Source organism: Thamnophis elegans, chromosome Z (assembly GCF_009769535.1).
Source record: "Thamnophis elegans isolate rThaEle1 chromosome Z, rThaEle1.pri, whole genome shotgun sequence".
NCBI classification, from domain to species: Eukaryota; Metazoa; Chordata; class Lepidosauria; order Squamata; family Colubridae; genus Thamnophis; species Thamnophis elegans.
In genome coordinates, this window is record NC_045558.1 from 123,750,239 (window position 1) to 123,894,417 (window position 144,179).

At 42.2% G+C, this 144,179-nt stretch overlaps 4 protein-coding genes across 5 annotated transcripts; all 4 read right to left on the reverse strand.

The window, feature by feature from the left end:
- Window positions 1-12,553: 12,553 nt before the first annotated feature.
- FUS (FUS RNA binding protein) lies at window positions 12,554-24,085 on the reverse strand. Its single transcript, XM_032235150.1, has 15 exons — window positions 24,000-24,085; window positions 21,036-21,060; window positions 20,157-20,311; window positions 19,375-19,516; window positions 19,017-19,213; window positions 18,625-18,835; window positions 16,994-17,031; window positions 15,550-15,582; window positions 15,018-15,127; window positions 14,339-14,468; window positions 14,075-14,185; window positions 13,617-13,767; window positions 13,425-13,513; window positions 13,063-13,207; window positions 12,554-12,845 (listed from the first exon to the last, which is right to left on the reverse strand). Exons 1-15 carry the CDS (start codon window positions 24,010-24,012, stop codon window positions 12,806-12,808), a joined length of 1,590 nt encoding a protein of 529 aa, XP_032091041.1. The 5' UTR covers window positions 24,013-24,085; the 3' UTR covers window positions 12,554-12,805.
- A 12,453-nt stretch (window positions 24,086-36,538) lies between these two features.
- Window positions 36,539-52,317, reverse strand: LOC116523075 (sulfotransferase 1C2-like). Its single transcript, XM_032238252.1, has 8 exons — window positions 52,188-52,317; window positions 46,139-46,304; window positions 44,806-44,931; window positions 44,521-44,618; window positions 42,909-43,035; window positions 40,732-40,826; window positions 38,708-38,888; window positions 36,539-36,918 (listed from the first exon to the last, which is right to left on the reverse strand). Exons 2-8 carry the CDS (start codon window positions 46,293-46,295, stop codon window positions 36,806-36,808), a joined length of 897 nt encoding a protein of 298 aa, XP_032094143.1. The 5' UTR covers window positions 46,296-46,304; window positions 52,188-52,317; the 3' UTR covers window positions 36,539-36,805.
- Window positions 52,318-59,283: 6,966 nt separating this feature from the next.
- Window positions 59,284-103,586, reverse strand: BCKDK (branched chain keto acid dehydrogenase kinase). 2 transcript variants are annotated; one of them, XM_032236674.1, is made up of 13 exons: window positions 103,444-103,586; window positions 95,719-95,801; window positions 92,230-92,446; window positions 88,544-88,612; window positions 83,864-83,974; window positions 80,126-80,173; window positions 78,911-79,030; window positions 77,451-77,549; window positions 70,302-70,375; window positions 67,079-67,207; window positions 64,032-64,121; window positions 62,074-62,235; window positions 59,284-60,397 (listed from the first exon to the last, which is right to left on the reverse strand). In XM_032236674.1, exons 3-13 carry the CDS (start codon window positions 92,437-92,439, stop codon window positions 60,253-60,255), a joined length of 1,257 nt encoding a protein of 418 aa, XP_032092565.1. In that variant the 5' UTR covers window positions 92,440-92,446; window positions 95,719-95,801; window positions 103,444-103,586; the 3' UTR covers window positions 59,284-60,252. The 2 variants fall into 2 exon arrangements, with proteins under 2 accessions (XP_032092565.1, XP_032092566.1); XM_032236675.1 differs by lacking the exon at window positions 103,444-103,586 and adding an exon at window positions 103,354-103,374.
- Window positions 103,587-106,687: 3,101 nt separating this feature from the next.
- Window positions 106,688-115,127, reverse strand: VKORC1 (vitamin K epoxide reductase complex subunit 1). Its single transcript, XM_032237067.1, has 3 exons — window positions 114,914-115,127; window positions 109,428-109,537; window positions 106,688-107,438 (listed from the first exon to the last, which is right to left on the reverse strand). Exons 1-3 carry the CDS (start codon window positions 115,081-115,083, stop codon window positions 107,212-107,214), a joined length of 507 nt encoding a protein of 168 aa, XP_032092958.1. The 5' UTR covers window positions 115,084-115,127; the 3' UTR covers window positions 106,688-107,211.
- Window positions 115,128-144,179: the final 29,052 nt, after the last annotated feature.

Below are 144,179 nucleotides of genomic sequence, written 5' to 3' on the forward strand. Positions count from 1 at the left end.
TTGAGTTTTCCAGACCGGGATTATTGGAAAGAGGCGTGTCAAGGGACTGAGGACCACCCTGCTGGCTGCCCTTTGGGTCTTCTCTAAGGTTTGTGGAAATAGTAATAGTTGGTCAAAAAGCAATCAGGTTCTAAAACTGTGTTTTCAATCTTGGCCATTTAAGATAGGTGCACTTCAACTCCCAGAATTCCCTGATGGCTGGGGAATTCTGGGAGTTGAAGTCCACCCATCTTAAAGTGGCCAAGATTGAGAAGCACAATTTTAGAAGGTTACACTAGTAAAGAAACTTAACACTTTCAAGGAGGGCGAGCTTTCAGATATGGAATCTCTGATATTTCATCATTCAGATGCAAAGGCAAGAAACTGGGCCAGCCTTAGAGTCATGCTCTGTATAAGGATGTTGCTTATACTTTCTTATCGGCTTAAGCAATAAAGATAATAGAGCCATATGTCAGCTAAATAGCAAACATATTCAAACTGTTGAATAAGAAAAATAATTTCTGATAATGGTAAATATCCACTTTAAAAGGAAATGGCTTCAAACAGCCTTTGTTTGATGTGAATTCCATTCTTGCCTGAAATTTATAGAAGATTTTTATTGATTTAATTTGAAGGGCACCAAAGTAAAAGTTTTTAAGTTAAGTCCTAATTGTATTTTCCTTAATCGATTTGTCACAAGGAATTAAGTGAACAGATGTATTTGTTGTCCCCTAATTTTCTTTGCCATGGCAGGCTTGTGAGAAAAGTAACCAGTGGGTGGGTGGGTGGGTGGGTGGATGGATGGATGGATGGATGGATGGATGGATGGATGGATGGATGGATAGATAGATAGACAGACAGACAGACAGACAGACAGACAGACAGACAGACAATCCTTTTTATCACTTAGGCTGCCACACTTCTCATCTTACATTATCTTCCCATATTGGACTCCTTACAGAATAACAGAATGAGAGATTTGGAAGGGATCTTGGAGGTCTTCTAGTCCAACCCTTTTCTCAGGTGACTAGGCTGCGACTATAGCTCCCAAAACCACTTGCTTCAACCTTGCTGTTTTGTGTTCATAAGTTATTAACACATCTGGAATGTGCCAACCTAAGAGTTTGGAAGTTAATGTAAAATAGATTGGTTTATAATGTCCACCTTAGTGCCTTCTCAATAGGTTTTAGATGACAGTCAACAGGTAAGGTCTTCGGTGATACAATAAAGTTAAAGTTGATGCAGATTTTAAGAATCATTATATTAGTGCCATTTTGAGAATATGGAGAATATGAGAATATCTTAGCATAGGAAGCATTTTACAGGAAAGAAACAATAGGTAAAGAAAAATTAGTAATATATCAAGAGTTGCTAGAACAACATAGAGAATATAAAGTGAAATCAAGAGAAAACTGGCTGCAGATGCCTAACTAAGAGAAAGATTTAGGGTAGATAACAAGACATTTGGAATTGAGCAGCAGGAGACAGAATTTTTACTCAATTTAATTGAATTTAACTATGTGCATGATGAACATATAATTGGTATAATGATTAATTTTTGTAGAAATTTGAAATAGAAAAAAAGCGAATGATTATATGATAAAATGGGCCCCAACATACTGATGGAACTGTGGGAAAATATGTAGCTAAAAGGATTAAAACGTAGATTATAATTTAAAAGAGAATATTTATAAAATGTTGGTGTGTGACTCTGGAAAAATTGTCTAGAATGTATGAAAATTCTTTGCATTTCTTTTAAAAATGTGGACTACATAATCATGTCTAAAGGATTTGAAAAGACGCCAAAATTGCAAGATTCAGATAAATATAATGATAGAATTTTTTTTAAAAGATCAGCATTCAACTGAAACCAGAATTTTTCTTATTGGGATTAATGGATACTCAATTAGAAAAGACCTATGGAAGATTATTTTGATAAATAATTACTGCTGCAAATTTATTGTATGAGCAAAAATGGAAATACTCTGAAATACTCTGTACAATGGTTGATGAAGATGATAGAACTAGCAAATTACCTGTTGGATTAGAGAATGAACAACAACTAAGTTTTTTAATGGCTGGAAACCCTTTATGGACTTTTTGCTGGGAAAAAAGAAAGAGAAATTAACTTGTGATTTATGGCTTTTAAAATTAGAAAGGGGATTTTATGGAAAGAAGGAAGTGATAATGTAATCTGAGAAAGGTAGCAACGTAAAAACTTTATAACTACTATCAAGAAGATTGGAAGTATCTTTTTTATAATCTTTCTTTTCCTTTTGTTTCTTTTTCTTTGTTATGATTTATTCTTTACTAACTATTTTCTCTCATGGTTTTTACTTTGTTGAAAATTCCTTTAATTAAAAATTATGGATAACAGTTCCCAAACAGATTGGAGACAATGGGAATTGTAATCCGCTGACAAAAAGCCATATCGGATTACAGACTGTCGGGTTTCCTACCTTAATCCTCAAAATTGCATTATGATAATCAGTATTAATTTAATTGACACAATAGTACTCTGAGATCAATTTTAGACCCAGGCTTACAAATGGAAACTGAAGCAAAAATATACTAAAGTTCCGTATCTCCAATCAAGAATGGAGCTGAATTCAAAATGCTTGGGCTCTATTTTCAACTTGTTGCATCAGCCTGATTATCAGAAGGTATTTTTGATATGATGTTCTTTTAAAGAGCAGAAAAACTCTGTAAACTATAAACATTGATCCCCCTGGATGGTAAGTGCATATCATGTTTGACAAGAGAGATGATATTTTGGGAGGGAGAGCTACCACATACGGTTTTATTTTGTGTTCCTTTTATTAAATTACATGTAATCCTTCACTTATAACCACAACTGAGCCCAAAGTTTCTGTTTCTAAACTAAGTGACTTTTGCCCCACTTTACAACTTTCTTGCCACAGTTGTTAAATAAATCACTGTGATTGTTGTTAATAAGACGGTTACTAAATGAATCTGGCTTCTCCATTGACTTTGCTTATCAGGAGGTCGCAAAAGGTGATTGAACATTGCAACTGTCATAAATACATGCCAGTTGCCAAGCATCTGAATTTTGACCATTTGACCGTGGGGATCAGGGGTGTGTTGCTGCCAGTTTTACTACCGGTTCGCAACCCCTGTGCACACCAGACATGCGCTGCGTGCACCAGACATGTACTGCGCACCTGTGCGCTGTTCAATGTAAATTGATCTTTGCGCATGCGCGGAACAATTTACAGTGATCTGCACACATGCAGTCACTAAAAACCAAAATGGCAGCAGCCCAGCAGCGTCAAGGGAACCAGTTCAGGGGCGTGGCAGGCCTGGGTCGCTGCCGGTTCTGCGTCCCAGGCCTGAATTCCACTACCGGTTCGGCCAAACCAGGCCAAACTGGGAGCAACCCACCTCTGGTGGGGATGCTGCAACACTAGGATGTGTGAACACAGTTATAAGTCACTTTTTTTCGGTGCCTTCAAACATGCTAAGCCCTAAATGGTGCTTTACAAATCATCACAGTGCTGGCTTCACCCAATTGCCAACTCGGTCAATTGTGTGCGGATTTTGCATGATAGATGAACTCAAATCTGTGAAGCCTTACTGGTTTTAATGGTCTTTGCTTCCCCAATTACAACTCTTAAGATTTTGTTATTACAACATCCATGTGTTTTAAGGCCTGCATCACATCCATGTAAATAAGATGAACATTGAGAATTAATTATGCCATCTAAAGGAATTATTACCTTTGGCATCTAAATAAATGACTAAGAGTCATGATGGTTTATACAACTGCCACCAAAGAATATCAACCATTGAATTCCAGTCCTTTAAAAACAAGAGATAGGGACACGATTGTCCTTAGGTAGGGATCTCCAAGCTTGGTAACTTTACGATTTGTGGACTTCAATTCCCAGAATTCCTCAGCGGCCATGGCTAAGGAATTCTGGGAGTTGAAGTCCACAAGTCATAAAGTTGTCAAGGTTGGAGACTCTTCTGTCCTTATGAATCTTTTATTTTGGTTTCAAAGAGCTCCTGGTTGTCCACTGTGGGAACAAATTAGGAGAAACTGGAAGAAGGTAGAAACTAGAAGAGGTCAACTTGGGGTGTGGTCCAACAGGGCAATTCTTATCTTGAATATTTATGGCCTACCAATGACTCCTGTTCTGATGCAGAAAAATGTTCGCAAATCTGATTTATAAAAACCTAAGAGTCCGCAATATAAATGTTGACCAAGTGGGAAGTTCCCGAGCAGGAAGTGAAAACCCGGCTGAAAGAAATATTCTATATAAACTCTAGAGAACAAATAGTGTGTTTGGATAGGAGAGGAAAACACAAAAGCGGTGTTTGCACAAAATTACTAAGTGCAGGTTGCTTTAACCTTAGTTGGTGATTTAGGCAATTTGATGGGCGAATCCACCCTTTGTGGTTAGTTTATGCATCTGTTTTTTCATTCCAACCCCCAAAATGGAGAAAACTGAATGAACCATAATAAATTTACTCTTGGGACAGGATTAGGCAATTATGGCGCTTTTACAACTTGTAGGCTTCAACTCCCAACGTGGCTGGCTCAGGAATTCTGGTAGTTGAAGTCCAGAAATTGTAAAGGGCCATAGTTACTCACCCCTCCCTTGGGAGAATCCTGCATTTTGTAATTTACAGCACAAAAATAAGGAAGGAAACATAATTGTTGGATTCAGGGATAAGACTGGGATGGTTAGCAGTGGTGGGTTCCGGATCCCATTCCAACCGGTACGGTTGGAACGGGCCCGGTGGTGTCCACGCGCATGTGTCTTAGCGCCTCCGTTAGCCTCCACAACGCTCCAGCTGCTCAGCGGAGTGTCACGCAAGCACTGTATGTGCCATGCGCATGCGCGGAAGCACCAAAGACTTAAAAGACAGTAAGGAGCTTGGGTGGGTGGGAGGGTGGGCTCCGGGCAGGCTTCGGTATTCTCATACCGGGGCATACCATCTGCAACCCACCACTGATGGTTAGGTACTTGGGTGGGGAATCAAGAATCTAAAGAAGGAATGGGTGCCAAAGATAAAATCTTTGAGAAGAGAAATGGAAGGTGCAACAAGCTTTGGTAAATGGAAACGCCAGATTAGTGGAATCCATATTCAATATGTAGTTGAAAGAGAACAATGCTTTCATTGATGATGGCAATTGAACCATGAGGCAAACAAGAAGGAAGATTGAGACACAGACAGAATTAAAGGAAGTAGATATTTTTGGACTTCAGATCCCATTTCCCTTACTTTAACCCACTCTTCTCTTCTGTATCTTGGCCCACAGAGCTGCTGGTGTCACCTGTTCCAATCGCAGAGAGGCTGTTTCAATCCTTGAACATTCCAGGAGTTCCCAACTTTTGTGTTGCCGGTCAGATGATACTCACGAAGGAGTGACTCAAAGTCTGTCAGGAAGCAAGCGGAAAATTAAAGTTTTCCTGCCCCGTGACATGTGAGTGAGGTTGGTTGGCGGCCACAGCAGGTAAGCCTCAGGGGACAAGAAGCATTCCTGGCTACTAACATTCCCAGGAAAGCTTGCCAGCACATCTGGATGAGGCTGTAGCCTCCAGAAAGTGTCTGCTATGTTTTTCTAGATGGGTTCCAAGGAGATTTCAGTTTAAGAGCTGGGTAATGTGGGTGGCTCAGGTGTTGCCTTGTGGAGAAAGTCCATAATCAGTTCAGAACGCAGGTCTTGGACAATTCACTATGGGTCTAAACTTGCATAGAAGGTTGTTATGATGAGCATGTCCATCGTGGTGAGTTCCCTCCTCTGTTTCTGATGCCATTTCTCAACATCTACTATCCTATTATCAGCTACTACCTACTATCAATAGAATACCTTGCCTTCAGAAGTTATGGGTGATCCATCACTGGAGATTTTAAAGAAGAGATTGGACAGCCATTTGTCTGAAATGGTGTAGGGGGGTTTCCTGCTTGAGCCTAAGGTTGCACTGGAAGACCTCCAAGGTCTCTTCCAACTCTTTATCCTGTTATTTGGAGGATACCTTACTCCTTGAGGGGACGTGGTAGCTTAGTGGCTAAGACTCTGAGCATGTTGATCAGAATGGTCGGCAGTTCAGCGGTTCGAATCCTTAGCACCACGTAACGGAATGAGCTCCCGTTCAAAAGCAGGTAAAAATGCAAGTAGAAAAATAGGGACCACCTTTGGTGGGAAGGTAACAGCATTCTGTGCTCCTTCAGCATTTAGTCATACCGGCCACATGACCATGGAGACGTCTTCGGACAGTGCTGGCTCTTCGGCTTTGAAACATAGCACTGCCTCCTAGAGTCAGGAATGATTAACATATATGTGTGAGGGGAACTTTTACCTTTACCTTTTCTTTACTCCTTGAACATCCATTGCTCTGAAGGGGAAAAAATAAGAGGGCTTGCCCAAAATTATTTTAAAATCCATTTTGCGTATATGGATGGAGTGTGTTGGTTCTGTCTTTTGGAATAACAGAGATTCATCGTGTTTTCTGACTATTCTAACCTGCAACAGCGAGAGTTTGGTTCCCTGCTTCATTATGAAAAGGTGACCTTTGACTGCCCACCTGCTGCACCAAATCATTTTCATAGGATTTGGGGGGAAACAAAAGTAGGCAGGGGAAATTATTTGTAGATCAGTTCAAACTTTTGCTAAGAAGAGAGAAATAGAAATATAATAAAATTGGGGAAATGTAGATAAATGTTTTCTCAACTTTTTCCCCCTCTGGCTCCTTTCCAATAGACTATATCACTAAATATCGACATGAGTCTATAGGTAGTGCAGTTTTGGTGTCAATGAGACTGCATTTGCAATATAATACACTTTGCTCTTATGTTATCACCACCACCCCTTAGATGTTTCTGACCTGAAGCCTCCAGAAGATCATACAGTTCCTGGTTGAGAACCACTAAATTAGTTGACATCTTATTAGACGCAAAGATTTATCCTTTAAAATGTAGATATTGGAGGTCGCTTATTTCTGGATAGACAAACACCTTACAGCTTAAGAGTCATTCCACATTATAGTAGATTTCCCATGTTTTGCTGGAGGCATTTAAGCAGAGGCCAGAAACCTGTCTGCGATCAGTTAAGCTATATTAAATCATGGCTTGTTGGATTATTTACAATTGGATAAGCCCACATATTACATTAAGCTACAAACTGCAGTTTAGAGACCACAACATCTGAGCTCACAACTCACAGCAAACTAAAACCAGCCAGCCAATCCCTTCCTAGTTTTTGCATTAACCCAACATATAATTTTCTGGCACTTTTCAATTTATTTTTGGAGGTCATTGAGGCCACACAAGAAAAGGGTATTTTTTTGTGGTTACCAGCGGGATCTAGGACAGCTTGTCAAGGCCCACTCTCTTCGGGGCAACACTCCTCAATTCAATGTTGTATTAATCATGTCATTCAATTGTCCCAAAGGTGTTTTTTCAAGAGACAACTGGACTTTCTTGGATGAGAAGCAAAACGTCTTCAAAGAAAAACCAGAAAGTCCAGTTGCCTCTTGGGGGAAAAAAAAACAACACCTTTGGGACAATCATGATCTGGATGACTGAGAATCTTCATAGACATTTCATTCAATTACTTTTATTATTGGTGTCCACGCTTTCATCAAAATTATTGTAACTGTTGTATTTCTGAATTGACTTTATTTTATTATTGGCCACCATTCCGTTGAAATTAATTTTTGTATTTGTTGTTTAATTGTCCTGCAATGAGTTATCCCATGGCAAGTCAGCTACAATGAGTTGGCTGTGGCAAGTTTTCCCATTCCGTAAAGAGAATCTGGATTATGCACAAGAGCACAGCACTTTTTTGTGAAGCCCCTGCAGCCTCCTAAAATCACAAGTAGTTCTTGCACAATTTTTAGAGGCTCCAGAGGCCACACAAGAATGTAGCGTGCTTTCTCTCTTTTGAGTTTAATGGAAAAATAATTGGGGGGGGGGAGCGGGAATTGAAACTTTGATGTTATATATGTCGACAGCAGCAAAATTACTTTATGCACAAAAATGGAAGGAAGGACACTTCAATTTCCACAATGGGGGAATGGCTCCAAAAGTTGATGGGAGTTAGCAGAAATGGCTAAATTGACTGATTTGATAAAAGAAAAATATGTAAGTACTGTTGTTTCTACTCGGAAACCCTGGACTTTGTGCTTGAGGTGGAAAAAATAAAAAAAAATAAGAAATTTTGATTTTGTGTTTTACCAATTAGATAGATTTGTTGATATAGAAATGGCTAGTGTATGCTACTATGTAAAAGTAAAAAGTTGAGGTTTGATGCAATGGTGAGTTTCAATTTATTTTACTACCGGTTCCCTAGTGCTCCGGACAGGTGGGTGGAGCCTCCCACCACCACCACCACTACCAATTCGCCCGATCTGGGGCAAACTGGCAGAAACCCATCTCTGGTTTGATGTTACGATCTTATTTTACTGCACCGAAGAGAGTCAGAAGTTAATGCCTTTTCTTTCTTTTCCCCTTTTCTGCACTCTTCCCTTCCCCTTTCCCTCCCCTATTTTTCCTACTATTTGTTATTTTATATTATAAACAAATAATAATAATAAAGAATGTAGCATGCTTTCTCGTGACCTCTTGAAGCCACACATGAGGGCCCTCTCCTCTCAAATGGTTTCTGATTCCTCCAAAAAGCACAGGAGAATGGGATGGGTTTCCCTAACTCTTTTTAGAGGCTGCAAAACCAAGCTGGAGCATTCTTTGAGGTTTCCAGGCCTCCTTTAACCCAGAGCTGGCTCAGATAGACATTTTTGTCTAAGTGACAAAGACAAATATTTTTTTAAATTACAATTATGTAAGCACTGCCTAAATTTTCTCAGCTGGCTGACATTTCAGGCTTGTGTATCTGGGAAGAAAAGGCCATAAACTTCTATTGCCAAGATAACTTATCTTCTTAGCTGGACAATATGACTTGATTGAACCATAGGACAAATTGAAGCTTCAAAGAATCTTTTGTTTTAAATGAACAAGTGTGGATGAATTTATCTCCTGCTTCTTGGGGACTCTTAGTATTATATTTGCTGACTGTTTCTCCTTTCAACTTCTTGACATAAAGGAGCCACTGCCTTACAACCTTTTGTATATTATATGCAAAGGGCAACTGGCCAATCCAGTTTTCTCATGCAAAGAAACTTTTGACTTGAGATCAATGGATTTATCTCAGGTCTTGATCTTGACCAAGAATAGCATTTCCCCCCACCAAGAGGGGGTGATCACCAAAAACTGGTTTTACAAGACAAGAAGCAGATTGGAGCTTTATGTCCAAGGAATATCGCTTTGAGGGGGAAATAATCTGGGGTTTTACAGGTAATTACTACAGCTGGTAGTTTCTCTTGGCCTCAAGGGTCTTGAAAGATCAAGCAGAAAATAGAAAAGAATGGAATTTGTATTTCGGTGGCTTGCCAAAAAAAAGGGAATTTGCAGAGTTGATGTGTATCAATTAAGGAATTCAATTTTAATGTATGTGCATGGTTTCGTCCCCTACCCAATTTTTATTTCCCCACCCACCCAATTCTTTGGCTGTCTTGTAATCAGTCTGTCAGCCTTTTCCAAGCAGTATAATTTTCCAAGGTAGGTTAAGGCTGAAAGATCCAACTTGGCTCTCCCAAGATTAATTCTTAATATTCAGAAAACCTCCTTATAAAAGATGGATAAATCAAAATTTGAGATCTGGGTTATTATACTGATAGCCTGGATTTACTTCAAATTGCTCAGGACAAATGTCATTTTTCTCTACAGCAAGGAGTGTTTGAAGCAGAGATTCAAACTTTGAATTGAAGCAGGACTACTCCAAACTAGTTTAATGTGATGGTGCTGAAGAATTTAAATCTGGATTACTGGGTTTAATTGTTCTTCTGCTGTCAACACTTCTGCTTGTCACTGCCCTTTCATCTTCCACCTCATCCTCGTGTAACCGAAAGGAGCACCTGCTTTGCCACGATCCCCCTTACTCAGCTGTTAGTCACAAAGGGAATTGATGGAATGCACAGGGTTAATATGGTGACATCCTCTGTGTTGTTACATAATCCTAACTTGTCTTGAGTTCCCCGACAGCCGGAAATCCACCATTACTGAACATTGTGGCCTCTAGTAATTGAATAATTGACAATTATATGGTATCTTATTAAGCCTGAAGGACGGAAACCAGTACTTACAAAAGGATCTGTTCTCAACATTGAAATGCAGTTATCTCCTGGGTGAGATCAGGCTGACATGTGTGTCCCTGTGTGTTCATGTTTTGCCTCAGACAAAAGTTCTGTGCCATCTACATACCAAACTTTATGTCATTTTTTTGTTTCTCCTATTCCATTTGTATGGCAGTTTGATCTCCTACTCTTGAGCTATATTCCATATCAAATTTATTCAGTAAGGGGTGAGAGAGATGTGGATAATTTGTAAATGAGCTGCAGCTAAAGCCCTTAGTACAGTGGTTCTCAACCTTCCTAATGCCACGACCCTTTAATACAGTTCACGTTGTGGTGATCCCCAACCATAAAATTTCCATTGCTATGCAACACCGGGAGCCACAAAACCTGGGTGGGTGTGGCCAATTCAACATCACTCCCAGTCACATGACATCCCCCCCAAAACATGCCTAAGGTTTCATGGCTCTGTGTTTTCTGTGGGAATAGGGTCTCTCTCTCTCTCCCCCATTTCTTTTTTTCTCTGCTTTCCCAGAATTCTGTGCTGCTGCGCGGTCTCTTCCCCCCCCCCCATCTCCATTCTGGCTCTTACTTTCCCCCCACCCACCACACGCATACACCCTTCTCCTTCCACCGAGTGGGACACTCCTAGCAACCTGTGAAAAGATCTTTCAACCCCCAAAGGGGTCACGACCCACAGGTTGAGAACTGCTGCCTTAGTACCTTACATTAAAATATACCTGAAAGGGCTTCACTAAGTTTATCTGATACATGACCAAATACTTGGAATCAAGGGTGTTTTAGGTTGACTTTTTCTGATATTCTTTTCTAAATATGAGAAATGGAACACTGGTCTTGATCAATAAAGTTGGCTCCTGATCTTGTACAAGAATGATTTTAAAAGGATTGTTTTAAATATCGGGTTGATCAGCAGATGCAAGACTCAAAAGGATTACTGAAGAGAACCAGAATCTGAATGAAACCTAATTCTCAGATGATGACAAGCAACTATTCTCTCAAGCCACCGTCTGCATACCAAATAGTGCATAGCTCATTATTAATCATATTCAGGTTTGTAAAATGCCCAATCACATCTAGACATGGGCAGCATACAAATTTAATAAGTGGATGGATGGAGGTAATGAAAAACACAAGGGCAAGAATGGTCATTCTAAGGTCTAGAATGTTCAATTGCAACACCTATAATTATAACAGCAACTTAACCCATAATCTTTCTTCAGTAAGAACAGTTTGGACCATGGGCACCACTGATTTATGCTATACTGTAATTCTGCTGAGGTTAATATCCCAGCCATTTTGACCTTTGCTGAGAATTCTGGGAATTGAAATTGATTCATCTGGATGTTGGGAGTGCAGATGTCCAGCCTGAGCCTGAGGGAGGGATCAAAGGTGTCATCAATCTTGAGTCCTTTCACAATCACAAGAGATCTAAAGTCCAGTCCACCTTGAATTCTTCTATTCTTAACTCCCACCAATTGCCATTGATCCATAGTTCAGATTCTTGTAAAGAGCTTAAATTTACAATCAATCTTTATTCCCATCTGAACTACATGAATCTCCTGATTTCTCTGGTACTTGACAGGGAAACCATGTATAATGCTTTTTATCCTGTTTTCTCACTGATAACTTGTCAAAAGAGGAAAATCTGGATTTTTCCCCCTCTTCCTTTTTAGAATCGGCAATCTTTTGCTTCCAGACTGTAAAATGCATCCATCCTTCTGTAGGTGTTTACCTCACTTCTTAGCAACATCCATTTTACACAATCAGCGTAAAAATGTGAGATTATTTGTACATCCACATTTCCACCTGTCTGTATTTGCATAGAAAGTGTCTGCACTTTACAATCTCAATATCTGCACTTCAACATGTAAAAGGCCAGCTTTTGCATTCAATGAAGGCAGACCTCTTTTAGCAAGTTCATAGTTCCAAGGTGATGAAAAAGTTAACTTTGTAGCTAATCCTCACACTTACATCTTTTGCAGGTCTGCAAAGCAAAGAACAACTGAAGTTAACATCATAAGCAACTGCAATTTCGCTTAGTGACTGCTTTACTTAATGGCCAAGCTGATTGTCCCAATTATGGCTGCTAAACAAGGGCTATTTGTACTTCACAGGAATTTCAATGATGCAGCTAGAACACCAACATCAGACTTTTTAAAAAAGACTCTGTTCCTTGTATTCTTACGTATCGGATTTTGAAAACAAATGAGCCTCACTAATAACCGCCCACATTTCTACAATGGTTTTTACTCAGAACATTTTTACAGGAAAAATGTATTCTGAAATTAACAAAATTAGGCCTGGGAGTCTCTTAGCTCATATCTGAATGACAAATTGAATTTAAAACAATCTCATTGGCGTAGTATTTCCTGTATGACATAAAACCAATACACTTATTTTGAGAATTGACTGAAAACATCTTTATTATTCAGCTCTATGTCCGTCCCCACCTTGCAGTTACAAGCACACAACTAAAATATATTTTTGTAATCTGGGATTACTCCAGGGACAGTCAACAAAAAAATAAGAATAGGCATACAAAGTCTGTACACAACTCAACATGGGGTACACAATTTGCAATGAAATTAGACATCATACAAAATAAAAAAGTGTTTATAAATTCACATAGTCTGGGATCTTGTACTGACTCAATAAGGTCTCTCACGGCGGTCTTGTCTATGATCCCCCCTGCAGAGTGAGAAGAAAAAAATTAAATTTAAAATTACAGATTGTGACTACTAGCTATAGTTAGCTGTACTCCAGAGATAGGCTATTATGGGTGAAACTGAGAGGAATTTAGGAGTGAAAAGCATGATACAGGTCCTAATAGCTTTTGGGAAACTTTATTCAGATGCAGAAATATGGCATATCATCTACCCATCCCACTGCTAGAAATAAATTTTACCTGGAGTCCATTTTTCCTGGTCCAAAATTGCCTCTGTCTCCACCTCTTCCACCACGGAATCCACCTCGGTCTCCCCCTCGACCTCCACGGAAACCACCTCTGTCAAAGCCTCCCCGTCCCCGTCGTTCTTCACCAAATCCGCCTCCTAGGAAAACAAAATAGATTACTCATCTCAAAGCAGAACTATAGTTTTCTCTTCTTTCATTCAGATGTTTGCATGAAAAGGCAAGCTACATGTTTCACAAAATGATCTCGGCAAAACATTTGTGTTCTTCTCCCATCCAAAGCACACAGTAAATCTCACTCCTATAAATGATTATTCTCCTGTGCTAAGAATTGCAGATGAACCATCTAATACTCACCCATATGTGGTCCCCCAGACCCATCTGGTTTGGGTGCTTTGCACTGATTGCATTCATTGCGCCATGAAAAATTCATGTTCTCGCATGTCCTACAACAGACACCATGGGAAGAAAGCAAGCCATTATAGATCAAATAAATTCATTCTAACTACCATCTTCCCTGCCACACAAATTGCTATAGATTTTACTTACGGATTAGGACACTTCCAGTCTCCAGCACGCTGCTGGCCGCCTCCGCCACTAGGAAAACCACCACGGTTGCCTCCACTGGAACCACTGTTGCTGCTACCGCCGCCGCCGCCACCACCACCACCACCACCAAATCCACCACGGCCCATTGGTCCTGAAGAAAATTCAATGTGGCAACTAAGAATGCTTTCTTGCCAGTATTTACAATCTCATCCACTATAATAGCTGTTTCTCAAATCTCAGCAATTTTACACATCTTGAAATTGTTGAGGTCAAGAAATACTGCGTAAGATATTTCCATCCATTTTATCTCCATATTCTATAACAGAACATGGTCTTTCTTTCACCTTCACTGCTTTGCCATAAGACCAGTTCTTGCTCTTCTCCTAAGATAACATGACAGGAAGATGGATAAACAGATGCTCCATTACTTTCCAATTCCAAAGATAACTCTTACTCACCTCCTCTACCACCACGGCCTCTTCCACCACGGCCATTGCCCCCTCCTCGGTTGAAATCTGCTCTTCGGGTGGCAAATGAAACTTTAATTGGATTGCCAGAGAACTCTTTCCCTATAGAATTGTGGGGAAACACTTCTTCCATTACTGTATTCATCCCTAATTTTTATTTCACTTAAATTCCAATGACAAAGAGACAATCCCTATGCTATCACTTTAAACACAAATTCCCAGCAATAAAAATGCTGTTCCAAATCAGTGACCTACCATCAAACCAGTCAATGGCAGCTTTTGCAGATGGGGGATCATCAAAAGAAACTGTGGCTTCTCCTTTCAGTTTTCCTGTCTCACGGTCTGTGTACAGGTTAATCATAGGCTGCCCAGTTTTCTTATTCATCTAAAGAAGACACACGAGAGGACATTCTGATCAAATAAAAGTTTTCATGTTATTGTAGCTGCTCATACAACTATTTAGTGATTATATTTGTTTGCTGTTCACTTCTGGAGATTGCCTCCCATCTCAAATGTTTGATTCTGGGCAGCTTATATTAAAATAATAAAAACATAAAACATATAACTGCTGACACTGTATTAACAGCAGCAATCAATTGAACAAATAAGCAAGCAAAGCAAGCAAGCAAACAGGAGGGCTCCCATCATTCATTCATTGGGGTCCCAGGCTTGATCAGAGAACCAAATTTTTAGGGTCTTTTTTATCTTTATGTAATTTTTATCTCTGAAATATAAAAATGTTAACTAGCCTTTAGGTGAAAAATAATTACAAACAAAACCATCTGAAATCCCGAGTCTACTATTTTCTTGCTTCAATTTAAAAATTCAAGGAATTTTTGTCTTTATATGTGATTCACAAACTAGGTGATGATCCTCTGGATTCCCACTAGTGTATTGCTAAATGGATTTACAATAGTGCCAAGAATTTGTTTACCTTGATTAGACCAATCTGCTTAAAGTATTCTGAAACCGACTCAATGGTTACATTTTCACCAAGTCCTTGGACAAAGATGGTGTTATTGTCAGAATTATCCTGCTCACTAGCTGCAAGAGAAGAGTTAAGACTTTTAAACAAAATGCATTCTAAACAACACTTTAGTATTGAACCATTCTGGGCTGTACAAATTTTCAACTCTCTATTCCATTTTATCAAAGTGAACAGACATTTTCTTTGGTTAAATTTTCAATCCTGCATTATGATGTTTAAGTTCATTTCTCCTACAATTCAGTTTGTTTTTAACATAACTGAAATCAGTTTAATAGTAGTTTTGTGTTCATGAGAATCCCAAGAGAGGTCAAAAGGCGGATTTGAACATGCCCATCAAAGTCTCAAGTTATTCTTGAGCATTGATTGCCTCACTGGTTTTCAGGAATACGGTCCTTAAGACAGAACCCTTGTGATAAGTGCAAAGCTTTATTTTAATTATTAAGTGGAATGAGTATCAAACCGTCAAACAACCACTTACCAGAATCATGACGTGAGCCTTGGTCCCGTGGTCCTTTTGTCACATGAAAACAAGGAAGGAAAGGTTCCGTTAGACAGAGTGGGGCCCCCTTTTTTCACATCACCAACACGATCACATTAGAAACAGGCCAGTGTTGAACATATGCAGCCTCATGATTAGAATGCAAGAAAACATACCCGCCCAGTGAGAAGTACTTCATGTTTTAATGATGAGCTTATTACATAACCAGTTTAAACATTCTTTCCGCCAGGTCATATTGAACCTTAATTTTTGCAGCTTTGGAGGGAGGAGCATAGCCTCCAGATACACACTCAAAACAGCATGGGACAACCACCCAGAGGAATCTATTTTTCCACTTTCATAGCATACGTTAGTTACTGCTACCCAGAGTTTTGTATTGACCCTTGATCACATTTTTAAAAAAATCTCCAGCACATGAGGCCTGAGGCAGAATTCTGCAACTTATTCCATTTTTGTTTTCTTGAACACAAGAGCTATGTGTTAAGTAGACACCACCTTACACCACAGAACACATTTTGAGTAAGTCCTTTTACAAGATTAGATCTTTAGTTTTGAGAAACCATCAGGTTCTTTATTTGCATCAACCGTTCTAGTAACACATACAGAGATTTCTTTTAAAAAACATTGACACCTTTCAACACATCCAATCTTAAATTACTTTTGAAAGCGTATGCCCAACACTGGTCTCAAATGCATTAACAATCCTAGGTAGACCATTTAAAAAATTTTGTGCCAAGCCTTTTTCAGCAAACCCTATGGGAACGTTCCTTAAAACCAATTAGTTTAAGTTTGGTACATTCACGGTTTTTAAAAAAAGACCACCTTTTATGAAACTTAATATTAAAACCAAACTTTCTTTAAAATAAAAGCCCATGAAAACATTTGTCAAAGAGCTCTTAAGAGTTTCATACAGACAAAATTATACATTCCAGTTTCAAGGGAATGGCCCCTTGCATTTCTTTCCTGTACCAGTAGTTTTTTAAACCAGGTAACATAAACCTTCATTTTACCGTGTTTCTTCAGGACTGCATGCACTTCCATTAATACTTTTTAAGCCAACATTTGCATGTGTGTTTCTAACAAGGGACAACACACAAGCCCAACATTTATGAAGTGAATTTTCCACGTGTTCTCCCACAAAACACAAGTCTAGGTTTCATTTCCCCCCCAGTCTTGTTGCATAACATACAACCAAAATTGGCCCGAAGAACTTGGCCGTGTAGAAAACCCAGAACGTGGAAATCAGCACCACAGATACAACCAACCATTTTGGCATATGTGCCATAAACAGGGAGTGCTCCCATAGGTTTTTATCTGATAAACGGTGGCTTTTCATTTCTTTGGCATACAAACAGTGTCTCCGAAAAATAATATAATAGAAATACACTTTTGTGGTTCAAGTTTTTGAACTCTTTGGACTTACCACCAAATTTATTGAAGCCACCACCTCGCTCACCACCGCTGAGGAGATAAGTTAGAAGATAATGATGCTTTTTCCATGGCTAAAAAGGTTTGTTGCTAGAAACTACACCATATCCATTAAGATGCTGGCCAACACTTATGTTTGATTCTTGCTGAAGATCTAAAGACAACCTCTCCACCTTTTTCTTGCCCTCATTTTTTTAAATAAACATGATACCCTTTGAGAAGGTTTGCAATTGCTAATGTTTAGTCAATCTTGCTTCCGATCTTGAACCGTTACATGTGGCGTCCTGATGCAGCTTTTGGGACAAAGTTGTTTTCCTTGTAGGTGTTCTATTCTTGGCATGGACTGGTGAACCAAGCTTGTTTTTAAAATATTGCATACCGTGCACACTGTATTTCTAGGTCACTTTTCTCAAATTATTGTTTTTGCAAAGCTTTTGTTGCATACAATCCTACATGCAGATATCTGCTTTGAAAGCATGTATAAAAACCCATTCTCTCATCAGAATACTCATATTAAATCACTCAGCTCTAAAAACTGCATTATCTGCCTGCCATTAAAGATCTCTCTCCCTTCCTCAGATCCTTAACTAAATGTGGAAGGTGGAGATTTGATTAAAGTTCATTGACTTTCACACCTGTGGCACACAAAATGCAGAATTTGTTAACAGAACAGGTATTGTTAACAGAGCAACAACTTTTCATAAGCAAACAACCCTTCAACTACCCATATCTATACTCACCTCTCTCCTATCTTGTTCTCCCCAAATCAGAAACCCACATGGTCAATGTTGCTTAGCAATCATTGTTTTTCAAATACCAACTTTAGTCACCCCTCAGTAAAAAAAAAAAAAGGAGGCAGTACAAGTACCAAAGAACAGTTTGAGGATCCTACATGGTCGCTCGTAAACCACAAGTACAAGAAATGAGTAAACATGAACACATCCATTTAAACCCAATTTGATAGCCATTACATGGCTAAACCATAGCATTAACCCCAAGGAAAAGCTGGCTTACAATTTGCCCAGAAGCATGTTGCTGAAATAATCATAGAAGCCTCAAAGTTGCTATCAGCATATAAACCATGCCCTTCATTAGGTTTACACTGGGGTGGAATTGAAGGATAATCCTATTATCAATCTCCTTTCGGCAAAAATTGTAGTAGTACGGTACTTGGTAGTATGAGAATTCTCTATGTACTTGTACACGACTCTAACATGGGTCACAGAGAAGTATAATTCACCTTCGAGGAACAGTATTGATACTCATATCAAGTGCACCTTTGAGGTTGTCAACAAATCCAAGTAGGATTACAAGATGAAAATGCCGTATTTCACCCCATGCACCAACTTGTTACTGCAATGACTGATTTGTCAGAAAGTAATTTTAACTCCTTCACATGCAGGTAACAGAATACCTTTTGACAGCCATTAAGAATTCATCCCACACCAAAAAACAAAAAGCACACCAATTGTGTACAAGGTAGTTTTCCCAGCCTTATTCACCAAAACTTCAGTTTTTTTAAAATTTTGTACCCTCCCAGAAACAATTAGCTTTTTTCAAGTACTAAGATTTTTTTTTAAAAAAAAACCCACTCCCTCTACCACAACAACCTATTAAGACACCTACCCCATGCCACCTCCACGGCCACCTCTGTTGCCACCTCTACCACCACTCCGATCAAAGCCACCTCTACCATATCCGCCTCCTCCTCCTCCTCCGCTGCCTCTGCCACGGTTGCGATCCTGTTGACCCCCGTATCCACCTTGATCCTGGCTGCCATAGCCTCCTCCACTACCACCTCCACTCATGGAGGATTGATCCTGGCCATAGCCACCAGCTAGAGGAAAAAGGTGAAAAAATAAATCTTAAAACATGACCCTTGACTTCTGACAATAAGAAAACATGAGTAGGAGGGGTAAAACTCTTGCAGCATTCCACCAGAATCAGACATTGTATTCTGTAGACTTCCCCTTTGCCAAAATTTAAACTAAGATGAGCTAAAAAGAACATCTACTCACAACTGCCACCACCTCCTCCTCCTCCACTGCTGCTGCTGCCGCTGCCATATTGACTCTGCTGGCCATAGCTCTGAGGTGGATTGTAGGACGGTTGCTGCCCATAGGAGCTTTGCTGCTGGCTGGCATAGCTTGACTGCTGGCCATAACCCCCACTTTGGGGTTGCCCATAACTGGAAGTTTGGGAATTGGTGCCGTAACTGCAGATTTCACAAAAGAACAAGCGTAAATAATACTACTCTAGCCTCTTGCAAAGTATATCCATTAAACTGGCTTTATCCTATTAGGATTCTCCAGGTTCCCCTCCCACAACTCAGGAGTGGGGGAGGAGAATCAGGACCCCCCCCCCCCCCGCATTTACCTTCCAGTGCTGGAGCTGGTTGGCTGCTGAGAATAGCTGGGATAAGAGGACTGTTGTCCATAGGATGACTGTGAAGTCTGACCAGTGCCATATGCTGTGGATGAGCCATAAGCTTGTGGTGTGGACTGAGTGCCATATCCAGCTGTTATGTTTTTAAAAGAGGGGGAGGAGGGTTAGCAATAAATCAGCATCAAATGTGGTGTCATATAAATACCTACAGGATTTCCCACCATTACTTATAGCTTTGAATTAAATAAAAGAGTTTACTTTTGGTTCAGAATGTATGTTTGGAATATGCAGGAGCATGTAATCCAACACCTGCCTACAATCATTAAAAATATATTTGTTGCCAAGATCGCATAGCTGCATCATCATCTCAGCAAGAGTTATATCATCCTGCAAAATGACAGTTGATTTAGTAACTCAAAAGGGTGCTGCATTTGCTTCTGAAGTATTCCACACTGATGTTTTAATGAACAGATACAATTGCCAAGTTAGGAAGTACAAAAGGTCTCGCAACCTTACAGAGAGTTGTTTTCCTAATCTCAAATCAAGTTCTGTAATTTTAGTTAATAAGCAAAGAAATTCCATTAGTTATTACCAAACTATCATGGGATGGGATGCAACAACATCATTTTTATATCTTTGCCTCTATAAACCAAGCCTGTATGTTGGTGTGTCACAGAACTGGCAAGCCAGAATCACTCATCTCCCCCAGGTCAGCTGATCTCTCATGGTTTCCTATGTAGTTATGAAGTTCAAAACAAGATTAGTGTACTCACAGCCCTGTGTCTGGCCATAAGATGAGCCATAACTACTTTGACTATATCCAGAAGTATCTGCTGATTGCCCGTAGCCACCATAACTCTGCTGTCCATAAGGCTGGCTAGTTTGTTGAGAATAACCTTGTGTGGGTGGAGTTGGGTAGGCCCCATAACTAATGGAAAAGAAGAGATAAAAATCATTCAAGGAACTTATATCCACAATGTACTTTCAGATTTTTTCTTTTTTACTGTATGTCTAGTGTGCTACATTTAAATTACAGAAGTTGCAAGTGTTATTTTCAAGATGGCTGATAACCTCACAAATGCGGGAACTGTGCTATGTAATTCTAAAACTTACTGGAAATACTCAGAAATAAGCAATATATTCAACCTACTTTGAAAACAGCTTAAATATATTCTTTATGGTTGGACAATTTAATGACTTTCCAACAGCCCTTGAAAATTTGAGCATTAAGTGGTCACCCTGTTGTCAAATTGCATTGGAAAATTTAATGAATATCTAAAATAAATGAATTTTAAGAAATATTCCCTAAGGATAAATAAGATGTTTTTATGTGGATACACACTATTTTAATGCATTTGATATACACTGAATTTATTGCAGTTGATAGTTAAGATTGTTAATTTAAACAACTTTCTGTATTTAACCCCCTAGGGCAACCAATCTAGACATACTATTTGTAAGGAATTATGGTTATTAGTACGTTTAAATGAAAATCAAGGCATAAGATTTCTGAAATTAGTACAACATCTTAATCTTTCTTATAGAAAAAAAACCTATTGCCTATTGAAAGCATGATATCAAAATATCTGAGAGATGGCCAGTACAATAAACATGTTACTCATGCACAGAAAATTAATCCCAATGTCATTTACCTCTGTGTTGTTGATTGGCTATAATCTGCAAAAGAATTGGGGGAAAATTAAAACAGATCCACTGAACAAATTTTGAGAACCTAACACAGTGAAAGGCAATCCTTAATTTGTATGACTACAGCTCCCAGCATCCCCAAGAATCAGGGCCAACAGATACCCAGTTTTATTGCAATTTCTGAGATGCCCCAAGTTGTATAGTATCACCCATAAGTCTGTAACTGAAAATGTTTTGCACAGCCATGGCTGCCACTCAGAATGGATGTATTAGCCCAAGAGCTGTATTCCAGTGTTGGTACACAGTATTGCATAAAAATGTGTAAAAAATATCTCTATGCCACCCTGGCATGAGATCTGAAGAATGTGAGAATTATGTTGTTACACTTCAAATAGTATCCCTTATGCACAACACAAATGTGAAAAAGCAGAGCCCACCCTATAACGTTATATTTAATTTTATTATAGCTGTGTTACCTGGAATTTCTGATTTCATTAGTTTTTTAATGGTGATATTAGCATTTAATCATGGCATCCATGCATTCTTTTGAAGTTCCAGAAACCATGTTTTTTTTTAACCAAACCAATATTTTCAATGTGATTTTTTTTTTAGCAACTAATTGGTAGAGCGTATTCTGGAAGTCCTCGGATACATTTGCAAGTATTAAAAAACATACAAACTTGACTCAGGAAAAGAAATGATGTAACCCACAAATTTGCCGCTAGTGAAATGTTACCTAAAACCAGCGCTTTCTACTATTTCTCATGTCTAATTAATGTTTTCTATTGTTTGATTTATTGCTTTCTAATGCATCAGATATACTGAATGCATTATTTCGGTAACCTATAAAAAACTTGACACCCCCCCTTTAATAAATACCTTTTGCTTTGACTGAAGTATCCATGACTTGTGCTGTGTATATTGTGAAAAAGCCAACTTTGCTAAGTAAAGTGTCTCTTCCCAAATTCAGTGTTCATATGTTTTTTATATTTACACCAGTTGGATGCTTGAGTTTTAGGCAAGCAGCTGGGGATGCTTCTAGTGTGTTTAATCACATTTATAGAACTCTTTTTATGGCAAAGTTCAAGCATCCTTTCATTCCAGAAGGAAAGGGATTGGGAATTAAGGCATTTGAGGGAACAAACTGTTACCTAGAATGTTTGACTTATTAAACCTTTAAAAAGGTAATATTAGCATTTTAACAATTTCAATCTAGCCCTCTTCTTGTAACTTTTAAGAAAGCATGTTTTTCTCTTCCTAGCCAAGCCACTTATTTTAGTATTCTAAGAACTTACTTTTTTAGTACATAAAATGTATTCTGGAAATCCTTGAATATACAGTACTTAAGTGTTGAGAGAAATACCAACTTGACTGGAACAGGGAATCAACATTTTCTATTATTCAAATTTCACATATAATGAATGTCTTTATTGTTTGATCACTTATTTACTGGTGTATCACATGTACTGAATGTATGCAACATTTGTTTCTGTAACCTATAAAAATGCCTGATCCTCCTTAATACAAGTAGTCCTAGACTTACAACAGTTCATTTAATGACCAAAGTTACAATAGCACTGAAAAAATTGAGTTGTGAACATTGCACCATCCCTATGGTCAAATGATCAAAATCCAGTCAGTGCTTGGTAATTATCTATGACCGTTGCAGAGGAAAGTCGTAAAGTGAGGCAAATCCACTTCACCAGTGTTTCTCTTAGTGATAAATTTTGGGCTCAATTGTGATCGTTACTAGTTTATTACTGTAAATGCTTCTTTTTCTTTTTTCTTTGCCTGAATTACTTGCACTCCAGGGGTTTTGGATTTTCGGGGAGGTGAACCATCTTTGCAAGATGTCCTTTGCAACTATATGTTTTCTCTTCCATATTCCGTGACTATGGGCTTCTTCAGCTCTAGCCTGGGACAGCAGACAATTGTGAAACCCTCCAATTCTCCTCGTCCAAAGACCCATTTCTTTTTAACAAAATCATCCAACAGCCCGTAATGACGGCATTTTTTTTGCAAATAATAAAAATGGCGAGGGGGGAAAAAAGGCTGCGCAGTGAAAATGAGTGACAGCTTAACAGGGACGAGGAATAATTCACCTACCCATGGAGCGGAAAAGCTATTAAAGGCTCAGTTACGAGCTTAAATAGGTTTGACAGAAAGAGAGTATGTGGTATTAGGACCGAAGTCCAGCAACTCCTTTTACGGCCCACTAGCGAAGACCCGAGGGTGGGGGGGGAGATGAGCGCGCGCTCCGTCAGCGACTAAGCAGCCGTTGAGCGCGCGTGGGCGAGCAGCCATTCTAAACGAAGGCGCGCAACCGCAGAGGAAAATAACCCGGATGTTGCACTGCGACAAAGAGCGGATGCTACACGCAGGCGCGGCCGGCTAGACGGGGTAGCGCGTGCGTACTCGTCAGAAAGCGCTCCTCCCCATTTTCCTCAGCGGCTCCGTCTCGCGCATGCGTGCTTGTCCCTGTCCCCTCAAGAGTTCCTCGGAAACCCCGTTTCTCTCCCCCCCCCCTTACCGGGTCTCACGCTTTCCTAAAATGGCCGCAGCGAATGGCGCAGTTGAGACCGATGGGGCGATGCGCAAACCTTTACACGGAGATGGGAGAGCATCCGTTCGTTCAACCTCCCTTCCGCATCCTTTTCTCTTGTCCCTTCAACCGCCCTCAGAGCATGAGAGGGCGAAGCGTCCTCTCTTACTCCGGGTTCTGGTCGACTCACGTCCGCCTTCCTCCTTCTCCCTCAATGGATTTCCCCCCCCCGGGAATCCAATTTGCCCCCAATCCCCATCGCACGTTCTTTGTGACACGAGGACTAGCGACTTGATCCTGCTGAAATCGAACTTTAAAACCCCTGCGCCCCTTTTGCAGCGGTTTATGGATGGCCTGACGTCCCTTTCGCGATCTCTCGGGAAAACCGACCCTTGTCTCCCCGGCGACACCCCTGCCCTTCTCTCACCGTTGGACGCCATAGCTGAAGCTTCTCGTCAAACTCCCTCGTGTCGCCTTCGCCGCCTTGTCCTGGCCGCTCCCTTCGCGGCAAATATACCTGCCCCTCCCCTTTCCTTTGGACTACACCATCTCAGACAGCAGGGGTGGCCGGGAGATTCATTTGAATGAGGCCGATTGCTTTTCGCTCTAAAACAAAACAAAACGAAGATTATCTTGTTCGCCGATGAGTGTGCAAGCCTCCATCTGAAATTTCTTTGTTTTGAAATAACAATTTTCCGCCGCACTCCGCGTGGATTTAAAAAGCCAGCTGCTTTTCTTCCCCCTCTCAATTGAAATGGTGTCGGTCCAACCTGCTGGATGGGATGAGATCACGGAGGCAGCCTGGGCGCAACCAAAGGAGAAAGCAGGGGGGGGGAGGGAAGAGAATTGAGAAATCAGGAAAGGCAGCTCTCCCTTTGGGCCTCGGTTCGGGCCCGGGGGTGGCGTCTTTTGCAAAAAAATCCTGGATGAAATATCAGAGGAATCTGGAGTCATTTTAAAACGGGTTTAGTAGATTGGAGACACACTTGAAATCTGGTTCTGAGCTGTTCTGGGAAGCCAAGCATCGGTCGCTTCCAGGAGGACAGATGAACCGATGAAAGGCATTTCAGACCAGGGGTGAAATTCAGCAGGTTCTGAACAGTTCTGGAGAACCGGCAAATACCACCTCTGGCTGGCTCTAGAGTGGGAAGGGAATGGAGATTTTGCAGTATCCTTTCCCCAGGAGTGGGCAGGGAATGGAGAACCGGTAGTAAAAAAAAATTGAATTTCACCACTGTTTCAGACCCATAGTTTTTGGGGTGGAGGGAGAAAGCAGATCTGGCTGGGCGGCCCAATCCTTTTTCGCCTCCTGCCTCGTGGAGTTTTGCATGCTGCTCTTCTGAAAAAGGCACCAAAACTGTAGCCAGCGCTGGCTGAAAAATATCTCGCAGCTCAACCACCGATCTTGCAAAACCTACTCTGGGGAAACCTGGATGCACAATTTCAGGTTTCTCAATTGGGCTCCTGGCTCTTGAAAGTAGCTTATTGACCCAGAAAGCTATAAAACCGGTTGAGGTCAGCTTGTCTCTTGTATAAACGTGTGCATAATGTTGGCTCAGCGTTGGAGGTTTGCAAGTGCTTGGAGTAAGTTAAAGGCAAAGGTTCCCCTCGCACATATGTGCTAGTCGTTCCTGACTTTAGGCGGTGGTGCTCATCTCCCTTTCAAAGCCGAAGAGCCAGAGCTGTCCGAAGATGTATTGGTGGTCATGTGGCCAGTATGACTAAACGCCAAAGACCCACAGAACGCTGTTACCTTTCCACCAAAGGTGGTTCCTTTGTTTTTTTACTTGCATTTTTTACGTGCTTCCGATCTGCTAGGTTGGCAGAAGCTGGGACAAGTAATGGGCGCTCACTCCGTTATGCAGAGTTGATTTGAACTGCCGACGTTTCTAATGGACAAACTCAGTGTCTTAGTCACTGAGCCCTAGTGCTTGGAATAGGCAGGGCCATTTGGTGATGGCCCCCGGTTGGGCAGCTCCCCAAGGCTGATGAGATTAGGCTGTGTTTCCAATGTGTAATAAATGCTATTTTGCACTATTCCGCTTGTCATCCTTACTCTCCTGGCACTATAATCTTCAGAGTTGATTTCATTTCATTGATGACATGGGATCTAAGCAGCATTTGATGAACGGTTGCAGGAACTGGGTATGGCTAGTCTAGAGAAAAGAGGGACCAGCGTGACATGACAGCAGTGTTCCAATAGTTGAGGGACTGCCACAAAGAAGAGGGGATCAACTTATTTTCCAAAGCACCAGAGGACAGGACAAGAAACAATGGATAGAGACTAATCAGGGACAGAAGCAACCTGGAATTAAGGAGAAACTTCCTAACAGAACAATTAACCATTGCAACAGTTTGTCTTCAGAAGTTGTGGGTGTATCACCACTGGAAGAGACTGGACCGCCATTTGTCTGAAATGGTATAGAGCAGGGAGGCTAATCTTAATGTTGTCGTGCGTGACACTCCCCACATGCACTGCCCTCCTGTGCATATGATGCCCCTGCACTCCCCCGTGCATGCACTTGCGACACCCCCACCCCCATGTTTTGCGCCTAGCAGTCCTCCCTGCAGCCTTCTGGGAGCAAAATGAGCCACAGGGGAGTCCACACTTGCCCTGCCCTGTCCTCCATCACTGCATGCACTCATGACCCCCTGCATGCACCCACCTCTCCCGTGTGCACCCCACCCTCCTACGCAGAGACCTGAAAATCGGCTGGTGGGAGGCGCACACATCAAGATGGGACTGAACTGGGGCAATGGCTGGCGTGCCCACAAAGAGAGCTCTGTGTTCCACCTGTGGCATGTGTGCCATAGGTTTGCCATCACGGGTATAGGATTTCCTGTTTGAGCAGGTGGCTGGACTAGAAGACCTTCCAGGTCCCTTCCAGCTCAATTCTGATTCAATTTTTTTTTGTTAGATCCCACATTTGAACCCGTGAACAGAAATGTGTGTACTTGCACAAGTGTTAGCACTGCTGTAAAATAAGCTAATAGAAAGCTGCCCTTCTTATTTGATGGATTTCGCATCCGTATCCTGCCTTTTGTTCAAATACTCCCATTGACTGGCAGCTTTCACGACATCACTAAAGCATGCTAACCTGGGCGTTTGATGAAAAAGGGAGGAATGCAGTGAAGAAATGCCGCTAAAGAAACTTTTTCATCTTTTGGGCAGCTAGTCTGGCTGGATACCTTGAAGAATTGATTAATCCTAAAGAAAACCTGCCTGTTTTCATTGCATGAATGTTAGTGTGTATAATAATCCAGTCTAGTGTATTGCAATTAACCTTGAGCAGAAATGAGTAGATACAAATTTCTATGGCATTCAGAATTCTCAAATTTTAGAATTAGGGACTTGCAGGCTTCCTTCCCTGCTTTGCAGGAATGGTTTCTCCCAGGAATAAGGCTTTCCCTGTCTCTATCCCTAAAACCAGCTCCAGCCAGTTTTGAGCCGCGCCCTGCAAATTTATGAATGGCCTGGAGTGTTGGCATGGCAACACTGGAAATGAGGCCAACATGCCAGGAAAGGGGGCTTTTCAACAAAATGATTAAAGCATAGACAGGATCACTGACTGGGTCTGTCATCACATACGCCCGTGTTGGGTGGTTTTCCCGCCCAGTTGGGCTAATTTGGGAGATCGGTCTCAGGAAATTTTGGAGCATTTGCAGATTGTGGTACTTTGGGTTGCTTTTAAGGGCATGTAAAGTTTATGACTGCAAAATGCATTGTTGGGAAGAAGATGACACCAGCATGATGCAAGCAGAGTCGATCAGCCTCCTTTCTCGTTGCACCACCAGCATCTCCTTCTCCAAATGCTGCTTCTCCTTTTTCATTCTTCAATCCACCCTCGCTGCCCACTTCTTCTCCCAAGAAAACTTTTGCAATAATAGAAGGGGATTTGGGCCTTGCAACCCCCTGCTAAAATATTTTTATTCCGTACCAAGTCCTTTCTGAGTTGGGTGAAACTTACACCTGGCAGCTGCATGAAATTAAGTTCTTCATTCTTTGTCAAAGAGCAGTGATAGCAAGTTGTTAGATGGGGCAGTTTGCAAAGACCTCCCAGCATAGATTATACATCCTTTACAATACCCCCCCCCCCACATTCACCCAATTCCATTCTTCCATCATCCCATATAAGGAACTTTCTTCCTCCCATGCCAGGGCCTCTCTTCTGAAAGTACAAACAAATACCTTATTTCACTTCCCTGCCTGCCTAGGCTATTTTCAAGGCTTGTGAATAGTGAAGAAGAGTAAGAAGGCTAGCAAATCTTAAAGAAAACAAAAAGACGTGGCTTCTGAGCCTTAATGAGAGTGTAAATTCCGTAATGAAATGGCATTGATGGCCTTATCCATTCTGACGTGCCTGACTCTTCGCAATTGTATGGGCCAGGTCTCTCCACATTTTCCAAAGTTGCATTACTTCTTTGAGTTTTTCCATGCTCTAGCAGGTGTCAGTTTTGATGGTGTCCAGCCACTGTGTTCTTTGGCGGCCTGGTTTCCTTTTGCCGCTAACTGACCCAAAAATAATTGCTTTCTCCAGTGAATTCTTCCACATAACATGGCCAAAATAATTGAGAAACAGTTGTTGGAAGAAATGGCCATCTGGGTTCAGTTCCAAATGGGGAGAAAGACCCTGAAAATATGGAGGCTGCTTTGGAAAGATGGTTTTTAATGGTGGACAGGACCACGTTTGAGGTCCGGGGGGGGGGAGGGGACCACATGCTTTGAAGATCTTGAAGAAAAGAAGGGACGAGATGCTGAGAGAGCCTGAGTTTTATGCCCTCTGTTGGGCCCTGCCTTGGAGCTTCCTGTTCCTGTATAAGAAATGCATTCTGATTGGAGGTCAGACTCCCAGGTTTGGTTGAGCCTTGCTGGAATCTTCCCAGGTGCCGTGTGGTGATATGGGTAGAGGGCTAACCTATCATGTCCTGATCACCATGCCTTAATCCCATCACCCTGGAACTGAAGCGGTGGGGGGTGGGGAGCAGGGAGCTGCAGGGAGCTGCTTTGCCTTTAAAACATGTTTCTCATCCTGGGAAATATAATATTCTGCTTTTTTAACATTTCCTAAAATACTTCATTTTTTTTAGGAGAGGGGTGGGTGCTAACTTCCTACAATGTTTTGTGATTTTGCCTACCAGTGACTAAATATTGTAAGGCTCCCACACTCCTGCCCTTAATATTTAGACTACTCAGCCTCTCCTGAACGTTTGATACTCACAATGCCAAGGGGAGGGAGGGGGAGAGAGAAAGTTGAGTGTGCTCTCCCTTTTCTGCCAGTGTGGGTGGCTCTGCATCCCTTGTGCCCTGCTTCAGACCAAAAGGCAGGCATGTGCACCAGGCATAGAGAACACTGCAGACAAGGCTGCACAGCTGCATTTGAATTTATTGCTCCACAATCTCTTTTTCAAGCCTGCCCCCTTGACTTGTGCTGTGCATGTCTCCCTGTTTGTACATCCCCCACCCAGGATCCAAGCACACACTGGCTGGCCTTTGAAGCGTTACTGACCTTTGGACGGTACTGGACTTTGGAGGGTTAGCAAAATACCTTGTTTCCATTTTTAACATTGTTCCTCATTTCTGCAACTAATGGTGTAAGTTGCTAGTTGGAGCTAGTTGGAAGACATGCTAATCCAGCATTCGTTCCAAATTCCTGCCTCACCATTTGCATTTTCTACTGCTGATTTCACAGCAGGCCAAAAAGCTCCAGTCATAAAGACAGTTTCCCAGGAAAAAAATAATAATAATAATAATTTCCCCACTTCATGCTGTACTGAAATTAGATTCATCAACAGCCTGAAACTGAATCCTGGCAAGACAGAATGGCTCTGAATTTGGAGCTTTTTAGTCCATGGAGAATTACCATCTCCGGCCTTGAATTGCCCCAGACAGACACCCTTTCTTGGACCAACAATCTCTGCTCATAGTCATCACACCCTACTCATCTCCAATCTTGACTACTGCAATGTGCTCTTCCTGGGGCTGGACTTGAAAAGTATCTGGAAGTTTCAATTGGTTCAAAAAAGGTATAGCCTACATGATATGGTCACTTATAAAGGCCTTCATGGTATTGGACCTGGGTACTTGAGAGACCGCCTGCTGCAAATTACCTCCAATAGACCGATCAGATCCCACAGATTAGGCCTCCTCCGAATTCCATCCGCCGGCCAATGCCGACTGGCGACTACCCGGAGGAGAGCCTTCTCTGTGGCTGCTCCGACCCTCTGGAATGAGCTCCCCGTGGAGATTCGAACCCTCACCACCTCCAGGCCTTCCGCAAAGCCCTTAAAACCTGGCTGTTCCGACAGGCCTGGGGCTAAAGAGCTTTTGCCCCCCTCCTCGAATGGTATGGTTGTGTATTGTCATGTTCGTCTTTTTATCCCCTGTCTGTACCCCCTTCCCTGACTGAATTGTGAGCCGCCCTGAGTCCCCTTCGGGGAAAAGGGCGGCATATAAATGTAATAAATCCAATCCAATCCAATCCAAGTCCAGACCAGGGGTGTTAAACTCAATTTCATTAAGGGCTGCATCAGGGTTGTGTTTGACCTCGGGGGAGCTGGGGTGGGTGTGGCCAGCTCAACGTCACTCATGTCAGGGCACCTGTGGTGGCCCAAGCACTCTACTCCCAAGCTCCGTTTTCAGCTGCAACAGCCTCCTGTAACTCTCTGATGGCAAAAATGGAGCTCGTGAGGGTCACACGTGGCCCTCCTGAGCTCCAATTTTGTTGGCAGAGGCACCACGGGATGGTCCTTTGCTGTTTCTAGGGTGGTCCCCACGGGTGAGATATAAGCACCCCGCAGACTGGATCCGGTCCCCAGGCCTTGAGTTCGACACCGCTGGTCTAGACCCATGTCATCTCTCTTATGAGAACTGCATTAGCTGCCAATTCACTTTGGAGTCCAATTTAAGATGCTAGTTGTCACCTTTAAAACCGTAAGAGTGCCTTGGGGCCAAGTTATTTGAAGGAGTATCTTTCCCCAGTTACATGTCCAACCCATCAGAAAGGAGAGGCAAGGAATGTTATGGGTCCCCTCTCTGGTTTTGCCAACAGACGTAGGGACCCCAGGATAACATGGAGTCCATTAGGTGGTTGGTTTGATAGATTGATGTCACCTGGGGAAGTGTTGTTGGCTTTTGTACTGCAATTTTATTTTTATAAGCCCCTCAGAGTCACTATGACTGTGTGGGCGACCATATTGTGGGAAGAAAAATCCGGTTCCAAGCCGGGAGAAATCTGGAAATAAAATGAAGGCTGACTGCAAGGAAAGGTGGTGGGTTTTTGATTTGTTTTTTGTTTGTTTTGTTTCCAGAAACTTCAGTGACAGCAGCAACATATTTGGGCATACCATACCACACCATATGTGTGTGTGTGTGCGCGCGCGTGCGTGCATAAATACACACACAGCAAGGTTGTCTAAAATATGTAATTTCTAAAATGCATGAGCTAACTGTAATAAAAAGCACTATTATATGGTCTTAATGCAGGATTTGTAATGAGGTGGTATTAATGTAAATAAGAATGGAAATTCTTAATCCCATCAGCTGTAGGACCTGTGACTGAAGGTGTTTTGCTTATGGAGTAGATTGGCCCAGTCTTTCTTAATAGTTACAAAATATCCATCTCTAAAGTCTCGAGGCTTCTGTTTGAGGCTATTAAGAAAGACTGGGGCTGTTTTCTGCCTTTGTTAAGATTTTTCTCCATTTCTTCCTCTGGGGGAAATATAATAATCTACTTCTTTTAATATTCCCAAAAATATTTCATTCTTGGAGGGGAGAATACTTCCCACAGTATGAATTTCCTTAATAAATAAATTTCTGTCAGCTTTTTTCTCATCAGAGAGAAAAAAAAATAGGATTTTAAATTATGGATTTGGAGACAGTCACTAAGTGAACACTGGTACCATGGGACATAATCAACTGAGTTTCACGAATTTTAATCAATTAGCACTGGGTGTAACAACCCTGGCTGTTCTCTTGAGGCCATGACCAACGAGCAGAAACTCACATGAGGTGGTTATTTGATGCAAATGGCTGACAGACTAGGAAAAAAAGGCTTAAGAAGATGAAGGGAAATAAAAAGATCTGGCAGAAAGCGGGCATAAAATTGGTCTCAGAAATGCCCTTGCAATGTTTACAAATTGCTGCCAAGGAGGTATTGAGACTGTGGCCATTTATCCTGTCAGATTGTGAACTAAACTCAATGAAACTTTAAGGGGCTGCCACAAAGAAGAAGACGGGTCAAATTATTCTCCAAAGCACCAGAGGGCAGGAGAAGAAACGATGGTTAGAAACTAATCAAAGAGAGAAGCAATCTGGAATTAAAGAGAAACTTCCTAACAGGGGGGGACAATTAACCAGTGGAACAGCTTGCCTTCAGAAATCATGGGAACTCCATCACTGGAGGTTTTTAAGAAGAAACTAGACATCCACTTATGTGAACTAGTATAGGTTCTGCTGCTTGAGCAGGGGGCTGGACTAGAAGACCTCCAAGGTCCCTTCCAGCTCTATTCTGTTCTGCTCTATTTATTTTACTCTACTTACTCTATTCTACTCTACTACACTCTACTACACTCCACTCTAATCTACTCTACTCTACATCTAATAATTTTAACTATGGTTAATATCTCTCAAAGCTCATATAAAAGTTTTCTGCAATTGGAAACCTTTACAATAGTTTTCCAATGAGCTTTTTAAAAAAAAAAAAAAAATTCCAGTGGGGTTGATTTTCATACTGTAGTCCTTATTATTCTCATCTATAATCTCACAGAAAAAAAAGAACATTACACTACAGGGATCCATCCTTTTGTCGAATAACCCATTTAAAACTGAGGTGATGTTGCAGTTGAAGCTCCGGCCCTTCTTGCCCAAATAAAGCAAAGATCACGATGTCATGGCCTCCATCTTGCCTTAAAAAAAAAAAACAAGAACCCATGCCTGTAGGCATTGTACCCCTTATTTGCCCATTTCACTAAAGCTTAAAAAAAAAGGGGGGTCTCCATTTTAAAGAGGAACCAGCCTTTCTTAAAAATGAAAACAAATATTGAAATGGGTTCATAATCTGAAAATACTTATCCAAGGGGTTCCCTTTCCTTTAAATAAAGAGATTTGCTTTGATTGGATTGTGGAATTTTCAACCTCAGGTGATTCTAGTTGCCTAGGCAGCAGGTGGAAGACCTCCAGTTGTCTTGGCAACAAAGTATTATAAAGTCTGAGCTGCCTATTAGACTCTCCTTCCCGCTTTTTCAAAAAATAACCTTAAACAAGCCTGTTTTCTGGAGGTCATTATGGCTGGCCTTGGGAGTTCTAGGAATGGCTCTTGCAAATCATTTAACATAGGTATGTCTATTTAGTTAGCAATCAAGTTAGAATGAAAGCGGGGAACCGAAAGATTAATGGAGAATTATTGGGTGTTCTATTGTGGAAGGGAGGGACGTGGTGGCTCAGGGGCTAAGATGTTGAGCTTTTCAATTAGAAAGGTCAGCAGTTTGGCATTTTGAATCCCTATTGCCGCGTAACAGAGTGAGCTCCCATTACTTGTCCCAGCTTCTGCCAACCTAGCAGTTCGAAAGCATGTAAAAATGCAAGTAGAAAAATAGGAACCACCTTGGTGGGAAGGTAATAGCGTTCCATGCGCCTTCGGCATTTAGTCATGCCAGCCACATGACCATGGAAACGTCTTCGGACAGCGCTGGCTCTTCGGCTTTGAAACGGAAATGAGCACCGCTCCCTAGAGTCGGGAACGACTAGCACACATGTGCAAGGGGAACCTTTACCTTTACCTATTGTGGAAGGGAGAAAGTAGCAAAGGAGGAGGGCAAACCACTGTTTATATGTTCTGCAGATCTGACATGAGTTACATGCTAGTCTATAAATTATGCTGGTTTCCATGAGACAGTGACTTCTTTATGCCAAACATTAAAAACTGAAGTGCTGGGAATGTTTTGGCTTCGTTTCTTCATGTAATTTGCAAATCTGCCTAGAATAGTTTGTGACTGTGAATGAACAAATCTGGTTACTTTGACAAAATTACTTTTTAAAAAAATTATATACATAATTTCCACGCGGCCTTCCTTGTAGTTGTCATTGTAATAATCTTGAGGGATTCCTCCAGTTTCATTCTGGGCAAATGGTCAGATCTTTTCTTCTCCTACGTTGGTGTAAATGTTGGCTTGTATCTTACTTGTTTCCAAAGAGGGTTTTGTTTTTTCCCCAAATTTAATTCCAGACCTTTCCCTCAGTTGATCTTTTTTAAAGAAAAGAAAAAAGGGATGTTTTTCTGATATCCATAAATATCAAATTCAAAAGACTACTATAAACCACACTTTTATTACTAAGCCCATTTCCTCCTGCTACTAAAAAGGTTAAAGAGTTGTTTGAACAGAACAGAATTGGAAGGAACCTTGAAGGTCTTCTAGTCCAACCCCCTGCTCAGGCAGGAGATCTGACCTATATCATTCCAGACAAAAGTTTGTCTATTTGAATTCAACTCAACCCAGGCTGACTCAGCCTTAACTCTAATCCTTTGTCTCCCTCAATATATTTTTTTGTTTTACTTTCCAGCCTCACCTACAAACCTGATATTTCCTGCTTGTTTCTCATCAGAAGACCTAATCAGGTTCATCTTTGCTTAGCTTTTCAAGATTAGCCAAGATTGATTAAGTGCTTCCATTGTGCGTTGTAATATGGAGGATTTTGCCTTTTTGTCTTATGACACTATTGTGCTCTCTTTTCACCTCTCCACAGATGCAGATGCCCAAAAGCTGTCTCGAATTCCCGCAAAAGATGCAGGCAAAAAACCAGTCGTTGCCAAAAAACCAGTCGTTGCCAAAAAACCAGTCCTTGACAAAAAACCAGTCCTTGACAAAAAACCAGTCGTTGACAAAAAACCAGTCCTTGACAGAAAACCAGTCGTTGACAAAAAACCAGTCCTTGACAGAAAACCAGTCCTTGACAGAAAACCAGTCCTTGACAAAAAACCAGTCCTTGACAAAAAACCAGTCGTTGACAAAAAACCAGTCCTTGACAAAAAACCAGTCCTTGACAAAAAACCAGTCGTTGCCAAAAAAACAGTCGTTGCCAAAAAACCAGTCCTTGACACAAAACCAGTCATTGCCAAAAAACCAGAGAAATATGACCAAGAAGCACTGCCTGTGAAGAATCGCCATAGTCTTCTGCCATCTCAACCTCTGAAAACTGCCAAGGTTCAAAAGGAAAATGACCCTCCTTTTATCCCCAAGGTTGAACAGTGCTATCACCAAATCAACTGGCCACAAGCGGTGCTGCAAAAATGGGCCAACGAGAAGGCTAACCGGGAGAAGAACTTCAACCTGGTCTTCAACCAAGGACAAACCTTTAAGAATAGAAAACGAGAAGCTAAGAAAAGAAACCACGCTGAAATGGAATCGGCATCTCACTGCTCAGATGTTTAAAGAACACAGAATTATATTGGCTTTTGTTGTAAGAATATAGTCCCGATCTTACAGAATTGGTTCATTTAATTTCAGACCCATTGTTCTCAGGGTTGTGTTCACCTTTAATAAAAGCTGATGCCCCTTGAAAGGTGTTTCTGGGGCACGGATGCTTTGGTTGGAAATGTGTTTCTTTTTTTCTGTAATAAACATATAAAGCAGTCCTGGCGATGTCTCATGTCTCTTCCACGTTTCTGGCGTGCATGCGCACGCAACAATCAATTGGCCTTCTGGTGCATGCAACGGTGCCTGAAACTGGAAGAGCTGGTCTTTCATTTTCCGGCATGAGCCAGCTGATCGTCAAGCGCATATGCGCACCAGTAACTGGGAAACTAGTTAGGCAGCATGCATGTGTTCACTGGAAACCAGAAGTTCATTTTCCAATGTGCGTAAGCCCCCTGGGCAGCTCCTCTTCCAGGTTGTGGTCCAGATGAGTTCATGCTCCCTTTTGGTGCCGGAAAGTTCGCCATCATTGCTGTAGATTATTCAAACATGAAGAGTCCTAGGAAGCATGATAATTAAGCTGTGCAATCACCAAAAGGAGTGATTCTGACAATTCCAGCCTCATTAAAATACAATATGAAACTTTACATCACTGCAGACAGATTTCACCCGTAGGATGTGAGGTGGTCCAGAGATTTGTCCCCAATGGCACTGACTGGGTCCTTCATATGGTCTATAATATGTTTGCCCTTTGTTTAAAATGAAGCTAATCAAAATTAACTGAAGCAGTCAGTATATTTTTTATACATTTATTTATTTTTATTAAACAACACACTCAAAAAATAATCATCTTACATTACATCTTGTAGAAAGTGTGTCAATTGGTTATAATTAGCTTTCCGTACATCTCTTTCACAGTCATTACATTCATATCAAATGTCAAAGTTCTTAATTAGTCTTACTTTCAACATATCATAGTTCTCATTTAACTGACATTGTTTTAGTGTCCTTTTGCCTAGAATAATCCATAGTTAAAAAACACAACCACCTAATGGCATTTCATTAATTATTACAGTCATCCAAAAGCCTTAAACCTTTATAACATATTCTAAACAAAAATTAGTTGACAAAATTTCTAAGCTCTTCCCCCCCCCCCCCTCAATCACTGTTTACAATTTGTATCCAGGTTTCTTTTGTTATGGTAGCACATATGTATACCTATGTATCCCTTATCATTCCATTGTTAGTTGTTATAGTTAATATTGGTTAACAAAAAATCCTTTACTGTTTTCTTCTCATCAAACCAACATACTGAATATGTATACCTTATTGCCCTTATCAATTATTTAACATAACTATCTATAAATTGCTAAATTACTACTTACTAATTATAAAACTTAGTTACATTTTTTTTGTTAACAAATAATAATAATAATGAAATGATAAGAGTTATAGTTAACATATATATGTACTGGTTTAATATAAGGAATTTGGATATAAATTGCAAACAATGATTTGGGGGAAAAGGTTTAGAAATGTAATTAATTAATTCTTACTTTGAATATGTTAGAAATGTGTAATGTTATTGGATATATGAAAGTAGGTATTTTTTTTAAAACAATGATCAGAAATGCCAACTTATGGTCATTGTTTTTTAAACAATTTAACAAAATATAGGATCTACAGAACTAGAACAAGCGAGGCTGCAGAAAGCATGGCCTAAGATTAATCATCCAGACTTCTGCCACTGTGGAGGCTGGAGGAGGAGAACCATGTGAGACGGTGATAGCAGGAAAACAAGTGAAATGAAAATGAGGAGGATCCTTAGAGTTCCATAGTGAAAGTCAAATCAGTATCCGACATTTTTTTCCGGTAGTCTTCATCAAACCACTCATTCTGAGCCACTGTGAAGTGGTTCTTCCAGTCACCAACCATCCCTGTAAGGCAATCACACCATATAGTCTGCTTGGAAATTTTAAATGATGCTTCTTACAAGACCCTTAGAGCAGGGCTGAGTTCGCTCGTTTGTGCGCTTTGCACGCATGCACGCAGGCACAAGCTTGTGCAGTGCAATTAAAATTGTTCTGTGCATATGCAGAACTGAAAAACAAGATGGCGGCAACAATGGCGCCACTGGAGAACTGGTTTGGGGGCGTGGTTCATTGCCAGTTCCAGCAACCCAGACTACCGGTTCGCCCAAACCAGTCCGAACTGGTGGGAACCCACCACTGCCTTAGAGGTAGTCAAAAAGCAACATTGGACATTAATTTCCTCTGAACTGCAATTATCAACAAGAGATAACCACAATAAGAATACGGGTAGTCCTCCCCTTACGATCACAATGTAACCCAAAATTTCTGTTAAGTGAGATATTTGTTGTGTCCCATTTTACGGATGTTAAGTGAATCACTGCCGTTGATGAAGTTAGTCACCTGGTTGTTAAGTGAATCTGGCTTCCCCATTGACTTTGCTTGTCAGAAGGTCGCAAAAGGGGATCACATGACCTTGGGACACAACAACGGTCATAAATATGAACCAGGTGCCAAGCACCTGAATTTTGATCACATGATCATGAGGAGGCTGCAAAGGTCGTGACTGCGAAAAACATTTTTCAGTGATGTTTTAACTTTGAACGGTCAACAGTGAACTGTTGTAAGTTGATGACCTAATTGGAAGCCTTTGCAAATCCAGCCTTTCAAAGAATATTACAGGTAGTCCTCAATATATAACCATTCACTTAGTGACCATTCAAAGTTACAACAGCATTTCAAAATGTTACAACCGACGCAGCCAGCATCCCCACATTCATGTGATCAAATTTCAGTTACTTGGCATCCGGCATGTATTTACAATGGATGTAGCATCCTGGGGTCATGTAATCACCATTTATCACCTTCCCAACTAGCTTCTGGCAAGCAAAATCAATAGAGAAAGCCAAATTCATTTAAAGACTGCACAATTCACTTAACTCAGGGGTCAGCAAGCCATGGCTCTGGAGCCGCATGTGGCTCTTTCATCCCTCTGTTGCAGCTCCCTGTTGCTGGTTGGTCCCACAATTTTGAGAGAACCTTTCGATTGGGCGGGGGGGGAGCATGGTGTGCCAGGAGGAGACTCTATAGCAAAGAGTGAGTCAGCTCCACAATTGATAGGGCTTTCAGTTAGGACAGGTAGAGGAAAAAGGATGCCACACTAGGAACAGACTCTATGGTGGGGAACCGGACTTCCAGTCAGCTCCAGAATTAAATGGGGGGCTTCCGGTTAGGACCTTTGTGGCTCCCAGTGTTTTCTTATCTGTGGGAAATGGATCCAAATGGCTCTTTGAGTGTTTAAAGTGTTTAAAGTAAACCCCTAACTGCATTGATTCACTTAACAAGTGTAGCGAAAAAAGAATTTGTAAAAATTGGGTGTGACTCATTTAATAACTGCCTTGCTTAACAAAATTTTGGTCTCCATTGTGGGCATATGTCGATGACTACTTGTACATTTTATTGAGTGGTTCTTAATAATTTCATTTTTTGATTTCCTGAATGTCTAGGCCTGTTTAATGACCTATAATGTTGGGTCCCGATAAATCATCATTTATCAGTTCCTTGCACGCGTGTTCCTTGTACGCATGTTCCAAAACAAACATGCATTTTTCTAGGATTCCTCTAAAATTCTTGTAATGTAGGATACCTAAAGACAATTCACTTCTAGTGACTTGACGGGGAGTGGGAGAAAGCATACCTTTTCTCATGAATGGAGAAATAGACTGGTCCATGACGTACTGGGGTGCATTTGCTCGGTTGACCATGGGATTGTGCTTCATGACTTCGAAGGAGGTATGATGCACAATCTTGTCTAGAATTGCCACATCCAATTGCTTCCCTATAAATTGCATTATCCTCTGGATTTCATGCTTTGGGTCCTATGTGAGACAGAGCATAGCAGGGATGAATAAAAGAGAAGCAGAACAGAACGGATTCTTAGGAATTCCATAGTGAAAGTCAAGTCAATATCTGACATTTTTTCCCCAGTAGGCTTCATCAATCCGCTTATTATGAGCCACTATGAAGTCATTCTCTCAGTCACCGACCTGCAAGATAATCACACCATATAGTGTGCTTGGAAAATTGGGTAACCTAGAATGCCAGCCACCAAACCGTGACTTGTCAAAACCGCGGTCCACAGAAACGCGATCGACGAAAGCGCGCATTTGATGTCATCACAGCGCGACGAAAAAAATTAAAAATTCAAATAAAAATTAAATTAAAGCAAGCCGATTCACATAAAGGTAAGGGTTAGGGTTAGGGTTAGGGTTAGGTTAAGGGTTAGGGTTAGGGTTAGGGTTAGGGTTAGGGTTAGGGTTAGGTTAAGGGTTAGGGTTAGGGTTAGAGCGTTAGGGTTACGTTTAGCGTTAGGTTAAGGGTTAGCGTTAGGTTTAGCGTTACGTTAACGGTTAGATTTAGGGTTAGATTTAGAGTTAGGTTAAGGGTTAGGTTTAGAGTTAGGTTAAGGGTTACGTTAACGGTTAGGTTTAGGGTTAGATTTAGGGTTAGGTTAAGGGTTAGGTTTAGAGTTAGGTTTAGGGTTAGGTTTGGGGGGGTTAGGGTAAGGTTTTCGCTTTATTTTTACATTTTTCGATCACAGCACGATGTTTTCGTCACGCTGTGATGACGTCAAATGCGCGCTTTCGTCGACCGCGATTTTGTTGTCTGCGGTTTTGTGGTGGAACCCCACCAAACACCCCAAACTGATTCAAGATGTGCCATGATGACCTGACACCATATTTTTGCAACAGTTCTGCCTTTTGGCACTCCAAGAGAAACATATATGTTGGCAACCCACTAGCAACTCATCCTCATGCTAATAAAAAATACCCAGTCATAATAAGCAAATTGCAAAGTTTGGTCTATTGGTTAAGGCGCCAAGCTAGAAACCAGAAGATTGTGAGTTCTATTCCTACATTTAGGCATGGAAGCTGGCTTGGTGACTTTGGGCCAATCACCAGGAGACAGAGGCTCTTCTCCTGTCTTAGGCATGAAAGTCGGTTGGGTAAATGTGGGCGAATCACTAGGAAACAGAGAGTTCTAGTCTGGCCTTAGGCATGAAAGTTGGCTGGGTAACCTTGGGCCAATCACTAGGAAACATAGAGTTCTAGTCCCGCCTTAGGCATGAAAGTCAGCTGGATGATATTGGGCCAATCACTAGGAAATCGAGAGTTCTAATCCCACTTTAGGCATGAAAGCTGATTGGGTGACCTTGGGCCAACCATTCTCTCTCAGTCCATTTTGTCAGGCTTAGACAACAAGCCAAATGATCAATTCCTGTCCCAATCAAAAGTATATCACTCATTGATCTAAACAAAAAAAGAGGCCTGCATTTTCAGTAAAAAAACTAGGAAGAAGAAAACAATGTGCAAATCTTCAAAGCTATGACCCTGCTTACTTTAAAAAGTAGACTGAAAGAATGTCATGGCAGCATAGATCTTAACTCAAGTTCTCTAACAGTTTATTTTCACAACATTTTCCAAGCAATTGAGCAGTGTTCCTAAAAGGGGAGATTATTCATGCCTTATTAAAAAAAAATGTAATAAAATTCTAGGATTCCATAAAGAGAAAAAGAACTTTCATTTTTCACTGGATTGCATAAAAACATGAGGACAATCTACCCATCTCATCTCAACCTTGCAACCTTGCAGGAGAAGGAGCCACCTGAGGGGGGGGGGGCATGATTTTCCAGTCCATTCAGACTTTCTTTCCAGAACTCACCTTTTTAATGTCTTCATAAAAGAGATACAGGACGCGGTAAGTATCTTTTGCTTTCCACCAACCTTTTACGTGATTGTACCAAGAGCCCCAGACCACTGGAAAGATACAGAACAGAGCCATCATGTTGAGGGTGAAGATCTCAGTGAGACATACAACATTATTCTGAAATGTTTGGGGTCCCCTGCTCTTTTCCACTCAGACAGTGAAAACTTTGTAAAATGACCCCCAGTCCTATTGACATTCACCATAAGAAAGGTGGAAATGGCGTCCTTGTGGTCCACTGCATTTCTCATCATCACAGCTCAGAATTGGAAAGAGCCATTTAGGTTCCTTAAGTCCAATTTAAAAGTCAGTTTGGTGCAGTGCTTAAGGCAGCAGATAGAAACTGGGAGACGGTGAGTTCTAATCTTGCCTTAGGCATGAAAGTCAGCTGGGTGACTTTGCAAACCAATTATCAGGAGCCTGTAAGTTCCAGTCTTGCGTTAGGCATAAAGCCAGCTGGGTGAACTTGGGCCAGCCACTCCCTCTCAGCCCTGGGAAATAGGCAATGGTAGATCTCTTCCAAACTCTTGACAAGATATCTGGAGGGACTTGTGTGGGCAGTTTCCAGGAGTCAAAAAAATGACTCAAAGTCACAGTCACACACACACACCAGGGGCGGGGTCCTGCCGGCATAACTGCCGGTTTTGTGCGCATTTGCACCTAAAATGGTCTGCGCATGAACACGTTAGAAAAGGAAAAAAATTAAATTTTTGCAATGAAGATTGTTCGGCCCATGTGCAGAATTGAAAATCAAGATGGCGCCACTGCCTATAGAACCGGTTTGGGGGCATGGCAGGCTGAGTTACTACCTACTCATCCAAACTGGTCTGAACCGGTAGGAACCCACCTCTGACACACACTGACACACACACCAGAGGTGGGTTCCAAATCCTGGCGCTACCAGTTTGCTTGTGCATGCACACGTGCTCGCAACACTTCTGCGCATGCACAGAAGCGCCCTGGCAGGTGGGCAGAGCCTTCCGCCATTGCCACTACCAGTTCTCCTGAACCAGGCCGGACCAGGAGCAACCCACCACTGACATACATATCCAAGTCCAACTCACTTCTATTTGCTTGAATCCAGATTAAAGCATCCCAGATAGATGCCTAGTTAACCACTACTAGAATGGATCCAACAGAGCTGAGCTCATCTAGGCAACTGCTTCTAGAAGATAATATTTGTAGCTCAGGGTTGAGCTGAACCTTTGTTGCTCTCTGAGCTTGGTTGTTTTCTTACAAATGTTTCATTACCCAACTAGATAAAAAAGTAATTTGCAAATCCTTCCTCCTCCTAGCACTGATGAGATTATCTAGTTGGGTAATGAAACGTCTCCAAGGAAACAACCAAGAGAGCACTAAGGATCCCACAACTGCTTCTGCCATCATCAACCTGCCTTCGCTGCAGATGCAGATTTTCCCTCTAACATTCAAGTGCAATTTATTTTCTTGTAATGTATGGCTTTCTAATAATACGCCTAATAAATATTTCCCGCAAGGAATCTGCTCTTTACCATTGTAGGAAGCCCTTCCCCTCCCCAGATTAAAATATTATTTATTTTTAATATTAAGAGAGGCAGGATAGAATATTTCCCCAAAGGAGAAATGGAGAAACATGTTCTTAAAGGCAGAAAGCAGCCCCTGTCTTTCTTAATAACCTCAAGCAGAAGCCTTAAGTCTTTAGAGGTGGATATTTTGTATCTATTAAGAAAGACTGGGCCAATCTATTCATAAACAAAATGCACAGAAGGTTGGAGCTGATGAGATTAAAGTCTACATACCCCCATCTAAATTCTAAGGACAGGACAGGCTGTTTAGGACATAATAGGATTTACCCAGCACCATTAGTAAAAGACACAAAACTCGCTACATTGCACAACCCCCTGGAGTATCTCAAACTCAAAACTCCAGAATCCTATAAAGATCCATTAGCCATTTTGTCAGCCACCCCAGAAACATTGCTGTTGTCTGGAAACTAAATAAATCTTCCCTTGCAGTCAGCCTCCATTTTATTTCGAGGGCCTTTCCTGCCTGTCTTGGAACCGGACTAGATGTTTCTTCCTACACTTTACTGAAAAATCCCCACCTCCCAATGACCTGTTCCTTTCAGAAAATTGAGAAATGGGTGCTTGACTCACCTTTGCCTGCCATGAAAATCTCCAAATATTCCTCCCATGTTCCAGGATCGGGTAACATTTTGTTCATTCTTTGGAAATGGAAATAGGACACCAGGCAATCCTTGGGATTCCTTGCCATGTAAATGAACTGAGGCGAAGCAGCAGCAGAAGAAGAAACAATCCCGGATGAAACAATAAATAAAAAAAGCATGTGCTTGCAGCAACGTGTCTCAATCTTGGCAGCTTTGAGATATACGGACTTCAACTCCCAGAATTCTGGCTGGGGAATTCTGGGAGTTGAAGTCCACACGTCTTAAAGCTGCCAAGGTTGAGAGACACTAGCATCAAGGAAAGGAGGGCACCCCAGAAGGTTCCTCCATATTGCTATTATGTCTTTAACCCTTTCACTGTGACGCTCAACTCTAGTTTTCAACACTGATTGAGTGTTAAAGTCAGTTAAGCAATGGAAGGGTCAAGGAACTCATTGTTGACCTCTGTTTAGGGCATCATTTGGCCTTAATCCGGTCACGACAAAAATCTGTTTTCATGTGATAGCCGGAGGTGGTTTTCAGCCGGTTCGAATCGGTTCTGGCATACCGGTAGCAGAAATTTTGAGTAGTTCGGAGAACCGGCAAATACTACCTCTCGCTGGCCCTGCCCCCCCACCCCTAACGTTCCTATCCATATATTCCCTTATTTTTTTTAGCTCAGCTGATTTGCGCAACAGAGTGTATTTCTGCTGAGCTAAAAAACAGCTCAGCTCACCAGTGCTGACATCAAGGTGGTCTTTGAACACTGTGCGCTCGTGCAAAGCGCTCTCTCATAGCACCAATAGGAAAGGATTTGGAATCCCACCACTGGTGATAGCAAATAAGAGATGTATTCCCCCACTCCCCAAAGGTATACGATTGTCAATGTAGGTAAGAAGAATTTCACTCCATTCAGACAAACAAACCAGAATGTGGAGGGATCACTCCACTTAGAGCCCAGCCTACTTCTCTCTCTCTCTCTCTCTCTCTCTCTCTCCCTCCCTCCCTCCCTCCCTCTCCCTCTCCCTCTCTCACACACACACATTGTGGCGTGGGCCTAAGGTAGGAGCAACCAGGATATATGCTGTCTTGAGGTAGGAGATAAATCTAACAAATAATGGCAATATGTATGACCCTCTTCATATTTACCATATTTTTTGGACTATAAGATGCACCTGAGTATAAGACGCATCAAGATTTTGAAGAGGTAAATTTAAAAAAAAGGTTTTGCACTCTGCAGGGCTCCCAAACCCTCTACATGCCTCATTTATTTGTGAAAAATGCGACATGCAGAAAGTTTGAGAGGCCTGCAAAGTGCTCCTGGGGGCTGGGGGGGGCAAAAACAAGCAAAAAATGGCTCTTTTTTGTTGGTTTTTGCCCTCCCCAGCTGCCGGGACACTTTGCAGGGCTTCCAACCGCTCTGCACATCCATTTTTGTGAAGGGGCAGGGCTTTAGGAGGCCAAAAATGCTCTCTTCAGTGGATAAGACGCACCCAGATTTTCAACCTCTTTTTTTGGAGAAAAGGTGCATCTTGTACTTCGAAAAAATACGGTAATTTTATTTTGAGATCTTCTGGAGAAGGTTTGGCCGCAACAAGAAATACCTTGCAGTTCTCTGCCCAGAAGGACTTAGGGAGCAGCTGGGCAGGAAGGTGAGTCTTGAGGGTCCTTGGAGATGGCATCATGTCAGCTTGATCCACTCCTGCTTAAAGGACACAGAAGACCAAAAGGGTGAGAATCCATATTTGGACCTGAATGGATGGTCAAGGCATGTCTGGGGACTATACTTTTATAGTTTGGCTGAGGATCTGTGGTTGGACATCTTCAGCTACTCCCCATGTTCTGCTAAACAATTGCTCCCAGACTTTTGGGTAGAAAAGGCAGGCTACCCGAGGTGTGGAATGGCCTTGTCCATTCAATGAATGGGTGTCGTTGATGCACGGGGCCTCTCTGGCATTTCTCCAGATCACCTTCTTGTTGGATCATATCCACTATCTCTTGTATCCAAGTGGTACCTAAGGGGAGAGAGAGATTGAGAGATCAACATTCATCTATTCTGTGCTACGCATAAGCGATCTACTATGTCTCTAGGCCAGAAGTGGTATTCTGCCGGTTCTGACCGGTTTGCCCAAACCAGTAGCGGAAATCGCGGATGGCCCCGCCCACCTGTCCAAAAACTACGGCATCCCATTTAGGCCTTTTTTTAAGGCAAAGGGCATTCGCAGAAGGTGGAGCTCATGCGCGGATGCTGACATTTGCGAACTGGTAGGGAAGGTAAAGGAACACCACCCTTGCTCAAGACCCTCAAAAAAAGCCAATGTCTGCGATTACAAACTTTTTCATAATTTGCAGGTTTGTTCTCACTTCCGCCAGCCCCCAAATGGTGAAAGGAATTATGCAAATCAAGAAACCTTCTCTTTCATCACCCTCAGAAAGATTTCGCAAAGCATCACAGGATCAATTTCAGCTTAGCTAGGAAAGGTTGGGAATTGGATTGTGCAAAGGATCACCAAACCAGATTAAATTCTTTCTGACAATGCAAGATCATTCTTCAAAATCTAATGGCCATCCCAGAGAGCTGAACGGACTCTCTTGAAAAACAGAACAGAATTATACTGGATCAGTAATGGGATCTGTCAAAAGCCATGAGGAGTTTACTTTCCTCTATAACTGTGATGGCGAACTTATGGCACGTGTGCCACAGGTGTCACGCAGAGCTCTCTCTGCGGGCATGTCAACCGTTCACCCTTGCCCAGCTCCACCACGCAGGTGCGCATGCCTCCCAACAGCCACCTGATCTTTGGGTCTCTGCTGCGCATGTGCAGTGGTAGGGCACATGTGGGGATGCGCATGCATGGGAGGGTGCTCGCATTGCATTTTGGGGACTCACGCAGTGCCCCCATGCCCTGTTTTGGGACAGGAAGACCTCCTGCACCAACCTGGAAGCAAAAAATGGGCGGGGGAGTGGGGCGCATGCGTAGAGTGGGAGAGTGCAGAGGCTCGTGCATACAGGCGTGCATGTGGGGGTTGCGCATGCATGCATGGGTGTCATGCAGGCATGCATGAGGGTGGGGCGCACAGGGGGTCACAAGCACATTATATTATGGTTTCAGGCATGCACACGCTTTTGGCACGAGATGATAAAAAGGTTAGCCAAGGTATAGGTACCTTGGGTATTATATACTCACAAATTGGACATGACTTTACCCCTAGATTCTTTACCTGATTTTGGGTAAGTACAAAGAAGTATGTCATCTGGCTTGGCTTGGAAGCGCTGGATCCGGTCCCACTCATTACAAGTGCTTTTTTGCAAGGGAATCCCTTCCACCTCACCTAGTCCAGGGCAGGTGTCTGATGTGGGATCTTTTCCTTGCTCCATGGATCTTAGCTATGACAAATGGACAAGGCAGGGAAGAAAATCCGGGTAAAACAAACAAATTCTTTCCTGGAGATCTTCAAACCTTCTCTAATGAATCCTTCATAAGCAGGGTGTTAGACAAGATCACCTATCCAATTCTATGATTTGGTGTTATTGGGGAAACTACTAGTAAAAATCTTCATTTAACAGACTTCATTTTAATGGATTTCATATCTAAAGGAAAAATCTTTCTTTGCATTTAGTAATCATCCCTATTTAGTGGGCGAAGTTCACTAAATTCAATTCAGTCCAGATTATTTATAATTTATATAATTATGTAGTGTTGTTATATATATGAATAGAGTGGTGCGGTGGCCTCAAGGTGGAGCTCTCGCCTCACGATCAGGAGGCTGTGAGTTCTATTCTTGGTAGAGGCAGATATTTCTCTCTCTGGGCACATGAAAATATATCTGCCGAGGGAGGGGCTGACGTCGCTACAACACGACATGCAATTTTGGAGCTCCAGGATTGCTGTCAATATCTCTGCTGCTGGACGGTCCTTTTGGACCTAAACCGTCCCGTAGAGACGGTGATAGAGAAGGGCACGTCCTGCTGATCTCAGAGGCATTGCAAAGGCCCTGATCGATCCAGGAGAAGCTCTTTTTCCAGCTACAAGAGAAGCAGCCATTGAAGCTGCAGAAGGTTGGGACATCCTATGAACGAAAAGAAAGCAGGAAAGAGAGAGTTTCGAAATGGTGAGAAAAATCTCTGCTATTAGAGAACCCAAAAAGATTTAGAGTAAAATAAAGATTGAAGACAGAAGAGAGTAAGCGGTGAATTAAGCCTGTATTAAAATTAGTGTGTTATCTATTTTTCCTTAACTTCATTTTTTAAATGGATGGAATTCTTACAAATCCTCTTACTTTTTAAATTGCACTGGTCTCTTTTTTCCTTCTTCTTCTATTTTTCCTCACTTTTTGTATCTGTGGATCAAGAATCTGTTTCTTTTCAACGCTCGGTTGGATTTTAAAGTCCTTAATTTTGTTTGAAAGGAACAGTAGGAAGAGCATAATTTGTTTATACAGGTGCTCTTTTGGAGTACTATCAGTAGCTGGACTGGAGTAAAGAGAAATCCTTGACTTGAAAGATTATAGTGAATTTGTTTGAAACCTAACAATAAGTCTTGGATGTTTTAATGGCAGTGTTTACAACCTATGATGCTAGCCAAGGTTTCAAAACTACACATCATTCAGGTGCTTTGTTTGTATTACAAGATTTTTTTCTGATTAATCCTCCTTTTGGGGGCAAATTGTCTTAAATTCGGGGTATTGTGGTCTGTCTATAAGACAAATGTGGTAACGATCTTACCTAATCTCTTCTCCTCTTTCATTTCCTTTTAAAATAAAATGATTGACTGCTAGAACTATCAATCACAGCATGTGCAGAAGTTCCTACTTCCAGTGTTTTGGAAAGAAGGGGGAACTGAGAGGAAAGGGATTTGGGAAATAAATATGGAAGAAGGACTGAAGGAAGCTTGGAGTCCCAACCCTCAGGCCTCCATCTCTGCAGACAGAGGCTGAATCCTCTTTGGATTCTTATATCGGTAGTCCTCGCTTAACACCTACAATTGTCATGTATTGCCTGCATCTTCATGCTTCTGTTTGTTGGAAACCAGCTGTGCACAAATAGGGAACATGTGTCTCCACGATACAGCAGTGGTGGTCATAAGTGCAAGGACTGATCATAAGTTACTTTTTTTCCAGCAATGTTGTAACTTCGAGGAATTGCTAAACAGCACAGTCATTAAACGAGGATGGCTTGTAGCGTCCTCTGGATTCTCTCTAACTTGCGAGGCTGGCAAAATGGATATGATAATGTGTGCCATTTTTAGGCTGCTTTTGGTGGGTTGAAACTTTAGGGCCGTGATGGTGGACTTATGGTATCTGTGCCAAAGATGGCATCTAGAGCTCTCTCTGCGGGGACGCCAGCCATTTCCCCAGCCCAACTCCCCTGTGCATGCATATGTGCCTCCCCCTGGCCAGCTGGCCTTCGGATCTCTGCTGCACAGGCATGTGGACAGGACACATGCAAAGGGTGCATGGATGCATGCATGTGTGCGTGCATGCGTGGGAGAGTGCTTGGATTGCATTTTGGGGGCTCGCGTAGCACACCTGGACTCTGTTTTGCCTTCCAGGTTAGTGCAGGAGGCTTTCCAGGCCCAAAATGAAGCATGCGCGAGCCCCGGTTCTCCCTTTTGGGCCTGGAAGGCCTCCTGCACCAACATGGAAGCAAAAAATGGGCAGGGGAGCATGAAGGGGGGTCTCAGGTGCATGCGTGGGGTGTCGTGCATGGATGTACGGGGTTAGGGTGCATGGGGATGTAGAGTGCGCATTGCATTATGCCTGCGGGCACACACACTTTCTGCACGAGACAACAAAAAGGTTAGCTATCACTGCTTTGGGGGATTGAAGTGCCTTCGATTTTGAAATTAATTACAGGTAGTCCTTGACTTACAATAGTTCACTTAGTGATCATTCAAAGTTACAACGGCACTAAAAACGTGACGTGACCACTTTTCATAGTTACAACTTTTGCAGCATCCCCATAATCATATGACCAAAATTCCAGTACTTAGCAACTGGTTCACATTTATGACCTTTGCTGCATCCCGGGGTCACGTTGTCCCCTTTTGTGACCTCCTGACAAGCAAAGTCAATGGGGAAGCCAGATTCACTTAACAACCAAGTTACTAACTTATGAACTACAGTAATTCACTTAACAATGGTGGCAAGAAAAGTTGTAAAACGGGGCAAAACTCACTTGACAATTGTCTCATTTAACAACAAAAATTCTGGCCCAATTATGCTCGTAAGTCAAGGACTACCTGTAAATGCCTTTTAGGCTCATGCGTGAAGTAGTAATTTGCAAAGAACGCAAATTGCTTGCAAATACCTTTCAGAGTAATTTGCAAATTGTACATGCTTGCAAATAACTTTCCTTACATATACCAGCTACAACACATGTGTTGTTACTCACCCAGGGTTAACGAGGAAAAAAGTACCAGTTTTGAAAGTCTCTCAAGACATTGAGCAAAAGTCTGAATCTCAAATCTCAAATCTTTACCCCTGTTGCATGACTGTAGTATCATTATTACCATTTTTACTGTCTTTATTGTCCCCACATATTGGAATCATTATGATTATTATTATCCTGTTGCTTTCCATGTATGGGGAGCTTCTGCGCCGGAGGCAAATTCCTTGTGTGTTTAATCATATTCAGCCAGTTTTCTAATTATAAATTCTTTCTCCACTCCTTTGGGAAATGTTCAGTCTCCCTAAGTCAATAACTTTCAAGATATCCATGTACTTTTTAATCTTAAATGTACATATGCATATTTCTACCTTTGTTTTTTTTTCTGTTTTATCTCAAGCACTCCTTGTTATTGACTCTCCTTTGTGAATAAATAATTATTGATTGATATGTCTAGAAAGTCCCTCCCATCTAAGTTACATTTAATTTATTGGCAATTTCAGTTTAGTTGGGTATGTTTTAGTACAACTGTTGGCTGATTTTCCATCACAGGAGAGCTGTGTTAGTCTAATGTTGCAAAATCATCAATCAATCAATATCAATCAATCAATCAAAACTCAGAAACAGCTTGGTAGCACCTTTTCCAGCGAACATATATATTTTTATTAAAAGGCACTCCTATGAACAGAATGTGTCCCTTGTTCTAGTGGAATTTCCAAATATCACTCAACAGAGGTTATATCAAGAATGGATAAATTTTGGATCAAGAATTAACCTCGACTGCTCTTTGATCAAATCATGTCATATTGCCCAGAATCAGCTACATGTTATTGCACTAACATATTAATTACTGCATCATTCAGAGTTGGAAAGTTTATGGGAATTGTAATGTAAGCTCAACTAGTTTAGCATTTTTTTAAACAATAAGGAGGGGAAAAAAACCCTATTGTCTCAAAAATGGGAGAAAAGGAAGATTGCAGCCCTAGAGGTGGCATTCAGCCAGTTCTGACAGATTCTGGAAAACCGGTAGTGGAAATTTTGAGTAGTTCAGAGAACTGGCAAATAGGCCCGCTGTCTCCCAGCCGATCTTCTTTTGTTGCCCTGAACAGGAGAACAGGGCTGAAAAGCAGGTTAGTGGGATGGGGAGGGAATGGGATTTTGCAGTATCCTTCCCCTACAAAGTAACGCCTACAGAACCGGTAGTAAAAAAATTTCAATCCCACCACTGCCTAGCACTGTGTCCTTCAACCAGCAGAGGGCTGCTCTCCTCTGACTTAGGAAAAGCCTAACCAACAATCAATTATATTTAGAACATAATAACAGAGTTGGAAAAGACCTTGGAATTCTTCTAGTCCAACCCCCTGCTTAGGCAGGAAACCCTATATAATTTCAGACAAATGGTTATCCAATCTCTTCTTAAAAACCTTCCAGTGTTGGAGCATTTACAATTTCTGGAGGCATGTTGTTCCACTGATTAATTGTTCTAACAGTCAGGAAATTTATCCTTAGTTTACAGATAAATTCACATATATATTTCCACATAAAGTTTGCACCTTTTCTCTATGCTCAAAATATTTCCATAGCTCCCCCCACATCTTTTAGAACAGGACAATGGAGCAGTGCAACAGAATTGGAAGGGACCTTGGAGGTCTTCTAGTCGAACCCTCTGTTCAAGCCGGAGACCACATATCATTTCGGACAAATGGTTATCCAATCTCTTCTTAAAAACCTCCAATGTTGGAGCACCACAATTGGATTTTCCATTATTTCTCCTAAAGAGTCAACCTCTGTAGAACCAATTGGAATGTGATCATAGCTATCAGGTAAAATCCATGAAATTACCAGGAGTCACAGAGTCAGAGACTTTCTGTTGTGTATTGGGATGTTTTTTGCCCTCCAGAGGCTTCAGGAAAGCTTTCTAAAGCCTCCGGATGGCGAAAAATGGTCCTACAGGCAAACCAGAAGTTGACTCCCAAACTTCCGGGTTGCCTGTAAGGCTGTTTTTTGCCCTCCAGAGGGCTTCCGGGGGCAGGGGTGGGGGAGGCTGTTTTTGTCCTCCCCCGGGCTCCTAGAAAGCCTCTGGAGCCTGGGAGGGCGATAAACAGGTCCACCACATGCCAAAAGCGGAGGGGGGAGGGAGAGTGGGGGTCATGCACATATGCGCGTGCAGGAAGGTCATGCCCATAGAATTATGGGTGTGGCCATGCCCACGCATAAACCCCCCCCCCCTGTGCTCCCTCCGCTTTTGGCACGCGATGGGAAAAGGTTTAGCCATCCCTGTCCTATACCATTTCAGATCGGTGGTTGTCCGGTCTCTTCTTAAAAGCCTCCAGTGATGAAGCCCCTAGAACTTCTGAAGGCACGCCGTTCCATTGGTTACATGTCTTCACTGTTAGGAAGTTCCTCCTTAATTCCAAATTGCTCTCTTCTTGATTAGTTTCCATCCACTGTTTCTTCTCCTGCCCACAGGACAATAAGTTGAAACTCCACCCTCCCCTCATTTTTATGGCAGCCCCTCAAATACTGGAATACTGCTATCATGTCACCCCTAGTCCTTTAGGTCTCTTATAGTATTGTGAAGCTTCCACTTAGTAGATTTCAATATGTCTTACCTACTTCATCTTTGGTTGACTATTGTCCCAACTCAGTATGAAGCAACAGAGAAAAACTCTACAATCTTTCCTGCAATGCAGTTCAGCGTCTATGGAAATTTTCTAATCATCCAGCTCCCAAAGGTTTTTTTTTTTTTAATCCAAAGGGCAACTGAACTTGATTTTTTTTTTTTTGGAAAATGTTTTTACTTCTCATCCAAGAAGCTCCTTTAGTTTAGTTTGCAAAAGCATAACTCTTCAGTTAAAATAAAACCTGGAGACATGGACTTACCTGACCTTTTCTGACAACCGAACAGAATCACTTGGAATGGGTACCTGCTCAGGTGCTGCTTCCGCCGCCCAACGTGATGTGGTCAGCAAAAGGCAATCATATTTTTAGCATCCAAGCAAGCTCCTTCTTAAAGGAGCTGGTATCTGGTTCCAAAGTCCATTTTGTTTCAACTGTTTAACCAGTGAAATGGTAATGATTATCTCAATAGGCTTGTGGAAAAAGTGGAGCCTACATAAGCCACGTTTTCATGGCAGACTGAGATTTATTTTATTTCTTTAAATCCTGCTTTTATTATTTTCATAATAAAACTCAGGGCAGTGAACATAGCTAATGCTTCTTCTTCCTCCTGTTCTTCCCACAATGAACCACCCTGTGAGGTGGGTTGGGCTGAGAGAGAAAAACAGCCAGTCCTCAACTTACAGTAGTTCATTTAGTGACCATTTGATGATGGTGGTGCTGAAAAAAGTGACATGGCTGTTTTCCCCCCCCACATTTATGACCGTTGCCGCATCCCCATGGATTTGGATGCTTGTCAACTGGCTCACATTATGACGGTTGCAGTGTCCTGGGTCATGTGATCATTTTCTGTGATCATCTGAGAAGCAGAGTCAATGAGGAAGCCATATTCACTTAACAACTATGTCACTAATTTAATAACTGCAGTGATTCAATTAACAAGTTAACAACTATAGCAAGAAAGGTTGTAAAATGGGGCAAAATCCACTCAACCATTGTCTCACTTAGCAACATAAATGTTGGGCTCAGAGGGGAGGAGCCGAAGTCGCGATGACAGGATGTGCAATCTCAATGCTCTGAGATTGCAGTCGGCACTTTTGTCTCTGAGTAGTCCAAATGGACCTAAACTGTCCCATAAAGACAGTGAACAGGAAGAATACATCTTGCTGATCACAGGGATATCACAAAGTCTCTGATTGATCCAAGAGAAGTTCTTCAAGCCAGTGACAAAAAATCCAGCCAAACGGCTGATGAGGTCGGGGCGACTCCAAAACGCAAGGATATGGAAAGAGAAAGTGTTTTCAGCTGGTGAGGAATTTTTACTGTTTTAAAAGTGACTGCCTATAAAAAAACTTAAAATTAATTTAAATTGGAGAACAGAAGAAATAAGCAGCGGAATTAAATTTGGACTGGTTTTGAACAGTGGGTTATCTTACTTTTTAAATGCTATTTTTACGGATGGAATTTATGCAAGCCTTTTAAAATGAACGGATTAAGTTTCCTTCTTCTACTTTTTTTTCTTTGACTATTCTCCGTAATCTATGGACTAAAACTCTCCTCTTTCATTACTGTGGGTGTTTTTCTAACTCATTTAAAAATCAGACCTTTTTTTAACTTGAAATACAAAAAGATACAAAAAGAAACAAAGAAGTGCTAACATTGTAACATTGTAAAGCTGCTACTCGGAAGCTAGATGTTTGTATATTGGAAACAAAAATACTTCTTTCACTGATTATCCTGGCTTGGCACTTCAAAGACTCACAGCTTGTTAATAGAGAGTGATAAGAAGAAGAAGAAAAACACACAGATGTTCCTTTGAAGTAGATTTTTAACCAAAGATGTAATTGTGATGCTTAATTCTGCTAAAACCTTCTAAGCTTCTAAGAGTAGCAGTGTTTGTTAGCTGGAAATAATGGCACAATTTCAACACCAGAAAGAAGTTTTAAATCTGCAAGAGATATTCTCAGAAATACAGAAATTATCAAATACAAATGAGAGGATAGAGAAGAAGTTGGATTACTTAGTGCATCTAACAGTAAAATATGATGGAGAAGTTGAAGATGTTCATCAAATGGAAAAAGTGGTGGTTAACATCCAAAAAATCAAAAAGGAAAATGAATATAAAGAAATTAAAATTGCTCATATTTATGGTGATTGGTTTGTTTCTGAAAATGGAAAGAATGGAATATTGAAAGAGGAATTAAATGGAGGGGAAACTTACCCCAGATGGGAAGATACAGAAGAGGAAAAAATAAAAGAATTAATGGACTTAAAGAGAGAAACCTTATTAGCAATAGTTTTGATACCACCACCGACAATCAAAAATAAGCAGATTAAGGAAACAGAAGAAGGGCATTGAAATTACATGAGAGATCTTATAAGCATAGAGTTGCTAAGAGGAGTCCATACAAAGCTGATTAAGGAGATAATTAGAGGACTGATGCCACAAATGGCAGAAGGTATGACGTTGCTTTGTTATTGGAAAGATACTGATTGATAGATGGAAGAATATAATTTAAAACTAGCTAAACTTAGGGAAATTTAGTGATAATAGATACAATTAAATAAATAATTGATAATGATAATAATGTATACAATGTGTAGTGTTATGATAAGTAATAACTGGATATGAATATTGACTGGCACCCATGAAAAGAAGATTAGAAACCCTTTTGGATTATATATAAAGGATAATAATAATAATAATAATAATAATAATAATAATAATAATAATAATAAAATAAATAAATAAATTGACAAATACAGTCCGAGTATTCAGCACCGATATTTCAATGCAGTTTGGCATGGAAAAATGTGCCACTGTATCCATAAAAATCACTGCATGTGAGGGAATTGAAATGCCCAATGGCCAACTAATTAAATGCAACAAAAATGAAGCCTACAAATACTTAGGCATTCTGCAATTGGATAATATCAAGCATGGAGAAGTAAAAACTATTGTCAGGTGAGAGTACACCAACAGAGTTAGGAAAATTTTGAAATCTAAATTGAATGGTGGAAATATAATCAAGGCCATAAATACCTGGGCAATACCAGTTATAAGATACACAGCTGGTATAGTTAACTGGACACAAGCTGATTTGGACATTTTGGACCGAAAAACCAGGAAACTAATGACAATGCATTACAGTTTACATCCACGTGGTGATACTGATAGATTATACCTGCCCCGAAAATCAGGTGGCAGAGGATTATTACAAGTGAAGCAAACAGTTGAAGAAGAAAAACATGCACTGGCTGATTATTTAAAAGAAAGTCAAGAACATCTATTAATTGAAGTAAAGAACAAAAAACTACTGAAGGCCCAACAGATGAAACAAGAATACAGAAAAGATGTGATAAAATCAAGAATGGAGAGTTGGCAGAACAAAGCACTGCATGTCCAATTTCTGGAAAAAATAAAAGATAAAGTGTACAGTGAACAAACTTGGTTATGGTTAACAACAGGTACATTAAAGAAAGAAACAGAATCACTAATCCTGGCTGCGCAAGAACAAGCTATCCGCACAAATGCCATTAAGGCCAAAATCGAAAAATCCTCTGATGATGCCAAATGCAGACTTTGCAAAGAAGCTGATGAAACTGTTGATCACATACTCAGCTGCTGTAAAAAAATCGCACAGACTGATTATAAATTGCAGCACAATTCAGTAGCGCAAATGATCCATTGGAATTTGTGCAAAAATTTTAATATTAAAACTGCAACAAACTGGTGGGAACATCAGCCTGAAAAAGTCACCGAAAATCAGATGGTCAAGATCTTGTGGGATTTCCGTATACAAACGGACAAAATACTGGCACATAATGCACCAGACATCACATGGTTGAGAAAAACAAGGTTACAATCATAGATATTGCAATACCAGGTGATAGCAGGATCGCCGAGAAGGAACATGAAAAAATTGCAAAATACCAGGACTTAAAAATCGAAATTCAACGACTATGGCACAAACCAGCAGTGGTAATTCCAGTGGTAATTGGCACACTGGGTGCTATTCCAAAAGCACTGGAATTACATTTAAAACAGTTAAAAATTGACAAAATCACCATCAGTCAAATGCAAAAAGCCGCACTGCTTGGATCTGCACGCATATTACGAAAATACGTTACGACGTCCTAGGCCCCTGGGTGGGGCCCGACTAGTAACCAATGCCAAATCCGGCGAAACAACTAGCCGCTGTGATACAATTGTATAATAATAATGTTAGATTCAGTTGTCTTGATTACTAGGGGGTAAAATGTTATGCTACAGGATATAGTCAAATAAAGGAGGGATAATGATGAAAACCTATATACATATGTATGAGTATAATATAAGAAAACTAGATGAAAATTGCTAACAGCGATTTGGAAAGGAGGAAAAGTCTGTTATTAAATATTATGGATGTTTAGCTAGAATAGGCCATAAGGATTCAGTGTTAGTGGAGGATTTTAGAAATAGTAAATGAAATGCCAGTATGTGGTTATGTATTAAATCTTGGTATATTTTAGGATGAAGGACGTTTAAACAATTATAGTCAAATGAAAATGGAGGTATGATGATTGTAACATGTATAAATATCTGAGTTAAAATACTTGAGTTAATATGAACTATGCTTGATGACTGTGGAAGAGATGCACGAAAGTCTTTTGTAACCAACTAATACACTTTCTACAGTATGTAAAGAAGGAAGATTTTATGTGTTGTGCTTGTTTTGAAAATTTAAAAAAAACTTTAAAAAATAAATGTTGGGCTCAATTATGGTGGTTAGGCAAGGACTACCTATAGGTTGCGAGAGAACATTCACTTATTTTTAGTATAGCATAGCCTTTATTGTCATTGTATATCATGTATACAACAAAATTGGTTTTAGCTTCACTGGTGCAATCTATGATAAAAAAAATACAACATAAATAGTATAAAGAATAATTCCTATGTAAGTAATTAGGTGGGGGAAGGGGATGTAGAGTTTTGGCTTGTGTTTCTGTGCACTCCCATAGAAAAGACACCAGGTGGGAAAATAGTTTTGCAAGGAAACCATTAAACATATTTCAGGGTTATCAAACCTAACTTGAGCTTGCAAAGTATTTGACGTGTAAAAAGCAAAAGGGAATTTTGGTACAATGTGAAACTTTGTCTTAGTTCTGGTAAATCAGGTAATGGCTGAATGAGATAGCTGGAACAGCCGTTATATAGAGTTTATCATAGGAATGAACATGCATACAGGCCTACAGGACAAAATGCTTGCTCTGAAAGGAAAATATCTTGTTTTACAAGTATTACTAAGAAGTTGGAAGGCATTAAGGGAGTTGACGAAGACTGGGAACACCTTCAAGAGCCAAGCTGAAATGGAGCCTCTCTTTCAGCTGCAGGCGATGTTTACCTTAGAAAGGTAAATCCTGCCTCAGCAAATATCTAGTTTTTTTTAAAGAGTACATTAGATTATGTCCAAGTTGCTTAGTAACCAAAATTACAATGGATCCCCCAAAACCTACTTTGACTGGATTTGAAGTTTTGGTGGCTGCCATCTCAACCTCTCACGTTATGGTATTTTGAGTGCTTGGCACCTGGCCCACATTCATAACTGTTTGTAATATCCCATGGTTACATGACAGGGATTTGTGACTTCTAGTTTCTGGCAAAAACTGCCCATTGCAGACAACAGGTTCGCTTAATGACCAATTGCATTCACTTAACGACTATAGATTTAGGATCTTGCTCTAGTCTAGGATCTGATTAGGGTTCACCTTCTCTGTCTAGATTTTTTTAGTCAGTTGCTCAGATTTGCTCTGTTCCTGTTTAATTTATTTTCTGCCTTTATTGTTTCTACAAATTTCTCAAGACGGTGAATATATTCAACACACCTGCTTCCTCCTATTTCACCCCACAACAGCCTTTTCTTCCAGCAAGAAGAGAAACATGATGATGCTATCTAGTTTGGCAATGAAACATCTGCAAGGAAACCAAGCCAAGCTTAGAAAGCACCCAGGGACTCGAGAGGGGCTTACCTCTGCCGTAGATGGGACTCGGCTCCTGCGGGAAAATACCTCCCCATGTCAAATGGCCACATAAATGAATGAATGAATGAATGAATAAATAAATAAATAGCTAAGCCTTCGCTTGTTCCCAATTGCTGTTCTTTTCATACGCACACATACCAATTTCAGGCACTCTTTAAAAAAAAAATGCTAGAGAAAGTATTCTTCCTGTAAGCAAGGTCTAATTTCAGGGGGGGTGGGGAAAGAATTTTTAAAAATGCATGCTTTGTTTTTTGAACATCAATCACTGGGATTATACATGATTTCAGAGAAATAATTTGTTTCCATTGCTCCCTCCTCAGCCGTGTGTGTGTGTGTGTGTGTGTGTGTGTGTGTGTGTGTGTGTGTTCGTTCTCAAGTATTTCGGCAACTGCTTGGACAAGTCCCTGCAGTTTTCTTGTAAAGAAAAAAAAAAGTGGTTTGTCACTGCCACTACTTCCCAGGCTTGAGAAGAGAGTAACAGGATCAAACTACCCTAGCTGGTTTTGTGCCTAAACTAGGACTAGATCTCAGAGTTTCCTGGTGTCTAGCCTGGAGCCTTTAACCGTTACACCAAGCTGCCTCTCTTCTTCTATGGTTGACTGAATATGAGCCATCAAGCTAGTGTTGACTCCGTGATATGCCCAGCTTAATCACAGGCAGTCCTTGACTTTAAATTATCCATTTAGCAACCACTGGAAGTTACAATGGGCCTGAAAAAAATGACTTACGATTCGTCCTCCTCGCCCTTATGACCATCACAGAATCATCACAGTCATGTAATCAAAATTCGAGTGATCGGCAGCCAACATGCATTTAAGACAGTCGTTGCATCCTGAGGTCATCTGATCGTCATTTGCGACCTTCCCAGCTGGCTTTTGACAAGCAAAGTCAATGAGGGAAGCTGCATTCACTTAATGACCGCAAGATTCACTTAACAACCAGAGTGATTTGTTTAATACCATGGTCATAAAATTGAGTGTATCTCGCTTAACGATCGCCTTGCTTAGCAACAGAATTCTGATCCAATTATGGTTTTAAGTTAAGGACTACCTATAGTAGTCCTTTATAGTTTATAACTAAACTAACTATGTTTAGTTATGTCCTAGCAGCATCTATGGAAGTACAGGCCGTACCTGTGTATATGAGTCCTGCAGGTGAGCTGTGTCCTCTGGAAAGCCTGTGTTTCATTTATCGTCCCCATGAACAATAAAACATAAGTTTTAATAGATGTCAGATATATCTGTAGGTATTTCATTTTCCAAAAGGTACACAATGATAGCCAGGCGTATCCCTCAAGGAAAGACCAACATGCTGGATTTTTTGAGTGCGCACTTTTTTATTTAAGTATTGTAACAGGAAATCATGGGTTTTCATTTTAAATCTCCCCCCCTCTAATGGAAAGGAACGGGGGGGGGGGGGGGAAGAGCAGACAACAAACTCTGATTCTGGATTTAAAAGTCAGCTGAGTGACATCCGAAAGATCAAAGGCAGAGAGAAAAGACGCCAATAAAATACGTTACCTCAGGAAGAGGCAGAAAGTTATGGAATCTATAGCTAGGATTCCAAAAGGGAGCCATATGGTAATTACTCCCCTTAGGCCATCATCTTCCACCATTGTGCACCATGAAAAGACTCTTTGCCAACCGACAGATAAATTCTAACTCCCAAACAGGAAACCCACCTCCAAATCTTAAGATGGCAGCAAGGGAGAACTTTTCAGATGCCCTATCCTGTCATTAGAGTCAAACCATAGAGAGGAAGAAGTGCTGAGTGGCCCTATGTGTTGGGATCCCTTATGTGACATATGTGACAGTGGAAACCTCCTTTCGCCGTGCATCTTCAAATGCGTCGGAAGTCAACAGAGGAGGAGGTTGGGTCAAGGCCACAGGTGGGGTTGGCAGTGTGCAAGTAAATGATGGAGAAACAACACTGCTTTGCACGGATGCTCTTGGTGGCCTTGAGTGCTTCCATGTGGGAACGGGAGAGATACGCTTTGGGCTACTTGGGTTCAAGAGGCCAACTCAAGGACCACCGAAGATGCACCAACGCAGCAGGACTAGGGGATGCATCAGGAAGCAATGTTCTGAACAGCAACCACACAGGAGGAGAGGAAGCCCTCTGTTCCTTTCTCGCCATATTTAGGTGTCCACAAGGATCAAAAGGCTTCGTGAGGAGAGCACAGCAGATGCTTAGGAATCTCAGGTGAGAGGAAAGGGAGATGGAATCCATGCCAATGTGGGTTTGGTGCAGGTATTTAAAGCTTTCTCCAGAAGCAAGGAAGGGGGTCAGTCTTGTTGCGGGGGCCGTTCTAAATGCGGAAACTTTCCTCTTTGCCATCAATGTGCTTGAGACGGAGGTAGACATCTGTGCCAATGCCCTGCAGGGACTGGAGGGTCAAGGAACCACCCAGATACTCAGCGTAAGCCCGGGAAGTTGGCAAGCCAAATCCGAACCTGTGGAGGAGAGAATCAAAAAGAGGGTGGGGGGTGTTGGTTGGTTTCAAACTCTCCGCAGCTACAAGAGCCATCAATAGCCAGAGTCCTCTCTTCGAGAGCCAGTCTTTGGAGGAGACAGACACCTCTGAGAAACCCTACATGGCTTATTCACAGCAAACTAGCATCATTAGGCATCAGCTTGCCTTGCCTCCTATTACGACAGTGAAGGTTAACCTTTTTGGTGCCATGTGCCCAAAGCCCGTGTGCGCGCGAATGCACATGTGCGTGCCCCAATTCCCAAAATGCGATGCGAGTACCCCTACACATGCACCCTGCCTTCCCATTTTGGCTTTCAGGTTGGTGAAGGAGGCTTTTCAGGCCCAAAATAAGGCGCGGAAAGAGGGGCGGGGTGCTTATGACCTCCACAGTTTCTCCACCCAGCGTGCCCTAGCTTTCTCCTCCATTCCTGCCAGGGAGAGGCACCTGCGGAGGATGTGGAACCTGTGGAGATCGAGGAAGGCACGGGCAGCAGAAATGCAGGAGAAAGCTAGGGCGCGCTGCAGGGGAAACTGCAGAGATTGGGGAAGGCCCCATCCCTGCGCATGCACAGCAGAGACCCGAAGACCAGCTGGCCGGCGGGAGGCACGCGCACATGCGCGATAGCCTGGGCTGGGGCCAACATGTAGGTTTGCCATCACGGTATTCAGAGATGGGGAAGCATCCATTAGGGATGTCAAACTCGATTTTTTTGAGAGCTGCATCAGGGTTGTGTTTGATTTTTTTGGGGGGGGCAGGGGGGGTGTAGTCAGGGTGGGCGTGGCCAGCTCGACATCACTCGTGTTGGGGGCACCTATGGTGGCCTGGATGGGACTGGGGGATCAATTGTGTCCAGTGGAGGAAGGCGAGACCAGGGAGTGGGCCTAACTCTTATCTTCCAGAGGAGTCTCGCTGTTCCTATCAGGCCACCCGAGGACCTCTGGACAGAGGCACAGGCTGTCCAGAGCTCTAGGCAGCAGAGGGCAAGCATCCGGCCCGGCCCTCAAGCTCCCACATCACTAGGACCCCACAGCCCAGGCCAGGTCAGCCCTGGTTCTCCAAGGGGGTGCCCGGCTGCACTTATCTCCTCCTCCTACTGCTGCTGTTGTTCTTGCTCTCCTTGGCCAGGTTGCTCATGATGTGTGCAGGAGGGTGAAGTGTGTGGGTCAGAGGGAAGCCCACGCCCTCTCCACCCAAGGAGACAGCTTTGTAACCAAATCATCTTCAGCAAACAGATGGGAGACCACCAGGAAGGCCTCCTGCAGCCCCCTGCCAGTGAAAACGGAGCTCGGGGGTGCCACGCATAGCCCTTCCATGTTCCATTTTCACTGGCAGAGGCACTGTGGGCTGGTTCTTTGCTGTTTTCATGGTGGCCCCTTGGACTATATCTAAGCACCCCATGGGCGGGATCTGGCCCACGGGCCTTCAGTTTGACACCCCTGCTTCATGGAGTGTCACGGCTTCAGGAAAGGTAAACCATCCCCACCCAACGCAACCAAACTACTGAACAATGACTATACAGGTGGTTCTTGACTTACCACCGTAATTGAGTCCTGCAATTAAGGTCATAAGTCATGACAATCATCTTTGTTTTTGGGTGGCCTACCATATCTGGATTATCCCAAGCATCTCCCTTCCCACCTATGCCATGTGCTCACCCGTGCATGGGGCCCGACTGGGCACTGTTCCCCATTTCCACCATGTTCCCGAAGAGGCTGTTCATCCGGGGATCCTGATTGCTCGCTTCGGCAGTGGTAAAGTGGTAATCGGTGACCTTGTCAACGTGGTCGTGAGGGATTCCTGCTCCTCGGTCTGAAATCCTGCCAATGGGAAGAGAGACGTGCAGAAGAAGCCATTCCCCACATTGCAAACTTGTGAGACTGTTTGGGGTGGTTTTGGTAGAAGAACCTCTTGGTAGAAGACTAGACGGAAGAAGTGCCATTCTTGGCCACAGGCCCTCTTGGATTTCTCAGGAGCCTCTGACACCCAGTATGGTAACTTCTGAGTCACTCATGGTGGTGCAGTGGCTAAAAGACAGTATTGTGGGCTAATTCTGCTGACTGCCAGCAGTTCGATTCTGACTGGTTGACTCAGCCTTCCATCCTTCTGAGATGGGTAAAATGAGGACCCAGATTGTTGGGGGCAAATACGTTGACTCTGTAAACCACTTAGAGAGGGCTGGAAAGCACTGTGAAGTGATATATAAGTCTAAGTGCTATTGCTATCTGATAGGATTCAATCTAGGAAGAAATTTGGAGCAATTCTGGTCCCTCCTGCTGAGACCTGCTCAGAAGATCCTTTTTTTTTTTTGGACATTAGTTTATAAAGTCCCAAGGGATTCTATTTCCCTACCTAACATCTGGAGGTGTGCGGGAGATCATTCAGATCTTGGAGTGGAATGTTATCAGGATGCCGGTGATACCCAGCTCTTTCTACTCCCTCCTATCTAACTCCAAGGGAATCATTTGTACCTTCAATTGCCCAGCTCAATAAAGGGGTGGGTAAGAAAAAATAAGCTGAATCTAGACAAAATGGAGGCACCGTTGATAAGCAGAAAGCTGGAGTCCGGAATTGGGGTGGGATCTGCTTGGGTTGCATTCTCCCAGAAAGACCAGTTTGGGAGGGCTCCTTCATCCCCAGTTGTCACTGGACTTCCAAATGACAACTGCGGTGAGGAGTGAATTTACCCACTGATGGCTCTGAAGCTGGTGGCTCAGCAGAAGTCCCCCATCCCTTGGTTGCAATCTGTCTTGACATTCTGAAGATGTCTCTCAGTCAGAGGCACAGGGCCTTCTCTTCGGTGGCTTCGGAGGCCATGAAATGCCCTCACTAAGAAGGTTCGTCTAGTTTCTGCTCTCTTTGTTCCATTTAATTTTATCTAGTTAAAGGGGGAAAAGTGCTCTGTAATTTTTGTTCTAACAAACCACTAGAATAAACAGAAAGATGAAGTAAAACATTACTAATAAACAAATAGCATGTTTCCCTCAAAATGAGACCTCCCCAGATATTAAGCCCAATCAGGCTTTTGAGCGCATGCGCTAAAATAAGCCCTCCCCTGAAAATAAGCCCTCTCCATTTCCTGGAGGAAGGAAGGGATGTAACATGCCCCATGTGCCCCACATGCACCTGCCATCCACGCGGAATGGCCTCGCGAAGGCAAACCCTAGATACCGCACCCCTTCTCTTAGTGGCGGCCGCAAAAAGAGCACCAGGCCCAGAGACACCAGGGCTGGCAAGAGTGTGCCAGAAACAGAGAAAGAACTTCTGGCCCTCTCGGGATCAGCTGATCTGTGGGCCGAGGTTAAGGGGCCTCCTGCACCTTAAAAATAATAAGACCTCCCTGAAAATAAGGCCAAGTGCTTATTTCGTGGGTCAAAAGAAACATTTTAATTTTTAATAAAAGTTTTACGGTAAAAAGTTTTATAAAATTCACCAAATTTCAATTTGACAGGATTTATGAGCCCCTAGATTTTGGACGCCATCTGTAAGATAACCCATTTCAAGTGCCTCGGTTCGAAAATTGTAGCTCTACCCTGCACTGTTTCACCCACTTAAAATTTCCAAGAGACAGACACTTTTAATAGTATATAGATATGCAAATATTGCACCAAAGTACCTTATGATGAGGTCAATATCATTGTTGGCAATCGTGATGATAATGTCTGGCACATTGTATGGGGTATCCAGGTGAGATTCCATCGTAGCTCTGAAAGAATCAAACCCATTATAATTCCACGAAAACATCATTTCAGCTGAGAATGCAAGAATGTGGACATAGTGAATGTCAACTTTGAAGCGAGCCTGGCTGAGGCCATCTTTGAGGCTTCATGGTTGCCACAAAGCGAAGCGGGAGGAAGGGAGGGGGAATTTTAGATAGCTTGGCTGTCAAAATAAAAAGGTTTTTTGGGGGGGAAGGGGAAACCAAGTTCATTCCACAGGTGGCTGAGAAGAGGAAGAGTGGAGTAACCAGGCAACCTGCTAGCACCAGTAGCACTTTTTTCAATGCCATTTGATTAGTCACTAAATGAATGGTTGTATGCCAAGGACTATCTGCACTGTTAAATGTTCTGCGGTCAAGCTAGAGCCCCTAAATTGACTCTTTCCTCTAACTGTCTCCTTCCTTCTTATGTAATAACTAATTCTTCTAAGAAATCTCAAGAAAATAGAAAGAGCTTATCTATCAATGAACCTTGAGGAAAACAAAATGGATTCAAAGCCACGAAATCTCGTTTTCTTTCAACACCTAATGATGATCATCTTCTTCCTTAGGGAACAGGAAAAAAGATGTGGCAATCAACTCCCTATCTCCAAGATGAATATGTCCTGGAATTATCCTCAATTTATGACTGCAATGGGGACCAGAATTTCAGTTGTAAGTCACTGCGGTTATAAATTGAGGCAAGACGAACATGATTTTTCAACTCTTTTTAGGATGTTCATTAAGCGAAACATGCAGTTGTAAATCCGAATCACACAGTTGATAAGCGAACCCATTCTCCTGAATCAACAAAAAATGCCAAACACCAGCAAAATAATAATAATAATAATAATAATAATAATAATAATAATAATAATAATAATAATTGCAAATCGTGGTCATGTGTCTGTGGGACCCTGCAATTGGCTGCAAATTGAAGCCAGTTTCCTGGGATTGGAAGAAGGGCGATGTGAGATTTTACAATATCCGTAAATGCTTTGTGGGCCATGAAAAATGCTTTCCGAGTCTATCGTAATTTTGATTGGTTGTTAAACCATTCCAGTCTCTTCTTAAAAACTTACCAGTTGTAAGTCTAGGACTACTTGAATGTAGTCCTAGACTTACTTTAGAATTTAGAGTATTCCAGGATCTGGAACCAACATATAATGGTTCTTCCCAGCAAGCAAGAAGGATGTGTAGGAGTGGCAGAAGCTGGGGGTGGAGTCAAAAGAGGAATCAGCCGGGAATCCTTATGTAGCCACAAAAGGACTTAGCGAACCTCTCTTGAATCCAGCCCTTATCTAACGCCAAGATCATGCTAACATTAGTGGAGTAGTTTCCTGGGCATAGACAAGATTAGTAATGAATCCCTTTAAATGGAATTTCACTAGTGGCCCTGATCTTTCCTGCCTTTCAGGATGGTTCAGAATTTAGATCTGTTAGAATAGAATAGAGCTAGAAGGGACCTTGGAGGTCTTCTAGTCCAGCCCCCTGCTCAAGCAGGAGAACCTATAATGTTTCAGATAAGTGTCTAGTTTATTCTTAAAAACCTCCATTGATGGAGTGCCCATGATTTCTGAAGGCAAGCTGTTCCACTGGTTAATTGTCCTCACCGTTAGAAAGTTTATCCTTAATTCCAAGTTGCTTCTCTCTCTGGTTAGTTTCCAACCATTGTTTCTTGTTCTGCTCTATGGTGCTTTGAAGAATAATTTGACTGCCTCCTCTTTGTGGCAGCCCCTCAAGTACTGGAATACTGCTATCATGTCACTCCTAATTCTTCTTTTGTTTAGACTAGCTAGCCGAACTCAAAACATATGTATTAATCACCAGGCCTTTGATCATCTTAGTTGCTCTGCTCTGAACTTTTTCCAAGGTCTCAACATCTTTTTTGCATCATGGTGACCAAAATTGGCTGCGGTGTTTCAGATGTCGTCTTACTAGGGTTTTATAAAGTGATACTAGTACTTCATGTGATCTTGATTCTATGACTCTGTTTATACAATCCAGAATTGGATTAGCTTTTTTGACGGTGGCTGCACACTGCTGGCTCATATTCTAGCGATCATCCACTAGAACTCCAAGATCCTTCTGCACAGGTTTCACCTAATCTGTACATACATGTTTGATTTTTCCTGCCTAAATGTTGAACCTGGTTTGATCCAGGGGTGGGTTCCTGCCAGTTCTAACTTCTTCTATAGAAGAGGTTCCACAAATTACAGTGCCGTTTAGAACCGGTTCCAGCTCCCTCCCCCCGCCCATCCGCACATCATCAAGATGAAGAGCGAGAGGAGAAATTCTGAGATTTGAAGTCCACAAGTCTTAAAGCTGTCAAGTTTCAACACCCCTGGGGTTTTTTTTCTAAAGAGTTAGGGGTGCAAGGGTCTTGTAACTTGACAGCTTTAAGACTTGCACACTTTAATGCGAGAGTTCCTGAGCCAACATGACTGGAGGAGGAATTCTGGGAGTTGAAGTCCACAAGTCTTAAAGCCGTCAAGTTTGAACACCCCTGGGGTTTTTTTCCTAAAGGGTTAGGGATGCAAGGGTCTTGTAACTTGACAGCTTTAAGACTTGCGTGCTTCAAATGCCAGAGTTTCTGAGCCAACATTTTGGTTGCTAAGCAAGAGCAGTGTTAAGTGAATTTCACCACATTTTACAAATTGGCCATGCCCACACAGTCACATGGCTGGCAAGCCACTCCCACCTAATCACATGGCTGGCAAGCCACTCCCACAAAGCAGGCCACACCTACAGAAGAGAAATTTTGAAACCCACCACTGGTTTGATCTCACTTACTATGCACTCCCTTTGAATGTCACCTTTGTATGCTGGATTTCCTCCATTCACTCTCCCTCATGATAGCTGTCCGTGACAGATGCCTGCTTACATCCTCAACATTCTTGCCCTCTTATTCAAATCCACCAAATTAGGGTAAATTTCCCTCCTGCTCACAGAGCTCTGGCACTTACCGCATTGCGTTCTTCAGCAACTCTGGAAGGATGTAATCCAGAGGCATTGGAATGAAAGGGAAGCGAGCCGCCACATGCCCATTGATCCGCACCTGAGGTGCGTTTCCATACTTGTGTTCACACAGGCGCCTGTGGAAAAACCGCAAAAGGGTTAAATAGAGACCCAAATTTCTTATTGAGTGATGTTTCTGGGGATGTTTCTGCCTTAGAAAAAGACTGACTCGTTTCCATCTTTCCAGGCAGGCTGACTTGACCAATTCTGTACCTTTTGCATTCCCTCTTGATTCTTTTCTCTTAGATTAATGGAACATTTTTTTCAATCATCCAGGCACAAATGTGCTTTTTCAAGAGGCAACTGGACTTTCTGGTTTTTCTTTGAAGACATTTTGCTTCTCATCCAAGAAGCTTCTTCAGCTCTGACTGGATGGTGGAAGAATTGAAGGATTTACACTCCTTCTAGGCAGCTGGTCATTTGCATCCTTTTAGAGAGTCCTTGAGGCCACTTGGAGGTTTAGCTCTATCGTCAGAGTCGCCTGAATAGTGCAAATGGGTGGAGAGTCTTCTTGAAACTGCTGGAATGAATGTGTTGCAGACTGTGGAGATAGATGATGTCATATCCCCCCCCCTCTGTTGAGAGAGGGCTGTTCAATTTTGATTTGTGATCCTGAGGACACAGCTAAACCTCCAGATGACCTTAACAACTGGCTCAAAGGATGCAAATGTCAAGCTGTCTGCAAGGAGTATAAATCCTTCCATTCCCCACCATCCAGTCAGAGTTGAAGAAGCTTCTTGGATGAGAAGCGAAATATCTTCAAAGAAAAACAAGGAAGTCCAGTTGCCTCCTGAAAAAGCACCTTTGAGACAACCATGACCTGGATGACTAAGAAGCTCCATAGATATCGGGCCCAAATTCAATCTTTATCCACATACTGAAGTCATAGTCATAAGCAGATCAGATCCATCTTTTCATTGGTCTCCAGTTACACCATCCAAATGTTCGGATTTTAAACCATTTTTAAAATTCAATTCAATGTACTTTGGATTATTTTGTGGTTTTATTTAGTTTAAATGCATTTTAATTTAGCACTTGATGCCACTGCATGATTCAGATCGATCTGCAGTTAGCAGAAGATTTTCGGGATTGGGGGGGGGGGGAGTTGCAGGCAGTCCTCGACTTATGACCATAATCGGACCACAATTTCTGTGGTTAATAAGATGATGGTCAGAGGGAGTTTTCATGATCTTTTCAACATGGATGTTAAGTGAATCACTGCCATTGTTCAGTGAGTGATGAAGTTGTTAAGATCGCAAATGCTGATTTCCTGAACCTGGGATGCTCCAACCTTCATAAATACCGTGTTTCCCCCAAAATAAGACAGGGTCCTATTTTCTTTTGCCCCCCCTCCCCCGAAAAAGTGCTTGGCCTTATTTTCGGGGAGGTCTTATTATTTTTGAGGTGCAGGAGGCGGAGAGAGTGGCCACCTCATGGCTGCTGCTGTGTCGCAATGTTTATGTGTAGGGGATTATTTTAGCGCATGCACTCAAAAGGCGATTTGGGCTTGTTATTTTAGGGGAAACGGGGTACATGCCCTTTCCCAAGCTCCCAAATTTTGATCACGTGACCAGGAGGATGCTGCAACGATTATAAGTGTGAAGACTGGTCATAAGTCACTTTTTTCCAGTGCCATTGTAGCATAGAACGGTCACTGAATGAATGGTTTTAAGTCGAGAACTACTTATAATCTTACAAAGCCTTAACAAACAAGGAACTATCTAGTATGGACACTAGATGGAGCTATTGACTGCAGCATACAGGTAGTCCTCAACGTGCGACCACAATGGAGCCCAGAATTTATGTTGCTAAGTGAGACATTTGTTAAGTGAGATTTGCCACACTTTATGACAGTTTTTAAGTGAATCACTGCAGTTGCTAAGTTAATAACACGAGTGAATCTGGCTTGCCCACTGACTTTACTTTTCAGGAGATCCCCAGAGGATCACATGATCCCAGGAACACTGCAACCGTCAGGAATATGAGCCAGTTGCCAGGTGTCTGAATTTTGATCACATGACCATGGGGGTATTCTGAAATGGTCGTAAGTGTGAAAAATGATTCTACATCGCTTTTTTCAATGCCACTGTTAAATTTGAACGGTCACTAAATGAACTGTTGCAAGTCGAGGATTACCGGTGTTATACTACTGGTAGCCCCCCAGGTTACAACCATTCACCTGGTGACTGTTCAAAGTTACACCGGCACTGAAAACAATGGCTTACGACTGTTTTTCACACTTATGACCGTTGCAGCAATCCCCCATGGTCACATGACCAGAATTAAGAAACCTGGGAACGGAGTAATATTTATGACGGTTGCAATGTCCCTGGGATCACATGATCCCTTTTTATTTTTAATTTCTTTTATTTTTAATTTAAAACAAACACAACATCCTTCTTTACATGCTGTAGAAAGTGTATCAGTTGGTTACAAAAAGACTTTTGTGCATCTCTTTCACAGTCAACAAACATAATTCATATTAACTTAGGTATTTTAACTCAAATATTCGTACATGTCACCATGATCATATCTCCATTTTCATTCGACTATAATTGTTTAGGCTTCCTTCATCATAAAATATACCAAAATTTAATACATAACCACATACTGGTCTTTCAATTACTATTTCTAAAATCCTCCAATAACACTAATCCTTATGTCCTGTTCTAGCTAAACATCCATAATATTTAATAACAAAGTTTTCTAATCCTCCTTTCCAGATCACTGTTTAAAGTTTACATCCAGTTTCCTTATGTTATACCCATATCTATACATACGTTGTTATTCTTATCCCTCTTTTATTTGACTATATCTTATATCATAACATTTTCCCCCTAATAATCAAAACTTTAACTGTATCTAACTTAGTTCTTTTTTAAATTGTTATTATTAACCTTTATGTATAATCCAAAGGTCGTCCCTTTTTTCTGATCCCTTTCTCACAAGCCAAGCCAATGGAGAAGTGAGATTCACTTAACAACCGTGTTACTAAGCTAACAACTGCAGTGATTCATTTAACGCCTGTAGCAAGAAAGGCCGTGAAATGGGGCAAAACTCACAACGGATGTCTCACTTAGCAACATAAATTTTAGGCTCCCTTGTGGTCTTCAGTCGAGGACTACCTGTATAAGCAGTGTCAATGCAGATCCGCAGCAATAATTAAATTACCTGGCAAAATCCACCCATTTTTCGATTATTTTCTTTGGTGACAAGCGGGTGCAGATGATTCCAACAAAGTCTGGCTGCAAGAAAATGGAAAAATAATAATGCTGCTTCAGCTTCTGAATTACATCATTCACTCCAATAAAATATTTAACCTAACTATAAGCTTTCTTCCCTCAACCCCAGGGCCAAAAGCTGAAAGCTAATACTAAAAGACTTTTGGGCTGGGCCCTGCGGGTTCTGTGGGCTGATGAGTCAAAGCAAAGATGTCAGCAAAACCTTGATGACTGGTTACTAATATCTCCTGCCAGACAATTTCTCGGTTATTCGGGAATCTAAATCTGTTCCAGCCAAAGGAAAAAGGTTTTCTCTCTTTACTGCTGGAGGAAGGAACGTTTGAGGTCTGTTCTAGCAAAGAATTCCGCCTGAATTTGAGGACCTTGGAACACTGCATCTGTGAGATGCTCTCTTGTATGCCTCCCATGGTGTTTTGTTTTGTTTTTCATATATTTTTTTAAAATTAAATGTTTCAAAGAGAACAGAAGAGCTAATATAAAACAAAAACTAGAAAGAAAAAAAGAACAATAAAATTGCAATAAGAATAAATAGAAAGAAGAAGCTTCTGGTTTCCTTTGCGGCAAGTATGAAAAAGCATCTCTTACTCTGTGGGAAATCAGAGAATAGGAAAAATAATCCCACCTCATTTTTTTTTCTATTCTCTGTGGGGGTTTTTTTCTAATCACCAGAACCATAATTCATAAATGAATTATTCCAGTTTCATGCAAAAAGAAGTCTCCAGTCCCCTTACACAGGGGAGAGAGGGAGGGAGGGAAGGAAGGAAATGACATGGAGGGAGAGAGTAAGGAAGGAAGAAAAAAGAAAGGAAGGAAGGAAATGACATGGAGGGAGAGAGGAAGGAAGGAAGGAAGAAATAAAAAATAAAAAAGAAAGGAAGGAAAGAAATGACATGGAGGGAGAGAGGAAGGAAGGAAGGAAGAAATAAAAAATAAAAAAGAAAGGAAGGGAGGAAGTTATATGGAGGGAGAGGAAAGAAGGAAGAAAAAAGAAAAAGTAAAGAAGGAAGGAAGGAAATGACATGACAGGAAAGAGGAAGGAAGGGAGAAAGAAAAGAAAAGAAAAAAAGGAAGGAAAGAAGGAAGGAAATGGCATGTAAGAAGAGAGGGAGGAAGGAAGGAAGAAAGAAAAAAGAAAAAAAGGAAGGAAGGTTGGTTGATTTGGGTCTGTGAAACCCAAAAGGGAAGGAAGTAAAAGGAAAGGGAAGCTGTATGAAGGTGGCCTGATTTTGTAAGGTTGAGAAATACCTCAAAGAACGTGAAAATACACAAGTGTAATTATGAACGAAAAAGCTAAACTATGTCCCAATACATAACAATTGATGTTATCTAGGTTGGTGTGGCTGATCTGAAAACAGATATTTAGATTAGTGAGGCAAGCAAATTATGCCCCAAAGATTAATGATAATGGAACAACTGAACTTGAATTGTGGGGAAATTGTGTAATATTCTTAATGAGTAAAGAACTTGAGGCAAAATTATTCTGTTAGATGATATGAATCAATGGATGAGAAAAAGAGCAAAGAAATAAAAAAAAAGATTGGGCCATTTGAAGCTGCATGAATGACCCAGAATGACAGAGAATAGACAACACAAATATACAGTGTAAGCATTGTCCTACTCACAGGTACACAAGACAATGGAGTGAATATAATCTAAAGGCAGAGTTAATCTGATTGTTCATAAAGTCTGAGAGAATTAGCCAGTAATGAAAGAGATCATTATGTAGTGTCAAGATTGGGGTGGTTTTCACTTACCTTCCCTATCAGTTTGCAAATGTGCACACATGCGCTTTGCTCAAAAAAAAAGTCCCTAAATAGGACAAAATATAGCCAGGGTGGGTGGATAGGCCCACCCGTGATTTCTGCTACCGGTTCAGGCAAATCAGTCCAAACGAGCAGAATACTATCTCTGGTCAAGAATAAATCTTGGGGGAGGGGTGGGTGGGATGGAAATGAAGAAAAGCGGTAAAACAAATAAATAATAAAAACAAAACTGCAAGAGGAGAAAAGACAGGTCCTTATGAGAAAACATTACGAGACAGATTAATTTTCCTACAGAAAGAATGGAAAGTGGACGTAATCTAAGAAGTTGTAAGAACTGCTTGGAACAGTGGGGGGAAAAAAACACCATCATTTCTTTTTTCTTATTTATTTTGCTCTTTTATCTGCTACTCTGCTTTTTCATGCTTTTCTGTGAACTTGGAATTTCACTCCCCCCCCGCCTTCCCTATTCTCAAACTGCCCTCAGAATTGACTTCGTTTTCTGTACTTCTCAAAACCTACATCTGTTCTGAATTCTGCCTTGCTGGGAAGATCCACAAACTGCTACCAAAGGACAAATTTGTTAGCAATGCTTTTGGAGGAGTCCACAGAGATAGAATAAAGTTGAAAACTTTAGAATAACAGAGTTGGAAGGGACCTTGGAGGTCTTTCCTGTCTAAGCAGGGGGTTGGACTAGAAGACCTCCAAGGTCCCTTCCAACTCTGTTATTCTATTCTATACTATTCTATTCTAAAGTCTTTCAAGGGAGGATTTATAGTCACAGGCCTTATCTGGCTTGGAGAGCTGCCAGGCCGATATCTGCAAAACTTGGCAAGGAGTCACAAACCCATTAAGCGAACTAACTGTCTCCTGCAAACTCCACTCCCCTTTCGCTCCTCTTTTATTTCCTCTGGGAGGGGCCATTCATCATCCACTTGTGGCCTTACTCCCAAATCAACCCAAGTTCTTTAGCTGTTCCCTTTGTCCGGCAACTCTGCACATGCGCACACTGGGAACAGGTTCCAGCTGTTCGTCTGTCTCACTGATGTCTGACTCTGAAGGCAGCTGATAAATGTCATATGGCTCTGGCTCCCTCTCTGCCTCCGAGCCTCATCAGAGCCTTCGTCAGACTCCAGGACTGGCCCATGTTCCTCCCCAACCTCCTCACTGTCCGAATCTGCTGCCAGTTCCGCTGGCCACTGGCAGCCCACAACAAAGTGGCACAGATTTAGGGAAGGTTAGTGGAGATGATCACAGATGGAAACCTTGTAGAACTTTGAGGATAAATTTACTGTGAGAAGATTGAATGGCGATATGAATTTTTAAAAAAGGAAGCAACTTTAAGCCAATTGGACTTGATCTGGATATTCTTGGTAGCGGTACAAAGATGAGTGGCTACTGCTTCTTCCAGCAGTTTTTCTCTTCTTGTTTTGGCCTGCAGCCCTAAGATTTCCTAGTGGCCTTCCATCCAACCTGGCTTAGCTGCCAAGATCAATCAAGATTGGTTATGTGCTGCCAACCTCCTGTGATCTGGCAGAACTGAAAAAGCTTCTTGGATGAGAAGCAAAACGTCTTCAAGGAAAAACAAAGTCCAGTTGTCTTATGGAACAAAAGCACCTTTGGGACAGTTGACAAGGCTTGACTTTTTTTTAACCTTGGAGAGATTCTGGTTGAACAGGAAATCCCCAGCAAAGAGAAACAGAGGTGGTTAAACGGATTCTTTTATCCTAATAAGAGAGTCTATTTAATTTTCGTCTATTTTGAAATTGCTTCTGGATTTTGTGTTTGCAATGGGATATATATATATATATATATGTATGTATGTATGTATGTATGTATGTATGTATATGTATGTATATGTATGTGTATATATATGTGTATATATATGTGTATATATGTGTATATATGTGTATATATATATATGTATATGTATAATGTATATGTATATGCATATGCATATGTATATGTATATATATGAAACTTTGATTCTTTTTTTGTAAACTACACAGGCTTATTGTTATAGAAATGGCTTGTACATTCTGTTTTGTAAAAGCAAAAAGTTGTGGTTGTAATGTTCTTACCTTCTACTATTCTAAAGAGAGTCGGAAGTCGGTGCCTTCTTCTTTTTTACCCCCCCTCGTTACATTATATCCCTTCTTTTTCCCTCCCTCTCTTCTTACTTTTCCAGCATTTCTTTGTATTTTGTACTTTGATAAACTAATAAAAAGTTAAATCGAACACACACACACACGGAAAGCCCCATGCTTGCAGCCAGTCCTAGATTAAAGGGTTTATTTTTTTTCCTGATCTAAGGCTGAGAAAAACCTTTTGAAAATAAGCTGAGCAAAATGCTGGCTTGGAGGGGAGAACAGCTTCAGAGCCAGTGGTGGGCTGCACATTTTTTAACAACTGGTTCTCTGCCCTAATGACTGGCTGGATGGGCTTGGCCAGGGGATGTGACAGCACTCAGCCTCCTTCAACACTCTGCCAGTCAAAAAGGGGCGTGGGGTTTAATTACAAAATGTGGGCTTTGCTTTGTGACATCCAGACCCAGTGAGCAAGGGGTGTGAACTGCACAGAAAATACACTTTTGTTTGGTTATGAAGAAATATCCCCAAAGTCAGATGTGCGGTAAATGTAGACTGACTTTTAGCTACAAATCTTCCTAGCAAACAGCTATTTTTGAAGCTCCAGATAAAGAGGATTCATTTTAGGATGAGTAACCACAGTTTGCATGTTGGAGGCTCCTAAAGGAATGCTGGGAAACTCAGTATTTTAAAGAACATTTGAGGGAGGGGTGCAGAATAGCCCTTCTCTGCCCAAGACTCTAGAGACCTGACACCAATCAAAACACTGTTAGTGAAGCCCTTAGTATATGAAAATAAGGGCAAACTCAACTCCCTTCTAGTACTGATGATGTTATCCCCTTTGGTAATGAAACATCCACAAGAAAACTGTCAAGCTTAGAGAGCACCAAGGACCCCACAGTTCTACCCTGAGCTACCATGCTTCCCCGAAAATAAGACAGGGTCTTATTTTCTTTTTATCCACAAAATATGGCTTGGGCCTTGTTATGAGAGGAGGGTTTATTGTTTTGGGGTTGCCGGGTGGCTGCTCTCTTGCCAGCGGGCTCCCAAAGAACTGGGCAGAACCCCATGGGCGAATGGCTGTGTTGCGCTGTTGCAGCAGCGTAACAAAACAGCCATGAAGTGACCACGCTCACGAGCAATCACCCGGCAAACCCCCTTTCCAGCTGGGCACAGCGCCATTCACTGACCTAGGGGTATTACCAAGCCATGGGAGCGCCTGTTCACCGCCACCCGGCTCCCGCGGCTTGGCGTCTTCGAAACGCCAGTGAATGGCGCTCTGCACGGCTGGAGAGGAGGGTTGCACGAGCGGCTATTCCACTCTCGCTCACGCGCCTCCCAGCCTCATGATGCCCTGGTCCAGCTCTTCCTGCAGAGCCAGGGCACCTCCACTGCCGCTGCCTTTCGAAGGCATTTCGAAGGCGCCAAGCCGCAGGAGCTGGGCAGTGGTACCAATAGGTCAGTGAATGGTGCTGTGCCCGGCTGGAAAGGAGGTTTGCTGGGTGGCTGCTCGTGAGCGTGGTCGCTTCATGGCTATTGTGTTGTGCTATTCGCCCATGAGGATGTACTCAGCTCTTTGGGAGCCCGCTCGCAAGAGAGCAGCCGCCCGGCAACCCCCCTCTTTAGCTGGGCACAGCACTGCTCATAAACCTAGTGGTATCCCGAAGGCGCCAAGCAATGCAATCACCTTTGCCTCCTCCCCTGGTTCCCGTGGCTTGGCACCTTTGGGATACCGCTAGGTTGGTGAGCGGCACTCTGCCTGGCCAGAGGTGGGGGGTTGTCCAGGAGGCTTATTTGCGGGGGAGAGCTTATATTTTTGCCCACCAGAAAAATGTGGCATGGCCTTATTATCAGGACACGTTGTATTTTCCGGGAAACATGGTACAAATATTCTTTTCTATCGCTAAACACTTTTTTGTTAGAGGGACTCAGAGCCTGTCTTATATGAGATGGCTCCCAGTGGAATTCATTCTAAATCTTGATATGATTTCTATAAATAAGGAATGAAGAATAATGTCTTGAGTATTCGATCCCTTATATATCAAAGCAATACAAACCTAAGGGACAAACGGATAAAAACCAGATTTGAAAAAAGAAAAGGCCCAGGAAAGAAAAAGAGTGAAAGTGTAAGAAAGAGGAATAGAAGGAAAACCAAAAAAGAATGTCTTTCAACTTTCTTTGGTACAAATATAAGTAAAAATATATCAAACTCTCTTACTCCAAGATTAACATTTGTCTACATTATTTCCATAATCCCGTATCTAATCATCAAAACCCAGATCAACTTTTAATTTCAGTTTCTCACAAAAAATCCAGTAATGGGTCATATTGCTTTAATCACTATTTGTTAAGGAAACCATAACTGATTTATTTGATTGCACCAAACTCTAAATAAAACAGGAGTGGAAAATCCTAAACTGTAGTGAAGACTCATGCACCTCAACTTTGGCAATTTTAAGGTGGATGGACTTCGATTCCAGAATTCCCCAGGCAGCATGAAGTTCGCCCATCTTAAACTTGCCAAGACTGAAAAACGCTGATCTACAGATAGGGATTTTTCCAATCCTCTTTACTGGTTATTATTTATGAGCAATCATAATGCAAAATCCTGATTTCCACCCCATTCCAGACCAATGATAATGCAAAATCCTGACTTCCACTCCCTTTCATTCCTTGACTAACCTGCCTTCCAGCTCTTTTCTCCTGCGTGCAGGGCAACAAAAATAGGCCATGTGACTTCCAGTTTAAAAAAGTTCAGTCAGACTTTCCAACTTCTCGGGGGGGGGGGAAGATCTTGCAAAGTTGGAAGGTCTGACTGAACTTTAAAAAAAAACTGGTGGTGACATGGTCTCCCTTTGGGCTTCACGGGTGTGGCAGCCTCCCAGCTGATCGGCGCTGCAGATTCATTCACACTTTCACAGCCTCCCTGATCAGCATGGTTCCCAGTCATGCTCCTGCAGCTTCTCCACCCTGAATGGTAAGTCCAGGGGAGGCAGGGGACAGGATGGGAGAGTCAGTGGCGGGATTTGCCAGTTCGCCGAACTAAGCAGAATCTTAACATCCAGTTCACCCGAACCGGTGCGAACCGGCTGTAGCCCACCACTGTTCAGAGTCCTCAAAAATGTGAATCGAAATCACGTTTAGCTTACTAACAGAGAAATCCTGACTCCTGCAAGTCAAATCTAATTCTCCTGATCATAAAATCTCAGTTGATTTCAAGAAAGACTGTACTTTGTCCTCATGCAAGGCAAGGTGGTGAGTAGCCAGCATCCGGATGCCCAAGCGGGAGGTGAGGGTCTTGTCCAGAAAGGAACGGATCATCTTCTCATCCTGGAAGGAAACAGCTCCTGAGATTCAAAACAACTGCAAAACTTTCTTCCCACCCAGCGTTCTTCAAATATCCTTCCCCTTGATCGCTATTTGCTTTTAAACGGGTGCAAGGTGGCACTGAAACATTTTCCCTGCAAGTGAGATCCAAAAATCAGCTGCCTTTGCCATACTTATCCATTTCCCCAAAATTCACTCCACGGTTCAGATGATTATAGTGACAGGAGTGAAATTGGGAAGGTTTCATAACATGGAGCAAGCCTGGATAGTCTCTCCTCACGAACTAACTCTCCAACTCAACCTTTCTCAACCTCGGCAGCTTGATGATGGATGAACTTCAACTCCTAGAATTGAATTGGGAGTTGAAGTCCACCCATTGTCAAGCTGCCAAGGTTTGAAAAAGATTGCTGTAATTCTTCTAATCTCTTATCAGGCTTCATCAGAACTCCCTCTGAAAGGGATTTCAATTCTCATGGAAATCTCTTGTGAACTTTTACTGGGAAGAAAATCCAATTTATTGGATAGGCTTCCAAGAATCCCATCAATCCAACTTGTTTCCCTCTTGAAGTAAATAAATCAAAGACAGAAGCAACCTGGAATTAAGGAGAAACTTCCTAACAGTGAGGACAATTAGTGGAATAGCTTGCCTTCAGAAATCGTCCTTCACCACTAGAGATTTTTAAAAAGAAACTGGACAGTCACTTGTCTCAAATTGTATAGGGCTGGGAGAACCTATGGCATGCATGCCACAGGTGGCATGCGGAGCCATTTCTGAGGGCACGTGAGGCATTCCCCTGTCAGTTCCAGCACGTGCTGATTTTCGGCCTTGATTTTCGGCCATTTTTCGTCCTCCAGAGGTTTCCCTGAAGCCTCCAGAGGGTGAAAAACCACCCAATGCGCAAACCAAAAGTTCGGGAACAGATGGGGATGGGCACGCGATCATGCGCGATAGTGCGTGCGTGTGTGCTTTTGGCACCCAAGGCAAAAAAGGTTCTCCATCCCTGGCATAGGGTCTCCTGCTTGAGCAGAGGGCTGGAGTAGAAGATCTCCAAGGTTCTAGTTCTCGTTCTATTCTAATTCTGTTCTAGTTCTATTCTATTCTTTACACCTCTGTTTTCGTGAGGGCGGCAAAGATTTTTAGAATTTCTTCCAAACATCCTTCCCATCATGAGAACGGATAATGGTCTCCTCACTGATAATGGAGAATCTACCTGTTGACCTCACAATCTCCTGAAACCATGACAACGGTCACGGTGATGTTATCTCCATCCCTCTCAAAATATGTTAACAGGCCTTCAGCCACGGAGTTCTTTGGTTGCTGCACAACGGCCTCACCCACTTGGACAAACAGCCTCACCGGTTACCTGGATGTGTTTGCGACATTCCCGCAAGCCTTCCGCCAGCAATGTGACAACGTCCTTGTGATCATCTAGGAGCTGTCGGACCAGTTTACAGTACTGGGTCTCTGATTCTTGGTCTTTGATCTTTTAACACAGAAGAAAAGATGAAGGAAAAGCATTAAATAAGGGAGCTGGGGCTCCTGAATGACTTAGTCTAGTGACAATTCATTTTAACCAAAGTCATTTATTTTATTTATTCGATTTATTTGCTCCTCGTATCACTGTCAAGCGACTTTGGGCATCTGTTTTTTTTTAAAAAAAAAAATCTATTTTGAAATATATATTGTTGCTTCTCATGGCTCTAAAGCAGGATCCCCCAAAGTGGACAATATTGACCCCAAGGATCCAATATTACTGTTAATGTTAATATCAATAGTTATTATGAACTACTATTATTAAGTACTATTAATTAAAGTAGGCAGGCAGAATTTTATTTTGGTCATGAACCGATACAAATACAATCAATAAAATAAACACAAAACTATGCCCCACCAACAAAAACTATTAGCAACCATTTTGTGGGCAAAACTTACACATCATGTAGTAAAATTTGGCTATTTTTAGAGAAATACATTTGTCTTGATTATTCCACGGACAGTGCAGATAAAAATGATCAAAGGGCCCCGGAAATTTAAACAAAAGAGGCATAATCAACTCGTGGCGAATGTCTCTTCAGAACTGGCAATACAGAACAATTGTGGATTGTTCATTACAGTAATAATTATTAATATCGCATAATAAATGTTGGAGGGATGGGTTCCACCACAAAACCGCGTTCGACTAAAGCGCGCTCGACGAAACCGCGTAGCTGACGTCATCACAGGGCGACCTAACCCCCCTAAACCTAACCCTAAACCTAACCCTTAACCTAACCCTAACCCTTAACCTAACCCTAAACCTAACCCTAAACCTAACCCTTACCTTAACTTGAATCGGCTTGCTTTTAAAGCACTATTTAAAGCACCCTTCTTTCTCCGCGCTCGCTGTTGTCGCCCTGTTGATGACGTCAGCGACGCGATTTAATCGGGCGCGCTTTAGTCGAGAGCGGTTTTGTTGTGCCACGGGAGGGATGTGTGTCAATGAACAATCTGAAACTTCATGAAGGGGTTGGTGAGCTGAAGAATTTATACAAGCCTCACAATGGCCAAAATAAACATTTCTCTTTCCAACGATACTTACTGGGGGAAATTCACTCAGTTTCTGGAAGGCTCGAATGTAAAGCTCGTGCTGAAAATAGAAAAGAAGGCAAGGAATAAGTAAAGCGGAGGAACCATCAACAAAATCAGGCAATATGCACTCACCAAATTCCCAGTCTCTGGTTAGATTTTGAGAAAGAAAGAACTGAAATAGGATAAACACAAGGGGAGAGACAGCCAAGTATTGAGGGCTTTTCCCAGGGGTGGGCTTCAAAAGTTTTGGCAACTGGTTCTCTGCCCAATTGCTGGGTGGGTGTGGCCATGGTGGGCGTGGCCTACTTGGCTTCCTGCACCACTGCAAGGGGGGGGGATTTTTTGCCCTCTCCAGGCTCCAGAGGCTTTCCTTGAGCCTCTGGCAGGAGAAAACTGCTTCCCCCCAGCCTGCGGAGGCCTCCAGAGGCCAGAAACAAGCCTGTTTCCAGACTGACGGAACCTCTGGTAGGCCCATTTCCCCCCCTTCTCTGAACCTCCGCACTTACCAGGGGTGGCATTTGGGGGTTCGCCGAACCATGGCACGACAAAACCGCGGTCCACTAAAGCATGCCCGATTAAAGCGCGTCGCTGACGTCATCAGCAGCGCGACAACAGCGACCGCGGAGAAAAAAGGGCGCTTTAAAAAGCGCGTGAAAGCAAGCCGATTCAAGTTAAGGTAAGGGTTAGGTTTAGGTTTAGGGTTAGGTTAAGGGTTAGGGTTAGGGTTAGGTTAAGGGTTAGGTTTAGGTTTAGGGTTAGGTTAAGGGTTAGGTTTAGTGTTAGGTTAAGGGTTAGGTTTAGGTTTAGGGTTAGGGTTAGGTTAAGGGTTAGGTTAAGGGTTAGGTTTAGGGTTAGGTTTAGGGTTAGGTTTCGGGGGGTTAGGTTTAGGTTTCGGGGTTAATTTTAGCTTTAGCGCTCACAGCATGCTTTTTTCGTCGCGCTATGATGACATCAGGTACGCGGTTTCATCGAGCGCGCTTTAGTCGAACGCAGTTTTGTGGTGGAACCCGCCGAACTGGGCAGAATCCTAGTTAGAGGATTGCCCGAACCCGTGCAAAACCCCAAACACTCACTTTCCCCGAAAGCTCAATATAGCTCACAAAATGATAGTCTTTTACTGGCCTACACTGCAGGGCCGCTGTAAAACAGTAGTCACTGCTGTTATAATGCTGATCTGAGGGAAAATGAGGCCACGAGGCCATGGCAATTAGCAAGCGACTTAAAAATTTGACAGTGGCCAGGTGAACAGTTTTCTTTTTTAGCCACTGTTAAAGGGAAGCAGAATCTAGTATATTAAAGGAAAATGGTACTGAGATCAAGACTTTTGCCATCTAATTCTCTTGGGGGAAACAATAGAATATTTGATCAGTATTCCTATCATTTTTACTATTACCACACTAAGATTATATATTGTTATTTCCCCAAAACCTCACCTTATTTCCCCTTATGCTGTGAGCCATTGATTTCTTAAATTCTCTGTACATCCTTGACTTACAACCACCAATGGAACCAGATTTTCCATTGTTAAGCAAGTTGTTAAGTGAGTCACACCCATTTTAGCTTTTCCCAATGGTTGATAAGCAAATCAATGCAGTTGTTAAGCGAATCATGTGGTCATTATTGATTTTGCTTGTCAGAAGCTGTCTGAAAAAGTTGTAGGTGTGATCATATGACGCCGGGACATTGCAACCAGTGGTGGGATCTTATTAGTTTAATAACTGGTTCAGGGATCGGGTGGTTTGATCATTTGAAAAAGCACCTTTGGGACAACTATGGCCTGGATCTCTGTAAAGATTCTCAGTCATCCAGATCATGGTTGTCCCAATGGTGCTCTTTCAAGAGGCAACTGGACTTTCTTGTTTTTTTTTTCTTTTGAAGATGTTTTGCTTCTCATCCAAGAAGCTTCTTCAGCTCTGACAGGATATAGTGGGGAATGGAAGGATTTATATTCCTTGCAGATAGCTGGTCATTTGCATCCTTTTTACAATACAATACAACAGCAGAGTTGGACGGGACCTTGGAGATCTTCTACTCCAACCCCCTGCCTAGGCAGGAAACCCTTTATTATTTCAGACAAATGGCTCTCCAACATCTTCTTAAAGACATCCAGTGTTGAGGCATTCACAACTTCTGGAGACAATTTCTGTTCCACTGATTAATTGTTCTAACTGTCAGGAAATTTCTCCTCTGTTCTAGGTTGCTTCTCTCCTTGATTAGTTTCCACCCACTGCTTCTTGTTCTACCCTCATGTGCTTTGGAGAATAGTTTGACTCCCTCTTCTTTGTGGCAGCCCCTAAGATATTGGAACACTGCTATCATGTTTCCCCTAGTCCTTCTTTTATTTAAATTAGACATACCCAATTCCTGCAACCGTTCTTCATATATTTTAGTCTCCAGTCCCCTAATCATCTTTGTTGCTCTTTTCTGCACTCTTTCTAGAGTCTTCACATCTTTTTCACATCGTGGTGACCAAAACTGGACTCAGTATTCCAAGTGTGGCCTTACCAAGGCATTATAAAGTGGAATTAACACTCCACATGATCTTGATCCTATCCCTCTGTTTATGCAGCCTAGAACTTTGTTGGCTTTTTTGGCAGCTGCTGCATACTCTTGGCTCATATTCAAAAGGTTGTCCACTAGGACTCCAAGATCCCTCTCACAATTACTACTATTGAGCAAGGTACCACCTATACTGTACCTGTGCATTTGGTTTTTCTTGCCTAAATGTAGAACTTTTTAGACAGTCCTGGAAGCATTTGGAGATTTTCTGGGTCACCTGAGTAGCGCTCCTGATTCCCGTAGTCTGCATTTTCCCCCCTCTGGAAATCCATTTCTACTCCACACCCCAAATAGTATTCATCCCAAATAGTATTGTTAAAGGTCTGTAGAGATTCTCAGTCATCCAGGTCATGGTTATCCCAAAGGTGCTTTTTCAAGAGGCAACTGGACAGACTACAGAAAATAGGAGACTCTGAGGACACAGATAAACCTTCAAGTGCTTCAACAGTCCTCTAAAAGGATGCAAATGACCAGCTGTCTGCAAAGAGTGTAAATATTTCCATTCCTCACTATACTGTCAGAGACGAAGAAGTTTCTTGGATGAAAAGCAAAACGTCTTCAAGAGGAAAAAAAATCCAAAAAAGTCCAGTTGACTCCTGAAAAAGCATCTTTATGAAGCTGGATGACTGAGAATCTCCATAGACAACCATTCATTTAGTGACTGTTCAGAGATACGACTGGTGTTTCCACTTTGCACAGTGGCAGCATCCTCAATCACACGACCAAAATTAGGGTGCTTGGCAACCAGTATGCATTTACGATGGTTACAGCATCCTGGGCTCATGGGATGGCCATCTGCCACTTTCCCAGCCTGCTTCCAACAAGCAAAACCAGGGGGAGAAGTTGGATTTGTTCAATGACCATGCGATTCACTTAACAATGGCACTAAAGGCCATGGGTAGAAGTCACTTAACAACTGCCTTGTTTAGCAATGGAAATTCTGGTCCCGATTTTTCTGGTCGTAAATCAAGGACTACCTGTACTGCTACTTTGAGAAGCAGCTGCTCGAAAAAGCAGGTAATGAGGCCCTTGTTATATAATGTGAAGAAGCAAACACGACACGGCTTTACGGGTGGGTGATCAGAACGTCCATAGCCTTAATGGCCTCGTCCGCCTCCCTGCTTTAGATCCAACGCCAGTTATGGGTCATCTCTTTCCGATGCTTCCCCGCAGACCTTGGGGCGCCTACCACATGGAGGATGGTGGGGTTGCAGCCAATGATGAAGGGAAGGCTTCGAAACCCTTTGATGCGGTGAGCAATACGGACCGGCAGCTCGTGGTGCAGGTAACGGGAGCTTTTCTGTAGCCAAAACACAAAAGGGGAGATTGTAAATCGGCGGGCTCCAACCTTCCTGGCTGGTTGGAACAGAGGTGGTGGTGGCAGACGGAGAAGGAATGGTTTCACACGCATGTGCCACTTTCATAAATGCAGCTCCACATGCATTCGCCCATCATTTCCACAGCCCGGCCGTGGGCTGTAGACCAGGGGTTGGGGACAAATGTACATCATTGGATTCTGCTGCCTGATTACGTCCAATAGGAAAGAAAGGAAAGAAAAACATCTTAGTTGCCAAGGTGTTATAAGCCGAATCAGAGGAGGAGGCGTTGGAATCAGGGCCAGCATCAGGGCAACCTGGCAGCTCCAAGGGGGAAGAGGGAATGGAGCTGGCAGAGAATGAGAGAGGCGGAGCCTGGGCTGTCCGTCAGACAGAGAGCCAACAGCCCCCAGGTCTGGAGGTAGCTGATGAAGAAGAGGAAGAGCATCTGGGTCCAGTGCCTGATGCATGGCTGCGCAGAAGGCAGAGGAGAGGAGAGCCGTGGAAATCTGTGGGCCGATCCTGGGAAGAGCCACCGCTGCTAGGGAAGCCCTACCCTAGCTCTGGGGATAAAAGGCAGAGGGCGGAGATGAATAGATGTGACAGACAACTATTCATCTTCCGGAAGGACGGACTTGTTAAGAGATAAACCTTTTGCAGGTCACTGCAAAATATAGGAATCTTTTGAGTTCACGTCAGAGGATTTGTCGTGTTTGGGGAGCTGGGCCAGAACACAAGGTTGAGAGAAACACTGCATTAGAGCAGTGTTTTTCAACCTTTTTTGTGCAAAGGCACACTTTTTTCATGAAAAAAATCACGAGGCACACCACCATTAGAAAATGTTAAAAATTTTTAACTCTGTGCCTATATTCAATATAGGCGGGTGTTTTTCCCACGGCACACCTTACACTATGTCACGGCACACTAGTGTGCCGCGGCACAGTGGTTGAAAAACACTGCATTAGAGGGTATCAAATAAATACATAACTGAAACAAATGAGATTCAAAAGCTTCAATGCACTTATACTAATAGTGGATGTTTGGAAAGTTTCCATCTCACTTCTCAAGAGTTTCTGCTCTAGTTCCTCAGTTTTGGCATTAAAACTCATTATGCCCTCCACTTGAAGGACTTGACGGGAATGTTCTCCATGGAAAGATACAAGCTTGGCTGCATCGCCTATTATTCCCAGCCAACCTGGCCAAAGGTGTAACGCAACTCAACTGGAACACCAGAGAGTATCATAAAGATTGATCTAAAGTCCAACAGCCTTGTTGAAACTGGACAGAGCTAGGCCAAATTTATAGCCTGGATGGAGGTTTGCCTGGAAATTCAATCTGCCAAACCACATCAAATAACAAGGGCTTGCTTAAAGTGAACACATATGGAATCGATCAGATGAATAAGCATGGTTTATGCTTTGTGACCGCTATGCCACAATGGAGGCAGTATTGTGTGCATGTGTCACACATAACACCATTCACATGATACTCTGAGCCAAATAAGAATAAGACTCTAGTTTGCCAGCGTTTATAAGTAGGAGATTCATTATAGCTTCAACAGCTATCCAAATTTATTTACAATTTATAATATTACAGCTTACCAAACTAGAGGATCTTGAAGCAGTTTACACGGGGTAAAAGTTCAAGGATTGGATTTTACTCCGCTAGTTGTTACCGACTATAGGGGGTGGTACTCATCTTTGATTCTAGGTGATCGAGCCTAGAAGACATTTCCATGGTCATGTGGCCAGCATGATGTCAGGGGCCGCTGTTACCTTCCCAATGAAGTGGTACCTATTTATCTACTCACATTTTCATGCTTTTGAATTGCCAGGTTGGCAGAAGCTGGGGTGAAGACAGGAGCTCACCCGGTTACGTGGTGCTTGGGTCCTGAACCTGGGCTGACAGCTTTCCAGCTGACAAGCCAGGCATTTTAACCATTGAGCCACTGTGCTGCCCAGTTTACATAGGAGAAACTTATAGCGTAATAAAACACTGTAAAACAATCAATAAATCATATCCATCACCAAGTGAGGGAGAGAGGAAAGGAAAACAATAGAACAGTTATTGAGGCAGTTTGGTGTAATGGTTAAGCTATTGCCCCAGAAACAAGAGATTGTGAGTTCTAATCCTGCCTTTGGCATAAAAGCGTGCTGGATGACTTTGGGCCAGCTCCTCTGTTTCAATTCAACCTGCTTAACAGAGTTGTTGTTGTTGTGGAGAAAATAGAAGGAGAAAGGAGCATTAGACATGTTTTCCACCTATAAAGTGATAAAGCAGGTAAAAAGAAGTAAAAGTTAAAAAGTAAAATAAAGTAAAGTAAAGAAGAAAGGAAGATAGGAAGGAAGAGAGAAAATTTGCTATTAGAAATTTAGAAACCAAAGGAACAAATTTTTAAAAGCTATGATTAATATTCATTAGAGGAAGGTTAGGGTTGCAACACAGGAATGCCAGCAATGTTAGTGTGCTGTGTTGATTGTTTGTGTACCTATTAGACTTGTTATCAGCCTGACGAAGAGTTCTTTCAGTGGAGTACAGAACAACATCTCTCACCTAAAACATCTTGAAGAACATTTTTAGATGTTTTTTAAAAAAAAGACAACTATCAGCATGTGTGCAGGGGGTTGGACTAGAAGACCTCCAAGGTCTCTTCCAACTCTGTTATTCTATTCCATTCCATTCCATTCTATTCTAATAAATATGTTGCTGTATTTATATGATACAAGGTGCATGTTAACATACACAGATTAGTATGGGGCTGACAGGCAAATGCCCATCAGGCTTATGCGTTAAGACAGCCCTGGGTTGGACTAGAAGACCTCCAAGATCCTTTTCCAGCCCCATGAGTCTATGATTTTATGATTCTATAAGTTATTCTCAAAATTTGAACATTTGTATGTGATTTTTATTTTCAATTCAGACAGAACTGGAGAGTTTAGGTTTAGTGGTTAAGGCACCGGACTAGAAATTGGTAAACAGTGAATGCTAGTCCCATTTTAGATATGAAGCCTGCTGGGGATTTTAGGCCTGTCCCTCTCTCCAGCCCAATCCACCTCACAGAGTTGTTGTTGTGGGGAAAATAAGAGGAGCAAGGAATATTAGGTATTTTTGCCTATTGTTGATAAATGTAATAAAGATAGGATAAAATAAATAAATAGAAAGCCACAAAGCTCTTCTGTCATTCAGGCCAGAAGGACCACAGCATTGTCCAGAAACAGCTTAGATCTCTCAAGGAACAGAAGGCTAAGATTACAAGCACAGACTTAATTCCACTTTTCCCCTAAGGGCCTTCAGCCAAGCCCAGCACTTGGCTCGCTGGTTACTGTAGCTACATGTCTTAATTTCAAACACCCTCTGCCTTAAACCAAGGATTGGTTCGCATATGCCTTGATGGTGCCTACGTTCTAAAGATTTGGGGGTGGGGGCAGTGAAGTTTTGAGGACCTATCCTTTTATCTTAATGCTGCAGAAGACACAAAATAGGAGGCAGGGAAGAGAGAGGTTCTCAAAATAACAAAGTAAAGTTCATATTTAAGAAGAAAGAAGGGGCATTCAGTTGTACGTGCAATATTATCCTTTTACAGTATAAGGTTTAAACCAGAAGTGTTTAACCCTGGCAACTATAAGACCTGTTGTGGACTTCAACTCCCAGGATTCTTCATGCTGACTAGGGAATTCTGGGAGTTGAGATCCACAGGTCTTAAAGTTGCCATGCTTGGACACTCTGGTTTAAACCATCTCAGGATACACACACACACACACACACACACACTTGGGGGAGGGGCAGGGGTGGGCTGCTGGGGGTTCACAGGGGTTCGGGAGAATCTCTAGCTAAGATTCTGTGCAGTTCGGAGAACCCCCAAATCCCACTCCTGGCTGGCCCCGCCCCAACCACCCCTCCCAGGAGTCACCACGCGGCCTGTTTTGGATAGAGGGCACGCACGGAAGCTCGGGGAGGGTAAGAAACAGGCCTACCGGAAGTTCGGGGAAGCTGGAAATGGGCCCGTTTCTGGCCTCCAGAGCCTGGGGCGGTCATTTTTTTCCCTCCCAGAGGTTCGAGGGACAGCAAAAACAGCACACACACCCTCTGCCCAGCAACCGGGCAGAGAACCCATTGCTAAAAATTTGAAGCCCACCCCTGGGGAGGGGGGCTATATGTGTGAAATCCAAACCTAAGAAATAGAATGGCAAATTAAACTTGCCATAAGGGAGGGAATTTTGAATCAGGAGCTCCTTCTTTATTAACAGATTTTCCATGCGCTAGATTGTGTCACCTGCAAAAAAAACCCCCACGTTTCTATTCTAGACACATAACAGAATCATATGATGCAGCTTTTCTAGGTCACGCCTATTAGGTATATATACTCTTGGATCCAGCTTCCCGAAAGAAACTTCCTGCTCTTCAAGATTTAGCCCACAAACCAAGATTTCTCAATGTGTATAACAGCTCCTGAGGCAGCAATAAACCCCATAATTCCAAGCAGGGAAGGGAAAGGAAGAAAAACAGATTTCGATACTTGGGAAGTAACAACGTGGAGGTAATCTCACACCTACCAAAAGGTGACTGCCATCCTGAGAACGTCCAGAATACAACATGGTGGTAGGTGTCAACCTCACAGAGGGCTGCAAAGAGAACAGAAAGCATGTTCACAAAACCTTCAGAGGCCCCCAGGGAGCCAATAAGCACAGCTTTCCATAACAAAATAATAATAATAATAAATTCATTATATGTGGCCTCTTTAAGACTTACGGACTTCAACTCCCCAAATTCCCTAGCCAGCATGGCTGGCTGAGAAATTCTGGGTAGTGAAGTCCACAAATCTTAAAGTTGCCAGGTTTGGAGACCCTTGCTGTATTCAAAGCCTTTTCTCAAATCTATGATGCCCTCCAAAGGTTTGACAGTGACCCTCTTTGTAACATGCAGAATAAGAAATCAATCCATTATGGTACATTAAGATGGATTGGCACCAGGTTTTTGTGATTTTTTAAAAATGTTTTATGGTTGTGTTTTATAGTTTTTAAAACAATTTTATATCTGGGTTTTTTAAATCTTGATTGGGAGCTGCCTACATAAATGTTTTAAATAAATAAACAATAAAATTTCCAGACACAAAGTAAACCCTGAGCTAGTTACAGTGGCCAGCAACTCCCTTGTTTATTTTCTACAACCCATTTTCACACCCATCCATAAATTACCCCAGTACCTGATGTAGAGAACTATAGAAGTGAACTATGCAGGGGTGATGGTTACAAAATCATGCTTCAAGCCCAGGAAAAAGGGAAAATGTGAATAAGAATTCCACTCCAATACACTAGAGCAGTTTTTCTCAACCTTGGTATATTTGGTATTTGGTATTTATTCGATTTGTAAGCCGCCCTATTCTCCGAAAGGACTCAGGGAGGCTGAACAAAAACCAGGGGAAGGGAAACAAATACAGAAAATAAGACAAACAGGACAGTGATACAACAATTTAAAAAACACAGCAAGCACAACAAATTCGAGTAAGTGGGGGGAACTCATCCCCAGGCTTGCTGGGACAGCCAGGTCTTAACGGCTGTCCGGAAGGCCTGGAGGGTGGCGAGGGTCCGAATCTCCACGGGGAGCTTGTTCCAAAGGGTCGGAGCAGCCACTGGAAACTTTTAAGTTGCATGGTCCCACAAGGAATGAGCAGCTGCAAAAGCTGATGGAGTTAGTAGAGATGCCTGAATTGAATACTTTAATTAAGGTAAAGAGTACACCTAATTTTATCTTTTACTTGGAAACCACTTCTGGACTTTGTTCTCGAGGTGGAAAAAATATGAAACTTTGATTTTCGGTTTTGATGATTAGACTGATCTGCCGTAATAGAAATGGCTAGTATCTATTACTATATAAAAGTAAAAAGTTGAGGCCTGTATATTTATTACTTTATTATTCTGCACTATAGAGACGGAAAATGTTTTCCCCCCTTTTTTCACCCTATGTTTTTCCTCTTTTCTTTTTCCTCCCGTACTGCCCCATTATTTTTATTTTTATTTGTATTACTTATTTCCGATAAACTAACATAATTTGTAATACAGTGATGTGGTTGCCGGCTGCCAATTGCATGAGGACTGGGGAATTCTGGGAGTTGAAGTGCTCACACCTTCAACCTGCCAAGGTTGAGAAATACTATGCTGAGGGAATCATTTCAAGCGGGAATGAGCAAAATAGGATCCAAAGACTTTTTGTCTGCGGCATTCAAAGCACACTGGCTCTCTTCCCAGGGAATGAAATAACAGAGAGGCTCTGCTAAGTCTAACTCCACCCAACCTCTTTGCCATGAACATTGAAAGGGCATTAATTATGCCAAAACCAACAAATCTGTAGCCAACTAGGTCAGGCACCCTTCAGGAATGTCACATGCGTGCTCGGACACGTCCTTTTATTTCAGTCCTGGGACAAATATGCTCGGTGCCCGAGCTAGTCCTGGCCCTGCCTCAAGGCCGAGGTTTTATCAGAAGGTGGTGGAGAAACAGGAACGGCTGCCCTGTTGGGTTACGTCTAGCCTATGCTTCGTCGGGTTACGTCTGAGCTGTGAATGGGGACTCGGCTGCCATATCTATTCTCAGTCCCCTTTTGAAGGACTTTGATGTCCCTTGGCCTGCAGGCCACACCCTCCACGTATCTGGAAGAGAGATTTTGTAAGCTCCCTGTTGAACAAGGATTCTGTCCTGGCAGTGGTGGCCAGGTGAAGGACATCCTCCGTTAGCAATAGCAATAGCAGTTAGACTTATATACCGCTTCATAGGGCTTTCAGCCCTCTCTAAGCGGTTTACAGAGTCAGCATATTGCCCCCACATTCTGGGTCCTCATTTCACCCACCTCGGAAGGATGGAAGGCTGAGTCAACCTTGAGCTGGTGAGATTAGAACCGCTGAACTGCAGATAACAGTCAGCTGAAGTGGCCTGCAGTACTGCACCCTAACCACTGCGCCACCTTGCCACCTCCGTTGCGGCCTTCACTGCCACATTCACAATGACATCAGGGCTAAATCATTAATAGCCAATTAACTCCGAGGTGGCGCAGTGGTTAAATGCAGCACTGCAGGCTACTTCAACTGACTGCAGTTCTGCAGTTCGGCTGTTCAAATCTCTCTGGCTCAGGGTTGACTCAGCCTTCCATCCTTCCGAGGTGGGTAAAATGAGGACTCTAAGCGGTTTACAGAGAGTCAGCATATTGCCCCCAACAATCTGGGTCCTCATTTTACCCACCTCGGAAGGATGGAAGGCTGAGTCAACCCTGAGCCAGTGAGATTTGAACAGCCAAACTGCAGAACTGCAGTCAGCTGAAGTAGCCTGCAGTGCTGCATTTAACCACTGCGCCACCTCGGCTCTTATAACCTAGTTTTGAAGTTCCAATGGCTGCCCCTCCCTCTGCGTGCGCTTGGCAACCAGCCCACATTTATGCATTTGCGGTGTCTTGTGGTCACATGACCGTGATTCACGTTTTCTTCCGGTTTTCGGCAAAAACAGCCTGTAGCAAACAATGCATTCACTTAACAACCAGTGCAAAAAAAAAAAAAGGTTGTAAAAAATGCATCTGTTCACGTGGTGACGCGGCTTATGACTGACAAGCCCAAATGGGCAGGCTCCATTATGGTCGTAAGTCGAGGAGCACCTGAACGTCTATTACAGGTCATCCTCAACTTACCACACTTCATTTAGCGACTGTTCGAAGTTACAATGGCCCTGAAAAAAGTGACTTACGGCCATTTTTCACACTTATGACCACTGAAGCATCCCTGTGGTCATGTGGTTTAAATTCAGATGCTTGACAACAGTTCATAATTATGACTGTTGCAATGTCCTTTGGTAACCTTCTGGCCAGCAAAACCAATGGAAAAGTTGGATTCACTTAACAATGACATTACTAGTTTAACAACTTAAAAATGGAAAACTTTTTCAAGAAAAATGGTAAAAATGGGGCAAAACTCAATTATCTCACTTAGCAACATAAATGTTGGGCTCCATTGTGGTCATAAATCGAGGACTACTTGTATATTGAGCCATTGTACCCTATGTATTGTGTTCTATCTTATAGAATAGAATAGAATTCTTTATTGGCCAAGTGTGATTGGACACACAAGGAATTTGTCTTTGGTGCATATGCTCTCAGTGTATATTTCATTGTTTTGTGGTTATTTTATTGTATGTTATGGCAATTCCTAGGTTATGAACTGGGGTCAAAACAATAAACTTAATTATTTATTTACACTCACCTTTTCAGCAGCTGCATCAATGGCAGATTGATTGTAGAAAGAGGTGACCGTCTTGGATCGCTCCCTGGCCAGCTCGTGATGCTGATCGATAGCTGAAGATGACCCATATCGGAGTCCAGGGAGAAGGAAGGGGAGTACAGAAGGGGCCTGGTTCCCTGCTGCCCCCAGTTCTATCCGCAGCAGTGTTTTCCACATAATTCTCCTTACCATAGACCGCCTGCAGAGAGAGAAAATGTGCTAACCCACTTTAGAAGTCCTTCTTGCATCAATTTGACCAAGATCCTGAGTCCTGGCTAACTCCCGGATTAGCTGCTCCGGGGACTATCAAAACATCAGCTGTGAAAGGCATGCTGCATAACTCCACCACCAAAACTTCCCTCTAAGGGGGCAGGGACCATGAACTCCCCATCTTTGCAGTTTTGTCAACCTCCTTCACAGGGCAGGTCAAAGCAGGCAACATGGCAGCCGTGAAGGTGCGATGGAAGCCCTGCCCTGTTGTACGAGCTATGGCACACATAGAAAAGTGGCCAGGCTTGTATCATGATGCCATGATTGCTATCTACTCTGTTTTGACTCCCTCCCCCGCCAACATGTCCCTGCACAGCCTTATGGAATTCTTCGCACCCTCATGCAAAGATGGCTTCTGTTGTGGCCCGCCAGCAGCCAGTGGAGTTGCCAGCAGATTCAGACAGTGAGGAGGTTGTGGAGGGACATGGGCCAGTCCTGGAGTCTGGGGAAGGCTCTGATGAGGGCTCTGTGTTGGAGGCAGAGAGGGAGGCAGAGCAGCATGTCAGTTATCAGCTGCCTTCAAAGTCAGACATCAGTGAGGCAGAGGAACAGCTGGAGCCTGTTCCCAGTGTGCACATGCACAGAGTTGCCAGACAAAGAACAGGGGTCGACTTGGGAGAAAGGCCACAGGTGGACGGTGAATGGCCCCTCCCAGAAGAAATAAAAGAGGAGCGAAAGGGGAATGGAGTTTGCAGGAGACAATTAGTTTACTTAATTGGTTCGTGACTCTCCGATGCTCCTTGCCAAGTTTTGCAGATATCGGCCTGGCAGCTCTCCAAGCCAGATAAGGTCTGTGACTGTAAATCACAGCCTCCTTGAAAGACTTTGCTGGATGTGAATGAGCAGAATTCACAGTAAATTAATAAGAGGGTTTTTTGTCAGGACAAGGAGTTTGCTTCATGCTCTTGGGAAGCCTCGGTCAGAAGAGCTCCCTCCTTGTTAACACTGAGAAGAGAAAGTCCAATTGCCTCCCTTGAAAAAGCACCTTTAGGATAACCATGACCTGGTTGATTGGGGATCTCCATAGATATTGAGAAGAGAAATGATAACAGTCCCTTTGGATTGTTGTTGGTATTTTTCTCCTAAATGGTAATGAGGAAGGAGCCACTTTTATAGATGTGTGTTTGTGTGTGCAATGTATTCCATAAGGCTGGGCAGTGATACAGTGTTTTCCACAAAATAAGACAGGGTCTTATTTTCTGTTGACCCCCGAAATAAGCACTTGGCCTTATTCTCAGGGAGATCTTATTATTTTTGAGGTGCAGGAGATGGCGAGTGTGGTCACCTCACGGCTGCTGCTGCATTGCAATATTTTCAGGGGAGGGCTTATTTTAGCCCATGCGCTCAAAAGCCCGATTAGGCTTATTATCCGGGGAGGTCTTATTTTCGGGGAAACAGGATATGTTGGTGGCAAAACAGGCAAAACAGCAACCAGAGTTTCAGATCTTCATCTGTTGGGAATAACCACATTATTTTGCATTACTGGTTGGTCTTATTGTGATCGCTCCTATTGTTTTAATGCTCCTATGATTGTTTTACATGCGCAAGCTGCCAAGAATTAGTTAACCGTGATGGCAGAAGAATTGTGCAAAATAACAAATACGAAACAAACAGAAGCAGTCATGCCCAATTGAATTTGCTTTCCCTTATTGAATCTTTAGCCCGATCCTAAAAAAATTGTGATCTGAAAACAAGGTGTCCCAGAGGGCAAATTAAAGGTGTGGTTTGAGTGCAGCACAAACAGAAAGAAACCTATATAGGGCAGCATAAGCAAACAAAGATTGATAAACAAACACCAGACTTAATGATGTACAGAATCTTCTGAGTATACCTCATGGGGGGGGGGACCCAGAGTACAGACAGTCCTTGATTTACGACCCCAGTTGAGCTCAAAATTTCTGCTGCTAAGGAAGACAGTTGAGGTTTTCCTCATGTAATGACCTTCCTTGCCACAGTTGTTAAGTGAATCACTGCAGTTAACACGGTTGTTAAGTGAATCCAGCTTCCCCGCTGACTTTGCTTGTCAGGAAGTCGCAAACGGGGATCACATGAGACACACACCGCAGGACGCTGGAACTGTCATAAATGTGAACCAGGGGTCAAGTGGCTTTGATCGCCGCAATGGTCATAAGTGTGAAAAATGCTCAAAAGTCACTGGTTTCAGTGCTGTCGTAACTTCAAAAGGCCATGAATGGTAGTAAGTCGAGGACTATCTGTACTTTGCATCCTTCTTTTTTTTAAAATAGTAGTTCCCTTGAAATGTAAGCCTAATGTTTCAACTCCAGGACATCAAGTTAGGAACAGTTGCTTCTGAGCAACTGGATAGTAACTGCATAGTAGACATTTCATGAGTAAAAACTCAGCAGGAGCCTTAAACAAGGAAGGAAACTAAGATAGTTGCTAAACTAGGTCTGAGGATAGATTCATCCAGAACGACTGGATTCACACCTCTGTTTATTTATTAGGTTTAATATTCCAACTTTCCTCCAAGAACTGAAGGCTACATCTAGGATAAACCTTCATTTCATCCCCACAACACAACTTCATTTCATCCCCACAACAAGTCAGTTGACCGAAAGAACAGGACTAGCCCAAAGTCACACAGTCAACTTGGGTCCCCCCATTCTCAATCCATCAGCTTGACCGCTCCAACTCCTGGATTGAGAGAGGGACTGGTCTACAGTCACCCAGGGAACTTCAACATTGGGATTCAATGTTTGAGACTCACCAACAATGCTAATCCAATGACTTAGTCCAGTTATTTGCCAACTTTAGCCACTTCTACTGTGTTTTCCTGAAAATACGACTTGGTCTTATCTTAATCTTTGCTCCAGGAGATGCATTGGGGCTTATTTTCTGGTTAGGTCTTATTTGGGGGGAAATATTGTACTTAATGCATCAATCGGGCTGACAAACTTAACTGGGGCTTATTTTAGGGGAGGGCTTGTTTAAGAGCATTCTGAAAAATCGTGCTAGGACTTATTTCCCAATTAAGTCTTATTTCGGGGGAAACAAGGTAGCTGTGCGGACTTCAATTCCCAGAATTCTTCTCAGTGGCTACGCTGGCTGTGTAATTCTGGAATTTGAAGTCCACATGCCTAGAAAATGCCATGGCTGAGGAACCTCACTTTAATCACCAGGATCGCTGTTCAAGAGTAACAAAATCCCACTCTAACCTTCCTTGGCCTCTGCAGTACTTACTCTTAAGATGACAAGTCACACGGATGCTCCCGTTTTTCCCACGTCTGGTCGCTGTCCTCTTTGGCAGGACCTTTGTGCATTCCCTAAATGTGACAAGAGATGACCCAATTCATTTATCTAAAGCATGATGGCTTTATTCCTTGATAGCGGAACAGGCAATCTTGAAAATATGGATGGATGCTATTGAAAAACACTCAGGGTGAGGTACCTTTGTAAGGTGGTCAGTGTATATGTGCAAACTGTGAGCATCTGAGAAGAGACCCAGCACACTAAAAAGATGTCATCCCTGCAGTGCGCACTGATGTTACCTAGTTTGGTAACGTCTTCAGAAAAAACCCACCAAGCTCAGAGAGCACCAAGGACTCCACAATGTATTTTTCATTTTAAATTAGAGGAAGAAAAAGAGACAAAAACCTCTTCCTGCACTTAGAAGTTGTTTTTCTTCCTCTATTTTTTAAAAAAAGATATTGCATCTTCCCAGTATGCTAGATGTTGCCCAATTGACTCATAGCAAAAGCCACGTAGAGCATCAAAACACTCCCAAGGCTTTCTGAGTAACAATTTGGCACAGTTCTTACATTAGTTTGGCACAGTTCTTACCTGCCTATCATTCAAAGGCTAAAGTTGCAAATTTCCTACCAAAGATATTAAAACAGCGTTCACAGCACAATTCCTCTCCCTTCAAACTGGGCAGTCCAACAATCCAAGGGACTGGATAACTTTACCAACTTCAAGACTGAATTTGCTTAACGGAACACACGGGGGGAGAAAAATGAGAGCAATTCTCCATCCAAAGCAGTGGTAGGTTCTGGATCTCACTGCAACCGGTACGGTTGCAACGTGGCCCGCTGTCCACCACATGGACATGTGCAGCGCATGCATGTGTCCTTACCTCTTGTGACGCCTCCGCGACACTCCAGCCGCTTGGAGGAGTGTTACGTGGGCGCCATGCACTCCGGAAGTGCCAAAAAGCTCAAATACAGGTAAAGAGCTCAGGTGGGCAGGCCCTCCAGAGCAGCATACCGGAATGGTAGCCAGTGCTCTGGGCAGGCACCGGTATGCCCGTACCAAAGCGTACTGCCTACAACCCAAAGCCAACAGAAATTGAAAAGAATTATTCTCCTCAAACAAACTACATTATTGCCTGCCAATTTCCTTGTTCCTTGGATCGGTGCCCTCCATTTCTATCAGGGAAGGATAGAAAGAAAAGGAAAATCCATTTACTGATTCAAATTTTATATATTCTAAGGGATTAGTTTATACGGATAGTCCTCGGCTTACAACAACATTTGAGCCCCAAATTTTTGTGTGTTTTGCCTCATTTTACAACCTTTCTTGCCACAGTTGCTAAGTGAATCAGTGCAGTTGTTAAGTTAATAACATGGTTTTAAGTGAATCTGGCTTCCTCCTTGATTTTGCTTGTCGCAAAAGTGGGATCACATGACCCCAGGACACTGCAATCAACATAAAGATGAGTCAGTTGCTAATCATCTGAATTTTGCTCACCTGACCGGGGGGCACTACAACAGTTGTAAGTGTGAAAATCGGTTATAAGTCACGTTTCCCAGTGCTATTGTAACACTGGTCACTAAATGAATTGTTATAAGTCAAGGACTACCTGTACAGTAAGGCATTCTTCAATGTAATAACTAAGAGAGTCCTGTAGAAATAATTTCACTGGAGGAAAAAAAACCCTGCTTATTACAACAGCTGGCGCTGTTTGTAACATCTGTTTTAGAGAGATGCACACAGTCACTTATTTTTTTTCTATATTTGGGTCCCTTCCCCTTATTTCGCTTGTTCAGTACCCTCCCAACTTTAAACTAAGGAAACACTCAAGACCTATCATAAAGTGTAAGATGGGTTATGGGAAATTAGTATCCATGTTTACTTCGGTATTTCACAATCTTTTCCACTTCAAGATATGTGGCTGGGGAATTCTGGGAGTTGAAGTCCACATATCTTGAAGGGACCAAAGTTGAAAAATACTGTTCTATTCAACCTGTTATTACTAATAGGAAATTCCAAATATTTCTAGAATTTTCTACCTTCTGCTCCACTCTCTTCTCAGCACAAGGAGAAACATTAAAAATCTTTTCCTGGTCTTTAAGATTTATGAGACAAAAAGTATTTACATTCTTTTTTCATTTGGGCAGATTATTTTGTGTATTTCAACTATGTGTTTTTTCACTAAGCAGCCACTCAAAATACATACATACATACATACATACATACATACATACATACATACATACATACATAAACAACACACACACACACACACACACACACAAGGTATGGCTGGTGTGTGCCAATGCACACTAAAAAATTTTTTGCACCCACCAAAGAATTCATTATTCAACTACAAGCAGTCCTCAACTTATAAACACAATTGAACCCAAAATTTCCACTGCTAAGCAAGGCAGTGGTTAAGTAAGGTTTGCCCCATTTTGCGACCTTTCTTGCCACAGCCATGAAGTGAATCTCCCCAGTTGTTAAGTTGGTAACGGTTATTAAATGAAACTGGCTTCCCCATTGACTTTGCTCATCAGAAGGTCGCCAAAGGGAATCACATGATCCCAGGATACTGCAATTGTCATAATACATGCCAGTTGCCATGCGTCCAGATTTTGACCATGTGACTACAGGGATGCCGCAACTGTTGTAAGCGTGAAACGGTCATAGGTCCCTTTTTTCAGTGCCACTGAAACTTCAATCAGTCATTAAACAAATGGTTGCAAGTTGAGGACTACCTGTTTACTGTATCTCCATTTAAGCTTCCATTTTAAAACTGCTTAAGACTGCAGAGTAAAACTTTAACACCCTTATTCACCTATTTTGTGTACTACTTATTGATTTGATCTGTGTCTTTCCTCCAAGCAAAAAAGAGTTATGCATGCAGGCTCACACATATTCATTCTCTGCTGTGACTTCTATGCGCCTTCAATCAAAATTTCTTAGGTACCATTTTATAACAAAATTGTAATATGTGTGACAGTAACATCACTGACACCTGCAGTGTCCTTTTCAATCCAGGGGATGCTAGTAATTTCCTTCTAGCATTTGAATAAGCCTGCAAGGTGGCTTGGGCTCAGAGAGAAAGAGAGAGGCTGATCCACCAAATATTCTCTTGCAATTTGAGGATGTTTTTTGTAATGAACCAAAATAAATTTCCAGACAACCTTACAGGATTGACTGTCTTCTTTTCGATAGGAGGAAACCTAATCTAATCTTGTTTTAGGATCACACAGACATGGTGGCTCCTCCATGCAAAGTAAATCTCTGAAGGTGAAAACAGTGCATGGCAGGGAATCAGTCCCAGTCTTGTTTCTGCCTTGATATCCTCAGTAAAAGAAAAAAAAAAAGAAAAAAAAGCACAGGAAGGCAGCTCCCATTTGAGTGTTTACAGCAGGGGTGTCAAACTCAAGGCCCGCGGGCCATATCTGGCCCACAGGGTGCTTAGATCTGGTCCAAGGGGCTGCATTGTAAACAATGAAGGACTGGCCCACGGTGCCTCTGTCAGCAAAAATGGAGCACACGGCCCTCCTGAGCTCTGTTTTCACTGGCAGAGGGTTGCAGGAGGCCGTTGTGACTGAAAACAGGGCTCAGGAGCCCGTTTTCACTGGCAGAACACCCAGGCATCAACATGAGTGACGTTGAGCTGGCCACACCCTCTCTAGCCATGCCCCTGAGGTCAAACACAATCCTGATGTGGCCGTCACTGAAATAGAGTTTGACACCGATAGTCTACAGTGAGACGCTCTGGTGAGAATCTGGACCAGGGTGAAGGGCAGAAGGAATAACCTTGAGGAACAGGAGGAAGAGACACAACCCAGACAACAGTCAGATAAAGGAAACCTGAGTCTGGGCCAGAACTGTAACCTGAGAAAGTGTCTTAGCAAGGCCTTGCCTAGTTCTCATCAAGATAAAAAGAGGGAAGGGAGAAGCATATTCAGACTTGCAAGATTCTGTTACTGCAGCCTTATAATAATGATGATAATAATAATAGTACAGTATTAGTATTAACTTTGATTTCTTAGTTTGGTGTACTAAGATGAAGAACTGATGGCATATCAGATGTTCTTGACAGTACCCCTCATGACCAGTAATCATTCAGGAACAATGGGAGCTGATGCCTAATAGCATTTAGACTTATATACCACTTCACAGTGCTTTATAGGTCTCTCTACAGAGTTAGTCTATTGCCCCCAAAATCTGGGTCCTCTTTTTACTGATCTTGGAAGGATGGAAGGCTGGGTCCACCCTGAGCCGGTGAGAATTGAACTGCCAAACTGCTGGCAGCCAGCAGAAGTAGACTGTAGTACTAAACTCTAACCACTACGCCATCACGACTCTTTGTGGTGAGAGGACTGGAAGGCCACAGGGCCTAAATTGGCTTTAGAGAAGGGCAAGCAAAAAGGTGGAAAGTGAACCATGATTATTTATTTCCAAACTTGGAAGGACACTAACCCCTAAAGCAGTGCTTATCAACCTCCACAACCTTCACGTTCTCGGCAATGCCTGTACATGTATGACAGCTGAGCTGTGTCTGTTTCTTTGGCCTCATTTCACCCGAAGCAGCTGAAACCTGGAGGGAGGGGTAGAGCTACAGGACTAGAAAGGCACCAGGCTAACTGGCTTATGAAATCCCGGAGCGCTGGTAAAGTTTTTGGGATCTGGAAAAGATTATGGCGGCAACTGTCTCGTCAGCTGATGCCCGGGGAATCTGCAAGCTTGTTAGGGGCTGCAGTCAATCAGCAGGAAGCCATTAAAATGTGGACAAGGCAGCAACATGGGGAGAAAACAGAAGGTATTACTCAAGAATCTGCCAGCTCATTTTCAGCGATGACTTTTAAGCACAGTACTTACAGGAAAGTTATGACACTAAGTGTGCTTTCTTGCAAATAAATTTCAAGGACTTGTTTCTGGTAAGTCGTTCACTGCTATGGATCTCTTTTTTTCACTCTGTTATCTTCAGTTCATACTGGCTGGACTCATATATCAAAGGTGACAAATCAAGAAGGCGATTTGTGTGGTTTGGGATACGCATTATGTGTAAATCCAGCCGATTATGGCTTTTTCAACAACCAGGGTAAAACAACCCATGATGTGGCATGATGTCTGAATTTACTCTTTGTTTTACTGAGAAAAGTTTATTTAGCTTTTCCAAATAACATGTTGTTCTTTCCTCCTTGCATTTGCCCCACATTTTTATCTTGCATTTATAATTTATTTTGGGGCAGGAGTGTTGCTGTAAGATCTATTGTAGCATTTCTATGTTCCAGATTCCTGGTTCTTATAAGGACCAACAAGAGGTTCCTGATTATGGGGAAAAGGAAAGTGCTTTTTCTCCTCTCCCTAAGTTCTTGAACTTGGCTAGTTTCCTTGAAAATGTTTAACAGGAAGTGTGCCTAATTTAAAAGAATTCATGAATTATGTTTGTTATGACAAAAAGGTTAACAGGCCACTGCTCCCAGAATAATTCAAGAAACCATCTGTTTCTAGGATAGTAAATATTTAACTAGAAATTACTTTGAAATCTGCAGAAAAAAATTAGCCTATTGAACTATTATCTCTTCTGTTAATTTTTCTCATTTTACAATTGATAGACACAAGGACAAGATTTTAGTTAAGAGACTAAACCTAATACTTTTTTTCCCCCGTGGTCAAAACGATGGCTAATACGACAGAAATCAAAGGCACATTTTCACATCAATTAATCACAGGATTTCAGCATATTCTGTTAAGGAACCTTAGTGTAGTGTTTTTCAACCCTGCGGTATGATCTAAGCACAGTACAGAAAATTGTCTGCTACAAACAATAGATAAAAAAACGCTCTAAACTTGATTGCAGAAAATACAACTTCAGCAAGAGTGGTCAACGCCTGGAATGCTCTACCTGACTCCGTTGTTACATCCTCAAACCCCCACAGCTTCAACTATCCACCGTGGACCTTACCCCATTCCTAAGAGGTCCGTAAAGGGGGCGTGCATAAGCCTACCAGCATACCTACCGTCCCTGTCCTACTGTTCCCATTTATTTGTATTCATTTCTTTCGTTCATATCCATGATTATATTTATACCTGCTATCTTGTATATGTTTGACAAACTAATAAATACAAATACAATACAAATTTAAGATGTGCAGACTTCAACTCCCAGAATTCCTGCAGCCAGCAGTAAGGCTGGCCAGGGAATTCTGGGAATTGAAGTCCATACATCTTAAAAGTTGCCAAGATTGAGAAACATTGCCATAAAACATTAACAGATAATTCTCAGAATCACAGTATATAATGGAAGCCCCAAATTTCACAAGCCTTGCCTTCTCCTTGAATTGAAGGTCTCCCTTTAATGCTCATTACCTGAGAGATTTGGCAGTGCTGGGCAACATGTTTTTCAGAGTAATTTAGCTGCCATAATTCATCATCCAGAATACCTGCTAATCAAGCTCCAGGGCTAGTTTTTAGTCTGAAACCTACTGCAATGTCATCTCATTGTTTCTTCTAGTCCGAATGCCAAGCCAACTAAACTTGAAAACGTGGCTCATACAGTGTATTCCAATGTTTATTATCCTGACTTTCAGAAGAGATTTGAGGCAGAAAGCAACACATTTTGTTATGAAAACATAATTTCACATTGCCAGCACCAGCACTCAAATATGCTAGCTCTTCCAAGAGTTGATATTATCATGTGTAGTTTCGCTACAGGTAATTCTACATGTAATATAATATACAATATTATATCACATATAATTTATGTGCTTAGCACCACACTTGGGGGACAGATGGACTAATTGAGGTAATATATTTTCAGGTCGTTATTCTTTAATATTACATGTTTGCATTTTCTTGGAGCAGCTGTCACATACCAAGAAGTGAGGGACCATCAGCCCTTTCTTGCCAGGTCTATCTGTTTACATTTCCAGGTTAAAGTTCTAGGAAGGGAAAATGAACAAGGTAGGATGTTTTGGAGGGCAGCCCAAAGAGACCTAACACCCGAAGGGGACCAGGTGCTTTATGCCAATCACCAGCCTTGTTATTCTGATCCTGATTTAAACCTACTGGATTAAACCAATTTAAATGCTTTAATTCCAGAGTTGTGGTAATAAAAACTCCGGATTCTTAGGCGCTGGGAACGACTAATGAACCGGTGCCATCAATGTGGGTGAGACCCAAATTTCCTGACCTTCTCTCCCACGCCACAATCTCTGCCCCAAAGAGCCTACTGTTCCAATGTGTATTCATTGGAAGCAAACTAAGGAAGAGGAATTACAATTAAGAAAAGGAGAATCACCACGCATTCTCTGCTCCAGATGTTTCACTTTGGGCCCTGCAGTGGTTGCTAGCAGTTTTTTGTTTTGCTTTTACCCATTGCCACAAAAAAATTGTGTTCCAACTTCCTTCCTACCCCATGTCCTTTTCATAAACCGTGGTTATTCTTAAACCCTCTTTTCTTTAACGCTGCAACGCACCTACTCAGGTCATCCTCCAGGGTGGGAACCTGGAGTCCTGAATCCCCCTTTCCCAACCACTCTGCCAAACCCATCAGGCGGCTTCCTGGGCCGAAAGGGGAACTCCGGTTCCGTCCCAGCGCCTGCATCCCCCCGTAATAAAAACCAGGAAGCTGCCTCCTACCTTCCGTGCCGGGGCAACAAGAAAGCAGGGTCTAAAGCCTCTCCCCTCTCTGCGCAAGCACAATGGTATGTCCCTTAAATGACATCTTACCGCCAAGTCGAAACGCCGCCGCAATTTCTACACTTCAAGACCGGACTAAACCAGCTGCTTTTTTCTTAGCAGAAAAAGGGGAAACTGATGGCGGGCAGTTTTTTTTTGACGGAGATAAAGGCGGCAATGCCGCCTGGGAAATGCAGTCCAGCGAATGCGCTTCCATGAAGCTTGACAGGCACTCCGAGAAATACGAATCCCAGAAAGCCTCGCGCGACATGGGAGGAGCCTGACGGGAAATGTATTAAAGAGCATCAGATAACTCTTTGTAACAATGGCAAAGGACGGTCGTAAAGAATAACGAAACAAGCTATTATTTCAATAACTCGTAACTAATCGTGAAATGCACCAACTTTCAAAAGAGGTGGAAAAATGTATCGAGACTAGGATGACATAGCCCAGTCCCTAGAAAAAGCATATTGCGGATAAAAAATTAATGTAGGATTAATCTCTACATTTATTTTCTTAACATTACAATTCTGATGCAAAGAAGCACTTAAGATATATAGTATATCACAGAAGTGAGTACACCCCCTCACATTTTGTAAATATTTTATATCTTGCCAGCAGTTTAGACATTAATGGCTGTGTTGCATTATTTTGAGGGAACAGCATATTTAGTTATTGAGCTGTATACTCACTACTTTACATTGTAGCCAGGTGTCATTTCTTCAGTGTTGTCACATGCAGATAAATATTTACAAAATGTGAGGGGATGTGATATACTGTAATTGTCTTTGAGATTTCTGAATATGTACCCCAGAACTGAAAATAAAAATATCACCAAGTATTTTTCCCACCTTTGACATGTTTCTGATCCTGCTTTCATTGTCATTCCAAGATATATTTTTTTCCTTGAACAGCTATTTTTAGCATAATCAATTTATGCAAATATTCTTCACTCTTAAAAAAATACTATTTATAAATCAAGATGCCTCTGGGAGAAATATATCCGTAGAAATATTTTTTTTAATAAAATGAAAAGTGGAATTATTATTTTTCCTTTATGTGAACGGAAATAGTCAGAAGATACTGATGTAACTTGAAAACAGGGTTGGCTTTTACATAAGTGTATACATCATGATCATACAAATCTTAACTGAGTCAATTAGACAGAAAGCCAATCTGGATTTTTGTCTTTAATGTCTTTATTTTTTGGGATAAAACATTACAAGTGTTAAATACAAAGCTGGTTGCATTAATAGAAAAACAGCGTCCCCTGCTGCTAGCTGAGAGAACAATTCCTCCATTGTTTCAAATCTTTCCATTATTTAACCTAAAATCAAATGGGAACAAATGTTGCTTGTTATAAATGTAATTTTAATGTACAAAAAGGGAACCCACATGATCTTTCTGCCCAACTTTCTCTTCCTGCAACAGGAGTGAGAAGTTAGAAAGTGATTCCATTAAAACAAAATGAAATATTAGCCTGGTGGCTGGCAAATATATTTTGTTACACATAGAAATGGCTCAGGAAGTTTTGGTACCCAATACAGAAAATCAAAATCCGTGTAGTGTTTAAAATAATAGTAATCCAAACTACCTTTGTAAAATATAAACCTAACATTTTAGCTATATTTTAAATGGCTGAATGTTATGTTATAATTCAATTTGTGTAAATCCACAACTGAATGTTCTTTGCTACCAACAAAGGATATTTGTAACTCAAAAGTTGAAATGAAGGATCCTTGGTGCTTTGTGAGCTTGCTTGTTTTCTTGCAGACATTTCATTACCCAAATTAGGTAACAGCATCAGTGTTCAAAGGACACCTAGTATGGTAATGAAATGTCTGCAACAACCAAGCTTAGAGAGCACCAAGGACTCCTTATTTTTGTTAACTCTGGACTTCTGCTTTGCAAAAACATATCTACATACAGAACTATTTTTGAGTTTGCTTCTTACCAGGAGAAATTACAGATAGTCCTTTTACAACCAGTCGTTAGGACAGCCTATAATGGGTGCTTTATGGCCTGTACAACTTCTGGCTACTATATTGTAAAATGTGCCCACATCCTCATAGTCATATGACCGCACTCTGATCTCTTAAAAATTGTCTTATATTTACACTTACAATATCCCAGTCATCTGACCATGCTTTATAATATTTGTGTGCTGGTTTCAGAGGGGAAAATGCAATTCAGAAGAATGGGCTTTTTAAAATTGCTATGTGATCCACTTAACAATTGGAATGATATACTTAATAACCACAGTAAAAAATGTAGGGGAAAAAGTCGTGATGTGGATGCTTCAGTTTACAAATAGAACAATTTAAGATTGGATTTCTAATCCCAATTGACACCATAAATCAAGATCTACTTGTAACTGTTTATAGACGGATTTGCATCCCTGTTTATAATCGTCATTTCACAATCCATTGAATATAATAATTTGGGCTGTGGTTCTAGACCAGTCTGTTTTAATTTATCTACAATGTGTAGTATTTTATTTCTAACAAAAATAATCATCTGCAACTTGCTATACTTTTTTCCATAGTTAAGCATCACTATCTGCTATTTGGGAAACACTTTCAGTTTGCCAAACGATACAGTCAGCGTAACACCAGGCAAAGGAAAGTAATGATGGGAAAAGTAAACTGGGCCTGATTCTCAGTGTGAAATCGTGACCCATCAAAACCACGCTCGACTAAACCGCGCCCGATTAAACCGCGTCGCTGACGTCATCAACAGGGCGACAACAGCCAGCGCGGAGAAAGAAGGGCGCTTTAAATCGCGCTTTGAAAGCAAGCCGATTCAACTTAAGATAAGGGTTAGGTTTAGGTTACGGGTTAGGGTTAGGTTAAGGGTTAGGTTAAGGGTTAGGGTTAGGTTTAGGGTTAGGTTAAGGGTTAGGTTTAGGATTAGGTTTAGGGGGTTAGGTTTAGGTTTAGGGGTTAATTTTAGGTTTAGGGTTTACAGCGTGCTTCTGTCTCCGCGCTGTTGTCGCCCTGTTGATGACGTCAGCAACGCGGTTTAGTCGAGCACGGTTTTGTGGTGGAACTGTGTGAAATGGTGTTGATTTAAGCAGGCCCTGTTCAATGGTGAGTCGCTTTTAATATCATAGTCCAAAATCTTTAAAAGTCTATATTAAGCATGGCATCTGTGAAAGATGGATACCAATGGCAGGAAAATGGCAGATATAACTGAATGATAAGACCCTGTTTCTTTTCACATGCATGTGATATGTGCCATGCATATGAAAAAAGGCCAGGTATCAATGACCTAGTTGTCCATATTATGATGTTGATGCTATCTATCCCTGTGTTAAACCTTCCCCTATACTAGAGGTGCCCAAACTTGGCAACTGTAAGACTTGTGGACTTCAACTCCCAGAATTCTCCAGCCAGCAATGCAAGTCTTAAAGTTGCCAAGTTTGGGGACCTCTGCCCTACACCTTAATCCACTCATAAAGCTCCTCCATTTACCACTTTCTATACGTCTAAAGTTATCAAGAATAATCTGTAATTGTACAAAACGAGTATATATATATTTAAAACAATTTAAAAGAGCACTAAGGAAAAAAATGCCATTTAAAAAGTTGTTAAAATCAAAGCAGCTTAATTTTGGTTTCCACCGAAAAGGCCGCTTCCATTTTAGTTCCAGGTAATAGAAATCAGGTAGCTGAGATGTTTGGAGGCTGAAAGATGAAGGGAGACATGCTGAGGGCATGATCTCCTGGGCAAATAAGATGAAGGTGGTGTCTACACTGTCTACTTGGTCATCTTCAAAAACAAGGTCCAGGGATTGTCCAGGCCCAAAAGGACAGGGCGTTCAGCGCCTCTTGGCTTTTGGCTTTGGTGGGGGTGGACGGCTGAGGTAGCCCAGGCGCTTGTAGTTTATAAACAGGAGGGCAAAGTTGAGGATGTAGGTACTGATGCAAATCACACAGAAGTCGTGGAGCACATAAAAAAGGATGTAGGCCAAGTAGAGAGATCCAGCAATGGAGACAAACGAAGAGGCCACTAGAGCGATGGCTGCCAGGTTGTGGTGAAAGAGACCTATGAGGAGAAACCAGGATTAACTTCTCTTCAGCAATTTGAGAGAGGTGCTGTTAATCAGGAGTTAATAGTAAAAACATGAGTTGATTAATGAGCTCGCGCCCTAGAGAGAAGCGTTTTTCAATGAGCAATTTTAAGGCGCCTGGACTTCAACTCCCACAATTCGTCAGGCAACCATGCCGGCTGCAGGAAGAATCCCTCCACCTTGCTGGCTGGGGAATTCTGAAAGTTGAAATCTGCACATCTTAAAGTTGTTAGGGTTAAAAAACAGTGTTAGAGTTGCTCAGATTGAAAAACACTACACTAGAGAAAGTGGCTTGGCTCAGGGATGAAATGCTACTGGTAGTAAAAATGCTACCGGTTCGCCCGAAACAAGAGTAAAAAAAATGCTTTAAAAAGTTTTTTTAAAAAAGGTTCCCTTGATCATGCAGTATCTTTTTCAAAAAAAAATATTAAAGCATTTTTTTTTACTACCAATTTAGGTGAATAGGTAGTAAAAAAAATGCTTTAAAAAGGTTCAGACATCACGCGGCACAGCTGATCGTGTGTGAGATTAGTGTTTGAGATTTATTTTTGTGTAAAGTGTGATAATTTGTTTTTGAGCTGTGAGGTTCCTGCAGCTACTTTTGCGTTGTGTGTGAGTGAGTTGCATAGCTTTTGTAGTATTTTTGTGTAAAATATTTTTGAGGTCTCTGTTATTCTGTGAGGTTCCTGTTTGTTGCACCAAGCCACGCCTTTCTGGTCACATGACCACCAAGCCACACCCTTAGAACCAGTAGGGAAAACTTTCGCATTTCACCATTGGATTTGCTCAGAGGTTTGTGTGAATCATGATTCAGGACTTACCATGGTTGTGTGAATTTACTTCATGTTTGATCAAACTATGGTTAACCAAGCCATGGTTTATTGTAACACATGAATCCAGCTTACATGTGTTTCTCACTTCTCCTTTCCTTATGCTAACTATGGAGTGCTAATCCCCACCTATCCCCATAAAATCACTCCCTCTAAAGATCACTGTTCTTTTTCTTTGGCATTCCCACAGTACAATTCTTGAGCAACCATTGTGTCACATCTCTTACCTAATGAGCACGTTCTGTCTGCAAAAAACCATTTTTTAAAAAAAAGATCTTTTTATTTTTTACATTTCTGCAGACTTGGAACTTTATCAAGTATTTATCATCTTTCATTTGTTTCTCATCCTAGAGCTGAGGTAGCGCAGTGGTTAGAGTGCAGTACTGCAGGCTATTTCAGCTGACTACTAGCTGCAGTTCGGTAGGTCAAATCCCACCCAGGCTCAAGGTTGACTCAGCCTTCCATCCTTCCGAGGTGAGTAAAATGAGGACCCAGAGGGTTGGGGGCAATAGGCTGACTCTGTAAATCGCTTAGAGAGGGCTGTAAAAGATTATGAAGCAATCTAAATGTTATTGTTGCCTATTCCTAATCCTCTTCTATTGATGTGCATGATTCAAGCAAGAGTAATACAGTCAGACCTTAACTTACAACCATGATATTTTTGCCAAAAAATGGCCTTTATTCTAGTTTTTGGCAACCCCCCCCCCGCCCCAATCAGCTAAAATGGATTCCCTTAACCATGCCAATAAAGGAGGCTATAAAATTGGGTACAGTCACATGACTAGCATGACTTACAACTGTAACGCTAAGCTCAATTATAGTCATAAGTTGAGGACTACCTGTATTATGAATATTTAAAGACAAATCAGCCAACTTGTTTCTTCTGCTAAGGAAGACAATAAATTAATGCTGGCTAGTAAGCCATGTGAAGAAACTGCACTAACTAAACCTGCTTGGATGACCATTTGTGATGGCAACCTAGCTCACAAGACACACACACACACACACACACACAAAATGTACACCTAAACCAATAACAACAGTAGTGTGAGGCAATCAGGGTCTAAAGAGGTCAAAAGGATGGGCCTCTCTCCATCATATTTTCTCCTGCACATCCTGTGCCTCTTAACTCACCCAGAAGTATCTGCAGAATGTAGAAAATAATCCCAAAAACGCTGTTTGGCTGATTGAAGAGGCTGTGAGGTCCCAGAATGCCTGCCACCAAGCCAAAACCACGACCCCACCTGGAAGAAATAATGCTGGGTAATGATTACAGTGACAATAAGCAGAGGTTTGGGACTTGGAATTCCCGGGAATCTCGGCCTGAAGCTAGATGGAGAAATCGAAAAACAGCCCATTGTCTTGAAAGAGGTACAGGCAATATATGTGTATATGTGTGTGTGTGTGTGTGTGTGTGTGTGTGTTACACTTGACAGAAGGGAAATTGGGCATTGAACAGGAGAAAAAGAGTATTGAGTAGGTCTTTGCGTTATGATTGTGACTGGGATCAGAAATTCTATTGTTAAGGAAGATGGTTGTTAGATGCATCATGCCCGATTTTACGATTGTTTTTGCCATGGCTGTTAAGCGAACCATGACCATTACTAAATATTATGTAGCTATTAAGCAATTCTGCTTCCCTCATTGACATTCCTTGTTGGAAGGTGGGCAGGAAGATTGCAAATGGTGATCACATGACGCCGGGACCTGCCAGTATCCTAAATACATGCTGCTTACCAAGCGCCCTAATTTTGATCACCTGAGCTTGGAGATGCTACAGACAGTTGTAAGTGTGTGCAGCTTGAAGAATCAGGTGCACACATTACGTTGTTAAACTCACTGTGTATGGACAGCTCATGTCTGTATACAAGAATCCAATCAACTGTGGCACTAAATTAGTGCTAGATAAGACTTAATTGGAATTTAAGGAGGGGTGGACTTGGGTTGTTTGTGGGAAGACTACTCCAAGCTAATTCCTCTCTTGACTCTGCCCCCAGTTTCTGCCTTGTCTTTTCCTACAGTAAGTACCGTTTGTAAGTCAGTTTTTCTAGGGCAGTTGCAACTGTGAACACTCACTAAACAAATGGTTGTAAGTCAAGAACTAGCTGTATTGATGCTTCTCAACTTTGTCGTGGGAGAAGACTTCTTAGAATACCATGGGCAGGCAAGAAAAAAGCAGACGGCCTCATTGAACAAACCAGCCCAGAATTCTCACACAGGAGACTGTGCTGTTCTGAACTGGATGTGAAGATAGGACAAGATTCAGGGTAGCCACATCTGAGAATCTCTAAGGATGTATTTATGAAATTACAAGCTTATAACTATAGTCTGGCAAGATTCTGTCTATTAGATGTGAGCAAATAAAATACTGGATGCAGTTAGATTCACTGTGTCGTCTTTACAGGTAGTCCTTGATTTACAACCATAATTGAGCCCAAAATATATGTTGCTAAGTAAGATACATGTCAAGTGAATTTTGCCCCATTTTATGACCTTTCTTGCCACAGTTGTGTCAAGACACAAATGACCATGTTTAAACAAGCCTACTTTGGACATATTATAGAAAGATGTAGTTATCTGGTGAAGGTTTGAATGGGGTGATTGTATTAGTCTGCCCCTCCCTTGCCTCATATTTTGTTTTGTTTTACAGGCTGCCCAACTCCCACATGATTCTGGACAACTTATAACAAAAACCCAAATTATTAAATGCACAGGTACAGTATAGGTGGTGCCTTGCTCAATAGAAGTAACTGGGAGAGGGATCTTGGAGTCCTAGTGGACAACCATTTAAATATGAGCCAGTAGTGTGCAGCAGCTGCCAAAAAAAGCCAACACAGTTCTAGGCTGCATAAACAGAGGGTTAGAATCAAGATCACGTGAAATGTGTTAATACCAATTTATAATGCCTTGCTAAGGCCACACTTGGAATACTGCAGCTAATTTTGGTCGCCACGATGTAAAAAAGATGTTGAGACTCTAGAAAGAGTGCAGAGAAGAACAACAAAGAAGATTAGGAGGCTAAAACATATGAAGAACGGTTGTAGGAACTGGATATGTTTAGTTTAATGAAAAGAAGGACTAGGGGAGACATGATAGCAGTGTTCCAATATCTCAGGGGTTGCCACAAAGAAGAGGGAATCAAACTATTCTCCAAAGCACCTGAGTGTAGAACAAGAAACAATGGGTGGAAACAAGGAGAGAAGCAACTTAGAATTAAGGAGAAAATTTCCTGACAGTTAGAACAATTAATCAGTGGAACAATTTGCCTCCAGAAGTTGTGAATGCTCAAACACTGGAAGTTTTTAAGAAGATGTTGGATAACCATTTGCCTGAAGTGGTGTAGGGTTTCTTGCCTAAGCAGTGGGTTGGACTAGAAGACGTCCAAGGTCCCTTCCAATTCTGTTATTCTAATTCTAAATGAAAAATTAAACAATGAAACAGAAGAGCAAAGCATGAAAACAAAAAACACAGTGAAAATAAAAAATGGCTTCCCAGTCCCTCTGATCCCAAGGCCTGAGAATCTTCTATAATTTTCAGAATACCATCACGCCACTGGAAGCTTCATGAATTTCAGGAGGGAAAATTGGTCCAGAGGGCAGGAACTGCCCACAGTATAGGCCCAGTTCCTGGGTCAAGAAAAATGATACTCTTTAGTTTCAGTTTAATAAAATTTGTATGCCGCCCACTCCCATTGGGACGCTGGGCAGCTCACAAGCAAGATAAAAGCATTTAAAAAAGTTAAGAAAAGATATAATTATTAAAATTGATACACCATCCATTCAGTCTAAGTGGGGCTGGATATTAATCAACAGTCCCAGGCCTGCTGGAACAGCCAAGTCTTGGTCGCTTTACGGAAGGCCAGGAGAGTGATAAGGGTCCGGATCTCAACGGGTAGATCGTTCCACAGGGCCGGTGCAGCTACAGAGAAGGTCCTCCCTCGGGGGGCCGCCAGCCGGCATTGACCGGTCGACGGCTCCCGGAGGAGGCCCAAACTGTGCGATCTTATTGGTCGTTGGGAGGTGAATGGCAGGAGGCGGTCTCTCAGTTAGCCAGGTCCTATACCATGTAGGGCTTTAAAAGTAATGACTAGCACCTTGAAGCGCGTCCGGAGACCAATGGGGAGCCAGTGCAGCTCGCAGAGGATAGGTGTAACATGGGTGTATCTAGGTACACCCATTATCGTTCGTGCGGCTGCATTCTGGACCAACTGCAGTCTTCGAACACTCTTCAGGGGCAGCCCCATGTACAGCGCATGACAGTAATCCAGTCTTGAGGTGACGAGGGCATGAGTGACCATTCGAAGTGCCTCCCGGTCCAGGTAGGGCCGCAACTTGTGCACCAGGCGAACCTGGGCAAAGGCCCCCCCTGGTCACAGCTGACAGATGGTGTTCTAACGTCAGCTGTGGATCCAGGAGGACTCCCAAATTGCGGGCCCTCTCCGAGGGGTGTATAATTTCACCCCCCCAGGCTAAGAGGTGGAATGTCTGGACCATCCTTGGGAGGCAGCATCAATAGCCACTCGGTCTTGTCTGGATTGAGTGCAAGCTTTAATTGGCAGGCCCCAAAGCTCACCTGACCTGCTGAACGGAGGCAGAGATAACTAAAGATAAGCAGTCCCTTATGTAACCAGGCCCTTTGCTATGCAAGACCAGGACCATGAACTGCATCTAGAAGTCAACTGGCCATCAATGCAGCTCATGCAATATTTGCAAATGATGAGAAACTCTGCCAACTCCTTTTCAGCTCTTTTCTCTCTTGGCCTCCAGAAAGGACACTCATCTCTCGCTGGGAGTTGAGAGGCAAAGTCATCCAAAAATCAATCAAGTCCTTTTCAGTGGTGCTGAAAGATAAGGAGTTCACATCACAGCTCAAATGCTGGTTCTGATGGGAAAGACTGTCTTCTCCCCCCTCCCCCCAATTTTCTGGGAATTATACTGCAGCCTAACCAGAGACCAAAATGACAAGGGCATTTCAGCTAAATTGTAGAGTAGCGAGTCCTGGGCCAGGAGCCACAGATTTACTTATAAACACAACGTGGGTGAAGAGACAGAACAAGGGGGATGGGAACCACATTATCAAATAGTTCAGTTCTATTCGAGCCTGTGATTAAACTAGCTTTCTAAAGAAGGGCTGTCCCTTTCATTTGCATGGAGAATTTTTATTTATTTGCATTTTGCTTTTTATTTTTACAAATGATTAAAACACACAAATTCTCCCTCGCAACTGATACAGGACATTATCCCAGGGAGAATGAAAACTAAACTTTGGATAATTCTGAATCTTTTGTTCTTTTACAGGTAAGTTGTTTGCTTATGACCACAACTGATCACAAAATGTTTGTTACCAAGGAAGTCAGTTGCTACATAAATTTTGCACTACTGAACATCCCTTTTTGCCACAGTTATTAGGCAAATCATTGCGGTTCTTAAGTGAACCATATGGCCATTAAATGCATCTGCCTCCCCCCTCCACACCGATTTTGCTTGTTGGAAGCTGGCTGGGAAAGTTATAAACAGTGATCACACGATCCAGGACAGCGCAACTTCATAATAAATACATATATGCACCCAAATTGTGATCACGTGGCCACAGGGATGTGGCAATGGTCCTTAAGGGGTGAAAACTGGTCATAAATCACTTTTTTGCTTTTGCAACATTAAACAGTTATTAAAGGAATGATTGTAAGCAGGGCCATGGAAAGGATTATTAAGTGTGGGAACAAGGCTAATATAGGCCCCCTCACCTACACAGACACATAAATCAATGATGGCATAATTGTACATTTATTAATTACATTCAAACACATTTGCAAATATATTAAAAAGGGGATAGGTACTTCTATAAAAGATAATGAAAACAATACAAATTAAAAAAATTTTAAATTTTTTTTAAAAATTTTTTTTCCCCTTCATGGGTCTCCTTTGAACTCCATCCCCCCAACCCCATCCCAACAATGTGCTGGCTGCACCCCCCTCTCCTCAGATCTGGTTGTAAGTCAAAGACTATCCATTGTGAAAGAAGACTGAAAGCCCAGATCACATTAGTCAGCTCTATAATATCAAATGTCCTGGGAGAGCAATTTGATCCTCTTCTTGGTAAACCTACAATGGGGAATCTGAAAAGAAGCGCTGCCAGTTTTCCCCAACAGCAGAAACCCATTGGCTTCTCCTGGGCTAAGACCAGGCCCGGTTCACACAGTACACGAACAGGAGACCACCAGAGGATCCCAGGGCTGCAGGATCGATTGGGAGGGCAGGAGAAACTATTTAAAGAAAGCAAAAAGACCAGCCACTTCCGGATTTTTGCTAGGAAAATTACAGGATGTCCAAAACCCAAACTCGGCTCTTAAAAACGTCCGGGGCCCTAAACCTCCGCCCTGGCGCGCAGGAATATTGCAACCACACTCTGAATTCCTGCAGCCCTGGATCTCCTGGTAGTCTCCCGTCCGGAATAAACGTCTCAACCTGGAAATGGAGAAACGTAGGGAAAGTCAATAGGAGCCCGACAAACCCCAATCCCTTCCACTTAATGGACCCGGAGTTTAGGGGATGCCAGCTTAGAGGGCGGAGAAGTTTGGGACCCACTGGATCGGAGCTGGGATGGGGTGGGGGACCACCGACCTCGAGGTGAAGACCTTGGAGCAGCTGATGTCGGGGCTTATGTCACACATAGCCCGGTAGGCGGCGTCGCGCTCCTTGGAAGTCTCCACGTGCCAGGCATAAATAGAGAGCGCCAGCCCCGCCGCGCAGAGGAGCAACCGGGCTACACGCTCCCACCTGGGCACCGTCATCCTGCCGGTCGGCCACGAGGAGAGGACACTGACCGCTGGAACCAATGCTGCTCCTTCCAGCCTGGCCCGGGGACACTAGGCCGTTTCCCATTGGCCGGCCTGCGGGCGTTCGAACAGCCATTCTAGCCAATCAGAAAGCGGGGAAGGAAAAGGAGCAAGGCATGCTGGGGGTTGTAGTCTTCTGGCGTTCTCTAAATTAGGGGCCTTCCTCCTGAGCGTCTCAGGTTGGCCTAGGATCAGGAATGATAATAGACTAGGTCTAGGACAGGGGATTCCAACCTTGGCAACTTTAAGATGTGTGGACTTCAACTCCCACAGCTGGCTGAGGAATTCTGGGAGTTAAGTCCACAAGTGCAAAATTGAAATTCAATTTTTTTTTTTACCACTGGTTCTGTGAGCGTGGCTTGGTGGGTGTGGCAGGGGAAGGATACTGCATAATCTCCATTCCCACCCCACTCTGGGGCCAGCCAGAGGTAGTATTTGCCGGTTGTCGGAACTACTCAAAATGTTCGCTAGCGGTTCTCCAGAACCCGTCAGAACCTGCTGAATTTCACCCCTGTTGGAGACCTCTGATCTAGGAGAATGTGTCACCTGAGTTCTTAAAAGACAAGGGCTCCCTCGAATTCCAGTGGAACTCCGGCAATCCCATGGACATGTCTTGATTAGAGCAACAATACAGAAATGTCTAGAAATTGCCCTTCAGGGATGTTTTCCCCACCATTAGACTACAGTGCAGCCCTGATGTTTTCACACAGCCAGATGCCAGCTTGTTTAGCGTTTCTAAGAGGATTGGGGTAGTGGGGCTTTGGTGTGATAGGTAACTCTTCCCACAACTTTGTAAACGGAGTCTGTAGAGATACTCAAGACATCCAGGTCATGGGTGTCTCAAAGGTTTTTTTTTTCCAGGATGCAACTGGACTTTCTTGTTTTTTCTTGGAGGACATTTTGCTCCTCATCCAAGAGGCTTCTTCAGCTCTGACAGGATAGTGGGGAATGGAAGGATTTATATTCCTTGCAGACAACTGGTCATTTTCATTTTTTTTAGAGCAGGGGTGTCAAACGTGCGGCGTCACGGCGGCCTCACATGACGTATTGGGACTTTCCCCCCCTTTGTTAAACTGTCATGGCCATGGCCAGCATGTGACGTATCTGGGCTGCAAGGTTGACACCCCTGTTTTAGAGGGTCCTTGAAGCACTTGAAGGTTTATCTGTGTCATCAGAGTCAACTGAGTGGTGCTCCTGGTTCCTGTAGTCTGGAATTTTTCTTTGGAAATCCATTCCTACTCCCACACCCTTCAAAGGGTGTTTAATCCCAAATTGTATAGCTAAAAGTCTGGAGAAATTCCCAGTCATCCAGATCATAGTTTTTCCAAAGATGCTTTTTCAGGAAGCAACTGGATTTGTTTTTTCTTTGAAGACATTTGTAGGTGGATGCAAAGATGCTAAGTTTTTCTGACTCTGCTGCTGGCCAGTAGTCATCCAGATTCTTTGTAGCCCAGATCAGAGAGCTGACTGGTTGGGCTGTGGAATTGTGTGGCTAGAAAGAAAATAACTACTGGTTTTAATTTGGTGTGAACAGTCCTACATTTTGGCTGTCTCGAAAGAGGAACTTACAGTTGGTGCCCAAACAGGTTAGCAAAACTCAGGTTGGGAGAGGGTGGGAAGAAAAATACCAGTAGATTTTTATGTGCTCTGTAGGTTACCCTAAAGCTTATACATTACATTGTGTTAGAACTGAAGGAGACTTAAATGTTATTCAGTTGTTTATTTATCTAAAACTGTTTTGTTTGATCTTTTTGGGTTTTTTTCTCAGAACAACTGCCAGCAAAGATAAATCAGCAAATCAGCACTAAAACAAAATGGAAAAAACAGCATTAACAATAGGCTGGAGAAAGCAAATTAAGGCCAAATTAAAATAAACTGATTTCCGCCTCATTGCCAAAGCAGCATGAAAATAATTCTGGGCGTAGTTGTCAGGAAATGTATTCTTTAGCTGGAAGCTTCCGATAAAACAGTTGCTTGGGTTCATGGTTTTTTCCCAATAGAGGAACCCGGAAAAATCTTGATCAAATGATTTAGGACAGAAGTTCCCAACTGTGGCAAAACATGTTGACTGGGGAATTCTGGGAGTTGAAGTGCCTTAAAGTTGCCAAGGTTGGAAAACTCTGATTTAGAGGCATTGGGCAGCAAGTTGTGAAAGATTTTAAGGCTCCAAAGCATTTCAGATTGAGCTGTGAAGAGAAGGTGATCCCAACTAACTAATTCAGCAGTTTCAAAATGACATGCTGGTGTTTGCTGTGCCTCAATGATTAACCATGCAAGCTTTGTTTTAAATAAATAGGAATGTCTAAATAATCTACAGAGATAAATCTCGTGGACCACGCACCAAAGTAATGCAGCTGGGAATTTGCCAAGGCCTCAATAATTTTAGATATACAGGTAGTTCTTGACTTATGGCTACAATTGAGCCCAAAGGTTCTGTTGCTAAGTTGTTAAATGAGTTTTGCCCCATTTTATGGCCTTTCGTGCCACAGTTATTAAATGAATCTCTGCACTTGTTAAGTTAGTAACACAATTATTAAGTGCATCCGGCTTCCTCACTGGCTTTGTTTGTCAGAAAGTCGCAAAAATTGATCACACAACCCTGGGACACCGCTCCTGTCATAAATATGAACCAATTTGCCAAACGTCCAGATTTTGATCATGTAACCATGGGGATGCTGCAATAGCTGTAAGTGTGAAAAAAAGTCAGTCATTTTTTTTCAATGCCATCGAAACTTTGAATAGTCATTAAACAAATTGTTGTAAGTCAAGGACTTCCTGTATATATGGAGTTCAAAGGTGGGTTTCTGCCGGTTCGCCCCAGATTGGGTGAACTTGTGTGGCGGTAGCGGGAGGCTCTGCCCACCAACCCAGATGCTTCTGTGCATGCGCGAGCGCACACAAGCAAATCAATAGTAAAATAAATTGAAACCCACCATTGATGTAGTTATTTCATTTAATGCAATGAAATGAACAGGACAATAAATCTGTAAGTGACTAGGATCCAAACCGGAGATCGTGCCCTAGTTAAATTTACCCATGGAAGAAGTAAGTGGTCGAGTAGCATTGGGAAAGAAAATGTTTAGTTCTATAATAGCTAAAAAGATAGGACCAAAGGAATTGATTCTCTACTAGCCAAATACTTGTTTTTTTAAAAAAGTAGGAAGGGAAAAAAATATTTAAATCAGGGGTGTCCAATCTTGGCATCTTTAATCTTGGGGACTTCAACTTCCAGGATTCCTCCGCCAGCCAATGAAGTCCACAAGACTTAAAGGTGCCAAGGTTGGACACCTCTGATTTAAATGGTATGAGATGGGGTAGGATAGAAGTCAAAGCAATCAAAAGCTATCCTAACAGGAAAAAAAGCTTTCTTATGGTCTGTGAACTTGTATGATCTCATTTTCAGAGAACAGGGATAACTGGTTGGTTGGCACATTTAATAGGAACACCTATACTGCAATAAAATGAGGCTCCAGGTCTCATTTTATAGGTGTCAGTTGAAATGGGTGTTCCAATGCTCTGTCGGGAAAGGAACAAACATTTGATCTTTGTAGCCAAATGTTAGAAGTTTACATTGCCTTTTATTAATTACATTGTCTTTTATTAATATTTAACTTTGAACAATGTCCCGCCTAGGTTTTATTTTTTAATATATTTTCATTTCATTTTCTTTATTGTATTTTTGAATGTCCCATCTCCTTCACTAGGCAATGTACAATAAAACTGTGTTTCCCGAAAATAAGATAGAATCTTATTTTCCTTCCCCCTCCCAAAATAAGCACTTGGCCTTATTTTCGGGGAGGTCTTAGTGTTTTTGAGGTGCAGGAGGCGGAGACAAAGATGGCACTGCCGACGGTAGCCTTGGTGAAATGCTCTCTGATAGTTTGCTGTTTTTTATCATTCTCTGTGATTCACTGCGGATTTCATACTCAAGAGATGAATGTATTTTTTCCTTTTTTTCCTTTTATGCACTTAAAGACAAATTCCTTGTGTTTGCAGTCACACTTGGCCAATAAAAATTCTATTCTGTTCTATTCTATTCTGTTCAATCCTGCATTTTGTGCAACTCTTCTCTTTTTTGATTGCTTAGATCCTTTTGCAACAATTCTTGGCTAAACACTTGCTTTAAATATATCCATAGTAGCACATGAATATGCAGCTTCTTCTTCTTTTTAATTCCAGCATGCTATGAAAGCATGACATGAATGGAAACGTAAAAGGAGAAATGGCATCTAAAGGTAGATTAAAAGTTTGATGTATGTGCATTAAAAAAATAGTCTTATGTTTTCCCAAGGCAAAAATTAATACATGTAGTCCTTGACTTGCGACCCCAATTGAGCCCAAAATTTATATTGCTTAAATGAGAAAAACGTGCTTAACAAATTTCCCACTTAGAGAACTTTTCTTGGCACATTTGTTAACTGAATTGCTGTTACTAATTTAGTAACACTATAAGTGAATCTGCTTTCTCCATTGTCTGTGTTTGTCAGAGGTTTGCAAAAGATGATCATAAGACCCCCCAGGACATGGCAGCTGTCATAAATGTGAGTCAGTTTTCAAGCATCTGAATATAAATCAAATGACCATGGGGATGCTGCATTGACCGCATTTTACAACAGTTTTTCTGAAAACCCAGGACTTCTGGGTTTGGGTAAAACTGCTCCCATAGCAAATCAATGATTCACTTAACAATGTAAAGTTTTGTATGCAAAAAAAATGTAAAAAAGATGTGGAGACTCTAGAAAGAGCACAGAGAAGAACAACAAAGATGATTAGGAGACTGGAGGCTAAAACATTTGAAGAACGGTTGCAGGAACTGGGTATACCTAGTTTAATGAAAAGAAGAACTAGAGGTGACAAAATAGCAGTGTTCCAATATCTCAGGGGCTGCCACAAAGAAGAGGCAATCAAGCTATTCTTCAAAGCATCTGAGGGTAGGACAAGAAGCAATGGGTGGAAACTAATCAAGGAGAGAAGCAACTTAGAACTAAGGAGAAATTTCCTAACAGTTAGAACTCTTAATCAGTGGAACAACTTTATTTCATTTATTTATTTGATTTGATTTGTCAATCGTTTACAAGATAATAGGTATAAGAATAAACATGACTATGAATGAAATGGGTACGAATAAATGGGGACAGTAGGATAGGGATGGTAGGCACGCCTCCAGAAGTTGTGAAGCTCCAATAGTGGAAGTTTTTAAGAAGATGTTGGATAGCCATTTGTCTGAAGTGGTGTAGAGTTTCCTGCCTAAGCAGGGGGTTGGACTGGAAGACCTCCAAGGTCCCTTCCAACTCTGTTATTCTATTCTATTCTATTCTACTCTACTCTACTCTACTCTACTCTAACAACTTTGGCATTCCCCTAACAACTGCTGCAAAAAAGATGGTAAAATTGCATGTTCAATCTAATGTATGACCATTAAATATACAATCATAATGGGCAGGCTCCATTACAGTTTTTATCTTGGACTCCCTGTACAATATCAATGATAGTGGATTAGCAGTCATTTTCTTTATAACAATCCATGTTCTTTAAATTAATGGGACAAATTTGTACCACAACCTTCTTTGCAGTGTAATAGTATTTGGCAAATACAGGAGAAAGGAACATTCTGATACCTTGAGTTCCTGAACAAAACCTGGTAGAAATATATATACTACTAATAGTAATGTTGTTTATCTTGCACTTATAATTATGCAGAATAGGGACAGAGAGTAAACAACAATGCTAACATGATTCCAACAATAAATTATAGCACTACTTTGTAATGTAAGAAGACTCTAAAATAAAAGACCCAGAATGTACAACCATAATATCTATTGATTCAAATTAATAGACTTTCCCCCCCTCAATGCAGCTTCATGGGGCGTATGAAAAAATATATTTTATTGGTTTTTGAAGCTTTAAGCCAGAGGTGTCAAACTTGATTTCACTGAGGGCCACATCAGGGTTATGTTTGACCTTGGGGTGGTGGTGGCCAGGGTGGGCATGGCCAGCTTGATGTCACTCATGTCAGGAGTGCCTGTGGTGGCCCAAGCACTCTGCCAGCGAAAATGGGCCCCCAAGCTCTATTTTCAGCTATGACAGCCTCCTGCAATCCTCTTCCAGCAAAAATAGAGCTTGGGAGGGCCACAGGCAGCCCTTGCAAGCTCCATTATCACTGGCAGAGGTACTACAGGCTGGTCCTTCACTGTTTCCAGGGTGGCACCTCGCGAGCCAAATCTGGCCCCCCAGGCATTGAGTTTGACACCACTGCTTTAAGAAGTCCCATTACAAAAGTCATTCTGTACAGAGTCCATTCCAAAGATAGAAAGTGAAGAAAACTCTCAACCGTGATATGGCTCTTCTGGTACCTGGGAGAAAACCATTGACCTTGGACAGATAAGTAGATTAAAAGTGCAGTTATGCAAGCCAAGAAATGTTCTTTTCAACAGCTGGATATGTTCATTCAGCACCAAATGTCTTTGCTGCAATTTACAATATTTACTGGAATTTATGCTGATATTCCTAATCAGTAGAATGGATGGTAGTAAAAAGGAGAATCAAGTAAGAACCATCTAGGTGCATTTCAGGTCCTTGATGGCCCTCTGTAAAAATAGGGAGCCAGAAAATTTCTAGAGAGCTTCTACCTAGGGAGCCAGAAAATTTGAGGGACCCCTTTCTTTGATTGTCCAGCATCCCAACAGGAGAGTCATGCTCCATCTCTTAAAGAGTGCCCTCTACTAAGACCACGGAAGTGAGCTTTTTCTATTGCTGAGTCTGCCTCTCCCCTTCATCCATGATTAGGTTCTCCCTGACCTTCATTGATGTTTGAAGAGCCTTAAAACCTGGCTGTCCTCCCAGGCATGTGGTTGGGAGGTTAGATGAGCCAACGAGATAGTATTGACTGACTGGTGATGGTTATCACCAGCTGCCATTGTGTTAGTTCTGTTCCTGCTTAACAACTGCAGTGAATCACTTAGCAACTGTGGCAAGAAAAGTCATAAAATAAAGCAAAAGTGACTTTAACAACTGTCTTGCTTAATTTGCTCCCGAACTTCCAGTTTGTGTGTTCGGGAAAGCCTCCGGAGGGCGGAAAACAGCCGATCACTGACCTATAAGGAGTCCTCAACTTATAAGCAGTTGCAACCATTCAAAGTTATAATGGACTTACCTGGGGGATGATCACCTGGATTTGAAGTTATGATGCTTGCCCCCCCCCCCAATGATCTGGAAGCTGGACTGCATTTACAGCTGTTTGCAGTGCCTCATGGTCATATGACTGCATTTTATGCCAGTATTCATGAATCGTCTTTTAGTAATGGATTTTGGCAAAACTGTTCCCATAACACACCATTGGTTCGCTTAACGACCAAGATGTTCATTTAGCAACCACCCCAAAAAAGTTTATACACTCAGGCCAATCATGTGACTGCCCTGTTTTTACAACCTTCACAATCTATCACAGTGCAAGCTCCATCAGGGTCATAACTCAAGTGCTACCTATACTCCCTTCGAATTTTACAGCTAATGAAGATGAGATCAGATTGAACCAGTTAGTCAAAATAGATTCTAATTTGAAACTGAGTAACATAAAAATCCTAGAAATAAATAAAAATCATACAGGCACTCCTTGACTTACCATTGAGCCCAAAATTTCTGTGGTTAAGCAAGACAGGTTGTTAAGTGACTTTTGCTCCGTAGTTGTTAAGTGAATCACTGCAGTTGTTAAAATAGTAGCATGGTTTTTAAGTGAATCTGGCTTCCCCATTCACTATGTTTGTCAGGAAGTTGCAAAAGGTCTCGCATGACCTTGGACGCTGCAAACATCATAAATACATATCATTTGCCAAGTGTTCAGATTTTAATCACGTGACTATGGGGACGCTTACTAGTCATAAGTGTGAAAAGCTGTCACTTTCTTCAGAGCCATTGTTAACTTCCAATGGTCATTAAAAGAATGGTGCTAAGTGAAGGATTATCTATAATCTGACTCTAGGATTGTGGGAAATGGTGGATTGTGCCACAGTTTATGTGTTCCTTTAAGATTGTTGCTGTTGTTAGTTGCGAAGTCGTGTCCAACCCATCGCCATCCCATGGACGTTCCCCCAGGCCTTCCTGTCCTCTACCATCCTCTGGAGTCCATTTAGGCTCAGGCTAGTGCTTCAGTGACTCCATCCAGCCACCTCATTCTCTGCCATCCCCTTCTTCTTTTGCCCTCCATCTTTCCCAGCATTGGGCTCTTTAAGATAGTACTAGACTGCATTTGGTTCTTCATTTTTTCTTTTCTTTTTGGTTTCTTCACTTTGAAGTATTTGCCCAGATGCTACTCTTCACCTGTGTCCACCTTAGTCAAACATTCACCCCAAATAACGTCAGAAACAAAGAAGTAACGTAGACATTTGTTTCACTATTTCAGTTCCGACAAAGCCAATCGATTGAGAACATAACTCAGCTTCCATCTGGAGCATTTATAGGGGAGATATTGTGTCCTCACCCCCCAAAACACTGAGTACATTAGATAAGGAGGAGGATAGGAATCAGAAGCTAGCCAGCACACGAAGATGGAGAACTCAGATACTGGTAAAAAATTAGTCAAGATAGTGGCCTCCACTAAATAGTTGGAACTCTGCCTGTTTTTTTAGGTCCATTGTGATGTGGATACTAAATGGTTGGCAATTGTACTGTTCCAGCTGGCATTTTGACTTTGAAGAGACTCCTGTCTGATACAAGAGAGCAGAGTTTCTTCTCCTGATTGTTTTTTCTTCCTCACATTTTTTACACTTTTTTTCAAGTCAAGCATGTGGTAATCCATTGGTTGCAACAGGAATTGTCTAACTGGCTTATTCGCCTGAGCCTGATGTTCTGGGCCAAGAGTGACTGGCTTCCAAATCACCCAGCTGGCTTTCATGGCTAAGGTGAAATTAGAATTCACTGCCTCCTGATGATTGGCTCAAAGTTAACCAGCTGACTTTCCTGCTTAAGGCAGGACTAGAACTCAAAGTCTCCTGGTAATTGGCCCAAAATCACCCAGCTGGCTTTCATGGCTGAACCAGGATTGGAACTCAAAGTCTCCTGAATTTTGGTCCAAATAACGCAGCCATCATTCATGGCTAAGGCTGAACCCACAGTCTCCTGGTTTCTAATGTGGAGCCTTTACCACTTGGGTAGGCTGCTGGGGGTTTGCAGAAGTTTGGGAAAACCTCTAGCTAAGATTCTCTGCAGTTCGGAGAACCCCCAGATTCTACTCCTGGCTGGCCCCGCCCACCCCCACGCGGCCCATTTTGGATGCATGTAAGTGCAGGATGTGTGCGTAGGCTCAGGGGGGCGGGGCAAAAAATGGGCCTAGTGGAAGTTCGGGAGGGCCTCCAGAGCCTGGGGAAGCCATCTGCGCCCTCCTGGAGGCTCAAGAAAGCCTCTGGAGCCAGGGGAAGGCACCCCCCCCCATCGTGGTGCAGGAGGCCGACTAGCCCACGTCTACCATGGCCATGCCCACCCAGCAACCAGGCAGAGAACCCCCTGCTAAAATTTTTGAAGCCCACCCCTGTCACCACTAAACCATCCTGGCTCTATTCTCGTGATGTAATTCTTTAAATAAAAATTTTACAACCCCCTTGGTCCTTATGGCTAGAGAGGTGAAAGATACCCAATATTTTAAACTGAAGTTTTTTTTTAATATAACATGGTTATATTAATTAATGAAATTACTTTGCATTGATTTATTGTATAACTTTCTGTCCATGGACTAGATATAAAATGTCAGGCTTGGAGCATATGCAATCATTTGAGTGTATACAGAGATCCACTTCCTTGTCAGCTTTTGCACATCAGAGATCACAGGATTTCCAGGGCAGGAATTCAGATTAACAGAGTTGGAAGGGATCTTCTAGGTCATCTAGTCCAACACCTCCCGCCCCTGCTCAAGCAGGAGAGCCTACACCATTTCTGACAAATGGAAATCCAATCTCTTCTTGAAAGTCTTAAGTGATGAAGCCCCCACAATCTCTGAAGGCAACTTGTGTTCCATTGGTTGATTGTTCTCACTGTCAGAAAGTTCCTCCTTATTTCTAGGTTGAATCTCTTCTTGTTCGTTTTCCATCCATTATTCTTTGTCTGGCCTTTGGGTGCTTTGGAAAATAGATTGACCCCCTTCTCTCTCTGACAACCCTCAAATATTGGAACACTGCTATCATGTCTCCCCTAGTCCTTCTTTTCATTAAACTAGACATACCCAGTTCCTGTAACTGTTCTTCATATGTTTTAGTCTCCAGTCCCATAATCATCCTGGTTGCTCTCCTCTGATTTTTTTCTAGAGTCTCAACATGTTTTTTATAGTGTGGTAATCAAAACTGGATGCAGTTCTCTGGGTGTAGTAGTCTTATTAGGGTTTTATAGAGTGGCATTAGTACCTCACTTGATTTTGATTGTATCCCTTTGTTAATGCAATTTAGGGTTCTATTGGCTGTTTTGACTGAATCAACATAAATCAGCAGAACCAATAATTGCTTTTCAATGTGGGATTGCTAATATTAATTTGATGCTTTTTTTTGCAGGAAGTTTATTCACTTTTCTGTTATCACATTTCAATAATCCTTTCCTTGTGTTTGTATGTGTTCAACAGATTATTTCCTAATTACACAGCAAATAGCTTATTGAATACATACAAACACAAGGCGGTTATTTCCTCATTGCATAGAAATGATTTATTGGTCAAGCATTATGGTTGATTTTTTTAAAAACTATTCTTCAGAAGAAAGTGCGTAAGTGTCAAGGTTTTCCTCAAAACCCTTTATCAATAGGCTCATGTTTATTACCCAGCTACCTGATCTGATATGGTGCTTTGATGCAGATTTGAAAATGAAAGCAAACTATGATGACACACCTGTTTGTTGTTCTATAGAAAAGCAAATAAAGAATTAACTGGCTATTTCCTTTTAAGGTAGCTGTAAAACTTACCCAAACTTTTTAGCATCTTTGAATTGGCAGAAAAACTTGCGGGCATGAGATGCACTGTCTGCACTACCAGCTCTTCTCTACCTTTACTGCATTTTTTTTTTACTGTATTTATTTTAAAAGCAGACATGTAGAAAAGATCTAAGAACAAATAAAAATTCCAAAAATTTTGGAATTCCAAATATACTGAGGTAAGCAGGGAAAACAACTTGGCCTATTACTGTTTGCAAAAAAAGTAACTTTTCCCAAATCGAAGCTATTGGAAGAAAAATCCAATCCGCTTCCAAGCTGGGAGAAAGATGCGGGAAATAAAATGGAGGCTGGCTGCAGGAAAGAAGTCCTCTGTTTATTTTGGTTCCAGAAACTTTAGTTTCTGGGGTGGCTGACAAAATGGGTTTGAGATAGGTGAGCTTTTATACATTATTTGGGGCCTTGTGATTGAGATGCCTCTTAATGTGCAAGAGCATGTCCTTTAATATTCTAATGGCTATTGCCAGATTCCTATGGAGTCATATATGGGTCATGGCTGGCTCTACAGGCAAAAGGGGATATGCAAATCCTAGGCGTATGAGCGAATTTTGTCAGCTTTGGCTTGCCTTATTAAGTTGCTTATCTGGAGTCTCCATTTGCTCTTTGCTTATGAATAGAGTGGCCCAATTTTTCTGAATGGATAAAAAAATATCTAAAGACTTGCCTCTTCATGCTTCTGCTTGAGGTTGTTTTCCTTTAGCAAGAAGACTGGATGTGCTTTCTGCGTTTGTTAAGATTTTTCTCTATTTCTCCTTTTAGGGGTAATATTCTATCTGGCTTTTAATATTAAGAATAAATAATATTTTAATTTAGGGAAGAGAGGGCCTTCCTACCAAGCTAAGGTACCAGAAAATTAAGCAAGACAATTGTTAAAGTCAGTTTTGCTTCATTTTATGACTTTTCTTGCCACAGCAGTTGTTAAGTGATTCACTGCAGTTATTACGTTAATAACCCAGTTAAGTCAATCCTGGCCTCCCCCTTGATTTTGCTAGTCAGAAGGTTGCAAAAGGTGATCACACAACCCCGCAACCATCATAAATATGAGCTAGTTGCCAAAAGACTGGATTTTGATCATGTGATCATGGGGATGCTGCAATGGTCATAAGTATGAAAAATAGTCATAAGTCACTTTTTTCAGTGCCGTTGTTGTTGTAAGTTGCAAAGTCGTGTCTGACCCATCGTGACCCCATGGACAATGTTCCTCCAGATCTTCCTGTCCTCTACCATCCTCTGGAGTCCATTTAGGCTCAGGCTGACTGCTTCGGGGACTCCATCCAGCCAACTCATTCTCTGTTGCCCCCTTCTTATTTTGCCCTCCATCTTTCCCAGCATTAGGCTCTTCTCCAGTCAGTCCTTCCTTCTCATTAGGTATTTGAGTTTCATCTTCAGGATCTGGCCTTCTCCTCTAGGACTGATTGGTTGGATAACCTTGCAGTCCAAGGGTCTCATATAGGAGTCTTCTCCAGCACCACAGTTCAAAGACCTCAATTCTATGGTGCTCAGCCTTTGAAACAATCACTAAATGAATGGCTGTAAGTTGTGGACTCTTTATATGGCCAGGACTTTTTGCCAGAAACTATTTATACTGATTAAAAAATGCTGGAAGTCATCCTTTTAATAGTCTCCCAATCAGCCATGCAAAATTGAGGCTGTGCGCTCTCTCTCTCTCTCCATTCCATTCCAAAGGCAAAGCAATATCCCCAATACAGATAGTCCTCAAATGATGACCTCAACAGGGACTGTAAAATTGGTCTTTAAGCAGTATGGTTGTTAAGTGAGACATCTTGACCTATTTTATGGGTCATTTTGCTATCGTCATTAAGGGAGGCATCACAGGTCTGACTGAGACTTGTGAGTTACTGCAAGATTCCCCCACTGAGTTTGCTTTTTGGAAATTGACTGGGAAGGTCGCAAATGGTGATCACATGACTACAGGACATCGCAACTGTCATAATTGCAAGCTGGTTGCCAAACACTCAGGTTGTGATCACATGGCCCTGTGGGGACCCTGTGACGGTTGAAAGTGCGATGGTGGTCATGAATCACCTTCGTAACTTTGAAAGGTTGCTAACCTTACCTGTTACTTACCTGTAAGTCATTTGCTTTAACAGGAAGTGCTGAGTTAAAACTGGATGTTTGGATGGATGGGTGGGTGAGTAGGCGGATGGATGTCTACTCATTTATCGTTGCTTCATTTTCTCAATCAAAATTTCTCTGCATGACGTTGAGCTTCACTTAGGAGAAAAAGTTCTACTGACCTGATAGGGTCACCTGATCCTTCTTCTCAGGAACAAACATAACAAAGCATGAATAACATCCCCTTGATGAGTAACCGAGAATTTGCCAAAACCTCCATCAGGCTGTGTCAGCCCATATTTGAAAAAAGAAAAAAAAAAGCACGCAATAGGATTGTTTCCAGTATCAACAATCTGGTATGAAAATAAGGCATGAAGACCCCATGGAAACCTCAAGAATGAGGTTTTATTTTTTTAAAATTTAATTTTATTTAGTTTGTCAGACATGTACAAGATAACAGGTATAAGCATAAACATGGATGTGAACAAGGGAAATGAGTACAAATAAATGGAGACAGTAGAGCAGTGACGGTGGGCACTCTGGTGCACTTATGCACACACACCCCACTTTAGGGACCTCTTAAGAATGGGTTGAGGTCCACGGTAGACAATTTAAGATTGAAACAGTGGGGGGTTTGAGGATGTAACAACAGAGTCAGGTAGAGCATTCCAGGCATTGACCACTGTTGCTGAAGTCGTATTTTCCGCAATCGAGTTTGGAAAGGTTTACCTTGAGTTTGTATCGATTGTTTGCCCAAGTATTATTGAGGTTGAAGTTGAAATAGTCATTGACAGGTGGGACATTGTAGCAGACAATTTTGTTTAACGTCATAGGAACATAATGTAAGGTTATGGGAATGACCCTTAGAATTCTTTTAAAAATAACTTAGTTTTGTCTCTGTCCAGAGTAAAGTACTGTAAAGAGCTTGCATGGAAGAAAGCTTTATTTTGTTCTTAATGAGATGGAATTGATGGGATGGAAAGAGGAGACAAGCTTGAAATTTGGCAGAGTTGGAAGCCTTATCAACTAGGGCTTTTTCTCTGGCATATCAAATATACGGTGGGGAGTGTAATTATTCTGGGAAAACATCTCTTATTATTCAAAGGCTCAAGAGAATTGTGTATGTGTATGCTTAAAAAGCAATACTCTAAATTAGTGTTTCTCATCCCTCAACAACTTTTAATTGGTGTGGACTTCAATTCTCAGAATCAACCTGCAGGCTGAGTAATTCTTGGAGTTGAAGTCCACCTTTCTTAAGTTGCCATGGTTGGAACACATTGCATTAAATGGGATATGATTACTTTCCATATTTTCATGTGTACCTTTTGCCATATTAAATGTTACATTTGCATACCTTTCAGAAAGGATTGGGAGATTGCACCCCAAGGTGTCATGGGGTATCAGCACATACCAATACCTATAGATACAGGTTCAGTGCAGAGAAGACACAAGGTTTCAAGTTATACTCAGCGTTCAATGACTCAACCAGGGGTGAAATGCTACCTGTTTGGACTGGTTTGCCCGAATCGGTAGTAAAAATGCTACTGGTTCACCCGAACCGGTAGTAAAAAAAATGCTCCCGGTTTGGGTGAACCGGTATTTCCAACTATCAGCTGTGATGCGTGAATTGTATTTGCTAGAATCGTTGGATTTCCTGCTTTCTAGCTAATCTAAATCACCTGGCACAGCGGATCCCCACCTTGTTGTTCCGCCCATCCACCCAGATGTCATCACATTCCATTTTTGATGGAATGGTCCTGTGCATTTGCAGAGGTGGCGCATGCACTCACATTTGCACCAGTAGCGAAGTTGAACCAGTAGCGAAGTTGATTTCAGCCCCCGACTCAACTTATTGTGATGCAGATTCCACCAATTGGATATCTTGTACTGGTGCAATTTCCACCAGTAGAACATTTGAGCACTCTTCCAAATCAAGCAGAACATGATTCCTTCTGGGCATCCACATTACATTCATCTCTGGATCTCTGGTTCTAGAAGTTCCCTGAAGTTTTCAGGGAAACGATGGGCTTGTGAAACAAGAGGATGAGCGGCAAGGAAATGTCAATCAAATTGTCCTAAAAGGAAATTGGTCAAGGCAGGCATGGTGTCCCATCATGGAGCTGAATACTAGCAAAGAAGCTGCAATAAAGGAAGCTCCAAATCTTGTTGTTTGACTTCAGGCCAAGTTCAAGGAATGAGAAAGCAAAAGACAGAAAGGAAAGGATGAAAATGTTAGATAGCAGCCAAATATTACGCAAAGGAGTGACAAAACGGGGCCATAGTTCATAATTAAGAGTGATGAAACATTAGTGATCTTTTTCTTTCTGAAATTTCAACAGTGGAAACCACAAATAGAAGTATTTCCCAAATTTACAAAGGAGAGTCAGATCCTCAATTTGCTTGGAAAAAGTCAGTTCCTCTTCTAGAAGTCCAAAAATACAATTAAGGGTTAACTGTAAAATCGAATTGGCTAATATTTACTTCCCTGCATTTACTACTCTCCGCTTCTTGTTTTCTTTATGTCAGCATTTCAGTTTGAGTTTTTTTTTTACAACTGACAACGTGCTGGGAAGAGAGACTGCAGCATCATGTTTAACAGAATTGATTTTATGAGTGATAAAAATGAGTGATAAAATGATTTTAGTGTGTCATCACTATAGCATGTAAAACAATAGTAGTTATGCAATAGAAAGAATAATAATATACAGGTAGTCCTCGACCTATGTCCAGTTTCTTAGTGACTATATAATGACAGATCTCCCCATGACTGTTCCGATGACTGCCCCCCTCCCCACAGTCACATGATTGCCTTTTGGGTGGCTCAGCAACCGGCTGGCATTTACATCCATCTGCAATGTCCCAGTCACATGACCAGGATTTCCACGTTTTCTGCCAGAAACCGGCATTTACTTCCTGTTTCTGACAAAAGGCACCCATTGTGGGCAATGGATTCACTTAACAACCATGTGTTTCCTTAATGATCACTGCATTCTCTTAACAATTACGGCGTTCACTTAACAATTGTGGCAAAAAAAAAAAGAGATCATAATTACATATGGTCATATGGTGATCTGCTTAATGACCCAACATGTCTCGCGATCATAATTCTGGACTCAATTACGGTCATAAGCTGAGCACCACTTGAAAAAAATGAACTGAAATTTTTTTTTTTTTTTAAAGGAACAATAGAAACTTCAAAGTAACATTAACTAGTGCAGGCTTTTAAGATGCCTTGAAATCTAGATTGTATGAAGGTTAAATCAAATTCTTAAGGAAACCAGCATTTTTCAAACTTGGCGATTTGATTTGTGGATTTCAGGTCCCAGTGAAAAACACTGATTTGAACCATATAGCACAATGTACTTTTCCATCTTCTCATTTCTACAATTTAAAGACATTTTAAAGAGCAACCAAGGCTGTTTTAAGGGCAGCATGTCTGCAAAATTCCAGAAAACTATTTGACAGCAACAAAGATTGGAAAGGTGTCTTTAAAAAAAAATTTTTTTTTTTTTGCATATTTGATAGATCTTATGATTCATTTATTCTTTACACTCCTTTATCACTCTAGCTCAGGGATGTCAAACTTGATTTCATTGAGGGCGCATCATGGTTGTGTGTTTGACCTCAGGGGGGCGGGGTGGGCGTGGCCGGGGTGGGCGTGGCCAGCTTGACGTCACTCGTGTTGGGAGCCCCTGTGGTGGCCCAAGCACTCTGCCAGCAAAAACAGGCTCCCGAGCTCCGTTTCTGACTGCCACAGCCTCCTGCAACCCTCTGCCAGTGAAAATGGAGCCTGGCTGGGCCAGCTCCATTTCTATCTGCGATGGCCTCCTGCAACCCTTTGCCAGAGAAAACGGAGCTCTTGAGGACTGCTTGAGAGCCAGAAATAGAAAGGTATTTCACTGGCAGAGGCAACGCAGGCCGGTCCTTTGCTGTTTCCAGGGCAGTCCCAGGGGCCAGATCTAAGCAGCCTGTGGGCCGGATCTGGCCCCCGAACCTTGAATTTGACCCGCTTGCTCTAGCTGGTTGCTATAGAGTAGGATTCAAAGTTTAGTCTTCTGCAAAACCATATTGATATCTAGCCTTGATATTTGATGTGGAATTCACTATGCATATACTTAGGTAACAACTAATTTGGTTCCACCACAAATCTGCGGTAGACTAAAGCGCGCTCGACGAAAGCGCGTACGTGACGTCATCACAGCGCAACAAAAACGGCACGCTGTGAGCGGTAAATTTAAAATTAACGCGAAAACCTTACCCTAACCCCCCCAAACCTAACCCTAAACCTAACCCTAAGCCTAACCCTTAACGTAACCCTAAACCTAACCCTAACCCTTAACCTAACCCTAACCCTAACCCTAAACCTAACCCTTACCTTTATGTGAATCGGCTTGCTTTAATTTTATTTTAATTTTAATTTAATTTATTTTTAATTTTATTTGTCGCGCTGCTGATGACGTCACGTACGCGCTTTGATCGGGCGCACTTTAGTGGACCGCGGTTTTGACGGGTCACGACTAATTCTTCTCTGAACAGAGGTACAGGTAGGTTTCAACTTACAGCCATTTGTTTAGTGACCATTTGAGGTTACCAGGGCACTGGAAAAAGTTCTCGCACTTAGCAACCTTTGCGGTATCCCCACAGTCTCACGATCAAAATTTAGGTGCTTGGCATGATTGCTATGGTAACCTTCTGAGCTGACTTCAATCAAACAAATTCAGTGTGGAAGCTGGATTCACTTAACAGTTTAGTTTAGTTTTAGTTTAGTTTAGTTTAGTTTAGTTTAGTTTAGTTTAGTTTAGTTTAGTTTAGTTTAGTTTTAGTTTAGTTTTAGTTTAGTTTAGTTTAGTTTAGTTTTAGTTTAGTTTAGTTTAGTTTAGTTTTGGTTTAGTTTTGGTTTAGTTTTGGTTTAGTTTTGGTTTAGTTTTGGTTTAGGTTTAGTTTAGGTTTAGTTTAGTTTTAGTTTGTTTTAGTTTTAGTTTAGTTTTAGTTTAGTTTTAGTTTAGTTTAGTTTAGTTTAGTTTAGTTTAGTTTAGTTTAGTTTAGTTTAGTTTAGTTTAGTTTAGTTTAGTTTAGTTTAGTCATTGCACATCATACAACAAAATTAAATACCATCCTCAGCTGTGGCAAAAAAAGGTTGCAAAATTGGTCTTAACACCTGTCTTGCTTAGCAATGGTAATTTTGGTCCTGATTGTGGTCATAAGTCAAGGACTACCGGTAGTATAGTTATTTCATTTCATTTTGTGCTTCTTTTTAGGAGGAAAAGGTCAAGATCTGATCTGACAGAACAGCCACCTTTCCTGTTCTTCTGCATCCCATAGTATAATTGGATCTCCAAAAACTATATAGTAGTCCTCGATTTACTGACCACAAAGCAGCCCAAAGTTTAAGTTGCTAAGCGAGATATTTCTTAAGTGAGTTTCCCCCATTTTACCTTTTTTGCCACAGTTGTTAAGTGAATCACTCCAGTTGTTAAGTTAGTAACATGGTTGTTAAGCGATTTTGGCTGCCCCATTGACTTTGCTTGTCAGAAGGTCGCAAAAGGAGATCCCATGATCCCGGGACACTGCAACCGTCATAAATATGAGTCAGTTGCCAACTTTGATCATTATGCTGCAATGGTTGTAAGTGTGAAAAATGGTCAAAAGTTAATTTTTTTTCAGTGATGTTGTAACTTTGAACAGTCACTAAATGGATTGTTGTAAGTTAAGGACAACCTGTAAATCTAATAATCACTGACCAGAAGACAGGAATTGATACAGAAGCGATTCTTAAAGCAGAATGCGCCATTTTCAGGAAATCGGAACTCTGCAATATTACAAGAAAAGAAAGAGAATGCAAAATTTATTGCCCCAAACGAAACAGAAATGGCTGCCATCCACCGTTTACCCTGACTGTAATCTACTCTGATTACATCCCTTCTATTTGTCAAGCTTTCTAAATATTTCATCACTCCGAAACCAAATCCAAGTTTCTGGGAATAACACCACAGTGAAGTGGTGTTATGTACTGTACAAACAGCGCATTTGATTGTGTTTTGATAAGCTAAGTTCCTTCTCTTAGTCAGGGTCAGAAGAAACCATTAGGCATTGGTGATTCATTTTTTATAGCGGCTGTGGATGTGATCTATGCATTTGCAAAATGGCTGGCAGTGGAGGTGAAGCCATTTTACATAAGTCCCCAGAAGGCAAATGGATAGGATGCTCACACACACACACACACACACACACACACACACACACACACACACACCAGCCAGTGGTGGGATTCAAATAATTTACCAACTGGTTCTCTGTCTTAATGACCATGTGGATAGGCAGGGCTTAGTGGTCATGTGGCTGTGTGGGCATGGCCAACTCAACATTACTTAGGTCAATGGGTGCTTTGCCTTAGCTGTTACAATGTAATAGGGGTTAATCGGAGAGGCAGTTTCTGTAAGCAGGGCAATAAAGATTAGGCTAGAAACAACACCAGAATGTTTCCTTCCAGGATTAGCCCTATAAAGTGGGGGAAAAAACCAAAAGAAGATTTCTTCCAACAACCGGTTCTCTGAACCTCTTAGAAAGTTAAGAACCGGTTCTCCCGAATAGGTGTGAACTGGCTGAATCCCACCACTGACCCCAGCCCTCTGCTCCCATCTTACACGTAACCATGATTTAAATCTTCTAAGAGAGTATTTGCTGTAAATAAAGCTGACATTAAAAGCTGTGTTTTGCTTTGCACTTCTTTAATTTTATTTAGGGCAAAATAAACCTTTAAAAAGGGAGAACGGAGAAGTTGGCAGGTAGTAGAGAAGATAATTGGGAGAAGATGAGTAGATTTTTTTCTAATTGGGAAAGTTTGGAAGATCATCTAAAGATCATCTTAAAAAAAGAGACCAAGGATCTAATCTTGATATCATAGGAATGCTGTATTAGACTTTGGTGATTTCTGATGCTTTGGCAAAGCATCAGAAGTCTGGTAGACCATTTTCCAACTAACCAATTCGTAAAAGCTTTTAATAAAACTTGTTACAGATAATCCTCGGTTTATAGGCATTCATTTAGTGACCATTTGAATTGCAACAACACCAAAAAAATGTCATATCTATTTTTCAAACTTATGACTATTGCAGCATCCCCAAGGTCATGTGATCAAAATTCGGGCGCTGGGCAATTAGCATGTATTTATGATGGTGGCAATGTCCTGGGGACATGTGATCAACATTTGTATCCTTTGGACAAGCAGCGTCAATGAGGAAGCCAGATTCACTTAACAACTGTATTACAAACTTAACAACTGCAGTGATTCACTTAACAACTGTAACAATTGTAAAATGGAGCTGAAACTCACAACTGTCTTGCTTAGCAACAGAAATGTTCGGCTCAATTGCAGTCGTAAGTCGAGGACTACCTGTGATTGGAAAAAACTCCTGCAAAGATCTGTTCAGTTTCTAAAAATCCACACTCTGGTTCAATTAACAATAGAGTAAAGAGGCCAATTGTATATTTGCATTATTTGGGAGAAGCGGACGGGGCTGTCCCTCTGATGTGCAAATAGTCAAAATTATTTCAGCAACATTTGCTGATCTTCTTTGCTCTGTGACGGGAAGGAAAATGAGCCCCCTGTGAACTCCATAATCAGGAAGTGATGGCAGTTGGAAATAAAAGTAATTGCTCAAACATTTATGAGAAAGACAGGAAGTGGGCCTTTTTTAGTGGGCGAAAATGAAGAAACTGCATGCATAGTTGGATGATGTACTGAATCATAAAAAATAGAAAGAAACCCCAGAAGAAAGGAAAACAAACTCAAATGCCCCTCAGAGGTGTCCCCTGGCTAGCTGAAAGACAGGGGGTAAAAATGGGGGGGGCTGTTACAAATCCTTAAAACACCCCAAAAAATCCAATGTAAGATTCCCTTTCACACTATAAGTAAAGAGAACTGAAATTCATTAATCTGCCTATTGTCTATCGTCTGTCTCTCTGTCTATTGATCTATCGATCTATCGGTATCTCTAATCTCTAATCATATATATATGATTAGAGATTAGAGATACTGATAGATCGATAGATCAATAGATCAATAGACAGAGAGACAGGTATATGTATACATACATACATACATACATACATACATATACATACACACACACCCTCATCATCGCTCCCTCCCCCCCGTATGTAACATCTCTAGTATAGCTTTTATTGTCATTGTACATCTTGTATACAATGAAATATATAATCATCCCTCTCTTTCCTATCTCATCTATCCATTTATCCACCCACCCACCTACCTACCTACCAGTTTTTATCATCTCCAATCATCTCTCTCTCCCTTTCTCTCTTGCCTGCCTGCCTGCCTGCCTGCCTGCCTTTCTATCTATCTATCTATCTATCTATCTATCTATCTATCTATCTATCTATCTATCTATCTATCTATCTTTATTGATCCATCTTTATCTGCCTACCTTCCTACCTATCTTTATTTATCTATCTTTATCTGCCTGCCTACCTATCTATATAATCTATCTATCTATCTATCTATCTATCTATCTATCTATCTATCTATCTATCTATCTATCTATCTATCTATCTATCTATCTATCTATCTGATCCATAGAATTGCAAAGAGTCGGACATGACTGAATGGATTATACTATCATATCTGTCTGTCTGTCTCTCCTTCCATCTATTTACCTGTCTTCTATCTATTCTTTCCTTTTCTCCTCCACCCCCTCTCTCTCTTCAGCATTCAGGGGGATCTGTGGAAGGGCCTCTGTATATATTTTAGTCTTCTGTCAGTGCTCTTTCTAACCTTATTCCAATTTTACAAATAGACTGACTACTGGTCTAACCAATTAGAATTTGTTCCTAGCCGAAAGGTTGGCATAATGATGCCACACCCTGATCCAAAGTTCCTTCCTAAGAATCCTCTTGACATTTAGCAATATTTCCTCATTCTCTTCCTGATAAATGGCACTTAGCAATATTTCCTCATTCTCTTCCTGAGAAACACTTTGGAAACGGACAAAAAAATGCTTCTTAGGGAATGCTCAAATAAGAGAGGCCGTAGCCTGCAACTGTATAACAGGTGGAGAAAGAGACTCAAGAGGGCAGGAACACTTCGTAACCGCTCAGGCTGTAAAGGAGATAGTAGAAGATTTGTACTTTCAGACTTGCAAGATTATATTAATGTAGGCTTAACACTTAATAAAGTAATATTAACACATCTGATTGCGTTTCCTGTCTGGTCTACCTGGAAAGGCTGATATTTCCTTTTTCTTCCAAACTGCTGATTTAAGGATTTTTTTAAGGATTGCAGAGATTTGAGGGCCGAGAGACCCAGTTAATATGAAGCCATTGAATTTTGATATGTTTAAAGAATCATTTTTCAGCATCTAGTATCTTGTTGATGACATGGATCAAAGAGTAGCTTATAGTGTACTTCTGGTTAGTTTTTATTAGGCCATAAAACACTGAAGTAAGGAATGTGCTTAGAACAAATTAAGTATTATAATGCACTTAGTGCAGGGCAATAATAACAATATAAACTTTTTTTAAAAAGCAGGGTAGATCTTCAGTCTTACCAGAGGTGTCCAACCTTGGTGGTTTTAAGACCTGTGGACTTTAATTCCCAGAATTCTGGGAGTTGAAGTCCACAAGTCTTAAAACCGCCAAGGTTGGACACCCCTGATCTGGGCATTAATAAAATCATGGAAGCATAAAATGACAGAATGGAAAGAGATACTGGAGCTCTCCAGAAAGAGTGCAAAGAAGAGCAATGAAGATGATTAAGGGACTGGAGACTAAAACATATGAGGAATGGTTGCAGGAACTGGGTATGTCTAGTTTAATGAAAAGAAGGACTAGGGGAGACATGATGGCAGTGTTCTGATATTTTAGGGGCTGCCACAAAGAAGAGGGAGTCAATCGGTGGGTTGCAGGCGGTACACCCCGGTACGGGCATACTGGAACCTGCCTGGAGCACTGGGTACCGTTCCAGTACGGTATTCCGGAGGTACTCCGGCCCACCCACCCGCCCGAGCTCCTTACCATCTTTTAAAGCTGTCTGCATTTTTGCGCACACGCATGGCTCATACAGTGCCTGTGTGATGCTCCGCCAAGCAGCTGGAGCATCGCGGAAGCTCGTGGAAGCATCATTTACAGCTACAATGCATGTGCGCACCGCATGTGGGTGCATGTGGGTGACACTGGGGCCGTTCCAACCAGTATGGTTGGAACGGAATCCAGAACCCACCACTGGAGTCAATCTATTCTCCAAAGCACCTGAGGGTAGAACAAGAAGCAATGGGTGGAAACTAATCAAGGAGAGAAGCAACTTAGAACTGAGGAGAAATTTCCTGACAGTTAGAACAATTAATCAGTGGAACAACTTCCCTCCAGAAGTTGTGAATGCCCCAACACTGGAAGTCTTTAAGAAGATGTTGGATAGCCATTTGTCTGAAACGGTGCAGGGTTTCCTGCCTAGGCAAGGGGTTGGACTAGAAGACCTCCAAGATACCTTCCAAGTCTTCTCTTCTCTTTCTTCCATTCCATTCCCTTCCCTTCCCTTCCCTTCCCTTCCCTTCCATTCCATTCTATTCTATTCTATTCTATTCTATTCCATTCCATTCCATTCATATAGTCCAATCCTCTGCCCAGGCTGGGTCATGAGGGAGGAGTCCCTCTCTCAGAAATGTGCCCAGAAGGGTTTCAGGTGCTCCACCAGCCACAATACCAGAGAAGGGGTGGAGTAGTTGCTGTTATTATCCGAGAGTCATTAGTTCCTCGCAGGATCCCTGCTCCAGAGAATGTTGTATAGGAGTCCCTCCTTGTGAGGTTGGACCTGGGGGTCAAGTGGGCTTGTTGCTGACGTACCTACCTCCCAGCTGTATCACAACAGCCCTGCCTGCGCTCCTAGAGTCAGTAGCCGGACTGGTGGTTGAGTTCCCCAGACTTATAGTACTGGGGGATTTCAACCTGCCATCTCTTGACGAATGCTCTGATGGAGCCCAGGAGTTCATGGCTTCTATGGCAACCATGGACTTGACTCAGGTAATTCAGGGTCCGACTCATGTGGCGGGACACACACTTGACCTTGTGTTTCTCTCGGAGCAGTGGAGACGTGATCTGGAATTAAAGGGAATTGAGATCTCGCCCTTGTCATGGACAGATCACTTCCTGCTGAGGCTTGACTTTCGGAAGCTACTCCCTCACCGCAGGGAGGTGGAGCCGACTAAATGTTTCCGCCCCAGGCACCTGATGGACCCTCTGGGATTTCAGACGGAGCTTGGGGAGATACCTGACTCCCTTGCCCACAATTCGACTGAGTCCTTGGTCGCTGCCTGGAATACCGCAGTGACTAGGGCTTTATATCAGATTGCGCCTTTGCGGCCTCTCCGCGGCAGTGGATCCAGGAGGGTGTCTTGGTTTACCGAGGAACTCCGGGAGATGAAGCGCCAAAAGAGACGCCTAGAGTGATGTTGGAGGGCCAGTAACTCCGAATCCGACCGAACACTACTAAGAACCTTTATTAGGTCTTATCCAGAGGCGATACGGGCAGCAAAATGTGCACATTTTTCCGCCCTTATTGCGTCCGCAGAATCTCGCCCGGCCGCCCTGTTTAGGATAACCTGCTCCCTCCTGAAAGGGAGGGATGTGAGTGAACCCTTACAGGGAAAAGCTGAGGAATTTGTTCAGTTTCTGTCGGATAAAGTCGCTCAGATTCAGACGGACCTGGACTCCACTTGAACAGTGCCAGCAGAGATGCTGAGGGAGAGCCTTGATCAAACTTTGTGGAGTGAGTTCCAGCTTGCCACTCCTGAAGAAGTGGACAAGACCATGGGAGCGATGAGTACCGCCACCTGTCTACTGGACCCTTGTCCCTCCTGGTTGGTTTCGACCGACAGAGAGGTGACACGGGGCTGGATCCAGAGGATTGTAAACACCTTGCTTCGAGAGGAGTCTTTCCCGCAACCTTTGAAGGAAGTGGTGGTGAGACCCCTCCTCAAGAAGCCTGCTCTGGATCCGGCCATCTTTAAAAACTATCGTCCAGTCTCCAACCTCCCATTTCTAGGGAAGGTTGTTGAGAAGGTGGTGGCCTCTCAACTCCAGCGGACCTTGGATGAAGCGGATTATCTAGATCCCTTTCAGTCTGGTTTCAGGCCTGGTTACTGCACCAAAACCGCTTTGGTCGCACTGACCGATGATCTCTGGCGAGCCAGGGATAGAGGGCATTCATCTATCCTGATGCTTCTTGACCTCTCAGCGGCCTTCGATACCATTGACCATGGTATCCTTCTGCGGCGGCTGGAAGAGGTGGGAGTGGAAGGCACTGTTTTGCGATGGTTCTCCTCTTACCTCTCTGGCAGGTCACAGTCTATGTTGGTCGGAGGACAGAGGTCGACCCCTAGGCCCCTTGGATACGGGGTGCCGCAGGGCTCGGTCCTGTCTCCCCTCCTATTTAACATCTACATGAAGCCGCTGGGTGAGATCATTCGTAGGTACGGGATTAAATACCACCAGTATGCGGATGATACCCAGCTGTATCTGTCTGCCCCGTGCCTACTCAGTGAAGTGGTGGAAGTAATGTTCCAGTGCCTGGAAGCTGTCAGGGTCTGGATGGGAATGAACAAGCTTGCGCTCAACCCGGACAAGGCTGAGTTGCTTTGGATGCTGCCCCCCACAAAATAGTCCAGATATTCTACTACTTAACCTGGGGGGGTGAAGTCTTACACCCCTCAGAGAGGGCCCGCAACTTGGGTGTTCTCCTGGACCCACAGCTGACATTAGAACATCACTTGTCAGCTGTGACCAGGGGAGCTTTTGCCCAGGTTCGCCTGGTGCACCAGTTGCGGCCCTACCTGGACCGGGAGGCACTCCAAATGATCACTCATGCCCTCGTCACCTCAAGGCTCGACTACTGCAATGCGCTCTACATGGGGCTGCCCCTGAAGAGTGTTCGGAGACTACAATTGGTCCAGAATGCAGCCGCGCGAGTGATAATGGGTGTACCTAGGTACACCCATGTTACACCTATCCTCCGTGAGCTGCACTGGCTCCCCATCGGTCTCCGGACACGCTTCAAGGTGCTGGTTATTACCTATAAAGCCCTACATGGCCTAGGACCTTGATATCTCCATGACCGCCTCCTGCAACATACCTCCCAGCGTCCAATAAGATCGCACAGGGTGGGCCTTCTCCGGGTACCGTCGGCTACGCAATGCCGTCTAGCGGTTCCTCGGGGGAGAGCCTTCTCTGTTGCTGCCCCAGCCCTTTGGAACGATCTACCCCCTGAGATCTGGACCCTCCTCACTCTCCTGGCCTTCCGTAAGTCTGTCAAGACCTGGCTGTTCCAGCAGGCCTGGGGCTGTTGATCTTGACTGAACTTCAGCCCCATTACAACTGAGTGCATGTTGTGTTTCTGTTTTTAAAATCGTTCTGTCTTGTGTTTTAATCTTTTCTTTTTAACATCTTTTAAATTGCTTTTATGTAAGCCACCCGGAGTCCTTAGGGATTGGGCGGCATACAAATCTATTAAAATTACAATTACAAAATTAATTACAATTAATCAGGATCATTTGTGGAGGGATGGAAGGGGGTATCCAAAAAGTCAAATTGGTGGCTACATCCTTGTGATGGAAGTCTCCCCCATGTTAGGTATACTCCACATGCAATGCACATTAAAAGGGGTTGAGTCACAGTCACCTCCCTGCACTTTTGGGATTCCCCTGCTTAAAAAATTATACAGTGAAACTCCTGTTGTGTCAAGCTTCAGTGTTGTGACGCTCCGGTAATGAACTAGTCCTCATGAGGCACTTATGATACATGGCAACCCACACTGAACCCAGTTGTGGGTTTATGGATCATGACTTTTGGTTTCATGTTAAACCAGCCTTTGCTGTGAACCAGATGTGAACCCGAGGCTATGATATTCTTGATGCCAGAATTTCTCCATTAGCATTATTAGCAATAGACAACATTCGTAACCACCCGGAGTGACTCCGTAGGTGCTAAATGATCGATCTAGCATTTCTAGCTCTGTGATTTCGGTGTTAGGAATTTGACTGCGCCCCCTTACCAAGGCCATATCAAGGGCTGAGGAATTCCCAGCCATTCAGCAAGACAAGGCAGGCCTGTTTCTGGATCACCTGTGCCTAAGGAAGGATTCACACAACTCCTTCCCCTTTTCCCCACCTGACACATGGCCTCTCCTCTCTTTTCCACAACTCAGTCATCCTCTCACATCTGGCAAACAACCATCTCAGGCAATGCTACCTGAGCTGGCAAAGGAGAAGCCCATTCAGCAGAGGCCAAGCCTCCCTATGAACCCTGAGGGGAAGGGGGAGTCTGAACGTGCGTGTAATTGGCACGTATGACAAAGAAAGCAAGAGGGAGAGAGAGCCATGATCTCTCACAAGGGAGTGAGCCTTGATGTTAGGGTTGCGTTCTTGGCGTCAGTGACTACATGTTTTACATCTTCAGTGCTGACGAATATCATCCGTGGCCTGACCTGAACATTGGTGTGGTTGATGAAAGCAGATGTTCATCAAGATCCATCTTTTGGGTTGCCCTTCCTAGGTGCTTGGAATGCCATATTGCCAAGTCCTGGTAAGCTATTTTTTTGGCCTTAAGTTATCAAAAACTCCATGTCTTAGACTTTTATGACCTTCCAAAGACCTTGTGGCTTTTGTTTCGACTAAAATCTGTTGCGTAAACCTCAACCTTATACCATGGTTTCAGTTGCAAGTATAGCCACGGACGTTTTCTCAGTAAAAAGGAAACAGGGTTATAATCTTTATTCCATTGTACTTACAGAGAAATTGGTTGCATTTGGATTACACAACTTGGACTACACAAATTCGTAGAATTAAAAGTGAAAGAAGAAGAGTAGGTCTCCTTCTGGTCAACCCAACATCTAGTGACCTTGGTAGTTTCATGATACATTGTGGAATTGGCCTGTTGTGACCCTTTTGTCTTACTACAGCTCTACTATTGCTAATAGTTCCCCACCTATGTCCTTGCTTCATTGCTCTACCTCACTATTTGAGATCATTCAAGGTCAGGTATTGCCCAAAAATGGGTAATTTTTTGTTGTCTTTCCTTGCCCACCACTTACATGGTGTTCTCCTGGCCCATTCCTTCTTTTTATTCATTTTAGACCAGTGTTTCTCAACCTTGACACTTTGAGGATGTATGGGCTTCAACTCCAAAATCCCCCAGCATAGAATAGGTGGCTGGGAAATTCTGGGAGTTGAAGTCTACACATCTTCACACTGCCAGATTTGAGAAACACTGCTTTAGATAAATTCTTGGATTCTTCTAGCTAATCTCCTAATTCTGGTTGTGAAAGTTGGCCCATAAGAAAGGCTGAGCGTTAAAGAATGGAGGCCTTTGATCTCTGGTGCTGGAGAAGAGTCCTGTGAGTCCCTTGGACTGCAAGGCGATCACACCGGTCAGTCCTAGAGGAGATCATTCCTGACTGGTCTTTAGAAGGCCAGATCCTGTAGATGAAACTCAAATACTTTAGCCATCTGATTAAAAGGAAGGACTGACTGGAGAAGAACCTAATGCTGGGAAAGATTGAGGGCAAAAGAAGAAAGGGACAATGGAGAATGAGGTGGCTGGATGGAGTCACTGAAGCAGTAGGCATGAGCTTAAATGGACTCTAGAGGATGGTAGAGGACAGGAAGGCCTGGAGGAATGTTGTCCATGGGTTCACGATGGGTCGGACACGACTTCACAACTAACAACAACAACAGTTCTGGTGAGCAGTTCCATCTTGGAGAGCTAATCTCTTTGATTCTCCCTCCTTCTTGTTCTCCTTGCCAAAGGTCTAAGCACCCAACATAGCAGTACACATAGCATCTGAACACTTCTTGCTTAACCTGTCCATCTCTACCTTTTTCTATCAACTTTGGCCAGAGGGAAGGAGGAAAAGGAAGAGGATGTGGAGAGGGGGGGGGGACAGGAATAGAGGAAGAGGAAGGAAGATCCTCCAAGAATGAGGCTCTTGAAATAAGGCAGTGATTAGA

Bases quoted from the DNA above. Each gene is read 5' to 3' on its own strand.
- FUS (XM_032235150.1), bottom strand. The intron at 17,032-18,624 runs GTAGGTGTCTTA...TTATCTCCTCAG, and splicing joins GGCCGTGGAGGTGGCATGGG to CGGTGGTGAGCGAGGTGGTG. The intron at 14,186-14,338 runs GTAGGTCACTGA...ACAATTCTATAG, and splicing joins TGCCATTGACTGGTTTGATG to GGAAAGAGTTCTCTGGCAAT.
- LOC116523075 (XM_032238252.1), bottom strand. From the start codon at position 46,295: ATGGAGCAAGGAAAAGATCCCACATCAGACACCTGCCCTGGACTAGGT. The intron at 44,932-46,138 runs GTAAAGAATCTA...CTCTCCCCTTAG, and splicing joins TTGTACTTACCCAAAATCAG to GTACCACTTGGATACAAGAG. The intron at 44,619-44,805 runs GTAGCCTGCCTT...TCCTTTAAGCAG, and splicing joins AAGGCCATTCCACACCTCGG to GAGTGGATCAAGCTGACATG.
- BCKDK (XM_032236674.1), bottom strand. From the start codon at position 92,439: ATGGTAAGGAGAATTATGTGGAAAACACTGCTGCGGATAGAACTGGGG. The intron at 88,613-92,229 runs GTGAGTGTAAAT...TTCTCTTTGCAG, and splicing joins TTGATGCAGCTGCTGAAAAG to CCCTCTGTGAGGTTGACACC. The intron at 67,208-70,301 runs GTAATTTAATTA...GTTTTTCCACAG, and splicing joins AAATGGGTGGATTTTGCCAG to GCGCCTGTGTGAACACAAGT.
- VKORC1 (XM_032237067.1), bottom strand. From the start codon at position 115,083: ATGACGGTGCCCAGGTGGGAGCGTGTAGCCCGGTTGCTCCTCTGCGCG. The intron at 109,538-114,913 runs GTCGGTGGTCCC...TATTTCTTCCAG, and splicing joins TCCAAGGTCTTCACCTCGAG to GTGGGGTCGTGGTTTTGGCT. The intron at 107,439-109,427 runs GTGAGTTAAGAG...TTCTCCTCATAG, and splicing joins CATTCTGCAGATACTTCTGG to GTCTCTTTCACCACAACCTG.